At 54.4% G+C, this 125620-nt stretch overlaps 3 protein-coding genes and 3 long non-coding RNA genes across 7 annotated transcripts; 4 read left to right on the forward strand and 2 right to left on the reverse strand.

The window, feature by feature from the left end:
* Positions 1–8386: 8386 nt before the first annotated feature.
* On the reverse strand, positions 8387–18811 carry PDCD1 (programmed cell death 1). 2 transcript variants are annotated; one of them, XM_090285645.1, is made up of 5 exons: positions 18626–18811; positions 11267–11617; positions 10792–10953; positions 9661–9695; positions 8387–9325 (listed from the first exon to the last, which is right to left on the reverse strand). In XM_090285645.1, the coding sequence occupies exons 1-5, from the start codon at positions 18699–18701 to the stop codon at positions 9098–9100; spliced, it is 852 nt and encodes a 283-aa protein (XP_090141771.1). In that variant the 5' UTR covers positions 18702–18811; the 3' UTR covers positions 8387–9097. The 2 variants fall into 2 exon arrangements, with proteins under 2 accessions (XP_090141771.1, XP_090141761.1); XM_090285635.1 differs by having other exon boundaries at positions 8387–9328.
* Positions 18812–22952: 4141 nt separating this feature from the next.
* On the forward strand, positions 22953–25742 carry LOC150022896 (uncharacterized). The gene is made up of 3 exons (XR_016509738.1): positions 22953–23091; positions 23598–24282; positions 25448–25742. It is a non-coding gene; the product is annotated as an uncharacterized LOC150022896 (long non-coding RNA).
* A 91-nt stretch (positions 25743–25833) lies between these two features.
* LOC150022897 (uncharacterized) lies at positions 25834–28810 on the forward strand. The gene is made up of 2 exons (XR_016509739.1): positions 25834–27468; positions 27577–28810. It is a non-coding gene; the product is annotated as an uncharacterized LOC150022897 (long non-coding RNA).
* A 1540-nt stretch (positions 28811–30350) lies between these two features.
* Positions 30351–33176, forward strand: RTP5 (receptor transporter protein 5 (putative)). Its single transcript, XM_090288565.1, is given in 5 exon segments — positions 30351–30700; positions 32322–32593; positions 32595–32790; positions 32793–32992; positions 32994–33176. Coding segments are annotated over 5 exon segments (942 nt in total). The 5' UTR covers positions 30351–30609.
* A 9481-nt stretch (positions 33177–42657) lies between these two features.
* Positions 42658–70099, reverse strand: LOC150022899 (histone-lysine N-methyltransferase PRDM9-like). Its single transcript, XM_090288578.1, has 13 exons — positions 70031–70099; positions 69689–69812; positions 69365–69472; positions 68306–68352; positions 66814–66970; positions 66083–66184; positions 65621–65892; positions 64939–65006; positions 63608–63801; positions 60599–61813; positions 43115–43300; positions 42827–42984; positions 42658–42714 (listed from the first exon to the last, which is right to left on the reverse strand). The coding sequence occupies exons 1-13, from the start codon at positions 70097–70099 to the stop codon at positions 42658–42660; spliced, it is 2757 nt and encodes a 918-aa protein (XP_090144704.1).
* A 3413-nt stretch (positions 70100–73512) lies between these two features.
* LOC150022900 (uncharacterized) lies at positions 73513–75080 on the forward strand. The gene is made up of 3 exons (XR_016509740.1): positions 73513–73618; positions 74271–74351; positions 75056–75080. It is a non-coding gene; the product is annotated as an uncharacterized LOC150022900 (long non-coding RNA).
* The last annotated feature ends 50540 nt before the right edge of the window (positions 75081–125620 follow it).

Genomic DNA, 125620 nt, shown 5'->3' on the forward strand with positions numbered 1-125620 from the left:
TTCTTGCCTGCAAAGTTTCTTTTGAGAAATTAGCTGATAGTCCTATAGGCAATCCTTTGTAGTTTTCTCTTGCTGCTTTTAAGATTCTTTATCTTGAACCCTTGGCATTTTAATGATGATGTGTCTTGGTGTGGTCCTCCTTGGGTCTAGCTTGTTTGGGACTCTCTGTGCTTCCTGGACTTGTATGTCTATTTCCTTTGCCAAACTTGGGAAGTTTTCCTTCATTATTCTCTCACATAAGCTTTCAATTTCTTGCTCTTCCTCTTCTCCTTCTGGCACCCCTATGATTTGGATGTTGGCACGTTTAAAGTTGTCCCAGAGGTTCCTACGCCTCTCCTCATTTTTTTCAATTCTTGTTTCCTCATTCTGCACTGGTTGATTGTTTTTTTATTCCTTATGTTCCAAATCATTGATTTGAACCCTGGTTTCCTTCCCTTCACCATTGGTTTCATATGGATTTTCCTTCATTTCACTTAGCACAGCCTTCACTTCTTCCCTTATGCATTTGCCATATGTAAGCATATCTGTCAGGCCTGTGAGCATCTTTATCACCAGTGTTTTGAACTCTGCATCTGTTAGGTTGGCTATCTCCTCATCTGTTAGGTTGGCTGTTTCCTCGTCGCTTAGCTCTCCCGCTGGAACCTTGATCCGTTCCCCCTTTGGGGCCATACCTCTGTTTCCTTATCTTCACAGGCTCCTGTGTTTGTTTGCATCTGTGTCTTAGGTAGAGCTGTCATACCTGTTACGTTGTAAGGGTCGGAGCCTTAGGGATTCATCAGTACAGAGGGACCGGTTTCACCACGTTGTGGCGCTGTATGTGGGGAAGGGGTCTGAGAGGGAACAATGCCACTTGCTCAGCACTCACACCTTTCCAGGCACCTCTCCCATTCCGTATGAGACTGGCACCCCTCTAGCTGTTGCCCTGGCAGTCGTTCCCATAGTGGGTGGGTCTGCAAACATTCTAGGACCATGGGGGCCCTTTAAACAAGCGGACTCTGCTGAGAGACTGGTAGTTTCTGCCTCTGCCCCAACCCCCACTGGTTTGCACAGTCAGAAGCAATGAGGCTTGATTTTCCCCAGTGCTGGGACCATAAGGTGCGCAATCTGGTCTCGTGCTGGGAGCGCTCCCCAGGTGTCCCTCTCTAGCTTTTAAAATATTTGCCTGTACTTTCTGCCGACCTGCCACTGCCGCTGCTGCCTCCGCCATCACACTGTGTCCTCTCCACCCTGACTCTGCCCCTCCTTCCTGTCTGGATAAGTATTTCTTCTTTATATTTTTGTTTGTTGGACTTCCATGCAGCTCGAGTTTCTGGAACTTCTGGTTGTCTCTAGTTTTGAGGTAGTTGTATGAACTCCTACCTTTAAAAAATATATATTTTATTGATTTATTTCTAGAGAAAGTGGAAGGGAGGGAGAGAGAGAAAAACATCAATGTGTGCTTGCCTCTCATTTGCTCCCCCAACTGGGTACCTGGCCCACAACCCAGGCATGTACCCTAGCTGGGAATCAAACTGGCAACCCTTTGGCTCGCAGGCTGGTGCTCACTCTACTGAGCCACACCAGCCAGGGTAGGAGCTCCTATCTTTTGCAACAGCACGGATAGAACTGGAGAGAATCATGCTCAGTGAAATAAGCCAGGCAGGGAAAGACAAATACCATATGATCTCACCTTACACAGGAAGCTAATGAACCAAACAAACAAAAGAGCAAAGTAGAACCAGAGGCATGGAAACAAGGGACAGACTGACAGTGACCAGAGGGGAAGGGGGAGGGGGAGAAACGGGGAAAGAAGGAGAAGGGGCTAGTCAAGGAGCTGGTGTGAATGACCCCTGGACAAGGACAGTGGGGTGGGGACTGGGTGTGGGTGGGGCAGGGGAGAGCAATGGGGAAAAATGGGACAACTGTAATAACAATAAAAATTAATAAATAGATACAAAAAAAGAAAAAGAAAGAACAACAGCCTGTGAGCATGCGGGCGAACAGCAGGTGGCGATGTGTTCCTATCAGGCAAGGACCCTGTGGCCAAAGCAGGGCTGGTGATACGGGGATACACTTCAGAATCACAGACGTTTGACAATGGGACATTGTAACACTTTTAAATCTGTGTGTGTCTGGTAGCACACCTCAACACACAAACAGAGTGGACAGACCTCCTGGGGAGGACACACCCACTGTTACAGCAGCAAGTTTTAGACCTGGGCCTCTCAGGACGACGGAGCCAGCAGACACACACAAACCCGGGAGGGACAGGGCCGCTGTGGCCCACTGGCCTCACAAGTCAGCAGCATCAACACCTGCAGAGATGGCACAATGCACTTGCAGGAGGCACCGGCTTTCTAAACACACCTGGGTGCCAAGATTGACTTATGTGGATCTTAAAACCAAGTCTCCATAGATGTCAAAGGCTTGAAAACAAGAGTGAAATTGAGCCAGAAAAAAAAACAAAGGATAATTAGACATCTTCATATGTTCAAGAATTAAGAAACACTGTTCCAAATAATTCACAGTCCAAAGAAGCCATGGTGGAAAATAGAAAAAATTTTGAAATTAGTTGTGCAAACACTACATAAAAGGCCAAAGGTGATGCTGAAGCCGGGAGTAGCGGGAAGCGCACAGGTTAGGACAGAAGGAACGTGACGGTCGCCGCCCTCCCGAGAAAAGGACAGCAAAGTGGGCCCAGAGAAAGCAGAAGGCAGAGAGTAACAAAGAGCAGAATCGGCGGGACAGGAAGGTCCCACAGGAGAGGGAATAAAGGCAAAAGTTGAGTTTTAAGAAAACATTAAAATCGATAACCCCCTGATGAGGAGGCTGATCATGAAGAAAAGAAAGAAACACAAACTCCCAAGGCCAGCAGCGAGGAGGGACACAGAGCCACACAGGCACTCACAGACTTCATGGGGACTCGAGGGGCAACTTTATGCCACTAAATGTGAACACGTAGATAAGTGGAAAAAATTTTGGAAAAATACGACTTACTAGAACTAGCACAAGATGAAAGAGAAAATCTGGAGAATCCTGTGAAAGAAATGGAACCCATAATGTAAAACCTGCACCCTGGGAACACTCCAGATGTCTGTCTGTGGCTCTGTCTGTGGCTCTGCCAGTGACATCTGTCAACCACTCAGGCTGGACTAGCACACGCCATCCGGGTGTGTCCCTGCAGAGGCGTGGGGCTGATGGTGGGGGTTGCACGCCCCCCTTCTGGGAGGAGAAACCGTCAAAGAGCTGAGGGAATAGGCAGGTTTTCAGAATTAATTTCGGCCCTGGCGGGTGGCTAAGCTGGTTGGAACATTGTCCTGTGCACCGAAAGTTTTCAGATTTGATTCCTCGTCAGGGCACAGGCCTAGGTTGTGGATTTGATCCCCTGTCAGGGTGCGTCCAGGAGGCAACCAATCAATGTTTCTCGCATCGATCTCTCTCTCTCTCTCTCTCTAATCAGTGACTACTTCCTCATGTGAGGATTAAAAAAAAGAAATACAGTTCAAAAAGTACACTAATAAAACATCAAAAGCACAGTCGGCGAAAGGAAAGTTGGATGAGGAAAGCTGACACAACACCGTAGGAGAATTAAAAGACAAGCCACAGACTGGGAGAACATCATTGCAAAATTTGTTTATGAGAGTTTCACTTTGTAAGAAATTGCCAAACTGTCTTCTACATCAGCTGTTCCATCTGTGGACCTTCTTCGGTGAGGTGTCTGTTCAGATTGTTCAGATCTTTGCCTATTTTCTAACTGGGTCGCTTGCTTTCCATAGTGTTGAGTTTTTAAATAATTTGCATATTACGGCAAGTAAGTACATGAAAAGGTGCTCCACATCCTATGTCATCAGGGAAATGTGAAATAAAACAGCACCCAAACCCAGTCAGCTGACACCAAGCATGGGGAGGAGTCTCAGTGCCGATGGGGACACAGACGGCGCAGCCACCTGGGAGGCAGTGTGGTGGTTTCTTACAAAACTGAACTTACTTGCTCCTATCCTAGGATCTAGCATATGCTCCTCAGTTTCCCTGAAGGCATTGGAGACTTATGTTCACTCGGAAACCTGCCCACGATGTTTATAGAAGCTTCATTTATAATTGCCAAAACTCAGAAGGAACCAAGATGTCATGTCCTTCAGTCTGTGGCCCTGGTATCGACTACCAAGCTGGACCTCCAGGTCCTGGAGGGAGCCCTGGCGCCCTGCTTAGGCTGTGGGAGGCCCAACTGCCCCCACAAGCCTGCGGGTTTGGGGATGCGTGGCAGCCTGGGTTTCACTCTCTTCTGCCCACGCTCACCATGACCTGTAGATGCTGTGGGGGTTAATTTTGTGTGTCAACTTGGCTAGGCCACAGTACCCACATATTTGGTCAAAAGCTAGTGTAGGTGTTTTTATGAAGGGTGTTTTTTAAAAATGAGATTTACATTTAAACCAGCAAACTTTGAGTAAAGCAAATGACCCTCCATGACATGGTGGGCCACGTCCACGCAGGTGAGACTTCAGAGAAGAGACTGAGGACCCTGAGGGAGAGGAAGGAGCTGCAACCTCAGCTCTTCCCTGGGTCTCCAGCTGCTGATTTCCCACGATCGCGTGAGCCAATTCCTTAAATAAACCGCTGTGCACACATTCTGCACTCGGCTTCCCTGGAGAGCACTGAGTGACACAGGGACCTCTCCCAGGGTCTGTGTCCCGTTCTGCACATCAGTCCCTTTCTGAACTGCCAGCCCTCCTCAGGCCGTCCCACCGCGGCACCTCGTCCAGGGGCCAGCCTCCTGGGGGCAGACAGGTGCCCTGGCCGGTCCCTGCTGCTCAGGGCTGACCTCCTAGCCCAGATGTTGTCATCCTCCCAAAGTGACGCGCTGCCCATTCAACACTCACTCCCCATCCCCCGCCCCGCCCCGCCCCCGCCGTCCGCTCCGCCTCTGTGAACCTGGCTGCCCCAGGGACCCCGGGCCACGGAGCCACGCAGTGTGTGTCCTTCCGAGGCTGGCGGGGTGCACGGGGCGTCAGTCCTGCGGGCCCCGCCCTGCTGAGCAGGGGACAGGTGGCGCTCCCTTTCCGGGTGTGGACTGACCCGTTTGTCGGCCCTTTCATCCCTCCGCGGACACCGGGCTGCTGCCACCGCGGGGCCCACGGCCCCTGCAGACTCTGGGGTGGCAGGCATTGATGTACAAACTTAAAAAATTAACTATTTTAACAGCTGAATAGTATTTCGTATAATAACATTTTTTGGAATTTAGATTGAGATAAAAACATAAAAAACAACCATGAATCTGTGCCCAAGGCAGGGGTCCCCAACACTTGAGCCCCCCAGCAGCTCCTGCCATCTCGGCCACCCGCCCAGGCTGGGTCCATTCTGGCCGAGGACCAACAAGAGCTGAGTCCTGGGGGGATCCGTGGCCAGCCCAGGACCCCAGGCTTGGAGGAGCCGAAGGGGTGGGGGAGGCTGGGATGTGGCTCCTGGGGTGGGGGGGAATGGCCACTCCATGGTGGACATGTGGCCGCTTCTGCCCAGAGTCTCTTCCTGCCCGGTGGCCTCACAGCCCTACAGCCCTATCACTCATCCTCCACTGAGTGGCTCCAAGGCGCCCCGACATCTGGTGAGCTTAGGGCACCTCACGTCGTGGGAGCCGAGGGCAGAGGAGAGCCCCAGTACACACAGGGCCCCACATGCAGGTAAGGCAGCGTGACTGGGGTCAGAGGGTACAGGGCCCCTGAAGAAGGGCCCAATGGATCCCCAGTCAGGAGGCTCCAGTGTTCGGGTGAACACTGCACTGGCCACACTGCCCTGATCACCCTCAGGAGGACCCCCCATATCCTGACGTCTGCACAATTGGGAAGCTGCCCCCACATGCAAAGGAGATCCCTTCACACTGGACAACTGACCTGCCAGGGCTGAGACCCCAGGGCCCCCACACTGGCCAGGAGCCTGGCCTCCAAGACCCTGAGGGCGAGTTCCCTTCGAGATCCCAGTCTCCCCCCTTCCAGGAGACTTTGGCCAGAGCCCCACTGGGTCCTGCAGACATAACCTTGGATTTCCTGTCCTTCCTATCGGGTGGGACGTGGGACTCCTAAACCAAGGTGTCCAGCCGCGCTCCCCGCGCCCGCAGATGGGAGACAGGGAGGGCCCAGGGGCCAGTGGGCGTGTCCTCCTGGGCAGAGGGGCTGCGGGGTTGGCGTAGACCCGAGCCTGGCGGGACCCAGGCTGCTGGCGCTGACACTCCGCCTCCGGCTCTGGACCCCCTGCCCGCCAGGGACCTGGGGCCTCATTCCGGAAGCCCAGGCCCGGGAAGAGGCAGGGACAGACCCACCGGGGCGCGTGGGCGGCGGTGGGCGAGAAGCCCCAGCCGGCCGTGACACAGGCCGCCGGGGCAGAGCGGGGAGCGGAAAAAGTGAGTGGCGGCAGGCGCGTCCGGGAAGGCAAAGTGCTGACGGTGGCGGCACCCACTTCTTATCTGAGCCGCCGCGCCAGCCCCACGGCCGCTTCCTCCCTCCCCCCGCGCGCGCTTCTGTCTTTTTGCCTCCGGGCGATCTCGGCTCTTTCAAACGCACTCAAAGTGTGTTAATCAATTAGATCTTTAGTTTTCATTCTGGGCGTTTTGATTCTCAAATGGTTTCTCTGGCCTCACAGAACCCAGCTTGATTCCTTGCCTTTGGGGTACCGGCCCCAACGCCGGCACTGTCCTTGCTCCGAGGAGCGCGGGGCCGCTGGTTCCAGCCAGGCGGGCGCTTCCATAGCGATGACGCGGACGTGCAGGGGCCCCAGCGCCGGCCGCTGGCAGCCCACCGGTCACAGGTGCAGTGTAACCTGCACGTTTTTTCACTCTGAGTGAAATCGAACATGCTTTTGTTGTTTAAGGAACGTGCAATGACACACACATGCAATACAGGGGTGCATGTGTGCACCTGTGTGCACATGGCATGTGCATGCACGATATACTCCCGTGTATGTGCTCATGTGTGCCTGTGTGTGCTGTGTGCATGTGTGGTGGGTGCTTGTGTGTGTGTGCATGTGTGCGTGTGTGTGCGGACTGTCTGGACACCCCTCCTGCCCGCCTTCCCGTCACCCCTGGAAGCTGCTCTCCAAATTCGCTCTCCTGTCTGATAGGACATCACACTGACGTCCCCGCTGCGTTGGGGAGTTCTGCAAGGGCGCAGCGTGAGGGAGTCTACCTGGCTGCTTCTCCAGGCAGCAGTGAGGTCCCTGCATCACTCCGCCAGGAGTCTGCCTTCTGTCCCTGGTCAGGCCCACTCCCGTCTCTTAGGAGCTGATTCCCCTGCTTCAATCTGGGTGGGTGTAGGCCTGACAAAGCGCCTTTCACTTCCCCTCCACAGCCTTCTTGGCTGTTCCTCACTCACTTTTCCACGTGAACGTCACAGGTCAGGTATGTGGGTTTTTGTTGGGATCCTATAGGTTTATAAATTAGCCAGGATGACCTGATGTGCCAGGTCACCCTAACCAGGGTGCGAGTCAGCCGGGCATGGAGCTCTCCTGCGGGTCCGCACGTGTCTCCCGAAGTGCAAACCTCACACGCTGATCTTCTCTGTTCTGTTGTAGCCGGAGCCACTCGCTCCCACATCTTCTGCTAACCAGTTAGCGTTTGAATATACCACAGCCCCATATTTCAGGATGTTAATTTTACATCTGCTCCTTGCCTGGATTTCCTTGCTGCCGCAGTATTTTCCCACAGAACCTACTGGGTTTTCCAGGCTCATGAGTCACTGCGGACTTCCCGGAAGGGGCTCCCTATGACTCGAAACCTTGTCTGGCACCCTTGCCTCCTCCCGGATGGGTGGCTCCACCTCTTGTCCCACCCAGGACAGGACCCCAGGGTGCAGGCACAGGCCAGTGGGGCCTAGACAGGGCTCCCTGGGACGGGCAGGTTGAGGGCATCTGTCATTGCAGGCAGGGACCCAGTATGGTGGTGCACCTTCCCCTCCGGAGGACGGACCAGGCAGTCTCTCCACTGCTTCCCGAACCTGCCCACCTGAAGCCTGGTGCAGCCCACCTACCACCTGGCCTGGCCTCAGCCTGGGGCACTGGCCCTGCGCAGGAGGGACCACAAGGGGTGGGGATGTCTAAGGGCCGCAACGGGGTAGATACAGGCACAAGCACCCAGGGTGCCTGCTGCCAGGTGGAGGTGGTCTGGGGCCAGGGTGCTGTGGGACTGTGTGGCATGGGGTCTGGGAAAGGCTTCCGGGGGGTAGGGCCCAGAGGCCCCCTGAAGTTGGAGGCTGAGGGTGTGAGTTTGAGGGGATCAGAGATGAGGGGCCACAGGGGGCCTGTGTGTTTCTGGAACAGTGACCGTGAGGGTCAGAGCCCTCCACCTGCCTGGCACCAGCAGGAACCCCTGCCCCTGCCCCCCACCCTCCACTGTGAGCAGGAAAGCACCAGGGGCTTTCTCTGAGCTTCTGTCATTATTTAATTATAATATAACAGAAAGGGAGAGGGCCTCTCAAGTGCGCGCATCCGAGCCCCTGTGCCCGAATGCCCACCACTGCCCTGCCAGACAGCCAATGCTCTGTGTGAGGCGGGCAAAGGGCGGTGGGCCTGGCTAGAGGGCACCCACCCAGCACCCTGGGTGGGAGCCTCTGGGGTGCCTTTAAATAGCAGCGTGAGTGGACACCAAGGAGTAGGCCACTCCAGGGTGCTGCCCACCCACTGCGGCCAGGAGCTCTTTCCCCGGCCTGGGAAGCACCAGGCTCACGTGCGCCCGCGTGTGCCCCTCGAGGTGTGTGCTGGAGCTCTTCACCGTGGGGCACCTCACCAGCCCCCCCGAGGCAGAGTCTCCAACCAGGACCCCGCACTCCATGTCCAGGCACTGGCTCTCCTGGGAGGCAGCAGGACCACAGCAGCTCCTGAAGCCCCCCGACACCAGGGAGGGCGTGTAGGAGGCACAGGGCAGCAGTTCAGGAGAGACCTCAGTGGGGTCGATGCCTGCAGTCCTGGTGCATCCCCTCTCCTCTCCCAGTCTTGTGAGGACTCCGAGGAGAGCCAGGCAGGGGTGTGACCCTAACAGGGCTCAGCCCCAGATGGCTCCCACTGCTGTGTGCTCCTCTAGGGGGTCACCACACCCTGCTCACGCTTGGTCTGAGGGCCAGGGGCTGGCAAGGAGCCATCAGAGGGGCCAAGAGCAGTGTCCGTCCTCGATTCTCAGCAGCCAGGGCCCCTGCAGGTTATCGGCCGAGGCCCTGCGGCCGAGGGAGCCCGATCTGCCGGGGAAGACAATAGTGGCATACTCCGTCTCTTGTGGGACCGAGGGGACAGAGGGCTCGGGGGTCTTCTGCCACTGGAAGTCCAGCTCCTCATAGTCCACAGAAAACACAGGCCCTGCAGAAGGCCCCTCCTTCTTAGGAGAGAGGGAGAAAGGAGTCAGTGTTCTCCGAGCGGCTGGTGTGCTGTGCACACACACCTGCCCACATGCGCACTCACGCCTGCGCACTTGCACACAATGCACATGTGCACACATGCATACATGCATACATGCACAAGCCTGTGCACACGCACACACACACATACTTTGGCCAGGCCTAAGCCCCACCCCCAAGGTCAAATAAGCCCATCTGGTGGTGTACAGGTGTGGCTATTCCCGAGGCCACTCGCCCCTGGGGCAGAGTTGCCGGCCCCTCCCCCTTCCCCACGAGCCCCCAGCACCACGGCCAGAAGAAGCAGGAAACTCACCAGAGGTGGGTCCTCCCGCCAGCAGGCACAGGGCCCTGCAAAGAAACACAGGGGGAGTCAGGGAGCCACACAGGGGAAAGCCTCAGTGGGGGTCTCGTTGGGAGGGGTGGAGTGTTGGGAAGGCCTCTGGCTGCAGGAAGGGCCCTAAGCATCTGCCCTGCCTGCCCCCCTCTCCATGAAAGCCCCTGAGCCCTTGGTCACCCCCCAGGGTCCTGTCTGAATGTGAGTTGCCTGGGTTCATGGCCATGGAGGACGGTCGGCTTCTAGGCCCAGTGCTCTTGCTGCCTCTGGTTGCAAGCCTGGCTGGGCCTGGCGCTCCCCTGGGTCCCCAGCTGGCGCCACAGAGCACGCAGCAGACACACGATCAGTGATGCTGTGGCAGCATCCCCCGGACGGATGCTGCACGGGCATGCCATGTGCGTTCCCACCCGTGACCAGCGCCCGGGACACAGAGCACACTTCAGAACATCTGCAGGAGGACAATGTGACCCCTGGATCGCAGGTCAGTGTGGTTGCTGTCCCCAACCACTCAGGGACCAGTGTGCAGGCCTGTGGCTGCCCTTGTCTGGACCACTGTGGGGCCTCTTTCTGTTGGCTACGTCGTGACCCCTAGGTGTCCGTCGGAGAGAGCACAGCCAGAGCCTCTGGTGGGGTGGGACCTGCAGAAGGGCTGGCCCAACCCGGGGCTGGGCCCCTCTGGGCAGTGGCCCCTTCCAGCCCCAGAGACGTCCACTGATCATCAGAGTGACTCAGTGAGGACCACCCCATCAGGATGTGTGGGGGAGGTGGACAGCCACAGCCTTCCCCTGGTGGTCAGAGGTGTCTGTGGCTCTCACCACAGGTGCCTAGTGGCTGTTAGAGGCACGGTCACCCTGTCCTGTGGCCTGAGGTGCTGCTGGAGGTTTGGTAATGGCTCAGCCTGGGGGACTCTCCTTGCCTTCCTGAGTGACTGTGACAGCTGCTTTCCCCTCAAGTGCCTCCTGAGAGCGGGGAACATGGCTGGGGTCTCTAAGGGGACCCCAGACCCTGACCGGGCCGGTCCACTCCCTCCCTGGGTGTTCACAGTGGAGGGCAGGGTTGGCAGACAAGGCCGCAGGCAGTGCCTTGGGCTCCATCTGGGTGGGGCGTTACCTCGAGTGGCCCTGGGAAAGGTGGTGGTCAGGACCCAGGTCAGCAGCAGCAGCAGCAGGACGGCCACCAGGACGCTTGAGACCCCGATGACCAGGCCCTGTAGTTTGCCCGTGGGCCTCGTTGGGTGGCTGGGGCTCTCAGTGGGCAGTTCTAGGGCTCTCTCTGCAGACAAAGAGGAGAGAGACTCAGGGGTGGGTGCACAGGCAGGGGTTTAGGGCTCTGTCCTGCCCTGACCTCTTCAGGTCCTGAGGGGACGCGGTCCTGCACCTGCGCTGACCAATTGCCCCGAGGCCTGCACACCACAGCCTGAGAGGCCCCTGCCCCCCGCCCCCCCCCAGGACAAGTGGGTCTGGGGTGCTTCCAGGCACAGAGTCACTGTGGTCCTGGATGTGGGACGTGTCCTGGAGTGAAACGTGGAGGGTCCCTGCCACTGGGCCCAGCAGGCCACCCGCCCCGCCCTGCGCAGCCCCTGCACCTGTCACCGTGAGCTCGACGGGGAGGCTCTCATGGATCTGCGTCTTGGGGGGCAGATAGATGACACCACAGAGGTAGATGCCACTGTCATTGCGCTGGGCAGTGAGGACGCTCATTTCGAAGTCCCGCCTGTTGGGCAGCCAAGTCACGCGGAAGCGCGGGTCCCTGTGGGCCTGGCTGCTGTCCTCAGGAAAGGCGGCCAGCTTGTCCGTCTGGTTGCTGGGGCTCATGCGATACCAGTTGAGCACAAATTGGTCAGACATGTTGGAGAAGCTGCAGGTGAAGGTGGCGGTCTCCCCTTCGGCCACGGTGAGCTGGGGCGGCTGGAAGGTGAGGAACCTGTGCGGGGTTTCTGGGGCGCGGAGGGAGGACCAGCGGGTCCTGAGGAAGGGCAGGCGGCAGCCCACCAAGAACCCCTTCCCGCCTGCCCGTACACCCTGTGAGATAGGAAGGTTCTGGAAAGCCCAGCCCACGCTGGAACCCCCTGTGCAGAGCCTGTGCCAGAGTCCCGCAGCTTCTCCTCGCACACCTCCGGGGACGGGGCACGCGCCTCCCAGCAGGCGACTCCATGACAGGATCCAGGGATTCTCCAGAGACCGGGGACTGGGCTGCCTCTGGCTCTGACGCTAGGCCCCCCGAGAGGTGATTGTGGGGCCTTCACGCTCCCTCATTGACTCCAGATCCCCAGCTCTGCACCCCAGGTCCCCGACCTGTGTGCACTGTGCTGGTAGGTGGGGTGGGTAACCGGGCTCTGGGCTGAGCTGGGCTGGTGGGGGCTTCCATGGAGAGCCCATGGCCTCAGAAGCCAGCCTTTGCCCCCATCTCAGGACAAGCTCAGAGCTGGGACCCCCAAGTGGGTACTGCTGACCTGGCACATCTTCTGCCATGGCCATGGGGGTTGAAGGTCAGAGGCCAGCTGCACCATTGACCCTGAGGTGGACAGACACGGAGGCCCCGATGACCTGGGCTCCAGCCCACGCTCCCCAAAGCAAGGACGTGCAGGAGGTCTGGGGACGCCCCCATGGGAGGGGGCTCTGGGCTCTGACACAGGAATGCACGCACAGGCTTGGCTATGCTCCGCCCTCCCCCCACTCACACACACGTGCACACGCCTGCTCTCCCGGCCGTGTGTCCCTCCTAAGCCGGGACTGGTTCCCACGCTGGACACCTCTGGCCCCAAGGCCAGGCTGGCTGCCACGGGCCCGCCCTGCCTTGTGGGAGGCCCGCTCCGCGCGCCGGCGGTGGCTCCGAGGAGAACATGACGGTGCTGAGACCCAGCGCCCCTTCTGTCTGAGCCACATCAGTGCACGTGTGACCAGGATGCCCCCAACACCCCACCCCATCCGCACTGAGTGTCTGACGTGGGACAAAACCACAGAAATGCAGAGAGGGCAGGTGGGCCTGCGTGCAGTGAGACCCGAGGGGCCTGCGGTGTTCCCGATGCCCTTGCATTTGTGGAGCCCTGCTCAGGGGCACACAGGACCTTCTCTACCCCCCGCCCCCCCATCTGTACTGAGGACACTGGCTTGGAGAGGCCATGGCCCCTCCCCTGGCGCCTCTCCTGGCCGTTGACACATGGTCAAGGCTGGCACAGGGACAGTCCTGCAGCTGCTGGTGCTGTCCCTAAGGATCCCATCAAGTGCCAGCTGGACGTGAGCCTGAGCCAGGAGACCCCCACCCCCACCACCCGGCTCTGCAGAGGGCAGGTCCCATGGGCTGGGAGGGGCATGAGCGTCATGGAGGCCAGTGGGGCCTGGAGGGGGCTAGGTCTGGGCTGGGGGTGGCCGGGACAGATGGAGGCCTTGTGGGGGCTGGGGGAGGTGGCACAAACATCAGTGGGGACACAGCCAGACCTCTTCTCCTTTGTGCGCCCAAACCTCCAGAACACCAGCCCCGCCCCCTTGGCACTGCTGACGCCCATCCTCCTCATGCATTTTTTCGGAAAGCACCCAAGTCCTTTCAGAGAAAGTGTCACGTGAGTGATGGTCCGAGGTGGACACAGACTTGGCCATGCCATGCGGTAACTGTGCAGCAACGGAGCGCAGAGCGTGGGTTCCGTGGCCCCCGTGCCCGTGGGTCAACCACTAATGCCCAGTGCTGCGAGCCAGTGCCCCTCACCGATGCCCCGGGAAGGCCCATCTGGATGGCACCCCCGAGGGTGCTCTCCTACCTGCTCTCCAGGTCTGTGCCTCCACCCATAGGCAGCCTGCCGGGGCCTCCACACAGACCCCCACTCAGGAAGCTCCCCTGGGGGCCACGGAACGCATGAAGCCCCCTCTCCTTCCTTCACAGGCCCCCTCCACAGAGCCCAGCGTGGGCCCTGCTGACAGGCCCTGGGACCCTGTTCTCACCCTGTGCGGAAGAGGGGACCCTTCTTCTCTGCAGTTTAGAACTTCAGCTGCCCCCCAACCTTGATCTGGGACCAAGTGAGTCCCTCGTCTGTTGGCTCTTTTTGGCACCTCTCACAGAATCCGGACTCGACAAGGTGGGTCCCTCCCTGGGCACCTGCCCCCGTGAGTCTCTTACTCATGACAAAAGGGAAGGAAGCCCAGAGAGAACGACCCCATTGTGGAGTCCCCGATGAGTGCCCCAAGAAGGACCAACACCTCTGTGATCCTCCACAACCAAGCATCAGAAACACCCTGGTTGTGGGCACCTGCGCACCTGGCCTGGGGCCTTCCAGAAGGCAGGGCGGGCACCCAAAGCAGAAACAGCCCAGTGGGGCCACAAGGCTTTTGCACAGCAAGAAACCATCAACAAAATGGAAATGCAGCCTACAGAAAGGGAGGAAACGTCTGTAAGTCATACGTCTGATAAGGGGTTGAGGTACAGAATACATAAAGAACCCAAATAACTCAAAAGAAAAAAAAATCTAATTACAAATGGGCAAAGCAGCTGAACAGGCGTTTTTCCAAGGAGGACATAGAGAGGGCCCACAGGCACATGAAAGGATGCTCAACACCACTAATCTTCAGAGAAATGCAAATAAAAACCACAATGAGATGCCACCTCACACCTGTCAGAACGGCACCATCAACAAATCAACAAACAACATGTGCTGGCGAGGATGCGGAGAAAGGGAAACCCTAGTGCCCTGCTGGCGGGAATGCAGACTGGGGCAGCCGCTGTGGAAACAGTGCGAACACTCCTCAAAAAGTTAAAAATAGAACCACCATATGACCCAGCAATTCCATGTCTGGGTAACTATCTGAAAAAAACACACAACACTCCCAGAAAAGACAAGTGACGGCCACAGTCATGCAGCGTTTTCTGTGGCCAAGACAGGAAACAGCCTAAGTGCCCGTCAACAGACAACTGGAGGACAGTGTGGCACACACACAGTGGACTGTTACTCAGCGTAGAAGGAATGCGGCCTGGCCGTCGTTGACAGCCGGGACAGACCTGGGGGACACGCGCGGAGTGGGGTAAGTCAGGCAGAGCACGAGAAAGTGCATGTAACCTCCTGATGCGCGAGCTCTGAAGCAGAAACAGCAAAACAGAGCAAAGAGCGACTTCACGAACACAGAGAGCGGGCCTCTGGTTGCCAGGGGTCGGGGTGGGTGGCGAAGGGGGTCAGAAGGTGGGAACCGCCAGTTATAAGATGAGTAAGTCTCGGCGGTGCAGATAGACTCTCAAGAAGCTACGCCATCGTCTCTCGAGACGGACGGCTGCCGACGACGAAGTCCCGGGGGCATCGTGTGAGCGACTACACTCAGTAATTCTAAACCCCCAGCCCCTCGCATCCGTGGGTGCTGCATCCACGGACTCAACCCCTCTTGGGTCGAAATACTGGAAAGAACCCAAAACCCCAGGAAATTCCAAAATGCAAAACTTGGATTTGCCATTTGCTGGGCATTTGCTGAATCCACGCGAGGCAAGAGATTGCGGGCGCATCTGCTGATGTTCTGTTCAAACACCACATCCTTTTATAACATAAGGGCCCTGGGCAGCCTTGCATTTCGGCACACAGACCCCCGGAACGCCAAGGGGTGACTGTAGTTATTTATTTAAATGTCATCTGTTCTCATAAGCTTTTGGCCAGGACTCACAAAATGGCTATGGTGGGTACATTTGACCTTAAAATACATTTTTTCCCCTTTACCCTCACAGAGAACTTAAAAAAAAAAAAAAACAACTAGAATTTATTAACACATAAAACAGAAGATGTCACATAAACATTTGGATTTCTCTCCTAAAAGGTCAGAAAACCTGCAACACCAGGTGCAAGTCCCCGTACCTGGGGCTGTGCCCAGGCTGCCCCTCCCACGGGAGTGCGCGCTCGCTGGGACACCCCTTCTGCACCCCGCGGTCTGCCCACCTCTGATGCTTTTACTGCCTCTGGAAACCTTGAGACTGGTTGGGAAAATACGACCATGCATTAGATGTGAGTCAGTAAGAGCACTCCAGGCGGCGGCTGTGAGGAAAGGAAAGGACACAGGATTTCAGGGTTCAGCGACCGTCCGGTGCTGCTGGGCAGGAGTAGCAGTGGGACCCTGGGGGCAGTGACGCCGTCCCGGCAGGGCGGCTGCTGTGAGAGTCTGCCAGAAGCCCAGAGTTCAAGCTCCAATCCAATGCCAGCCTGATGCCACAGGGTTTTCTTCTTTCTCTGACAGTGAGAAACCCGCACCTCAGGTTTTGCAATATGGGATTATTTTTGTTCAGTCTTGGTACATGCAAGTAGGTTCAAAACTGCGCACCCCTATCTCAGTGGGAAATACCTTTACTGACCGACTCCAGTGCACCGTGCGAGGGGAGAGGCCGGTCCAGAATTCCAGGGCAGAGACTGGGGCCCAACTACTGAACGTTTGAAAGTAGGCAGGAGAGTGATCTTGACAATTTTCATTAGAAGAAAAAAACTGCGTGACTACGTTTGGCGATGGCTGTTACCCAGGCCATCACTTCACATCGCGGACAAATATCGGGTCATTACATTGTGCACTGAAAACTAACAGGACATGGTGTCAGCTGTTCTCCAGTCAAAACAGCACTGGTTCTGAGGCTTCACGTATGTGAAAGAAAATTGAGATTTGATATATATTTTTTTTAACAGAAAAGAATCCCGGGGCGGCGAAGACAAGGCGCGGGGCCTGCTCTGGTCAGAGGAAGCTGGGCTCAGTGGCCTCCAAACCCGCAGGCAGCGCTGGGCTTGGCTCTGGGGGCATGGGTGGCTGTAGGGGCATCTGAACTCAGGCTACGGGAGCTACTGTCCTGGGGCGAGGGGGTGTGTGCTGCACTCTCAGGGGCTCAGCCCAGATCTTGGTGACGTACAGAGACGGGATGTGGACCCAGACTCACGTGCTGAGTCCTGACCCAGCGCTTCAGGGAGGCCATTGTGGGGAACAGGCTGCGTGGGTCATTATTCCGGTGAGGTCCCGAGGGCGGCCCTAATACACATGACTGTGTCCTGATAAGAAGAAGGGCATCTGGACAGACACACACAGGAGAGGCCACGTGAAGACGGAGCAGAGATGGGGTGACGAGTCTACCAGCCCAGCCCCGAGAAGGACTGACCACACCACCAGGGGCCGGAGAGGCCTGGGCCCGACCCTCCCTCGGACCTTTGATGAGCCTGCCAGGCCGACACCTCGATCTCGGCTTCCAGCTGCCGAGCTGGGCAACCACAACCTTCTGGGGTGAAGCCAACCAGTCTGCGGTGTGTCTCACCGCTGCTGAGACACACAGCAAACGTGCCAATGTCGGCCAGTGGCGACTCTGGGTGAAGGGCATTCACTGTTGTTCTAGTAACTATTCCGTATGTTTCAAATATTTTTCAAAATTGTAAGTTGAAAAATGAATAAAGCAACCTGACTTAAACAGTGTGTCACAGGCTGCGCCGGCCAGCGTTACCAAGGGGTCTGCATGGCCCCAGGACCCTGCGGCTGGGCGCTGTCCGGGGCTCATGGGCTCACTTACCCGCCTCGGCAGCATGGCACACCCCCCTGGGTTTGGGATATTTCATAAAGTGCAAGAAAAACGTGCATATAAGGAGGGGGTTTCCATGAGAATGAATAACATCATAAATATAGTGAATGAATTAGCAAGGAAAGATGTCATTGAATAAAAAGCCCCCTAAGGCCTGAGCCCTGTGTCCGGGGTGAGAGCAGGAGGAGGACCCCGCATGCCACACGGCAGCGCTGTACTCGGTGCTGAGCGGGGCCACCCCTGAAGCCCAGGTCAGAGATGGGGAAACGAGGCACGCTGAGTTTGAAAATCTCAGGACACAGGCTAATGCTCTGAAACAGAGGGTCTGAGAGAGGAAGCACATCCTCATTTTTCCCTGCTTTGGGAGGGGTCCGGTTGGGGACCAGGCCACGGGGGGGCAGGTCACAGCTGCCTTGACACCTCGAGTCCTCCTCCCAGGTGACACACACCCACGCTGCCCCTATGTCTGGGCTCCCCACCAGGCCTTCCACTGGGCACCTTTCGGCTACAGGCCCCCGGACTACTGGCCTCAACTTTGAGTTTTTCCATGGCCCTGAGGTCTTCCTGGAGGCAAAGACCATGTCGAGGAGGGGAGGCCGCTGCCTGGTGCCCCATTGTCACCAAGCAGACGTGGAGGGGCAGAGTGACGGAGGGTCCTTGGGCACCAGGATCCACAGCCAGGGCTGCCCTATCTCACCTTGGTCCCCCCAGGGGCCCTCTCCTCCCACCCCATCCCCCAGAGGACCAGAGCAAAGGCCCTGGGCTGGGTATGAGGGATCCACTTTACCCAGTTCCCATCTGGGCAGGGCTGGCTGAGGAGGGGGCAGCGGGGGGCCCTGCTCCCTGACTGTCAGACTGAGACATGGGCCTGCCAGGCCTGCTGGGGGGCAGGGGGCTTGCACAGGGGCTCAGGGCCGGGCCCCTCTCCAGAACCCACTATGGACGCTGTGAGCTGTGCCTAGGCTCTTACCTGGGACTCTCATCCAGAGACCCCAGGTCCCCAAGGGGGTTGGGGGGACAGTCTTTATTCACAGTTACTTTTGATGTAACTAGAGTAAGACTCTGGACCAAACTGCCTATCACCTCAGGAGCCAGTCAGCTCCCTGGGAAGCTGGTCCATCCCAGGAAAACACAGTGGGGGCCGCTGGGCCCAGGTTTGGGGTTCTGGCCAGTGCAGGCCTGTCATCCTACAGAGAAGGGTACAGGCTTGCCAGCCCACTGGACACTGCAGAGGGGCTGGGACAGTTCGGCCTCACCACCAGGGGAGCTGGGAGAGCCGTCCCCCGGCTCAGAGCGCGCAGCCCCCTGCCAGGGCCACTGCAGGCCTCAGGGGCCTGGGCCACCACAGCGTCACCCACCAGCCCCCGCTCCCCCACCAGGCAGAGGGCCTGAGGCTGTTCCCAGCCTGACCCTCACCACCCAGTCCTGACCCACCTACCTAGAAGCCATCCTGGCCGCCAGCCTAGCTGTAGCACGGCCCAGAGGAGCGGCCAGGGCGCCCACGGGGTCCCCATGCCCCGAGCGAGCCCGCGCCGGCCGCTGACGATCTCCTCCTCTCGGCTCTAGCAGAGGCGCCGGCAGAAAGGAAACTGTCCCAGTCAAGCTAAAGGAACCCGCCCCGAGCTTCCTCCTCCTCCATTGAGGCGGGGAATGGGGTGGGTGGAGAGAGCAGTGGGTGCAGAGACAGGGCAGGGGAAGACAGCGGGGAGGGGGGGAGGGAGAGAAAAGAGAGAGAGAGAGAAATGGGGAGACAGGCAGGTGGAGGAGGGGGTGTCCTGGTGCTCCTCCCCCACCACCGGGGCTCCCCATCCCAGGAAAACTTGTTCTCTCTATTTTGGTCGCCTCTTTCCCTTTCCACAGGATGGAGGGGTGACTCTCTCCTCCCCTCCCCAGCCACCCTCCTGTCCGGGGGAAGGTGGGTCACCCTCTTTGGGCCCGGGTGCCCCAGGCAGCAGTGAAGGGGGGGCTCGATCCCATGCCCACGGCCTAACTGTGCCCCTGGTTGGGGAGTGTTCAGGCAAGTCCCTGGCCAGCCCGCTGCGGCCCCTGCCCAGCTGAGCGACTAAAGCAGATAGAAAGCTGGCGTTCCAGGAACTAGAGGTATGACCCCCCCTGACTCCAGGAGACCTGCAAGCAGTTCGACCTTTGTGCCCCAGGAGGAAGCGAGACTTCTGACCCAGATGGTATCGGAGCCCCGGTGCCCAGGGGAGGGACTTCGCGCCCAGGACACAGGTTCAGCAGATGGTCAGGCTGCAGCCCTTATCTGATGAACCTTTTCCCTGTATTTCAAGCCCCCTGTGCACCTTTTTCTTCTCCTTATAAAATGGGTCGGTTCGAGATGACATGTCAGGACGGTCTCTCAGGGTGCATAACCCTCCGTCCCCTCAGATCACCTGCATCCACACAAATCCTTGTCTCTACTTAATCAGCTCTGGTGGTGACAGGCAGCGTGAAGGCCGCCTTTCTCGGTTTGCCAGCCACCCCTCCGGGCAGTGGGCAGTAGGGACTGCTCTTGCCAAGGGCTTGCCTGGCCCTCCCGCTGCTGGAGAGAAGCTTTCCTTCCCGGGGGCCACCAGGCCCTTCTAGTGGGTCAGCTGAGGGTCTGCCTGACCCGTGGCCTGGTTGGGGTCTTTTCCCCAGGCTCACCTGAGACTCTAACCCTTACTCTCTCCCTTGTTCTCCCGCTTCCGCCACCTCTGGGGGCCCTGTGGTTGGCCCCTGCTGGAGGGCAGCAGGTGCCAAGCAGTCTTCTCTCAGCTCCAGGCTTTCAGGAGACCCCAGGCCAGGCTGGGGCGGCCCATTTTCAGATCTTTCCACTGTCAGCAGCCTCCTGACGGCCGGCAGGGCCTGTCTTCCAGGCCTGACCTTGTCGCAACCCCCTCAGGCCCCCAGCACTTTCTCAGGTTGGGGGTGGGGATGGGCCAGGCCATTTCTGAGATAGTTCAGTTCGTTCATTGCATTTTTCTCTAAGCATTTTATGATAATGAATGGAAAACAGGGGGAAAAATCTGCTGCTATTAGTGATGCTGTAACAGTGGAAAATTTTAATGGTGGGAAATTGCAACCCGCCCCACCGTTCTTTTGACATTGTTTGTGTAAGTGTGGACTCTGACTAATATGTGGCTCGTGGATGAACAGCATGTTTGTAGAAGAATCTTAGGAACTAACTTCAAAAAATACAGACCCTGACCGTGTGGCATCCCAGCTCTGGGACATTTGCTGACCTTCATCCTTGGAGCCAGGATGACATGAAGCCGGGATGACGTGGAGCTGGGATGACATGGAGCCAGGACGATGCACCCAGACCATCCCTGGCCTTATCGGAAAGGACTGTGCCCCTCTGCTCGTAGAGAACTCTGCAGCCCCTGCCCTGACCTCTCTGTTCTGATCCCCTCTCCCTCCTTAGAAAGCCTCGGCCTCCACTGAGAGGTGCAGATGGGCTTAGAGACGTGAGTCCCCATCTTCCAGGTGGCCAGCATCTGCAACTAAGCCGCTTTATTAGCATCAGCACCTGCCCCTCAAGTACTGGCTTTTGTACCTGCTTCCGGTTACAGGTTTTGGCTACTCCAGAGGGGGCCATGGAGACCCCGGTGAGTCCCGGGGCCTGAGCTACGGGGTGTGGTCCCGGCTGCTTGTGGGGGGCTGACCCCGCGGCAGGGACTGCAGGGCGATCCCAGCAGCCGCCCAGAGCTCTCCGTCTCAGGGGTTCTCCCCATGCTCCCTCTTGAGGCATCAGGTGCCTTTCACGCTTCGCTGCTGAAAGGAAGCAGGCGGTTGGTGGGTTGGGTGCCCAGGCCGGGTAAGTCCCTCGTGCGCGGGACCAGGAGCCCCTGCCACGCCCCTGGGGTTCTTTGAACTGTCCGGGACTCTGTAGGAGTCAGTAGGTGCCCTTCAGCAGCAGGCACGGCTCGGTGTCCAGAAAAGCCCCAATTCCCCAGTGTGGGATTTGGTGGGAGTCCTTTTCTGGTTTTGGTTTTGGTTTAGATACTGTTTGCTTTTCTTCCTTAATTGCCTGTTGGTTCTGTTTCTCTGCTCCTGCCTGAGAAGAAGTCTGTTTCTGTTTAAGAGCTCTCATCTGTGTCTCCTCTGACATGCAGTTTTGGTTACAGTTTTTTGCTTGTTTTCTTGTCTTTTGGAGACTTGGTTTGATTGTTGAGGGTTTAGTTTGAGAGTCTTCATCTGTTTAAACTTCATCTTTGCTTCAGATATTGTTCTTGTTTCTGTTTTGAAAAGAACGGCTTGGTCTCAACCTTGAATTGTTTTGCCAAAAGTCTGGTGACTGGGATAAGATCTCTAATGTGCAAGCTCTCATACTGTTACCTTGTAAGGATTCTAGTCAGGGTTCAGATCGATGGTTTGAAGAGGGAGAAGATCTCACCCCCCTCTTAGACAGTAAAGCTCAGAGAAGGAAAAGGGGCAAAAACAGGCACTCCAAACTTAAGCCGCTCACGGTGCCAGGTCTGATATCTGCCACCCCATTCTCCAGCCTCATCGAAGGTGTCAAGGATGATATATAATGAAATGGCTCATTTCTCACGCACTAAAGGAATGCAGGAATCACCACGAAAAAAATTATAAGTGTATTTGCAAATGCAAAAAAAAAAAAAAACACTTTCTGAAAGTTATAAAATGGATTCAGAAATTCACCAACCTAAAGGATGCTAATTACTTATTTTTAGTTGTCAGTAAATGGAAAATTCTAGTTAAGCTGGGAAAGAATACATGGTTTTTATAATAGAAGGTGTAAATTATGGCAACATATTCTGAGGAAAGTGTAATTGAAAGTGGGTTATTCTAGATTTGGTTATTTCTCGATGAGTTAAAATGGCAAACTGAGAGGGACTAGGGAAGTCACAGAGGGTCATTAGAGCTGAAGAAAGGTTGCCTAGAGGAAAGGAGCCGAAAGAAGGCAGGAGGGCGTGAGAAGCGTGAGAAACACTAAAGGAAAGGGGGCACAGGAAGGAAAGGCCGTGGGGGATGGGACTCGAGAAGGGACGTGGAAATGGGGGAAAGGGAATAAGAAGGAAGAGGACAGGCACACAGGTAGGTGACAAGCAAAGTGATGGTTTTAACGACAAGCGGAAAAGCCAAAAGCCCCCTTTGACTCCCCAGAACCAATTGTCATTTCCTCACAAAGACCCCAGGCACCACCGGACAGGAACAAATTACTCGGCCTCTTGGCCTGACAGACATTTATTTGTATTCTGAATGTTATCTTAAAATGCTGCTGTACACAAAAAAAGCGAATTCTTTCGTCAACTGCATGGTAATCTGATCTATAATCATGTCATTTTAAATATGTTTTTGTCACCTAGAGACAGGCACTGTTTTACTCTGATGCATTTGCAAAAATATTACATCTTCAAAGATTCACAGAAAGAATTTCGACTTTTTCTAAACTATAAGTTTCTCAATAAATTTTCAGATCATACTTTTGAAATAGATGGAGATTTTTTAGGGCCCTGGAAAAATGACTGGGTCATAGAGATGCTGGTGGATAATCAGGGTAAACAGTAACCAATTGTGGACTGAGGGAACTGAGGGTAACGATTGTCCTTATAACTTTGTCCAGAATATTACTGATTAAAAAAAACTTGTTTGTTTTCTTAGAGAGATTTGGTAAATTGTAGCAATTTTGAATCGTTAATATTTTTCTCCCTACCTGATCCCTCCAGAGTTTGGAAATCTTAATGAGTACCATTATTTTCATGGGCAATATGTTTCTTTGCATGAATTCAATAAGAATATTACTTTTTCCAGTTTCCAGTTGTGGATTTATTAACCAAGACTTATACTGGAATATCATGTCTGAGAGACGTGCCTGGAGTGTGCATGTCAGCAAACAGCTTTAAGGAATAAAGATGGACTTTGGAGCAGATAAAAGACCCTTGAAGAAATGGCCTGGTATGTTGCTTACTCATGTGGTTCACAGAAGTCTTTCCAGGTAAGGAGTGAAGGTTGCTTCCCTGGGAGGTGGCAAGGAAGAACCTCAGGACATTTTGGGGACCTCGAGAACTTGAGGAATTTACCTAAATCTGCAGGTGTTGCAGGCAAAGCCTGATGGCTACCCTGTGGTGTGGCGTCTCTGCCCTGAGAGGCTGATTAAAACTCCATCTAGAAATTCCTTGTAACATTCCAGCAAAGTAGATTTAAGAGAGTGGGTCTGATCAATTGCTATTCATGTTGTGTTCATGCAAATAATCAGGCCAACTTGAAACTGGACTTAATGCAGTAAAGGAATTGGTTTTGATTTGGCTCTTTGATGAAAATAAGGGTGATTTTTTAGGATGAAAATTATGTTTCAGTAGACTCTCTTATACACATTTATGAATATTAAACTCTAATTCAGTGAACGTCTGTAAAATTTCCCTTTTCCCCTATGAACTAAACTGGGTCCTGACTTCTTCTAGTTTCCTGAAATGCTTTGGCTACAACCATCTAACTTCAATAGAAATGGACGGAAAATTGCCGGTGGTGATTTGTAACAGTGGGAATTGTAACCCACCCACCATTCTCTTGACATTGTTTCTGTAAGTGTGGATTCTGACTAATATTTAGCTTGTGCATGAACAGCATGTTTACATAAGAATCCTAGGAACTAACTTCAAAAGATACAGACCCTGACCTTCAAGCCCCCAGGTCCAGGAGCTTTGCTGACCCTCGGCTGTGGAGCCAGGATGACACAACCGCCATCGCTGGCCTCGCCAGAAAACTGTGCCCCTCTGCGTGCAGAGAACTCCGCAGCCCCTGCCCTGCCCTCTTTGATCTGTTCCCCTCTCCCTCCTTACAAAGCCTCTGCCTCCACTGAGAGGTGGAGATGGGCTTTGAGATGTGAGTCTCCATCTTCCAGGTGGCCAGCAACTGCAACTAAACGGCTTTTCTTTATTTACGCCAGCACCTGCTCCAAGCATCGGCTTCTGTAGCGGCGGCGGCCGGACCTGCCTTCAGTTGCAGTGCAGTGCGTAGGCCTCACCAGCTTAAAATAACCGAGACAGAAACCCAAAGGCCGCCTGCAGCCCCGCTCCGAGCTGCGAAGGGAAAGCACTAAAGAACAGAAGCGGTGGAAACAGCATCAAAGACGCGTCTGCAAGCAGAGTGAGCGAGGGAGGCTTCAGTTCAGAACAAAGGGCCGCTCCCCCTGTGGGAGGCTGGAGGGCTGAAGGGCCCCGCCGGCCAGGGTAGCTCCCCCGTGGCCCCGCTGTGGCCAGGTGCGCCGCCGCAGGAAACTGGGTGCTTTAGCTCAGTCTGCGCTCCGTGCGAGGACTCAGCAGTTCCTCCTGGTCCGGACTGCTATCCTCTGAGGCCCCGCGCCGAGGGGGCCGTAGGGGAGGGGGGGTCTGTGCTCAGCCCTGCCCTGTGTCCTGTGACTATGTTCACAGAGGGGCCAGAAGTCCGGGACCATTACGCCCCTCCCGTCCACCTCCCTCTTCTTTGTTCTCTCTTTCCCATCCCCCCTTCTTGTCCCCTTCCCCCTTACTCTCCTCCCTCCTACCCCGCTCTTCCCCTCCCCCAACTTCCTCCTGATTTACCCCTTCCCCTTCCCTGTGACCCTCCTCCCGGTGGGGTGCTGGGCTGGGCAGGTTGGTGTCCCCAGACAGGAAGGTTAAAGGGCTACTTGGGTTCTGGGAAGTTCTGAGCTGGCAGGGGGGTAAATAGAGGCAAATGGAGGGGGTCTTAGATACTGTGGCAGGAAGTAGGGACACATGGCCTTGAAGAGCTTCACACCCACCAGGGGCCAGCAGGACCTGCAAGATTACTGGTCAGAGCCCAGGGAGGGGCCGGCGCAGGCGAGATGGGGGCAAGGGTCCCAGTGCTTTTCGGGGTGCTGCATGCACAAGGCGAGCTACTCACTGCTTATCAGCTCACTGTCCCCCCAAAACACATGGTCCCCATCACATTCACTGTCCCCACACACACACTGTCCCTGCCACACACACTGTCCCTGCCACACACACTGTCCCCATCACACACACTGTCCCCGTCATACACAGTCCCCATCACACACACTGTCCCCATCACACACACTGTCCCCGTCACATATGGTCCCCATCACACACACTGTCCTCATCACACACACTGTCCCTGGCATGCACAGTGTCCCCATCACACTGTCCTCTTCCCTCACCATCCCTCATTAGAGACGGGACAGGATCCCCTGTTGTAGAAAGATGGGAAGGTCAGGGCTCCTTCTGCCTCTGTCCTGTGTCCACGGCAGGCTGGGCCTCTCCTCCTTGCCCTCTGTCCTGGTTTCACCCCGCAGGTTTGGAAGGTGACATCAGAGAAAACCAAAGGTCCCGTTCTGTGGAGTCTCCATGGAGAAGGGTGCATGCTGCTGTCAGGCCGCCGCGGGGCACGTGAGTGTGAGCACTTGGCTGGGTTTTCTCAGAGGCCCGTGTGCACAATCAGTGTCCACATCACTGCCAGGACGCTGGCACAGGCGTGACCCGTGATGGCGCTCAGTGCCCCTGTGTGTGTTTGCTACACAGTGTCGGCCATGTGCAGGCCTCCGCCCCCCCGGGTCCCGTGAGTCTGCTGTCCCGGAGCTTCCCCCCTCTTGCCCAGTGTCCCCGCGGCCTCCGTCCGCCCTCCATCTCTGTGGTTTGTGTTTCTGTGATGCATAACAATGAACGGCACACAGGTGGCCTGCTGGGATGGGCCCCGTGGCTCGAGGGCCTCATTCGCGAGCTCGTGTTCCTGTGGGGTCCTTTCAGGAGAGCAGAGCTCCGGGCATCTGTCGGGTTTTGGTGATTTGGGGGACCGTGCTGAGGGGCACATGGGTATGTGACCGTCGGCCTTTGTCCCGGGAGTGGTCCGCCGTGGCACTGGGTCCGTGGCGTGCGTGTTCCTGCACTCGTGGCGCCCCCGCTCTATCCGGTAACTGTGGCTGCCATCTGCTTCCTGGGGGACCCACTGATGAAGTAAAGGAAGCGAAGGACGCACAGGGCCGAGGCTCTTCGCAGGGTGCCCCCCACGCCCCGTGCAGCGGGGTCCCCTGTGGGTCTCCCATCCTTCTGGTTTGGGGACAGACACTCTAGAGCTTCCAAGGCGCTAACCTCACGTGACTCACTTATACGCAGCGGGCGGAGGGGAACATGAACCAGCACAAATGGAAAGTGGGGGAGAGGGGACCCCGGCGCTCTCCAGAGGGAGTTTCCATTCACAGAGAAACACAGGAAGCAGGAGGATCATCCTGAAACTGCTTCTGAGGAAGCTAAGCTGGCGGGTGATGTCAGTGACCCTGCCCCCGACCCGTCCCTATCTGTCCCCATCAGGTGGGGTGGCTGGCCAGCAGATTCACAGCTACTTCTGAGGTTGGAACAGGAAATGGTTAATAGTGTTTGCAAATAAAAACTTTCTGTTCTATCCTGTTTTTGAAGCACTTCTCGGAAGTTAAAAAAGAGTGCCTAACTTATCTGCCCAATTCAAGAACCAAATTTTTAAAAACTTAACCTAATATTTCCACCAGTTACTACGCACAAGAATGAAGACAGCTGGTGGCCTATTTAGTGGGTGGTGGGGGTCTCAGTAGATTCTCACTCTTCTTTTCTTTTTTTACAGTAGAAAACACAGCGCCCTCTTTATTTTTTTGGATGAAGAAATTCAGGCTCAGGACCATTAATGTTGCTTTTCTAAGGGGGTAAAACTGGAATGAGCACCTTCCTCCATTCTCTGCTGCTTTCCTTGTTGGCTGGGCCCTGTACCTCTTGAACGGCCAGAGCTGGTTTTTTTAAAGCTTTTATTCATTTATTTTTAGAGAGAGGGGAAGGGAGGGAGAGAGAAAGGGAGACAAACATCACTGTGGAAGAGATACACTCATTGGTTGCCTCTCACGTGCCCCCACCTGGGGACCCGGCCCACAACCCAGGCCTGTGCCCTGACCGGGAATCGAACCGGCGACCCTTTGGTTCACGGGCTGGCACTCAGTCCACTGAGCCACACCAGCCAGAGCTGAATGGCCATAATTTTGAGATTTTTATACTCTTTGTGGCATATCTTCCAAGGGGGACAGTTTTCTCTACAGAGTAAAAGGGAAACTATCCTTACACCTCAGAGGGACCACAGTCGCTTAGATGATAATCTTCACAGGACTTGACATCCAGAAAGACAGTGGCATGGCTCTTCTCTGGCTCAGGTAACCACGCAACGGTGCCGCTGGGACAGCCAGTGCGGTGCTGCTGTTCTTTCTTCTCAGACTGCCCGCACGGTGCGTGTGCCGTGGCACGGGGGTCACGTCGCTCCAGAAAGGCAGAGTCATGGAAAGGGAACGAAATCTGAACGAAGGCAAGCACTAGACCTTTTGAAGATAAGCTCACTTGGATTCGCTGAGTGGGGTCAGGAGCTAACACATCGGAAGATGGAGGTCAGAGGACACCAGTGCCTTGGTTGCAGGGGCCCCGTGCTGGTGATGGGACCGTGGCGTGTCCGTGCCATCTGGACGATGTGGGTGTGCCAGAGGCATTTCTCATGCATTTGGAGACACAGCTTTAAGATGGCCTGGTGGAGAAAGCACCAGGGTGAGTGAGTTTAGCTTCTTGGGGTCCCAGACCTACAGGCTCTCCTCTTCCTAACAAACACTCTCATCTGGGTCTTCACTCCCGTGGGAGACCTTGGCGGGACCACGTTAATTCTGTCGGATGCGTGTCCGCACTCCCACGTGTTCTTGCCTCAGTGTCCGCACCCCGGTGGGCGCGCTTGCCCCTTGGCTGCCAGGCCCACGCTGATGGCTGAGGCCCTCACAGGAGCCAAGTCAGACGTCCTTCGTTGCGGCTTTTGCCAGAGCAGACGCTCCCCTCTGGTTGTCAGGGTGTACGAGGGCCACGCAGTGGTGTGGGACCCTTACGCTACTCCGGTACTGTGGCCGTGGGGCTGTGCCCCGGAACCGCCGGCGGCTGCCACGTCTGGGGCTTCGCTGAATGGCCGCCACACTGGGTTTACTGTCTGCCTCCCTTCGTGCCCCTCGCATGTGCTCCAACATCTTTCTCACTCACTTAGTTTACAAAATTCTAGAATGACATTAGTCTTTTAAATGTGAGTTTACAGTTTAAATTTCCAAATATGTGTGTTTGTGTGTATATGTGTTCATGCATAAGCGTGTAGGTGTTGCATGTGTGTATTCATGTGTAAGCATGTGTATGTGGTACAGAAACCCAGGACTTGAGGCACAGCCCCAGGGTATCAGTGTTGCTACGATTGGCTGGGTGATAACCCCAAACCCCAGAAAACAGTGCCCTAAAAATGAGTGGAGCTGGAAGTTCCTTTTCCTCTTGAACAAGATAACCAGAGGGAGGCGATGTGGAGGGGGTACAGTGACTGCGATTGTCCTCAAGGATCCAGGGTCTTACCTTTCTGCTTCCTCGGCCCCTGGCCTGCATCTGCAAGGGGGGCTCGAGGTCCATGCTGGCTGCGGGGGTCGCCATCTTCTCTGTGTGGCTGTGCATAAGGCAGCGAAGTGGCATGGAGTGGACTAGGCCCAGCCAGCTCATCTCCATGGAAACTTCTGGAAGCCCAGCCCAACACTTTTCTCTTCTGTCTTCCTGTCACACTTGGCTGCAAGGCAAAGATGTCACAGGGTTGGAAGAGTCAAAAGAAAGTTCCAGGAATAAAAAATATGGTGAAAACATCAGCGCACTTGTCTGAACTAGCTGCAGACGGGTAAGAATGGGGGGGCGGGGGCAGGTGGAGAAACGAGAATCTGCTGTTGGGAGTGCAGCCGAGGGAGATGGGATCGCGGAGACATCTGTCTGGGCTGCACGTGGAGGCTGTCCTTCTGAGGTCTCGGTTCACTTCAAGTGATGGGTGTGTGGGTCTGTGTGTTGGAATTCGAGAGCCACCCACAAAATAATAGACACGAGAGTGAGGCCCCGGGACTCGTGGGAGGATGAGGCAGGAGGGGCATCGCAGGGGCAGGACAGGCTTGGGCTGGTGGTTCCAGGAACTGGGTGAGGGGCCACTGTCTCAGGGCCAGGCAGGCTGTAGGGGGTCACCGGGGGGCCCTGCGCGCATCTGTCCCCTGTCAGAGGGGTGGAGGCTGTGATCCTGGAGACTGGGGATGACGGCCACGCAGGCGCCCTGACTCTTGGCTGGGGTCACAGCGCACACCCTACCCCTGCGGGTGCTGAGGATGCCTGGCTGTGGGGGGAGTGTCCACCTGCCACCCACAGGAGAGGGTGGAGTCGGTGTGGCCCCGACGACGCACAGGTGTGGCAGGGCCCCTGTGTGGGCATCGCTCCCTTGTGCGCCCAGCTCTGTGCTGGGACAGGGTGCCCTTCCCCACACCCCCGGCCACTGTGGACATGGGGACCCAGACGGGGCCTGCAGGCCGCTGAGCTTGCAGTGGGTTCTCAGGGGCCCTCGGGCAGACATGGTTATCTCGCCGGCACAGAGCGGGTGTGTTATGGCTTCCTGCCCACTTGACTTCCTGTCAACTGCCCAGCAGAGAGGCTGCACTGGCACCACCTCTGGCAATGTGGGGGCTTTAATGTGAGTGTGACAGCCCCGCCTCCAGGTGGCCCTTGTCCTGAGGACACTTCTTCAGCTATGGGTCCCCACAAGGTGGCCTTCCTTTGCTTCTCATTTGCGACCTCCGGCCCCTTCCGTTCGACAAAGCACTGCTACCTGAGGCCATGCTCCAGAAGCTCAGACAAAACCCCGACAGGCAGGAGAGGCCGGGTGCACGGCGCAGGAAGCCCAGAGCAGCACACTCGCCTCTCAGACGCCGCGGGCGCGGGCTCAAGGTGGTCCCCGCCGCAGGCGCAGGGATCGGGGTGCTGGCTCCTCCCAGGTGCCTACCCGAGGCTTTATGAAAGTTCATGAAGCTGTGCGTTTATGCTTCAGGCATTTTTATGTGAATGCTGTACATTCTACACAATAAGAAGTGAAAAAAATGTGCACTCTATCTGTCCAATAAAGCTCTTCTCAGCTTTGTAATGACAGCAAGAGGGGGGCAGATCAAGTTACAACAGAGACCGGAGGCAGCAAGTGTTTATCCGAGGAGAGAGCAGGACACTATCCAGGACACGGGCTGAGTGAAGCCCCAGGCACGGGGTGACCCGGACAGTGTGGTTCCCATTGGGGAAGATTACAGACAGAAATCTACATGTGCATATGCAGGGGCCCCCACGTGGGTCAGCACAGGGGAGCTTGGGGGGCAGGGATGATGGGGCGTTTCGTTGCATTGGGTTGTTTTTCCTTTTTATTTATTTGTTTGTTTCTAATTTTCCCTAAAAATGAACATGGGTGGCTTGCATAATGAAAAATATTCAAAAGGGTGAGACAAATAGGCCTGCATCTGGGCCAAAACGGTTGCCGTAGAGACTGGACGGTTGCCTGGGCAGCAGGTGGCTGGGCAGGAGGGGCTGTGGGTGTTTCCCGGGAGCCGGAGCTGGTGCAGCCCGCAGCCCGCACTGCCGGACCCGCGTCAGCATGGACGGGGTGGGCGTGTGGGCCAGCCCCCTAGCCTCGCTGACGGCCAAGAGGAAACGGGGGACACTGGGAGCTGGTCCCGGAGGGGGTTTTTGAGGTGCGGTGGAGGGTAGGGGCCTCCTGGGAAGGAAGGGGGCCGAAGGCTGCCTGGTCCCTGGCCCTGAGTCCCGAGGCCAGGCTGGGTGTGTCCGGACCCCTGAGGGGTGAGCACAGGGGCACGTGGGTGCTTGTGTTCCCCCCTTTTCAGCCGCAAGCTCGTGCCCTGCCTGACAGTGCAGGACCCGGTGCCCGGCCAGGGCCGGTGGGACGCTGCGTGTCTGCCCAGACAGGGGGGGCTCTGTCTGCTCGCCGCAGCTTCTCCTGGTCTCCGTGGCAGCGCTGACAGATCAGGGGGTGGGCAGGGCCATGGCCACCGCCCAGCCCTGCAGTGAGCCAGGCATGAGGGACTAGAAAGGGGTACAACCCAGTGGGAGGCCGGGGGGGACCTGCACCTTCATCATCATGACAGCAGCAGGGTCCCACCCAGCTGGGCACCCGAGGCCGGGGGGCAGGCTGGGAGGGGGCTCCATGGGGACCCGTGGGCCGAGTGGACGCTGGATCGCTGGTTCTCTCAGGTCTGAGATGCACCTTTCCACACGTGCTATTCCCACAGCCCAAGTGAAGGGCTGCTGCGGGCGGGGGAGGGCTGGGACACGGGGAGCTGGTGTCCCCTTTTCCTGTAGGGTCAGCAGGTGGAGGAAGAGTCACACACACGGACCGCAGCCACCGCCCATGTGCGGCCTGGGAAGTGATCTCTCCTGAAATTTGAATAAAGGTGGACGTCTGGCTCCTCAGGGCACTTTCCACGTGCAGCTGTCCCTGACCATGTATGACACACATGCAGAACCATGCCACCATCATGGAAACTTCCACCCATGCCCGAGGCCTTCCGGGGCAACACACAGGGAGATCTGATGCGCCTCGCAGGGTTGCTCTTCTGGGACCTAAGCACCCCCAGCACCTTCAGCATCCAGGGAGCCTTGCGGCGGCCCTCCTCTTCCCTGCGGGGGGTGGGGCAGGGCCCCTGCTCCATGCTCCAAGGCAGCGGCACGGGGCTCGGGGTGTACCCCATCGACCCAAACCCCCTTCCCCACTCTCCCCACTTCTCTGTCTCCTGCGCTGTCCCTATCACCCAGCCCCCACCCCAATTTCATTTCCTCCTCACCTGCTCCTCCCTCCCAGCATCCACTGCTGAGACGCCGCAGACACCTGCCCTCACAGGGACCCACAGGGCTGTCTTCGGCTTTTGGTGACATTTTCCTCAGGAAAGCAGCAGGGTTACCCCTCATGTGTCAGGCCAGGCTTGGCCACCCAGCGCAGTTTTGGTGCCAATCTGATGAAAAGGTGTTTGCTTTTCAGATCGTGGGTTTCAGGGAAGGGCCCTGCACCTGAGTCTGGTCCCCGTACGGACAGGCTCAGGGTCACGGAGCTTGTGCTGGGTCCCCTCTGCACCCACCAGGCCAAGGAGCGTGGGATGAGGGGGCAGGTTGCTCATCACCTCCACTCACTGCCACCTCCTCCCCGGGGTCCAGTGAAGCTGCTGCCAGTGGGCTGGTCCTTCGCCACAGGCACATCCCTTTGCACACGTGGAGGGCGAGGACAGCTGTCCGGGGCTGGTGAGGACGCACACGTGGGCCTGGGGTGAAAGCTAGGCCTGCCAGACACCGGGTGAGTCTGCCAGGTGAGCTTGCTGGAGACGCCCCTCTTCCTCAGCAAGGTGGCTCTGTCCATCCTGCAGAAGGGCTACCAGGCAGGCGTCAGTTTCAATCAACATCCCGAGGTCTGCTTCTGACACCTCTGGGACCTCGTGTCGCCTTCTCCCAGGAGCCCCCAGACCCTGCCAGGGGCCCCAGCATCATCCAGGACAGCAGCCCCTGGTCAATCGTGCCCAGGGCTCCACCCCCTCTCTGAGAGCAGCCGCTCCTTCATCAAGGCCATGGACATAGGACACCGTCACCGTCCCCTTCACCCTGGTGCGTGCGGGCAGGGACCAGGGCTGTGTCAGCGAGGCCAGCGCCAGCGCTGCTGATCCAGACAGGGGCTGTGGTCTCAGGGTCTCGCCCACCAGCATGGGCACCCTGGTCAACAGCAAGGCCCTCACCCTCCATGGCAAAGGCCACCTGCTCAGCAGCATAAGGTCCTTCCCGTCAAAGGCTTCACCTTCAAGTGCTGCGGCTCCCTTTCCGACCAAGGCAATGCCGCCCCGCTGGGGAGGGACCCCAGCAGCAGCTGAAGACCCACTGGAGATGCCGCCCTGCCCGCGTCTTGCATCTGCGGCCTCACGGAAAGGAGGGAGGGCTCCATCACCTTCCCCTCATCCATGGCCAACATCACCCAGGGCCGCGCTGGACTCCCTCCCTGACCTCAGCTGCTCGGTGACCTTCCCTTTCACCACTGACAGGCTCGCGGGTGGGGCAGAGGGCGGTACCGACAGGCCCCGGTCCCCCTCGGTGAGCCGGGCTCCCTCACTATCCCCTTCTCTGTCTCCAGCATCACAGGGCATGGGCCCCGCATGGCAGCAGCTATGACCGGACCGTCGGTGGGCAAGGGTTATGGTTAGGGTGCCCAGTTGGGGGAGATGAAGGCACTGAGTGGGGGCAGATCTTAGGGGAGCTGCCGAACAACTCTGCCTTGTTCCTTCCCTTTCCAGAGAGAGAAACCCCAGAAAAATGAGATGACAATGAGCATGAGGAAGAGGTGCCTGGATGGGTAATTTATGTTTCTGTTTTCCCCATTTTAGGGTCCACTTTACTAATGTGTATTTTCAATAGGAAATGCTCTGCTGTCATCTTGTTGGCAGAGTGGGAATAACATCTGGCTGGAGGGAACCAGAAAGGGCCCTTTTTGTGCTCTCATCAACTGTGCCACCAGTGAATACCACCTGAGTGTGTCGTCATGAAAAGCAATTCTCTGAAGCCATCTGGTGTGCACCCTGTAAAGAACACCTGAGCGGAGCTCAGGGGGAAAAGCTCTTATCTTCTGCCATCTAGTGTTGAACTAGGGAATAACGGCTGCACGTCGGCCATGAATAGCACTTCTCTGCTGTCACCTGGCGTGCAAACCAGCAATCACTAGTGAAGGTCATCAAAGCCTCACTGCTCTGTTGCCATCTAGTGTGCAAGCGATGAATAACACCCGAGTGTACTTGATCATAAAGTTTCTCTCAGCTGCCATCTAGTGTGAATTTCATTAATATCAAATGACTTTGCCACCAAGAAAACCGGTCTTCTTTGCTGCTTAATATTGTTCGCCTTGGGAATGAATCCTGAGTGCAGGTCATAAAGAAAAGCACTTTTCTGGTGCCACCTAGTGTGGATATTAGAAATAAAATAGTGAAGGTAACCAGGAAAAACACTACTTTGCTGACATTCGGTGTGCATCATGGCATCCAGACCCCTCAAGATAACAAAAAGTTACTCAGCCCTGATAGCTGACTGGCCCGTGCAGGTCTTGGGCACGTTCACTGTGCTCATCGTGGCCTGTGCCTTGACTGGAGTATTAGTGACAGTGCTCCCTGGCATCTCTGATCTACGGCTGGGTTTTGAAGCAAGAGGGTCTACAATAGGCCAAAGACTGGTCCTGTGGAATGGCTCAGTGAAAAACACTGACTACAAAGGAACATTAACCAACTGTCTCTTTAAATATGCAGAAAAGCAAACCAAAAACCATGGGGATGATACAGTCAGATGACCATTATGAAAGAAAAAAAGAGAAATTGACTAAAACTTCCACAAATGCAGCTTTTCCTGTGACTTTCCAAGCCACTAACTCACACTTAAAGAGAAGAGAATTAACTCAGTTGGGACATCTTAGGTTTTCGTTCTTTAGGTTAAGAACCAGATGTCCTTGTGGACATAAACTTTAATGAAAGTATATGAGCAGGTGATACAATACAGAGGCTGGTTGAACAGAAGTGACATCTGAAACCACGGCCTTAGAAGATGGACCAAGAAACTGAAAGAAGGGTTGTTGCATTTTTAATTTTTTTATTGATTTTTTGTGAGAAACATAAATGTTTATGCATTTATTGGTTGTTTCTTGTATGTGCCCTGACCAGAGATCAAATCTGCAACCTTGGCATATGGGGACGATGCTCTAACCAACTGAGTAACACAGTCAGGACAAGAGAGATTATTTTTATTTTTATTTATTTTTTAAAATATTTTTTATTTATTTTTAGAGAGAGGGGAAGACAGGGAGAAAGAGAGGGAAAGAAACATTGCTGTACAAGAAAAACATCAATCTGGCTGCCTCTCACCTGTACCATGACAGGGGATTGAACCTGCAACCCAGGCATGTGCCCTGACTGGGACTCAAACCAGTGACCTTTTGTTTTGCTGGGTGACACTGAATCAACTGAGTCACACCGGTCAGGGCAAGAGAGGGGTGTGTGTGTGTGTGTGTGTGTGTTTAACGATAGAAAGTTAAATCAAGACCAATCCTGCCTACTGTGTGTGCACTGGTGTCGGGCAGGGAGGTGCCTGTAACAGAAGAGCAGCCTAATTCTGGGGACTAATGAGGAAAGTTTAGTTGGTGTGGCATCCAGGAAGCAGAGAACTTCAAGGAGAGGAGATGATCAGCTATAACAGTGGTTCTCAGTCTGTGGGTCACGACCCCTCTGGGGGTCAAACGACCCTTTCACAGGGGTCGCCTAAGACCATTGGAAAACACATATATAATTACATATTGTTTTTGTGATTAATCACTATGTTTTATTATGGCTGGGGGTCACAACATGAGGAAGTGTGTTAAAGGGTCGCGGTGTTAGGAAGGTGCAGAACCGCTGAGCTATAATGACCACTACAGGGAGATGAGGACAAGCGGCCTGTGGAGATGCTGCCACGGTGCGGTTTTCGTTGAGTGACAAGTACAGACAACGGCTTACACCGAGTTAATTAGAGGATGTGTTGTGAAGAAGTGAAGACATTTAAGAATAGGGTCATTTCCAAAGTGGGAAATCTGGTGGTGGAATACAAATGGACAATAAACTGAGAAGATGGTCAAAAGAAAGACGCTACTTCAGTGAGGGAGAGGTGAACATGCTGTGAACACGAGAAGAAGAGCTGGTACTGAGCACACACGCGGAGAGGAGGCGACGCGCTGGCCGAAGTGCCTGCGGAGGGAAAGGCGATGAGAGCCAAACCGGGAAGAGTCTGTTACTCCCGAAGACAAGATAGTGGGATAGAGTACGAGCTCAGTTTACCTTCTAACAAAGGACAGCGAACCATACGACTGCCATCTCCCCGGCCAGCACGCAGCCCCACAGTGAAGTCTCGGGCGGAGAGAGGAAGGGAATGGATTTTAAAAGTTTAATCTTTATTGTATTTTTTCTCCATTACCGTTAGTGCCCTTATACCCCCTCCCCCAGCAACCACCGCGCTGTGTCCCTGTGCGTGGGAACGGATTCCGAAAGGCGGCGTGGAGGCCGCACACAGCCCTGTGGGCAGCTCCCCGCGGTGGGGGCGGGGGGGACACTCAAGGCACTGGCCGTGCCCAGGCCACACCCAAGAGCTGGAAACCTGGACAGAGAAGGAGGCCCTCAGGCCGCCTTTGCTCCATGGAGCCTGGTGCTCCCCTGGGCCCCTCCGAACCGTCCCCCAGCCTGGGCCCGGGACAGTCCGGAGGCCTGGGGGGCGGCCCTCCCACGTGCGCCGCTGTGCCGCCTCCTTCCCGCGCCCGGCTCCGCTCACCGCGCGGCCCTGCTGCCCTGCCGAGCGCAGGCGGCCTCTGCCCGAGCAGGGGGCCTGCGGGTGACGCGCGCGGCTGCGTGGAGCCGGGCGGGGCGCAGGTGCCAGGCCGCTGGGGCACCGAAGCTCCGCGCGCAGCTGCCCGAGGCGTCTGAGTCAGTCCACGGGAAAGACCCGGCGCACGCGAAGTTCTCGGTGAATGCAGTCGCCCCTCGGACCTCGGTCCCTGGAGGGGGGCGGGGCTCGGAGGTCCCAGTTGGCTGGGCTCCGTGTGATTGAGCCACGCGAGGGTCCCCGCCGCCACGCTCCGGAGCTCAGACGCCCTGCGCGTCGCCATGCGTGTCCCTGGAAAGGTGGTTTTATGTCCCTTGGCTGTGCACTGCAAACAGATCCCTCTTGTTTTTCTGGATAAAACACGGTTTAGCCGTGTATCCCGGCTCAGTGTTCTCTCCTCTCTGCTCGTTAAAACTAACCCTTCCCAATGACTTGCCTTCCGCGGGAGCAAACAGAGCATCTCTGGAGGGACTCTGACGGAGTTCCTACCTGAGTTTAAAAACAGTGTCGCAGGACGGCCGCGGAGCTGGTACCGACGGGTTTGCTGCTGTCGCCGGGCCTCTCAGCTGCCCCCCCACCTTGTATTTTGTCCAACCGCATCCCGCCGCGGAGCCAAGTGAGAAGCGCGCTCAGGAGTCACCTGCGAGCCAGGCACGGGCCGTCTCTCCGCGCAGGTGGGCGGGACACGGGGGCGCCCACGGCAGCCTGGGGCCCGAGGGTCTCTGGGCTTGCAGGACGCGCAGGGCACGAGGCGCAGGACCCCGGCGACGCGGCGGAGGGCGGAGGGCGCCGGGAGGTCAGGGGAGGGGAGCAGAACAGGGGGATCCCGTGTCCCCCCTTTCCTGCGCCCCGTCTGGACGGTGGGGTGACAGATGCCACACGACGAAACCCCGCGGGGAGCAGGCGCAGCAGTCCCTAGGTTCCCCGTCTCGCGGCGAGCGTCTCCTGCCTTCCACCCCCAGGCTCACTACCGACCCCGCGCGGAGGGGGCGGGGGGCGGAACACGGAGGCGCCGGAGGCGCGCAGGCGCAGCGTCGTGTCGGCGCACGTGCGTCCACCCGGCCCCCGGCCCCGCCCCTTCCGGCGCGGGCACAGGAAGCCGAGCGCGGCCCACGATGCCCTGCGGCAAGCGCCGCTGCGCTGACACGACGCGGAAGGGAGCCCGTGGGCAGCACAGTCACCGGAGGCCGGCGCCGCGGACCCCGCCCTGCTCCCCTCGCTGCTCCGAGGGCCCGGCGCCCGGGTCACGCATCGAGGTCACGGAGCGGACCGCAGGCACAGGAGGCCGCGGGGTCCGCCCGCGCCGCCGGCGCGCATGCGCCGAGCACCTGTCGCCCTGCAGGGCCGTTGACACCCGCCAGCGCGGCCTGGGACTCACAGACCCGCACGAGCCTCACACGGCAGGTAAGGGGGGTCCACACTCGGCGGGCGGTTTCCAGCGTGGAGCCCACAAAACTGAGTCCGTTCGGACCCGTGGGCGGGAGAAGACTTAGAGATGGGCGGCCGGTAACGTGGGTGCGGGAGTCCGCCGGAGCCCCAGACGGGGCGTGGCAGGTCCCCGGGGTGCTGTCTCCACGGCCCGCCGCTGCGCTGCAGAGGAGCCCGATTCCAGGGCCGCGGACGAGCCGCCCCCTTCGGAAGGGGTCGCTGAGACGCACCCGTGTGAGGGGTCTTCTGCCCCCAGAGGGCGTCCCGTGTTCCTCAGCCCCCGCGCCGCGGGGCACGCCCGCTGGTGCGACAGCCCCTGGGACCGAGCCGGCCTGGGCCCGCCGGCTCCCTGGTCTCGGGGGCGGAGCAGGCGCTCCAGGCTGACCCTGCTCGGCCTTTCCTGCGGGGCTGCTGGGAGCCGGCCCCTGAGCCCCTCGGGGCCTCACCCCTTCGTCTGCGGGATGGGGGTGTCAGTAATCGCGCATCTCCTACGAATGTGGTGCGAACACAGGCGTGGAGTGCGCTTGCCGCGCTTAGCGCGTCCCGGCGCGTGGTGTTCGCTGACCCGGAGCTGCTGGGGCGAGGCAGGTGCTCAGTCTGTGACCCAAAGCAGAGGGACAGGGTGCGTGGGACGGAGCTCCAGGGAGATGCTCCAGCTGCGTTACGGAGCTGGCCACGGAGGGAAGCAGAGTGAGTTCCTCCTCGGAGGGGTGTCCCGGCCCACGGGAGGCAGCACGAGTGACAGGGAGACCACCGGTCAGCTGAGGACGGGCTGCCAGGACCTCTAAGCGCCTCCCTGCCAGAGGCCTAGGAGACACCGGGCCGTGGTCTCCCAGGAGCTTTGAAACAGATACATTGGACTCAGTCCTCCCCCCACCCCCACCCCACGGGGAAACCCACTGTTAGGGCTTGAGTTGTTTCTGTCCCCCCACATTCAGGTGAAACCCTGACCCCTAGGACCTCAGGATGTGCCCACCTTTAGAAACGGCCGTTGCAGGTGTGGTCAGTTAGGATGCGGTCACACCGGGGAAGGGCCCCTAATTCACTGAGACAGGTGTCCTTACAAAAGAAGCAGATGAGGACACAGACATGTGCACAGGGAGGGCTCCGTGTCCACATGAAGGCAGGGATCGGGGTGCTGTGTCTATAAGCCAAGGAACTCCAAGGGAGCCGGGAGCCGCCAGGAGCCGGGAGGGGCTGGAGCGGAGCGTCCCTCGACCTCAGAGGGCGCAGCCCTGCGGGTGCCTGAGCCTCAAAGCGCCAGCCTCCAGGGCTGAGACCGCCTCTGCGTGTGAGTCCCCAGCGTGAGGTGCTTTGTCCCAGCAGCCTGAGCAGAACAAAGTGTCACCTCAGAGCTGCTTTCCTTGCCAGCAGCAGGACAACCACGTTATCTTCTCTGTGGGCAATGGCAGACTCTGCCACCTTGTGCCTGATGTGCGCAGGTGCCCGGCAGCCCGGGGCTGCTGCTGCGGGCAGCGCCGTTCTCAGAGTGTTCGGACGCGGGGCAGCTGCCTCTCCAGGCCCCAGTGCTCTGGGCGCAGGGAGCTCCGGCTCCGGGGCAGCTTCAGTCACTGCCGCGCAGGAGGAGCGCGGCCTGTCCCGGCCAGCGGCCTCTGCCCCTCTGCTCAGACAGACGCACCCGCGGGCCACAGGACACGTGGAGGAAGTGGAGACCAGGCTCCCCGGCTGGCCAGGAGGCCCGGAAAGGCCCCGGCTCCGCCAGCCTCCCGATGAGCAGCTTTGAGAACGGCGCTGCCCTGCAGCCAATGGTTGAATTCAGGCCCCTGGGGCTCGTTCCGGTGCCCCCAGTGTGGAGGCCGAACGCACCCTTGAAAAGCAGAGCCTGTGTCTAGCGTCCTGCTTCTGAGCTGCAGGGAGCACTCTGAGGACGAGGGGCCGGAAACTAGGGCTCCCATGTCAGTTTGCTAACCACCCTTCAGGCCAGCGCCATCTTCCCAGCACTGACGGCGCATCAGGTGCCGGGACAGGCACTTCGTGGCGCTGAGCCTTCCGCGCTGTCTGCTCTAGGAGGAGGTCCCTTTCATCGTCCCATCTCATGCATGAGGGAGCTGAGCACAGAGGGGTTAAGGAACTCGCCCAGGGCCAAAGGGCTGGAAACCTCATGCTGAAGCTTCCACCTTGGGGTGCGCCCCTGGGGAAGGCCTCGGGCAGACAGCCGGCAGAGCAGGACTGGTGGAGGCCCCTGCGGAGCGAGGGACAAGGTCGAGGGTCTGCTCCAGGCCTTGTGTCCCTGACTCTGCTGCCCAGCAGATCGCAAAGTCGTACCGGGGGGAGCTGAATGGGGCCTTGACATTCGTATGGTCCCCATTTCTGTCACAAAGAGGCCGAGGGCCAGGGAGGTGAAGGGACTGTCCCCAAATCCCAGCGCAAATCAGTGGCAGAACCAGGTCAGGAGCAGATGTCCTGGTTTACAGCCCAGTGGCCTTTGTTGTTACCACGTTCTGGCTCAGCAAGAGGAGTCATTTTCTTCCACAGCCTGAGAGCGTCTTTCACGGTGAGAAGCCCTTTCCTGTCCCCCAGGTCGTGGCGCGCGGGCTGTCCTGTCCCCCAGGTCGTGGCGCGCGGGCTGTCCTGTCCCCCAGGTCGTGGCGCGCGGGCTGTCCTGTCCCCCAGGTCGTGGCGCACGGGCTGTCCTGTCCCCCAGGTCGTGGCGCGCGGGCTGTCCTGTCCCCCAGGTCGTGGCGCGCGGGCTGTCCTGTCCCCCAGGTCGTGGTGCGTGGGCTGCCTGTGCCTCCGCAGACCTCCCACGGGAGTTTGAAAAGTGGGGAAGTGGGCTAGGTACGGTGACTCCCGGCGGGGACAGGCGCCCCTCCCCGCCCCCGCTGCCGCCCTGGTGTAGGAGGAAGTCCTGCACGTGAACTGTGGGCGAGAATTAGCCCACACAGCCCGCTCAGATGGTTAGCTTTGGGGAAGGAGCAGATTGCAGTGAGATCCTGCTCTTCAGCCAAGACTCAGATTAATTCCAGACGCTCAGAGAATTCGATGGAAGGCACAGGGCCGTCAACAAGGACACTTCCAAGGGGCTGCGGCTGGGGGGTGGCCCGGCAGGTGCAGGTGCCCAGCCAGCGAGGGAGGTCGCGAAGGAAAGGCGGGCTGGGGGCGCGTACACAACGCTGCTCCACATGCAAAGACACCCCGAGTGCAGAGGACAAGTCACAGAATGTTTGCAGCACACACAGTAGGGCTACCAGTGCCCACGGCTGAAGAGCTCTCACAAAGCAGTGCAAAGTGAAAAAGAGCAAAAACGTCAAGGAATGTGAAGACGTTTTCACAGAAAAACAGAAATGGATAATGTACACAGGGGAGCAGCAAAGGTAGCTAGAAACCGAATAGCATTTAAACCAACAAAATATCATTTCAGCTGTCATGCCTAGCAAATATTCTGAAAATTAGTTTCTTTCAGGGATGCGATTTTGATCACACACGCACAGTGCCATAAACCAGTGCAACTTTGCTGGCAAAGGAAATGACAACGTGTATAAAAAATGTTAAATACACGCCTGCTCTGTGAAAGGGTCAGGCTTAGGGTTAGGGGGCAGGGGTCGGGGTTGGAGTTAGGGGGTCGGGGTTAGGGTTTTAGGGTGACAATGAGGGTTTTAGGGTCAGAGCAAGGGTTTTACGTGTACCCTTCAGATAAAAAATTGAGTCACACAGGAAACATAGGAAACGACTAAAAAGGCAAAAGAAAAATAGTTTTATTTGTAAAAATGAACCTGTTCTCGGAAATAGAATCGAGGGCGCGGTGGGTCTGCAGGCTGGTGCCCGGAGCTCCGGCCCCTCCCACGGAGCCCTGTGCCCGTTCCAGTCCCGGGACTTTCTCCCTCCAGACTTGGGATGATGCTACCGATGGATGTGCCGCCCCGACTCCCTTACTCAACGGGGTTCCATGGTCTGTCTTCCCACTGCCGGGCGGCAGAGGTCGGGAGACTGCCGGTTAAGTCCATGATGACACCGGCGCAGGTCTGTCTCGGTGTCTGTGGGGGTTACCTCGGCGCCAGCGTGGCGGAGAGCCCACGGTGGCCCCCGCGGTGAGCTCCGTGCGGGCCCAGCTCCCCCTCCGGGCGTCTTCTCCTGGACTCCCCACCAGTTCTCTGGTCCTTCGGATGGTGCTCTGGTTTCCCTCAGGACCTCAGTGAGACTCCTCTCCCTCCGTGCGCCGCGTGGAAGCTTCACGTAACTGGGTGGTTTTCAGGGCAAACTGGCGGGAGGAAAAAGAGAAAGAATAAGCAGGATTTCCACAGCTGGTGGAACACAGGGGTTAATTTTCCAGCTTTGCCTGGGCATTTCAGGAGCTGACCCTGGCTCTGGGTGTAGCTTCAGGGCGGGAGCAGGGCCAGGAGAGGAGCCGAGGGAAGGGTCCCTGGCAGCCCCGACGCTGGCTCCGACCGGCACCTGTCCAGTCCTCTCTGCTTCCATCCCGTCCTGCCCGTGGAGCTGTGCCGAGGCTCACCGCCTTCAGCACAGAGCTGACATCCAGGCAGGAGACCCGTTGGGTCACCGCCGTGCCGGTCAGTCATCCAGTCATGAATTCTGTCCGCAGTTGGCTGGCTACTGCTTCCTTCCAAAATCCACAGGCACTGGCTTCTCTGTTCTGTCTCAAGATCGTGGTCGTCATCAGTGCGGGGACGGCTGGCCGCTGGACGTTGGCTCCAGAATGACGCGTTCCCTGTCGTCAAGAAGAAATAAAGGGGCGGGGGTGGGGGGGTGGAGAAAGTGAGTCTGGACAGCGAGCCGACCGTCTCTGGAAACGCGTGGACAGTGTCGTCTTTACTCACGGGCCTCGGAGGGGCTGCGTTGGTTGGCGTGACGTCCCGTTCTTTCAGTCCTCTCCCCGGTCACTCCTCTTGGAGACGGTGGGCAGAGTCGGCTGCACATGCTGGGGACAGGGAGGCGGGCGGCCGTCCCGGGTGCGCAATGCACGGGGGTCGCGCTGTCCTGCGTCTCCCAGCCCTCCCGCCCTGCGGTCCAGGTCCAGCCAGAGGCGGGACCGGAGGGAGCGGCCCTCCCGGGCCCTCCTCCCACTGCCGGTCCGTGGGTCCTGCGTGCCGCTGGTCCGTGGGCCTCGCCAGCTGAGCGTGGAGGGGCAGCCGGCCTCCGGGGCCCTCGGTGCAGCCGCAGAGCCGAGAAGCCCCGGGTCCCCGAGTCACTGTGTGGAGAGAGAGAGGATGAGCCGCGGGGGCTCCCTGGCCCGCATCGTGGGACACGAGGAGCAGGGAGGTTTCACTGGGTTCGGACACTGAAAGCCCGCCGTCACGGCCTGGCGTTGTCACCCTCACCCATGAAGCCTCGGATGGGAAGCGAGACTCCCTCTGGCTTGACGGCTGAGTAAGTGTTGGACTTTGGACGAGTCACGTTCTGTCTCTCAGGTTCGTCTCGCCCCCGCCTGACGCGGCTTGTTGGTTTCACTCTCTGGCCTTCGTCATCCTTCTCGCCGCCCAGTGGAGAGAGGAACCGGAGCGTCTCTGGAAGGAGGGCGCGTATGGAGATGAGGCGTTATGACCACAGTTTTGAGCACCGTTCCGCCCAGTACACAGAGAGAAGTCATGAACCGTCTCTCACCTTAGACCGAGCGTAAGTACCGTCCGTGTGGCTGTGACGTGCAGGTGGTGCCGCTCCCGTCGGAGGACCGCGAGCCCCGGAGCAGCGCCGCTCACGGGCTCGGTGCCCGGAGCCGCCGGGACCCGGCCTTGGCGCCGACAAGGCCTTCTGCGTCCTTGGTGAGGTTTCTTCCTGGGTTTGCTGTTGTCTTTTGACGCAGTTGTCAGTGGGGTCGTTCTCTCGGTTTCCCTTTCTGGTAGTTCGTCGTTGGTGCCTAGAGATGCGACCGATTTCCGTCCGGCCCTTTGGTTCGTGTCCGGCTCCTGTACTGGATGCGTCCGTCAGCCCCGGCAGTGTTGGGAGACGTGTCGCGGCTCTCTGTGCACAGAATCTGCGAATAGCGACCGCGTCACCTCCTCCCGCCCAATGCGGGTGCCTTTGGTCTCTTCTCCTCGCCCGGTCGCTGCGGCCAGGACGGCCGGTGCCGTGTCGGATGGGAGCGGTGAGAGCGGACACCCCCGTCCTGTTCCCGCTCTGCAGGGAGACGCTTCGGGTTGTCGCCACCGAGTGTGTTACTGGTTGTGAGCTGGTCACGTGTGGCCTTCATGCTGAGGTGTGTTCCCTTTCGTAGCCCTTTGCTGAGACGTGTTCTCCTCACCGGGCGCTGCGTTTTATTAGACGCTTTTCAAAGCCTTCACCTGTTGATGGGATCATGTGATTTCACACTTGATGCTGTTTCTGTGGCGCATCGCGTTTGTTGGTTTGCAGCTCCTGTACCGACCTTGCATCCCTGGGATAGTGAGATAATAACGCCCCGCTGTCTCATTATGGTGCATGACCTTTTTTTTTTTTTGTTGTTGTTGTTGTTGTTGTTGTTGTTGTTGTTGTTGATAATCTCTTCAAGGTATTGCTGGGTCTGGTTTGCTAAAATTTTGCTGAGGATTGTAGCATCTACGTTCCTCAGGGCTATTGCCTCTAATCGTCTTCCTTTCTAGTGTCTTTATGTGGTTTGGGAAGGAGGATGATTCCAGACTTGTGAGAGGAGCTTGGGAGACTTCTTGTCTCTTGATTTTTTGGACGAGTTCGAGAAAGATGAGTGTTAGTTCTTCTTTGAATGTTTGGTAAAATTCACCTGTGAGCCATCCGGTTCGGGACTTTTGTTTCTTGGGAGTTTTTGATGACCGCTTCAATTTCATTCGTCGTGATCGGTCTCTTCAGGTTTTCTGCTTCTTCCTGGTGGAGTCTGGAAGGCGGCGCGTGTCTAGGAACGTGTCCGTGGCGTCCAGACCGTCCAGCGTGTCGGCGTGTGGTCGTTGGCGATGTGTTCTTACCGTCCCTAGCGCTTCCGTGGGGTTCGTTGTTACTGCTCCTCTCGTTTCTGATTTTAATGATGGGGGGGATCCTGTCTCTTTATTTATTATTTCATTGCCTTTTAGATAGAGAATGGGGGGGGGGAGGGGGAAACATCAATTTACTGTTGCACTCTCTTACACATTCACAGGCCGCCTCTCGTCCGTGCCCTGACCCGAGGTAGAACCCGCGACCTTGGAGGACTGGGACGCCGCTCTCACCGATGGGCTCTCTGGCCAGGGCTCCCTTCTTCTCCGGATGAGCCTGGAGAAAGGTTGGTCGCTTTTGTCTGTTTTTTCAAAGGGCCACCTTTGGGTTGCAGGTGCTTTGTATTGTACTTTTCTTTCTTTTTTTTTTTTTTAAGACCATCTATCTGTTTCTGGCCTGATCCTGATGATTTCCTTTCCTCTACTCCTCTGGGCTTGTTTGTTGTTCTTTTTTTGAGATCCTTTCCGTAGAGAGTTAGAGTGTTTCTTGGAGATTTCTCTTGTTCTCTGAGGTCGGCCTGCTGTGCGCATGTCTCTCCAAGACCCTCCCTGAGCTCTCTGAGCAAACCCCCGTCGGTGGGGCCGCCAGAGCCCGTGGCGGTTCTTGTTTCTGTCTGTTCCATGGTTTGTTTTCCTGAGGAATCGCGCACTCTTTGTCTCAGCCGCTGCGGCAGCAGTCCTACGAGGGTCCCAGACCTGGCTTTCTTGTCAAGGTGAAACTAAGAACTCAAAACAGACCGCATCCCGGGACCTGAGGTGTCGTGTGTCCGCAGGCTGAGACGAGCCGCGTGAGCTGAAGGGCTCCGCAGAGGGCCCGTGGGTCCTCAGAAGCCGGGGAGCTGCTTGCTTCCTGCCGTGGGCGATTCACGGGTCCCCGGGAGGTGGCGATGGAGTTCTGAGAGCGTGGTGGGGGTCACGCGGCTGCCAATGCACCCCTGCGTGGTGAAAGATCAGTCCCCCCGGCTCGTGGCCGATCCTAGCCTTGGCCTCCCTCCGTTGCCTTCTGCGAGCGCTGCAGTTCTGTTCAGACGCGCGACCGGGTGCCCGTTGACCGGCCGCTTGGGCAGCACCGCCCTGGCCCTCTGCCCCCAGGGCTGGGTGAGCCAGGCTGGCGGGGGCGCCGGGGAGGGTGGGCGTTGGGGGCGCATGAAGCTTTCTCGGGTGGGTTGAAAATGCTACCGCAACCATGAAGGCTTTAAAAAAAAAAAAAATGCACGTGTGTGTCTTCTCCCACGCGAGAACTAAGCCGCCAAAGCGAATGCTTAGCCCACTGTCAAGGAAGCCGGGGTCTGTCCTGCAGCACTGCCAGGTGCCACCAGAGCAGTGACGGAGGCCCCTGGAGGAGGAGACAGGTCGCTCCCCTCCCGGCAGTGTGACTCCTCCCGGGCCGGGCGTGTGCCCAGCGGACCGCTGCCGGGCCCGGGAAGGCCTTTGGACGCGAGAATGACATGATGTGATTTGTGTGTTTTAAAGATCAGCCCGAGTTACCTCTTTTATTTATGGATTTTAAATGTTATTTATCTCACTTAGGTTTCTGATATTAATAATGTTTTCAAATTTTGCGTTAGAGTTGACCTTCAATATTAGTCTCAGGCGTACGGCCTAGTGGTTAGACATTGGTGTCACTGACAAAGCGGCCCCCCCGAAAAGTCTGGGACGGGGTCTCCTTTAAAAGGGTATTCATCCCGTTCAAGAGGGCCCCCCACCCCTTATCTAATTGTCTTTGAATTTATTGGCACCCTACCGGTTGACCCGGTTCTCTAGGTGGCAGGGGCACAGCCCCGTCCCGCGTCGTCTGTGTGCTGTGAGTTCGCCACCCGACCCTCTTCCGTCCCCATTCATCGCCCCTCCCCCCACCCCCGACCCCCCTGAGACCCCTCTGTGATTTGACCTTGGAAATGACACGTGAGGTGTGTCCCGAGAGCGCGTAGGACTCAGACCTGCGATTTTCACCCGGGGGCCGCGCCTCGCCGGTGGGCTGCGAGGACTCGGAGAACACGCGGCCTGTGACCGTTCAGTCAGGGGCGCTGGTCTGTCTTCAAGGCCGTCCTCGCTTTCTTTTCCCGATTCCTCCTTTTTCTCTCCCTGTTTTCTGTTTTCTCAGATGTTTCCCGTGAATTGACCGTCCCGTCGGCTGTGCCGACACGGCCGACAGACCGAGGAGAGCCCTCTGTCTGGGCTCCTGCTTGAAACGAGGTGGTCGGTTTTTAAATGGGACCACCTAAGGGAAGGGGTCGGTCCCCTGACTGAACGGGCAGGTGTTGCGTGTTCTAAACATCCGCGTGGCGCCCCGGGTGAAAATGGCCCCTCGCGTCCCATGAAGAGGGCGAGGTGTGCTTCAGGCCCAGAGGGCGGCCGCGCAGCCGAGGAGGCGGGAGACACGAAGGCCGCAGACCGGGGCCACCCGCCCCTCCGAGGCCCGTGAGTGAGTGGACAGGGTGGGGGACCCGAAGGCCCTCTGGGAAGAAGGACGGTGCGGGGGCCAGGGGCACGTCCACAGAGGAGGCGGGGCAGAAGGCCCAGATGGAGCGGAGCGGAGAGGACGGGGGACCCTGCGAAGGGCAGGGCAGGGCGAGCCGTGGGGACAGGGAGGACGGGGGACCCAGGAGAGAAGCAGGGAAGGGGAATAAGGGGACGGTCCATAGAGGGGGCGCAGTACCCCCGTCACCTGTCCCTCATGGAAGGTCCCCTGCCCCCCGCCCTGCCTCCTCCATGGAGAGTTCCCCTCCCCCTCTGCCCTGCCCCCCCTCAGTGGAGGGGGTCCCACCCTCCTCTCGGGTGCTCCCTCAGTACGGGGTGCCCACTGCGCCTGCCCTCCCCCTTCCACGGAAAGTCCGAATCGCCCTCTCCCCGGGCCCCCTCCACTGAGGGTCCCCTCCCCCACCTGCCTCGTTCCGCCCACGGGGGGTCCCCTAACCTCTCTGTCTTCTCCCTCCACGGCGGGTCCCCTACGCCCTCTGTCCTAACACCCATAGGAAGGGTCCCTTACCCCCTCTCTTCTGACCCCGCTATGGAGGGTCCCCAATGCCCTCTGCCCTGCCCCCTCTCTAAAGGGCCCCTTCTAATCTCTGCCCTGTTCCCTCTATGGAGGGTCCCCTCCCCGCTCTGCCCTGTTCCCTCTATGGAGGGTCCCCTCCCCGCTCTGCCCTGTTCCCTCTATGGAGGGTCCCCTCCCCGCTCTGCCCTGTTCCCTCCATGGAGGGTCCCCTCCCCCTTCTGCCCTGACCCTCCATGGAGGGTCCCCTCCCCGCTCTGCCCTGTTCCCTCCATGGAGGGTCTCCTCCCCGCTCTGCCCTGTTCCCTCTATGGAGGGTCCCCTCCCCGCTCTGCCCTGACCTTCCATGGAGGGTCCCCTCCCCGCTCTGCCCTGACCTTACATGGAGGGTCCCCTCCCCGCTCTGCCCTGACCTTCCATGGAGGGTCCCCTCCCCGCTCGGCCTTGACCCTCTATGGAGGGTCCCCTCCCTGCTCTGTCCTGACCCTCCATGGAGGGTCCCCTCCCAGCTCTGCCCTGACCTTCCATGGAGGGTCCCCTCCACGCTCGGCCTTGACCCTCTATGGAGGGTCCCCTCCCCTCTCTGCCCTGACCCTCTATGGAGGGTCCCCTCCCCCTTCTGCCCTGACCCTCTGTGGAGGGTCCCCTCCCCCTTCTGCCCTGACCCTCTATGGAGGGTCCCCGCCCCCTTCTGCCCTGACCCTCCATGGAGGGTCCCCTCCCCCTTCTGCCCTTCCCGCTCCATGGAGGGTCCCCTCCCCCCTCTGCCCTGACCCTCCATGGAGGGTCCCCTCCCCCTTCTGCCCTGACCCTCCATGGAGGGTCCCCTCCCCGCTCTGCCCTGACCCCCCATGGAGGGTCCCCTCCCCGCTCTGCCCTATTCCCTTCATGGAGGGGCCCTAGGTTTCCCCTTTCCTGCTTCCCAGTGTCTCCTGTCCCCCCTCTTCCCATGACTCCGCCTGCTTGTCCCCTGTCCCCTCTGCTCTGAACTGCTCCATCTGGGTCTTCTGTGCCCCATGCCAAGGTTCCTCTGCGGAGGGTCCCCCTCCCCGCTGTCCCGTCTGTTTTTCCGCAGAGGGTCTCCTGCCCCCCTTGCCCCGTCCCGTCACTCACTGGCCTCTTCGGGGCGTGCGTCCCGGCCCCGCCTTCACGTCTCCCGCCTCCGGGCCGCGTGCCCGCGTCTCTGTACCTGAATCACATGTCTCTCCCTCTTCATAGGTCTGAATCCTACCTGTGCTCTCGGGCCCCGTGTCAGATGTGATTTCCAATGTCAAATCACAGCGGGATCTTTAAAAACTATCCATCACATCATGCCATTCTCGTGCCCACCCGAGGGCCCTGTGTCTGCCCACTGGCCCTGCCCTGCCCCCCAGCCAGCCCGGCGGTCTGTGCCCTGGGGGAACTTGCTGTCCTTTGGAGGTGGCTTCCCCCCCGTCCTCCGTGGGGCCAGTTGTGTCCCAACAGCCAAGTCTGTGTTTCATTAGGACAAGATCTTGGGGAGCCCTTCCCTGCCCCTGCTGGGGAGTGCCTGCGGAGGTCCCAACCCGGCGCTGTGAGCACGGGTCACAGATCTAAGACTCTTAAGACGGGTCATAGAGGTATCATGGCAACCATTGCAGGTGAGCCGGGGGTGGGCGTGGGGCGGGGGGGGGGCAAAGGTCAGCCGTTGAGGCTGAATGGAGGGACCGGGAGCTGAGGTTTTGGGTGGCCCCTGGAAGCCAGGAGTGGCTTTGGCAGGGACCTGGGAGGGAACTCTCCCGTCAGTGTGCCTCCGGGGCGGAGCGCACCCGATGAGCCCGCCTCGGCTCTCTGACCCGTCACGGCACCTGCGATCCGGCGCACGCTCTGTGGTGTGGCTGCTGTGTCTGAGGCCCTGTGTTGGGGCCGCAGTAGAAAACCAGTGTGGTCCCCCTCACTGCCTAGTCACGTCGCCTGAGCCTGTTGTTTTCATGGCTCTCGGCATCTCCCGAAACACAATGGTGCTGTCGTTTGCCCCTCTGTCCGCCAGCCGCTCTCAGCCCCTGAAAGGTGGGCTGTGCGGACCCCGCCCCCGAGACCCCCCAGGCCCAGCCAGGGCCACAGAGGAGCGGAGGAGAGCACACGCTTCTGATATCATGACATTTCATTTGGTTGTTAAAACTGATTCATCCGCACAGGCTTCCCCAAACCGCTTTACAGTATCTCCAATCAATGAACGCCCCAAGGAAAACCACCCTTTGACTCTTTCGTCCCACCCACGTGTCAGTATCCGGTGGAGTCGCGCAGGGGCCGCTCTGTGAGCGGCCTCATGGAGGGGGAGGGTCCTGACCGCAGATCGGTTCCCACCGGGACGGGCTTCCTGTGCCCCGTGCCCTTGTGCCAGCCCTGTGGCCTCTGGTGGCCAGTTGACCCTGCTTGCTTGATGTCGCTTCTGGCGGGGCCCGGGGACCTCCACCTCCAGGCCGTGATGGCCCTGGTGGTCTCAGCTCCTCGCGTTTGAGTTTTTGCTCATTTCTTTCTTGGGGACCAGGAATTGTGGTCTTTGGAAGTGGAGGCAGCTCAGATGCTATGTGCTGCCAGCGGGCAGGGCTCAGGTAGTGTGGGGTGCTCCTCCTGAATACCCCACTTCCTGTCCCTCTGCCAGCCACCCCCTCGATAGCAGCTGCCCTCTGGTTCTGTTCGGGGTCCCCAGAAACAGTTCCAGGGACACAGGGTCATCAGTTCACCGTGGGACAGCCTGTGCCCTCCAGCCACAGGGGTTGCTGAGTTGAGGTTGCCTTCCTCAGCTGTAGTCCCGGTGGAGAAGCCTGAGCTGGGGTGTGAGGGCCTCCGAGCTGGCTGAACTCAGGGCGCTGTGGCTGGGCTGAGGTGCAGAGTCTGTGGGCACGCGGGGCAGCTCCGCCTGGGGGGCCATGGGCCCTCACCCAGGGCAGGCCAGGGGCTGGAGGGGCCGATCCCAGGCTGGACAAGTAGGGCTGCCAGAGACAGCAAGTGAAACACAAAACATTGCCTGAGACATGTGAAAAACCGAGAGAGTACTTGTTGTTTTTCTGAAATTCAAATGTAGTCGTGCACCCTATTGGCAGGGCCTCTGAGTCCAGGGTCCCAGGAACCCAGCCTCAGAGTCTGTAGCCTGGGGGGCCCTCGGAAAGGTAGGTGCCCCTGCCGGCCTCGGCACAGGACAGGCAGCTCCTGTATAAGTCAGGCCCCAGGTGCCCGTAAACCAGCTTCAGGACACCTTCGGGGATCCAGACCTCCAAGCCCAGGAGGGTCCTCCTGGCCACAGCCACCAGGGGGCAGCAGCGTCCAGGACTTGAGGTTCCTCTGTCGGGTGGGGGCCCTGACCCAGTTATTGGGTCACGTGGTCAATCAACAAACACCGACGGAGGCCATGGGGACAGGAGCACTGTGGGGACAAGAGTGTGGCCTGACTCAGGGAGATCCAGTGCCTGCCGCGTCAGGGTACCCAGGGCTTCGAGGAAGGGGCTCCGGTAGCCTTGTTCCCACACCAGGCTGCTCCCCCAAATCCTCCCTGAGCCTCCGCAGGGAAGCCCACCCCAAGCCCAGGGCGCAGCTGGTGGGGCTCCGGAGCCTGTCTCTCTGCTGCCCCCTGCTGTCGGGTGTGGGGAATGCCCACCCTGTCACCTGCTGAGGTGCCCTCAGAGCCCTGCAGCCCCAGGCTCTGCTCACAGCTGCTCCGCCCTGGCTGCACAGCAGGTGAGCGTTGCAGGAAGCAGAGGGCGCTGCCCTCTCCCACCCCCAGCCCCTGAGCTGGCCCTGCAGCCAGGGTCCAGGTTTCTGTTTCCACCCACCAGTCCCACCTCTGCATGGGTCCCTCTGAGCTCTTCGCACGCTGGGGCCACCCGGTAGGGGTGCCTGGTCCCAGTCCGGCTCTGGCCCCACCTCTGGAGGAGCCAGGGGCCACCCCCAGTGCTTGCTCTGAGCCAGAGAGCCGGGCAGACCCTGGCCCATGGGGGGCGGCTCGCATCCCCCACCTCTGCCAGCTGACATGCTAAGTCAAGGTCAGTGACCCAGACTCTCTGAGTCCTGTCTCACTGGTGGGATGGAGAGGGCCCTATCCAGAGTCATGCAGGCGAGCTGGGACTTGTGTGCCAGGTCCCATGTGGGTGCGTATCCAGGCAGTGGGGGCGGGTGGGCCGCACACCGGCTCATTCATTTTTCACTCGCTCCTTGCTGAGCAGCTCATTCTAAGCCAAGCCCGGCACTGGCTCTGGGGGTGAAGGTCAATGTGAGCAGAGCAGCAGCAGTGACGGAGCTTGGGGAGTGCGGGGAGTATGCAGGGAGGAGTGGGGGCCGCTCCCAGAGCAGGGGGTCTTAAGAATGGACTGGCGTGTGAGAGGGGGGTGGGAGGAGGTAGAAGAGGGTGACGGGGGGTACATGGTAGTGGAAGGAGACTTGACTTGGGGTGCTGCACACACAGTACAATATACAGGTGATGTGCTATAGAATTATGCACCTGAGACCTACACATACCATTTTATTAACCAGTGTCAGCCTATTAAATTCAATAATAAAATACGTCAGCTTTCTCGCATCAAGCTCTAGTCTGCAAAGGACAGAAACTTGTGGGCAAGTCGAAATGGGGAAACATCCCTTCAGAGTCCACAGACTTGACCCTCCAAGCTGCTGTCAAGTACACGGACGGGCCCTGTTGTCTGGCCTCTGCGTCCGTCTGTATGCTTCAGGTAAAAGGACTCCGACAGGGTTTCTCTGCGGTGCTCGGGGTCCCAGGAGGGCTGCCACTACGAGGCGCTCTCAGCCACCTCCAGGTGTGTGGGAAGGACCAGTAACTGTGGTCACCCGGTTTCTACCCTGGGTCTCCAGTGCTTCCTCGTCCCGCACAACTGAGGCTTCGCCCTGACCGACGTCCCCCCTCCCTTGCTCCAGCCCCCGGTCACTGCCGTTTTGCTCTGCTTCTCTGTCAACTGTTGCTGAGTCCTGTTGCGTGAATATTTGTGGAAAGAGACGCAGAGATAATTCCAGCAAGCAGGATGAGTGGCCAGCTATGCACGGAGGGCTGTGGCTCGCTCAGGCCATCAGCGATTATTCACAGCCCTCCGTTTCTTTTATTGGGTGCAGAAAAAAAAATTATTTTAAGTAAAACTAAATAGAAACTAAAAAGACTTACATGGTAACAAACATTCTTCCCACTAAAAGGAATAAACATTAACCTATAGAGGTACAGAACTAAAAGGCTTACGCTGTCCCACTAAGAGGGATAAACATTGACCTGTGGAGCTACAGAGCAAAGTGGTAAATCACAAAGGTCCAAGGGTCTGTTCCACATCCCGTGTTATCACTATGGGAAGGAGGCTTAGGTCTTCAGCCCGCTTTGTTCCCTGGATTCCGTGACTTAGCCATCAGGAGCCGCGTGCGGCCGCTGGCTTCAGCAAGACTCGCAAGTTCTTGCAGGCTGAGGTCACAGGACACCTGGGGGGGGGGGCGCTTGCAGGCCCCCCAGCAGAGGGCTTGTGACTTTCGCCTACAGAGTCCACAGAAAGGCGGGATCACACAGTATTTCCGAGTCTGGCTTCTGTTATCTATGATAACGTCCTCGGGTTTATCCACGTCCAAGGTGGAAGGATCTGGTCATCCACTGAGCGGCACTCAGCCTGTCCCCGCGTCTCGGCTCCTGTGAGTAACGCTGACACGAACCGAGTGTGCGGATGTGCTGGCGGCACTGATCCCACTTCTTCTGCAGAAACACTCGGAAGGGCACTCGCTGGGTCGCACGGCAGATCTAGTTTTGACTTTGGAGGAGCCTCCAGACTGTCCGCCCCGGGCCGCACTCATGCTCGTTCCTGCCAACAGCGGGTGGGAGGCCCTTTTCTCTGAAGTGAGCCTGTCGTTCTCAATGTGGGGAGACTGGCGACGCCTCCACAAGCCTCCCTGTCGGCTCCTCCTGGGTGTGAGCACCTGGCCTCCCAGCATCGCTGCGCCCGAGAGCCTTGTGGGCAGCAGGGCTTCAGCCTTCGGAGGGAGCAGAGGCTGAGCGGGTCTGACACAGCCTAGGGGCCGGGGCCGGGAGGGGCCCGCACCTCCACGGCAGCTCCACCCGGCCCTGGAAGATGCAGGCAGCCTGGCTCTGTCTCCAGAACCGCATCGGAGGGGTCTGGCTTGAGGGGTTGGCTGCAGGCTGGCGGTCTTGGTCTCTGAGGTCTCAGGGGCCTCGCTGCAGGCCTGTGAGAGACCAGCCGTTTCCTTCCCGTCCTGCACCTGGTTCCCTGACGCTGCTCTGCTCAGACGCACCCCTCGGCGAAGACACCTGCCTCACGTGCTTTCCGAGCGGGAAACACCTGCATCGGGTATTTCTGGTTAAATCCGTTTAAATTGCTCTCATCGTCACCCACCTTGTCATTTCGGCCGAGCGTCCCCTACGTATGGAGGGCCGAGTTCTCTAAGAAGAATTTGCGGTGGTTTGAGCTTTTTTCTCTTTTTTTCCCCACTCCCTTCCCCTGGTCATGATCTAGAGATAAATTGGAAACTCACTTGTATCTCCTGCTGCATCCAGTGAGATGGTTAAACCCACCACGAGCATGTAAATCAGTTTTTATGCCTGGAACGGTAGTTCCAGTTGTCACGTGCTGACAGTGGAGATGCGGCCGGTAGGAAGCAGCTTTCCATCAAGCAGCTGCATTGCGCACCAGTCGGTCTGCACGACGAAGAATGTGACGGGTTGTGTATGTTCTTTACAAAGGCAACCCTTTGCACTGCATTTAAAAATAAATTCGTGAACTTTCATAATCAACGCGTGCCTTGCGGGCAGGCTGGCATTTTAGGCGATTACCCTGTGAAGGGCAGTGAGACACCCCCGGCCCCTCCCAGCCCCGCAGAGCAGCAGCTGCAGGGGTGCGGCTGTTCTCCACGAGCACCTGCCGTGCGTGAGCCTCTGAGTGTGGCCGCGGCCCCGAGGGGCTGCCCAGAGTGAGACGCTCACGTCTCCTGGTGGAGGACCTGCAGCCCTCGGCACGATCTCTTGTCTGCTGCACAACCCTCTGTGTTCACTGCTCTCAGAAGCCCGTCCAGGTCTGGGGGAGACACCATGTCCACAGCAGCCTGGCCCCGTTGGATGTCACGGGATTCTGGGCCAGTCCCGCCTTGTCCCACAACCCTCCAGTCACTCGTCTTGCCTGTCCTCATCACACCGAGTCACATCTGTTCTACAATTTTCACATTCTTAATTTGGCATATGCTATTATGAAAGCATATTCCCATCCCAGTAAGTGGTGTGCAAAGGTCCCAGAGTGTCCAGTACTCACTTAATTGGAGTAAAAGGAGAGAAAGAACTCAGAGGACAAGGAGAGGACAGAGAAAATGCAGGAAACAAGAAGTGCTAACAGCCCTGGCTGGTGTGGCTCAGTGGATTGAGTGCCGGCCTGCAAACTAAAGTGTCACTGGTTCTTTTCCCAGCCAGGGCACGTGCCTGGGTTCCGGGCCAGGCCCCCATTTGGGGGGGTGTGAGAGGCAACCACACATTTACGTTTCTCTCCCTCTCTCCATCTCTTCCCCTCTCTCTAAAAATAAATAAAATCTTCTAAAAAAATTTATATTTTCACTAGGACAGCACTAATTTTCTCTAGTTTCTCAGTTTGAGGTGGTAGGTTTTTCTTATTTACTCTTAATTTATTTTTATTTAATTTTTAATATTTTTATTTTTAAGTATATTTTATTATGTTGTTACAGTTGTCCCAAATTTTTCCCCCTTTGCTCCCCTCTGCCCAGTACCCCCTTTCCTCCAGCAACCCCACCCCTCTTAGTTCATGTCCATGGGTTGTGCATATAAGTTCTTTGGCTTCACCCTGTCTTATATTATTATTAACATCCCCCTGTCTATTTTGTACCAACCAATTATGCTTCTGCATCACTGCATCATTTCCCTATTTTTCCTCCTTTCTCCTCCAAGCTGATAACCCTTCAAATGATCCCCATACCTATGATTCTGTTCCTATTCTTGTTTGCTTAGTTTGTTTTCTAGATTCTGTTGTTGATAGATGCAAGTTTCTTGTCATTTTAATGTTCATAGTTTTGATCTTCTTTTTCTTAAGTCTCTTTGACATTTCATATAATAATGGCTTGGTGATGATGAGCTCCTTTAGCTTTACCTTGTCTGGGAAGCACTTTATCTGCCTTTCCATTCAAAATGATAGCTTTGCTGGATAGAGTAATTTTGGTTGTAGGTCCTTGCTTTTCATCACATTGAATACTTCTTGCCAGTCCCTTCTTGCCTGAAAAGTTTCTTTTGAGAAATCAGCTGAGAGTCTCATAGGCACCCCTTTGTAGGTAACTCTCTGCTTTATTCTTTCTGCTTTTAAGATTCTCTCTTTATCTTGAACCTTTGGCATTTTAATAATGATGTGTCTTGGTGTGGTCCTCTTTGGGTCTAGCTTGTTTGGGACTCTGTGCTTCCTGAACTTGTATGTCTATTTTCTTTGCCAAACTGGGGAAGTTTTCCTTCATTATTTTTTCACATAAGCTTTTGATTTCTTGCTCTTCCTCTTCTCCTTCTGGCACCCCTATGATTCGGATGTTGGCATGTTTAAACTTGTCTCAGAGGTTCCTAAGCCTCTCCTCATTTTTCTCAATTCTTGTTTCTTCATTCTGTACTTCTTGACTGTTTTTTTTTCTTCCTTATGTTCCAAATCATTGATCTGAACCCCGGTTTCCTTCCCTTAACAATTAGTTTTGTGTGGATTTTCCTTCATTTCATTTAGCATAGCCTTCACTTCTTCCTTTCTGCATTTGCTGTACTAAAACATATCTGTCAATTCTGTGAGCATCTTTATCACTAGTGTTTAGAACTCTGCATCTGTGAGGTTGGCTATCTCATTTGTTAGGTTGACTGTCTCCTTGTTGCTTAGTTCTCCCATTGGAACTTTGATCCATTCCCTCTTTTGTGCCATACTTCTCTTGTCTCCTTATCTTGACAGGGTCCTGTGTTTGTTTGCCTCTGTCTGTTAGGTAGAGGTGTCACACCTGTTACGTTTTAAGGGGTGTAGTCTTAGGTATTTATCACTACCTGGTGATCTGTTTCACCACGTTGTGGTGCTGTATGTGGAGGAGGGGTTTGAGAGGAGACAGTGCCACTTGCTCCATGCTTGCCCTTTTTCCAGGCACTTCTCCCACTTCCCATATGGGACTGGCACCTCTCTAGCTGTTGCCCTGGGTGTCGTCCCCAGAGTGGGTGGGTCTGTGGACATTCTAGGGCCATTGTGGCCTCTAAATGGACTCTGCTGAGACTGGCAATTTCTTCCTCTGTCCCACCCCCCTGGTTTTCACAGTCAGAAGCAATGAGGCTTTATTTTCCCCAGCACTGGAACCATGAGCTGCCAGCCTGCCACTGCTGCTGCTGCTGCCACTGTGGCCACACTGCTTCCTCTCTGCCCTGGCTCCATCCTTACCTGTCTGGGTGAATATTTCTTCTTTATTTATTCGCTTCTTGGACTTCCATGCAGCTCGGTTTTCTGGAACTTCTGGTTGTGTCTAGTTTTGACATAGTTTATTCCTTCTTAGTTGTGGAGGAAGAAGAGCATGTCTACTCTTAATTTCATTCTATTTTTTAACAGAGTTGTTATAATTATTACACAATTATTGATACATTATTATTAACTAAAGTCTATATTTCATTCAGTTCCCCACATTCAAGGCTCAGTCTCAGTGCTGGCACCTCCTTCTGTTAAAGCCCTCACTGATCTTCCAACCAGAGAGGCTCATGCTGATGTCTGGGGTTCCTGGTGACTGAATTGGGTGGTGTGGTATGACATAAAACCAGGGAAAGAAGGTGGGGTCTGATAAGAGTCTCAACACTGTCCTGATGATGGAGACTTTAATTTCTAGGCTAGGGCAGAGAAGCTGTTGGCAGTTCTTATGCGTGGGAAGTGACAGGATTAGATCCCTGATTTAGAAAGGTCATGGTGGTCAGTGAGGCAGTTGGGCTGGATGACAAGGAGAGAGGAAGCAGGGAGACCAGTGAGAAGACTGGTGAGAGGCGGTGCTGGCCTGAGCTGAGGTGGGGACCAGGAGTCTGCAGAGGAGCAGGGGTACGAGGACCAGAGAGAGGCTGCGTTTAATACTAATATGAGGGTAAAGCCAGATAGTTGCGAAAGTTCGTGCCCATGGGGAGCTTGGCTCCCTGGACACCAACAGGAGAGTCATTCTGCTAAAAGGAGACTATTTGCCAAACTCTTGATTTATCCAGCCCGTAGAAGATAAAGAAAGGACCAGGAAGGGAAGATGGAGAGTAAGTGGCTATCACAAGTTGGGCAGGAGCTAGATGCCCCACCTCACTGAATCCTCACGGCCACCCCGAGAGGGAGTGTCATCATATCTGACAGAGGAGGAGACTGAGTTTTCCTTTCTTCGCCTGAAGTCACACAGCTTGTGAGTGGTGGAGGCAGGACTCAGCTCTGCACCTGTCTGGGACTCAGGCACTTTCCCATAAGGAAGCTGCCACCCTAGACTCCATTCTGAGCAGCCAGGAAGCTGTTGTCAGGTGAAGCCTCCGGGGAAGGGAACATGGACAGAGTATATCAGTGCTTTGGATCCAAAAACAGATTTTCAATGACTGGAAGACAGGCAGAGTGTAGAAGTGGGAAAGCCATTGTTATAGGCATTTGGTGGTGGTTCTGCTCCTGTGAAAGGCCAGGACACTTCCTCTATCTCCACCTGTTCCCATCTCTAGCTGCCTGGACAAGTCCTGCCCCAAACACCAGCTGGGGTGAGTGAGTGGCAAGCTGCACCATTAGGTTATGTGCAGACTTTCTTCAAATAGAAAGACCAAGATTTAACGCAAAGCTGCAAGGACTGTCGGAGTACTGTATTTGTCCAGGTTATCGTGTCTGCGTGCTTTTCTGGCTCATCTTGGCCCATTTAGGCCTGATTTCTGGACTTTGAACCATGTTAGAATGAGTCTTCGGTATAAATAGGTGTGAAATGCTGTTAACAAATGTTCCTGCCTCATCTAGCAAATGGGAGCAACGTAAGATGAGGCATCTGATGGGCTTAAAATAGGAATTATATGAAAGTGAGCTTATTATCAAGTCTGGATTCTCTCTCTTTTAAATTCTTATTTTAATGCATAGGCAGAGCCCTTAAGGTAGGACAATGTGGTCTTTGCTGCCACCTCATGGGAATTTTATGAAAAACACTCCAGTCAATGTGGGGAAAAATTCTCTGCTGCCATCTCGTGTGCAATTTGTGAATAACACCTTAATGGAAGTAATCAGGAAATGCTCTTTGCTGCCAGCGTGCACCTTGGGAATGAAAGTGGAGGAAAAGCTCTGCTATTTCCTGTGACTCTTTTGAACAACACCTGAGAGGAAATTGGCAGGAAAGGTTTTTCTCTGCTGCCACCTTGTGTGTATCTTGGGAATAACACCTGAGTGTTCACACGGAAAAGCCCTTCTTGCTGCCATATCCCGTGCAACTAGTGAATCAAATATCGTCGGCAGCCGTCCGTCTCGAGAGACGATGGTGTAGCTTCTTAAGAGTCTATCTGCACCACCGAGAATGGCTGTGCAGTCCGACTCGGGAGTGACACGGTATCTGTCTCCTCCCGTGTTGAATCGACATCTTACGATGACGCTGGAGTGTCCTCTCCAGTGAAGCTGAAGCTACAGAGCCTGGGCAGGGTGATATGGAGGGTCTGCTGTTGCCCATGCAGCAGACCCCCCCTCTCTTCGCAGCTGAAGGGTCCAAGGGAAAGACGGAGTCAATACAGCTTGGCTTCAGGTGCGCCGCAGGAGTTGCCGGTGTTGACTACAACGTCAAACCGCCTTAGGGACTCCGGCTCCGGATTTTCTGTCAGGGTTTACTCCCTTAGCCTTTCCCCTGAAGAGGTATGCCGCAAGGCAGCGGAGGTTTTTTGGAGTCAGAGTTTTCCTTCTCTGATGTGCCCTGACTGGAAGATCGAACCAGCGACACTTAGCTCGCAGGCCGACACTCAATCCACTGAGCCAAACCAGCCAGGGTGTTAGGGATGACACCTAATAATTAAGCCCTTATTGTTAATGCATAAATTTTTTTGTGTTGAAATTATTCTTTAACTTCCCATTGTGATTTATTTTGAGGGTTATTTAGAAATGTATTTTATAACTTTTATTTTTTTTAAGATTTTTAGTTTATTTTATTTTTAGAGAGAGGGGAAGGGAGGGAGAAAGAAAAGGAGAGAAACATCCATGTGTGGTTGCCTCTCGCTCATCCCCAATTGGGGACCTGGCCCACAACCCAGGCATGTTTCCTGAGTGGGAATTGAATCGGCAACCCTTTGGTTCACAGGCTGGCTACTCAATCCACTGAGCCACACCAGCCAGGGCCCAAAACTGTTTTGAGCAGTGGAAAAAACATCTGGATAGGTGTATGGCAGCAAATGGAGAGCACTTTGAAGGTGACTGAAGGTTAAATATGTAAGAATAAATACACAACTTTTTATAAATACATCTTGGGGTTTTTTTTGCCACCCCACCCCCCATATTCTTCTCCCTGGGTGGTAGCCTAACCAGATTGACTCCGGACTCAGGCCTTGCAGCAGCTGAGTCTCTGTGGCTTGGAGCACTAGCTCTGTGAGGTCCTCCTGGAAGGCTCTGCTTTCAGTGATGGGGGGAGTAAGGCAAGTGGGATTCAAAGTTGTATGGAGACAACATGTTTCAAAACAAGAGGCCAAAAAACAGGGAGGAGGTTGGTGTTGACATCTCCATAGCATTTAAGGAGCTGTTTGTCTATCTCATCTCTTGTTATGAAAGTAGAGGATTTGTTTAACCAGTTACTTCTTTACAAATGACACTCTTGGGGAAAGTCAAGGGCCAGTATACTTATCTGAAGTGCCCTCAGGGCTGGGGTGTAAAGTGCGTGGAGGCTGCATTTGCACTATGGCTATCAAGGTGCTAATGACTTACCCTCCCTGCAAACATAGGGCTTCTCCCCTGAGTCTGTCCTCTGGTGTGAGATGAGATGTGACTTACGTGCAAAGCCTCGCTCACACTCCCTGCAAACATAGGGCTTCTCCCCTGAGTGTGTCCTCTGGTGTGAGATGAGATGGGACTTACGTGCAAAGCCTCGCTCACACTCCCTGCAAACATAGGGCTTCTCCCCTGAGTGTGTCCTCTGGTGTGAGATGAGAACTGACTTCTGTGCAAAGCCTCGCTCACACTCCCTGCAAACATAGGGCTTCTCCCCTGAGTGTGTCCTCTGGTGTGAGATGAGATGGGACTTACGTGCAAAGCCTCGCTCACACTCCCTGCAAACATAGGGCTTCTCCCCTGAGTGTGTCCTCTGGTGTGAGATGAGAACTGACTTCTGTGCAAAGCCTCGCTCACACTCCCTGCAAACATAGGGCTTCTCCCCTGAGTGTGTCCTCTGGTGTGAGATGAGAACTGACTTCTGTGCAAAGCCTCGCTCACACTCCCTGCAAACATAGGGCTTCTCCCCTGAGTGTGTCCTCTGGTGTGAGATGAGAACTGACTTCTGTGCAAAGCCTCGCTCACACTCCCTGCAAACATAGGGCTTCTCCCCTGAGTGTGTCCTCTGGTGTCTGATGAGAGCTGACTTATGTGCAAAGCCTCGCTCACACTCCCTGCAAACATAGGGCTTCTCCCCTGAGTGTATCTTCTGGTGTCTGCTGAGCTGTAACCTGTCATTGAAGCCTTGCCCACACCCTCCATATTTGATTGTTACAATTCTTGACGCTCCTACTTCCATGAATAATTTCTCTGTGTCCTCTGGATTCACCTTCTGGCCTGTGCTGAGCTCTTCCTCCATCATCCCCTCATGCTCACTCAAGCTTCCCATTTGTTTATCGGGAGGTTTCAACAAGGCCCCTGAAACCCTACTCTGCCTGATCCTTTTAAGCAAAGGTTTGGACCTTTCTTTGGCCTCTCGACCTTCCCCTGTGTCCTTCCAGCTGTGTGTAACGGCATGGTGCTGCTGCTGCTGCTGCTGCTGCTGACTCTGCTCCGCTGGGCAGCAGTCCTCTGACGGAAGGTGTTTTCTTGCTGATGTTCCCGGGAGAATCTGAGAGGGGTGACTGCGTTTCACATGTTGGCTGAGGAATTTCTCACTGGAGAAGGCGAGAGAGCAGGAGGGACATGGGTGGACCTCTGGCTTTGGTTCTGCTGAAAGAGAAGGTTTTGGTCAGCAGTGACATGGACAAGGCTGCCTCAGCTGCACACTTGGTCTCCTGAGAAGACCTGTCTCGCCAAGCATTCTTATAGTGTTGACAACGCAAGCTCTGTCCCCCACACCGTTCCTATTTTTCTTTTTATTTGTATGCACTGCAATGTTTTCAGAAAGCAGAAAGCCCGTATCATGGGTCGTGCCTGCACATAGGCCAGACTAGGGACTTTCAAGTAGCGTCAGAGGCTGTTCCACTCCCTGTGTGGATGGAACTGCAGTGACCTTTTCCATATACGTGTATCTTCTAAGTAAGTCATAGTAAAGAGAGAAACCACGGGCCCCACCTAGCAATTGCTTCTCTCAGTTCTCTGAAATTATAAAATAAAAACATGTCCTTCCTCAGCCTCACACCAAGTATTCACACTTTATTTCATTCAGTGTTAGCCCATTTCAAATACACTAGGAAGTCCTGTTTTAAAATAGTTATCCAACCACAGTTCCAACACACCCGACTCCCATACTCCTGCAGCCCATCCGCATCTTCTCTCACTTGTAAATGAAGTCATCACTGTGGGATTCCACTGAAGTTGATTTTCCAAAATTTAACAAAGCCTAATTTTAGAACAGAGTCACGCCCTGGCCTCTGCAGGGCTTTCCGGCCATCACTCTCTCATGCTCACGCTGCAGCTGAAAACAGCAGAGTTGTCCCATCTTGCCAAGGAACGTCCAAGTAGCTCAGCTTGGATCATGGACCCTGTGTTTCCAGCTGCTGGACCTGTATCTGATTTGCATTGTTACCCTCCATGTTGAGGTCGAGACCGAGTGTCCCTCAGACAGCTCAAACCCCCCCTCTCCTTCTCTGCACTAGCTGCCCCTCTACCTGGGACCCTTTGCCCACAGGTATTGTTCTAAGTGTTCTCCATGGAAAGGACCCTCCCTGAGCACCAGCCACACTGCACCCTCCGTTCGCAGTGATCCCCAGGTACTTGGTTGTGGATTCCTTTTCCCTACAGCACTAATTGTTGTGTGATATTGTGCACATGCAAGCATCCATCCCTGAGTTTCCCTCCTTCGCCCGTCAGCTGCTCAAGAGCAGCGATTCTCATCTTTATGCTAATCAGTATCTCCAGTTCCCAGAACTCTGTGTGGCACAGAGTAAGAACTCACAGGACAACTACCTGAAATAATGAATAAGTGCATATTAACATGCACATTTCATCTAGAAATACAGAGGAAAGTAAGAAGAAACCGCTATAAAAAGGTTAGAAAAATCTGCCTTGGTGAGAGAGTTGGTTAGTGTTTAAAAACTTTTTTTTGCTCTGTCCATGGTGGTTCAGTTGGTCGGGTGTTGTCCCACAAATTTAAAGGTCACGGGTTTGATCGCTGGTCAGGGCTCATGGATGGGTTGAGTGTTTAGTCCCCAGTCAGGTCAGGGTGCGTACAAGAGTCAATGAGAGACGTTTTTCTCACACATCGATGTTTTTCTCTCTCTCTCTCCCCCCTTCCCTTCTCTCTAAAAATAATTAAAATCTTCTTTAAAACTTGGGTTTTTTGGCCTCTAAGCCTTTCAGCACTATATGCTGTTGTGTATTTAGTGCATGAAGCATTTTAAAAATAGGAACAGAAAGAAAATAAAAATTGTTCCTAGGAGTCAAATGCATATGAAATGACTCCTTGATTTCTGAAGCATCTGACTTGAAATTGTACTGACTTTAGAGTGGAGTTGGACTGTGAACATTTCTATGAGAGTTCTCTCTTTTACTTCTGTCTTGAAGGAGAACAGCGGTGCCCACCTCTCCTGGCCGCGAGCTCTGTCTTCCACTTGCTGCCCCACTTGATGCCCAGCTCCTGGCCGTACTCATCCCCGTACCAGACCAGCAGTTCACAGCCTGGCCTGATGACCTGGCAGGTTCGGTAGAAAATCTGCCTGTGATACTGAAAGGCCACCAGGTTCTGTTCTTCATCATCCCGGGCACAGTTCACATACCTGTGATTGAGGGAGAGGAAGGGAAAGAAAAACACACCAGTGAGTTCCCGCTACCTGTCACATCCACGTCCAGCTCCTCACTGATGCTTAAGACCCTTGGGCTTTGATGTCACCCACTCCCCCCAGTGCTCCCGGGGAGCCTTCTGTTCAACATCTGAGCCTCTGTCAGATGTCATATGAATATCTGTCTCCAAGTCCTGCTCACGGGGCTCATCTTGCCTAAGACCATTTCCCAAAGCCCAGTTCCAGACTTAAGATCCACCCCTATTGGCCATGAAACGCTGCTCCCTCTAGCTTCTCTAAACGCTAAGTCGAGTTCTGTTTCACACCAGAGAACCTGGTGCTTGATCTAGACTCTGCTTCTAGATTATCTCACATCATTCAATACTCATCCCAAGTCTATCTTCTCTTGAGAGGTCTTTCTCCAATCATTGCATACTTTTCTTAGGGTAAAATTAACTTGTCTCCCCCAAGGTTCCCATAGAAACCTGGAGGCCTCTCTGTCTCAGCAAGATAACAGAGCAATGATAGTTGATTCACATTCTCTTTTCCCTGATTAAAAAAAAAAAAAAAAAGAGCCGCTCGTGCAAGGGGCTCATGACCACTCATCTGCAGGCCTGAGAATGCAGCTCTAGTTAGAGGTGATGCTGGGCTGCTTTGCTGGGCTGTCCTTGGTTTAGCCTATCCTGGCACTGTGCACTTCTGTAAAGTTAGGAAAAGTGTACTCATATACTTCTAAAAGCAATGACTTAATGTCTGTCTGCAGTAAGTCCTTCATAAGGACACGGGTTGTGTGATCTCTTTAAGTAATAAATAACTTGGTCTAAACTGGAACCATAGTAAGTGCTTAATTAATGTTAGATGAAGTAAAGCATAATCCAGTATTCCAGTACATCTAGGCTCTTCAAGGTTTCTTTTCCCCATTGTCCAAAGTTTGTCTAGCATACATCTTTATATTTTGAGGATGTACACTGTATTTTTATCTCCTTTTTTCCTAAATGTCTCCTGATACGAAAGAATCCCATGTGGAGAACAAAAGAAACAGGATTGAGGGAGGCCACCAAGGGGGCAGGATAACAGGGAAAGCCTGTGGCAGACGAGAGTCCTCTCGGGCACCCAGAAATTGATCGACCGTACCTCATCCAGTTGGCCCAGGATTCATCCTTCCCATCCACATACTCATAGCAGTTTCTGCCTTTGGTGATCTGCGTTTCAGGAGAAGAAGTTAAAGGCTTTTTTTGGTGGGGAGGTAACAGAAGAATTATTTCACTATACTGTCATCGAAGCTCTTTCAGCTCACACGGGGATTCAACCGCCAATTGCGACCACAGGATACTTTTCTTACTCATCAGGATATTTTTCTTACTCATCACGTACACATATGAGTCTGTCCCATCAGAGCAGGAGCCTATAAGGGAGGAGCCAGTGCCTTGTGTGTGTACCACTTTGCTCCCAGTTACCCTCTGGTCCTTTTGTTTTTAAAGAATTTATTTATTTTTAGAGAGAGGGGAAGGGAGGGAGAAAGAGAAGGAGAGAAACATCCACGTGTGGTTACCCCTCACGTGCTGACTGGGAATCGAACCGGCAACACTTCGGTTCACAGGCCGGCACTCAGTCCACTGAGTCACAACAGCCAGGGGTACCTTCTGATCCTTAAACAGGAGGAGCTTCCCGTTCATGCAAAGCCCTTTCAGTACACAGAGCTAACCATATTATTTATCCCCATCCATGTCTAGCATGTAGAAGGTGAGGTCCCACCAGGCCTCAGGAAGGATGTTGGAAGCCAAAGGGCAGGGTAGGAGGCAAACACTTCTCTCACCAGCCAGGAGTACCCGCCGTTGGCTGCCTCTTCATCGTCTGTGATGCGACCCTCATAAGGGCCAAAGTGCAGACCCACAGGCAGATCAGAAGCCTCGTTCCACACTCCAAGCCCAGCCTCAGGGATGCCTGATGTTGCAATTCTCAGCCCAGGGGGCAGAGTGAGGGCTGAGCGGTCGGGATGCCCCTTGTCCACTGCATGATCTTTTATAAACGTAGGGGACCCGTGCACATCACAGCTGCCAGTGAAGAACTTCTGACACTTCTCACAATCTGGAGGCGAGAGGAACAGGGGTTAGAAGTTTCTGAATACAGAGAGCTTCAAAGAGCGTGCAGGCCCTCACCTCACTGAGGTTCCATCCTGCTCTCCTGGACAGTGGAGGAAGGGAATGATTTGGGGACCAAGTGGCTAGATGAAATTATGTAGCCAGACATAATGTGCCCCTTTGGGAGGGTCACTCACAGAGGAAGTCATCATCCTGGGGCTCGCTGACCTCTCGGTACACATGGCCCTTTCTTTCTCGTAGGCTGTACATCTTCACGTGAACCTCCTTTCTCTTGGGGTCTGAGTTTGAGGAAGAAGAGCAGGCGAGCTGGGTTGGTGGGGTCTGGAGTGTCAGTCTCTGTTTTGTCAGAAGGCACACAATCTCCTCCCCAGAAAGCATCACCCGTCCTTTCTACGTACTCTGGTATTTTCCTCCATTCACTACTGGTTCAGAGAGACTATGAGTCCACACTGACTAGAGATGGAGGATTCAATGTCAGTTTCTAGATCGTCCCATGATCAGGTGTAACTTCCTAACCTTCACTCGGTTATACAATATTGATTGAGGGCACATTACGTGTCAGCATTAAGCAAAGGCCTGAGCATACTACACCAGGGATGTACGGTCGGGTCGCTATTATCACAGGTGGGTTTATTGGACAACTCACACATGTCAATAGTTTTAAATTTAATGTAATGCTTTCAAACAACATATGAATGATGTGTCCTTATCTTGACTTTACACATCAGCATTCAGGAGCTAAGAGAATTTATAAGATCAGCCCAAAGCTCCAGTGCTAACTTCAGTCTCAGCTTCGTCCAGCTTAAACCCAGGACTATCCCAAGTGCGCCCCACACACCTAGGCCATGCTTATCATCCATTCCAGAGGACTTAGAGGAGCTGTAGTGTCCAAGTGATTCTATCTTACCCAATTTTCGTCTAGAGCGCTCTCCAGAGGTCCTTGCTTGTCCAGGAGGGGCCACGGGTTTCTGGGCGTGCTCTGAGCCACTTGCAGTCAGCAAACTAGTCATTGTGGACAAGTCCTTCAAACTAGATTCATTGCTTACTGGTGGTCTGGAGATTGCCTTCAATGTGAGAGTCACATATTAAAAGATAAGATGCATTTATTTAATTTTAAGGGCTTTGATATATTTCCACATGCATGAATTTAACTAACACTTCAACAGCCCCTGGAAATTTTGGAGGAGTGTGGATATCAGAGGGAGAAGAAAAGGCCTGTATGGATACTGAATTCAAGACCAAACCGATGCGTTAGGATCTTTTATTTCAGGTTTTTCTATGATAGTGAGAGTAAGGGGCATTGGGAAGAGAGTAAAAAAATAGTTGGCAGAAACATGTCTAGACACTAGTGAAAATGATGCTCAAATTTTCAAATTGCTATATTTTGGGAAGTACATCTGTAATTAATTAGATTAGCTGGTTCCCGTTCCCACCAATTTTGTTTGAATAAGGTTGTACCACTAGCTAGTTCTCTTCATCTTCTGGATCTATAACACACTCATTGTTAACGTCATGGCAAAGATGAAATACAACAACGTTCACCAAAGTGTTGTGTGAGCTGTGTAACACAGTCTGAATGTGAAATCATGGTCCTCCTATCAACTTACCCCTCAGCTATCTCCATATTGAAATCTAACAGAAATTATCTTCAGCGTTTGCGGATCCGTGGTAGTTTAATTTGTAATTGTGAAATCATTCATTCAGCAAAAGTTCAGGGGCTCTCAGGGTCCCTGGGACTCCTGAGAAGAATCAGGTATGGACCGGCCTCCTCTCAGTGCAGAGGTAGGCAGGCTGAGCCCATGAGTCCGAACAGGATGAGAGTGGCCAGGTTAGTGCTCAGAGGAAGAAGCTGTTACTTCTTCCTACACAGATGGGCATTTGAAGTCAGTTCAAGGGGACAAGTGTCTGTCAAATAATGAGTAACCTGTGTGACGTCCTTAAGCCATTGTATTACTTGTTGTTTTACAATTATCCAACCTGAAGCTCCTCATGGTTGGGGGACAGGGGGTGCTCTGGTTCCAGGGAGCCTATATCCTCCTTCACCTGGGACCATCTGCTGTGCAAACCGCCTATGCATCAGTACGCTTCCCTCCGTCAGAGGGTCTCAGCGCACCTTTCACTTCAGTGCAGAAGAAAAGGAGTGCGGTGGAAACCATTAGTTGGACGTATGATGTAACAGTATATGGCTAAGAGAGTGTAAACTTGGTACCACTGGGAAAGTTTCAGTGTAAGAGGTGTGGAGTAGGAGCTGTGGGTCAGATTGCACCACTGCCGATACTGTGATCTCAGGCATCTAATGAAGCATTTCTACATCTCTGAAACTCTGCATTTTCCTACTCTTACCTGCATTGTATCCATGTGGAAGAGTTTCTTGTTAACAGGATATGGGAAATACTCACCTTTGGGTGTTTACTGTGTTCCCCTCTGAAGGCCACCAAAGGTTTGACTAAAAGATGAGGAGAAATCAGTGCTTTGGTTGGCAAATGTTTCCAAAATCTGGAGATGCTCATTAGGTGCAGGGAATTTGGAACCAGAGAGCAGTCCAAGGGCGATCCAAGGACTGCTGGGAATGTTTTCTGAGCTATCGTTAAGGCCCGTGTTGCTACGGGGGGGCACCAACTAATATTCTTAAGAAGTTGTAAAAAACTAGACAAAGTGTCATCTGTGCTTAACGCTACCATTCGAAATTAGCTATTACATTTATTAATAAATAAACTGGCCTTTCACGGCAGAAATAAAAGAAAGGCCATGTAACTGTGCAGGAACTCCATTTAGGCAACACGACCCGTTGCCCTTTCTGTTGTCTTCACCCCGACAGCCTAAGGGCCCCACGGCCGCCTCGCCTCCTTCCTATCTAATGCTCCACGTGTCACACTCTGGCCGTCCACCCGCTCCCTCAATCATCAGATTCTGGTCAGCAGCGACCAGTCCGGGGATGGAGCCTCAGGTCTGTTGACCTCAGAAACGGACTTTCCATCAAGGCAAAGGTAACATGTTGCCTTCAGCTGTTTCAAGCTCAGACCCCTGAAAGCAGACCGTCCCTGCCCACGATGGGCTCAAGGAAACTAGACCGGGCGAGTCGGTGGCCGACACCAGAGGCCGATGCAAAGCTGAGCTGCTCCCTACCCCGGCCCAGGACCCAGCTCCCTTCATCGCGGGGATCAGGAATCTTCCCGCGTGCCCCGCGCGGGCCGTCGGCACTGGGGTCTCGCGGCCCTGCCCACCCGGCCGACCTGCCTCCTCTCTTGTGATGGCCACTCTTCTGAATCGGTCGTTTCTTATCCGCTTTTACATCTTTATGCAGTCCCCGCTTACTCACGCATGTACACATACATGTAATCAACCCCACATTCGGAGAGTTCCCACGAACGCGCCGGCCGCACAAAGCGCCGTTCTGCGCCCCGCTGGCCGCTGACGCTCGTCAGCTCCTGAGACGCAGCCGCGGCCCCGGCGCTCACCTGGCCGCCGGGGGGTCCACTCCTCGTCGGAACCCTCGCTGTCCTGCGCCCGGGGCCCGGCGGTCCGCCTGCGGTGGCACATGAAGGCTGGTCGCGGCGCTCGGAGACCTGGGGAGGAGCAAGATGTCCGGGTGAAAGCAGCAGCCCGAGGGGGACCAAGCACCGCAGAGCCAGTGCGACCCACTCCCGCGGGGCGGGGGAAGGGGGGTCCGGAACGAGGCGCCGCGGTCCCCGGCCCGGGGTGCGTGGTGTGTGCGCGCGCGTGTGCGTGTGTGCGCGCGCGTGTGCGCAGTCCGCCCCCGTCGGCGTCTGCCTGGACGTTACCGAGGCCGACGAGCACTTCGTAGTTGCTCTTCACGTTCCGGTAGCGGCTCTTCTCCCAGTCCCCCATCGCCGCCCAGTCTTCCCGGGAGAAGTAGACGGAAATGTCCTTGAAGGCGTCTCCGGCCTGTGGAAACGGGATCGCTCAGGGCTCGTCGCGGCGACCGAGAACGGCAGCCGGCCTCCCCCGCCACCCCCGCCCTGGGTGCAGGGGGCGCGCCGGGTCCCTCCCGGCCGTGCCCGGGGCGCCGACACAGCGGGGTCCGCACGGGCGCAGGCGGGGCCTCCCCAGGCCAGCGGCCGCGGAGCTCTGGGGCCCCGCCCCCCGCCGACGCCGGAGCTCACCTTTGGCTTGCGCCCGGTTCTCCCCGCTTCTCCCTCAGGGCACCCCCGCGGCCCGGAGTCGGGGTTCATGGTCTCCCAGCCCCGAGGCCCAGGCGCCTGTGGAAGGAGAAGGTGCCGAGCGGGCTGAACGCCTTTTCCGCCGTCGGCGGGGCGTCCGGAGAGGGAAGACGTGGGGACCCAAGGGGACGAGGGGATGGGTGGGGCGCAGGCCGGGCGGTTACGGAGATGCGCCCGCGGGGGGTGCACTGTGCCCGCGAACCCCCGGCCCGCGCGGCCGTCTCAGCAGAAGCGCCGGCTCCCGAGCGCCCGCGCGCGGCGGCCCCGACGGCGACAGGTTCTGGGGAAACCCGCGCGTGACGCAGGCGCGGCCTGCAGCGGACGGGAGTGTCTGAGGCGCCGGGCCTCGCGGTCCCTCAGGATAAGCTCGGGGGCGTCTCAGGCCGAGGGCATTTGCAGCGCCCGGGGGGAGAGGCTCCGAGACCGCTGAGGCTGAGGAGAGTTTGGGTCAGCCATTGCGGTTCCCCAACATTGCGTTCCCCGGCCGACGGCACTTCGGGTGTCAGGGTTTGGGGCCATTCGGTCTTTCCGGGCCAGCTGTATCAGGCTGCCCCGAGCCGAGGGGAGTTGGGGTTCTCAGGGCATTTTGGGGTGTAAGCCTTGAGGGATTGTTTGGGCGAGACTTGGGGCCCTCCGCGTTGCCCGCCGTGGGCCCCTGGAGGCTGAAGGGATTTGGAGCCTGTCAGGTGAGAGCACCGGGGCTCTTACGCTGGACTTGGAAGGTCTCGGGCTAAGGGTTTCGCACGGCAACGTCCCCCGTTTTCCTGCCAGTCTCCCGGACCCCCTGCCGCGCCGCCCACCCTGGCTGTGGTTTCCAAGTTGCAGCGCGCTTCCCGCCCTCAGCAGGTCTGAGGCCCCGACAGCGAGGTTCCAGGTAATATAGTGGCGTGGGCGCGAGCGGCCAATCAGTGCCGAGATCGCAGCGCCCTGCCCGCCAACGGGTGGTGAGAAGAAGCTGAAAGGGCGGGGCAGGGGGTGGAGCGTGACCGTCGGCGGAAGACCCGCCCCACTCCCCGGGGATTGGCTGCTCCGTGTCTGTCACGCAGCCTTCAGCGAGGAGCGCAGCGCGGCGGTGTCCGGTTTTCGTGGTGGCGGGTGTACCAGCGGTTGCCGAGGGACACGCCCCGCAGGAGCTGGGGGCCTCGAGCCCTGCAGGTGTTTAGCGTGGACGTGGCCTTCCTGCCGCCTGGTGACAAAGCGTCCTCGTTCCACCAGGCTGTAGTGGGGAACCCCAACTTCCGTCTAGGCCCTTCTGTGCTCTTGCTTGTCAAACCCGCCTTCGGCAGGACCCGCGTAGCCCAGTGAGGATGCGGGCAAGGCTGCATCGCCGTCCGGGGAAACGGCAAGTCCGTGGATTCGGACCACCCGGTTCATAGGCACAAAATAAGTTGCAGAGGGGTCATAGATTCGCACACAACACACGCAGCGATAAGCATCCTGGAAAAACCATGGGGAAGCAACGCAGGTCTCCGAAGGCTTCAGAAACGGGAAGACAAGATAGAAACAAACTGAGGCGAAAACAAAGCAACCGAAAACCCGAGACAACCTACAAGTATTTTACATAAAAAACAAGGCATCCACTTTAAGGATCTAAGGCCGGGGTCCACAGAGCAGGGTCAGTTTAGCTGCCACCGGCTTTCAAGGGATAACATGGGCAGAGGGTCTCTGGCCCTTGCCTGGTTCTGAGCACAGAAATATAAGTTGATTCACGTGGATTGGAAGTAAGCCAACTAACTAATTACTACTGTGAAATTGCATAAAGGGAAACGTCAGTATAGTGGAGTCTGCGGGTCTGGTCACGGGGGTCTTCCCAGGTAGCACCACCCGAGGTCAACGACAGGAAAAAGTGTCAATCACGGGACCCAACACGACGGGATGTACAGGTGCCTCCCTCGAGAAACCGACTCCCCAGGCACTCATCCAGTGAGAAACCACCATCACCCAGAATTATTCTTTTCTCCAATGGACTTTTCTTCAAAACGACCCCTCCCGACCGGCTGGTCCCACACCCCGCGTTTGCATCAAGGTGGGCTGGGAGGAGAGCAGATCTGTTTTAGCAGCATCCCGACTCTGCAGTCACTGCGATTTGCACACCGTGTGATGTCTGTGCCTCCTGTTGGGAAGTAGGGGACACACCCAGGTCTTTGTCCTTCTGAGGCCACCCAACCCTGGGACAGATGTTTCACCCCCCCACCCCCCGGGCACACAGTCGAGGTGCCTGGGGAAGGAAGGCGGCTGTCCTCCACTGGGCAGTGACTTTGGGCCTTGGGTCTGAATGGCTGGAACCTCACCCACCTGGCCCTTGCTGCAGAGCTTCACCTCCCTTCTGTTTAGTGTCTCTTCCTGCTTCAACCCAGGAAGTTCCTGGGGTGCTGGTAGCGTGAAGCTCTTCATTTTTGCTCATTTCGGTTTAGTTGTAAAAGAAGTCCAGTCGAGCCACGACCCCACCGTAGACTAAGCCAAACAAGTTGCTTTAGTTTTCTTTATTTGGCTGTATTTGAGACCACTGTTCAATAAACACATGGGTGTTACTCTGTGTCAGACAGTGCATGTGGCCACCACTCCCGACCACAGGAGGCTCTTGTTCCTAACCCCTTTCCTGTCTGTCAGCAGCGCTTGGCCTTATCATGGCACCTGTGACCTAGGAATCTGTGTTTCCTTAGTGACTCTTGACAGCAGCCTCCTTTCATGGGCTTATGGGCCACTGGAATGCCTTTGTTTCTGAAACGTCTTCAGTCTTGGGAGATGTTGCTTGTGCATTTCGAAATTGTATTTGCCGTTCGTCTTCTAAAACCATCATATTTTTTGCAACTCTGTCCTTATTTTCCTCTGTGCACAAGAATAATACCCTGTTAATGGATTTCCTGCAATGCGCCTCTGACCCCATTGCTCCTGAATCGTGGGCCCTGCCAATTTGCATGTGACACATGTGCTTTACTGGGCACAAAGCGTATTCCAGAGAGCAAGGGGCACCGGAGATCCAGGACAGCGGCCAATTTGGTGCGGGTCTCGACATCCAGACCGGTTCGGCTGCATGGTGGTGTGTGCCACAGAAGCAGCTTGGGCCCCTGCTCCTTTTTTTCTGGGTGGACAGAGGGTGCCACCCCTCCATCGCTCTCCAGGGCATGACTGTTCAGTTTCTGCAGTCATATTATTTAAATTCTGTCCCACTCTTTCCACCATGGGGAATTTAACTGGCTTTCCCCTGTGGGGTTCATGTGAGTGAATTAGTTGGTACGGGTATCAGTTTCTGTGGCTTCTGTAAGAAATCAGCCTAAATCAGGTTACTCAAGCAACAGAAACCGATCACCCGTGGCTCTGGCCTAGGAGGGGGGGGCCGGGTCTCCCGAGTCAACGCCACTTTCTCCACAGGGTGCTTCCCTCCGAGGCTCCGGAGAGCATCCATTTCTTGCTTTTTCCAGACTCGTGGCCTGTGGACCTCATTTCCACTTCACATCTTCCCTGACCCTGACCCTCCTACCTCTCCTTTCCTAGGAGAGACCGTATTGAGACCGATTGGCAGGTAACACTGTAAGTTTAAGATGTGCGATGTGACAATCTGATAGTCGAACGTGCAGCAAAGATCCCGCGTCCTTCACCTCCCAGTTACCGGTTTTCTGTGGTGACAGCATTTAATATCTACTGTTACAGTGACCTTCCAGTATGTACATGGTGTTGTCACCATGCAGCAGTCACTCATCAGTAAGTGGCAGTTTGTACCTGGGACAGACCTCTGCCCTCCCCTCCCCTGGCCCCACAGCCACTATTCCTTTCTCTGTCCCTATGAGGCTGTGTTCTCAGCTTCCACATGTAAGTGTGATCAAGCCTACGTGTCTTCCTCCAGCTTATCTCAGCACAACTCCCTCACGGTCCCTCCACACTGCTGCAAGCGGCATGATTCTGTCCTTATTTGCGGCTGCACAGTGTCCATCACACACGCAGAGACAGCTCACGTTCTAATGTGTCCATTGCTCACACACAGCCCATGCCCTCGGCATCTAGCTAGTGTGGATCGTGTCGCAGCAAAGGTGGGGGTGCAGATGCATCTCAGAGGGCGAGACCTGCCTCCCTATCCTAAGGAGCCCCATCATGACACCAGGATAATTGAGGGTAACCTTTCATCTTAAAGAGAATGCGGAACAGTTTGTTTTTTGTTTTAAAGCACCATACTTTGAATTTCTAGCAACGGAGTCTATGAAGAGCACCGTGGCAGGAGGAACTGCACACTGGTGGTGCTGCAGGCAACACAAGTCCAAAGCAGGAGGTGAGGCAGAGCTGGCTGGCCTCAGATGGCACTGTTGGTGAATACCTTCCGCCACGCTTCCGGGACGCGTCCGCCCTCCTGGTCCCACCCCAAAGGACTTCCGGGTGACTTCTGCTTCCGGCATACCCGCCATCTTGTTCCCGCCCTAGAAGGTCTTCCGGGTGTTCGGCCTCGCCCCGCTTCCGGGAGTCCTCTGCCACCCTGTCCCCGCCCCCGAAGAACTGCCGCGTCCTCTTCCATGTCCCCGTGGGACTTCGGGGTCCTCTGTCCTGCTCCCGAAGGTCTTACACATCCTCCGATAGGGTTCCGGCACCTCGTCCCCGCCCCTGGAGGACTTAGAAGCCGCTTCCGTGAAGTCTGACCTTCCGCCACACTTCCGCCCTCCTGGTCCCACCCAAAGGACTTCCGGGTGACTTCCGCTTCCGGCATACCCGCCATCTTGTTCCCGCCCTAGAAGGTCCCACGCAGCCGAGGCCCGACCCCCGAAGGTCTACACACCCATCCCGCTTCCGGTAGGCCCGCCATCTTGGTCCCACCCCCGAAGGTCTTCCGGGTGTTCCGCCGCGCCCGCTTCCGGGAGTGTTCCGCCACCCTGTCCCCGCCCCCGAAGAACCGCCGAGTCTTCTTCCCTCTCCCCGTGGGACTTCGGGGTCCTCTGTCCTGCTCCCGAAGGTCTTATACATCCTCTGCCCCGCTTCTGATAGGCTTCTGGCACCTCGTCCCCGCCCCCAGAGGACTTAGAAGCCGCGTCTGGGAAGTCTGACCTTCCGCCACACTTCCGGTACACTTCCGCCCTCCTGGTCCCACCCCAAAGGACTTCCCGGTGTTCGGCCTCGCCCCGCTTCCGGTAGTCTTCCGCCACCTTGTCTCCGCCCCCGAAGGGCTTCCTTGTCCTTGGCCCCACCCCCGGAGGGCTTCCGTATCTTCGGCCCGTTCTCCCCTCGCCCCCCACCCCGCGAGATCGTTTTGCGCACACGCGTGGGCCACATGGGCAGCGGACACTCGGCGGGGTGATAGTGGATTTTTCCTGTGGCGTGAAGCCCTCCGTGTAGCCCTCAATTCCAGTTTTTCTGCTCCGGTTAGTACCTGCCTTCGGGCGCCGCGGGGGTGCCGGCTGCGCCGGCGTGGAGCATGCAGGTCACCGCCTCCCAAAGTGCCAGGCAGGCCCCGAGGCCCGGCCCACCTTTAAGAAATCTCGTGGGGGCGCGCCGGTCCTGCGGCCTTAGTCTGGTGTTCCGCTATTTGGGACATGTGCTCTGGGGGCCGAGGTCGCCCCACGCCCCCACCCCCAACCGCCCGCCTCCTTCCGCGTGCAGGACCCCAGCCCTCCGGGGAGAAGCCTCTGCCCCTCTTCACGTGTCCGTCCTCCTGGACTCCGTGGTCGGGATACTGGCTTAGCTTTCGAGCGGCTGCGATTCTTCTTTTTTAGCTTCGGCCGTTTGTCTCTTGCCCGTGAGGCGTCTGACTGTTTTCTGGTGAAGCTTCCTGCTCCGCCTGGACGCCCCGTTCTTTCTCCTTCCCCAGTTCTTCCTCTTGCACCTGCAGGGTCTCATCCCTCTTTCTGCCTCTACCGTGTCCCATTTGGGCTCCTTTTCTGTGTTGGTTTTTTTCAAAAAAGGGCTTTTTCGATTTTCCCCTCCAGCCCTGGTGCCTCGGTCTCCACCTGTGTCAAGTCGCGTGTGCGTCCCTCACCTGACCACCAGGCGGCGGTGTCGCAGCGGCTACAGAGCCTGCTGCGCTCAGTAGCTGCGCCGCAGAGTCAGCCAAAGAAGGGGGTTGACGGAACGGTTTTAAGTCGTGGAAATGCTTTTTCAGTTGTAACTTTCATTTTAGTAAGGATCTTACTTTCTTTTGACAGGAGCTGTAAAGTTCAGAAGACACGGTAAGTCACGCACACGTCCGTAAGCTGTCGCCTGACAGAGGGTCTGGTACTCAGCTTACAGACCCGCGTGAGAAAACCGGAGTGGGAAGAAATGATCGGTTCCCTGCCACACACTGGACTCTGGATGCCAGGATGTGTTTTATGCAGGAGTTACCTTCAGTGGACGGGAGTCATGGGTATATTTTTCCTTTGCGGTCTCGAAGATATGACTCCAGGACCACTCTATTTTCTCCAGGAGGTAAAGTAGGAATTGTATAATCTGTCTCAAAAGTATTTTTAAGTGCTTGACGTTTTTGGGGGGTGGGGGGTGGGGGGGCGGAAATCAAGACACTTTTTTTATAGTCCATGCTCTCTTGTGTTTTGATGTAATTATGGTCACCAGGTTGATCGCGCACAGCACGAGAGAATGAGAGAGGGACGCGAGGGTAGAGCCTGTCAGGGTTGCTGCTGACTCTCTTGGCCCAGTGGTGCAAGCACCCGGAAAGGAGTCTCGGTTTCTCACCGCTTGTGTTTTGCAGGTCGCTTGTACCAGGTTGAATACGCCATGGAGGCCATCGGACCTGCGGGCACCTGTCCAGGAACGTTAGCGAACGGTGGTGTCTGGCTTGCAGCAGAGCGACGCAACACCCACAAGCTGCTTGATGACGTTTTTCTTCTCTGAAAAAATGTATAAGGTCAGTGAGTGAGTGAGCTCACAGGGGAGAGGGTTTCAATACCTCACGTGCTCACATACGTAGGATCTCACGTATTTCGGGAGGGCTGGCCCGTGTGCCGTAGTAAACTTGAAGTGAACGCTTGTTATTGTGCCTTTACTGGTGGACATTTTTGATTTGTACTTGAAACTTCCTTGAGGCTTAGGACGATGCGTTATTCTTTTGATGTGCAGGGCCAAGCCGTAGGTGGAGAAACTATTTTATACCGTTCGGAGTACAGGCGTGGTAGGTGTGCAGATCTGGGTTAAGTCTGTGTGGCCTCGCACCCGTTGCTTTCCTTCTCTGGGCTTCGGTGCCGCCTCGAGTGCTGGTGGCCGTTTAACAAACTGGAGTAAAACGAGTGAAATACACTGGCGCAGGGTCTGACATGTAGCAGGCTCCCCAAGTGTTCAGAATGGCTACTCGGGAATTCTGTGGAAGTGTCCTGAATCTTACCCCGGGAGGTCTGGGAACAGTTTAGATGAGCCCTGTCAGTTTCACGTCGTTGGGTGTGCAGGACTCCTAGCTGGCGGGGCACTGGGTTTGCCTGTCAGAGACTTCCCCCCTGAGTGGGGGACGAGGCAGGTGCCGGTTATAGGGCCTTTGGATGCGTGTCCAAGGAAGCGTCATCCCTCCAGAGTCACTGCCGGGCCACGGGCCGCTTGGCAGCTGGCAGGCTTGCAGAGGTGTAGTGACAGCAGGTGACAGAGGGTGTCAGCTCTAGGGGAGCCAGCGCAGCCCTCGGGGAATGGCAGCAAAGAAAGGAAAGGCGCCTTTCCTGGGAGCCTAGCCCCTGAGCCCCCTCCCTCGGCCCCGGCCAGCCAGGCCTTTGGAGGTGAGAATACCGATGACCCAGGAGTGGGGGTAGTTTTTCTTCCTCTCTGGCAAAACCTCTGTCTTGCTTCTGGACCTTCTCGGGACTTGCTTTAGCTTCCTAGTGCTCCTTCTCTCGCCCTGCTCGGCGTAGTGGTGCTAAATACGCCTATCGAAGAACTGGAGGGGGCGCTGTGTATCTTTCATGTTAAACGTCAGGTTTGTCCTGCAAAGATAAACCTTCTGTAGTTTCTGTCTGTTCAGAAGAAAACCAGAGCATTGAAGCGAGCATGGTAAACTTATCATGGAACTTGGGGCTTTGCAAATACTTCTTAAAGGCCCTCTCAGACACCTGCTCTGCTTACAGACACATGAATACATTTTTTTTCTCCAGGGACATGGCTTGCAGTGTGGCCGGCATAACTTCTGACGCTAACGTTCTGACCAATGAACTGAGGCTCATGGCCCAAAGGTGTGGTCAGAAAGAGTGTGACTGATGATCTCTAAGTTAGTTTGTTTGGTATCTCTAAGGAGAACTCGTTTTTGCAAAGATGAGAGTCATTACAGATCTGTTAATTGAAAATTGTTTTTTTTTAACCTGAACTTCTAAAGTGTTGTGGTAATAAGATTGTTAGGATGTTGACATTCCCCTGCTCCCCTCTCAAATGACAGGTGACTGTTAATGTCCCCATGGCGCAGGTTTATGTCCAGAATATGTTTTGCTTAGATTTTTGTGTTTTAGGACAAAATGATGACTATGCCAGTGTTTTCATCCTAGGTCTTTATTTATTACAGTATCGGGAGCCAATTCCTCGTGAGCAGTTGGTGACAGCACTCTGCGATATCAAACAAGCGTACGCGCAGTTTGGAGGTAGGAAATCTGGGGCGTATTTATTCCAGAAAGGGAACACATTTTCTAGGTAATAATTTTTGTACGAGGTGATAAAAAGAAATTGAAAAGTAAGTAAAAAACTTTTTGTACATTTCCGCTTCGTGGTTTCCGCGATATGTATTGATCATATGTTTTATTAATAGACCATCGAGAGGCAGAAATAGCCTTTTTACATCTGGAAACGGGTTGCTTTTTTTTACCTAATAATTAAACTCAGCACGGAGTAGCGGTCCTCTGGGCCTTAACTCCGTCCTCCTGGCTGTGCCCATCTCCCGGAAGCAAGTGGACGTTTCGGTGGGCCTTAGTCTGTGGTGGCCAGAACAGAGCCACTTAGGAATGCTCAGCTTCACAGAAAGGTGCTGCGGCTACGTTCGGGGAGCTCGAGTGAGTGTAGTGATACTGCCTTTGGGTGGCTGATATGCTTGACGGTCCTCTTTCTTGGTTAAAGGGAAAAACGTCCCTGTGGTGTCTCGCTGCTGTCCATTGGCTGGGATAAGCGTTACGGCTTTCAGCTCTTATCGGAGCAACCCAAGCGGAAATTACGGGGGATGGAAGGCCGCATGCATTGGAAATAACGGCGCCGTGAGTATTTCTGTGTTGCCGTAAGACCTAGCAATAGGTACCTAACGTGATTTTGCAACGGCGATGAATGTAAACGGTATTTTAAGGTAGCTGCAACAACTTTAGCATCTGTGATTGCTATAACGCAGCCGTGCGTGTGTTTGCCCCCAGTGGAAATTGCCACGCCGACCAGAGAGAATGGAAAGACGGTCATCGGAGTCCTCGGACAGAAGGAAGTGGAACAGCTGATCAGAAGACACGAGGAAGAAGAAGCTAAGGCTGAGCGTGAGAAGAAAGAAAAAGAACAAAAAGAAAAGGATACGTGGAAGACAGAACTGGGGGTCTTATAAATCTTTTGAGCCCCATTTCAGCCGCCCTCTTCCACAGTGAGCACGTGTTGGCTTTTGAACCCGGACGGTGGGAAAGAGGGATGGTAGCCTCTGATCGGGGCCTCGCCTTTCTGTAAGTTGAGCGGTGACTGCTCTTCATGGGCCTTTCTACCCCCCTCCCCCCTTTTCTGGGAATAAAACTCGGTAAGAATGGAAACGGTGAAGGAGAATTGTCTGTAGCAGTCACTGTTGTTCACCGGGGTTAGTGGGTCTGTGATCCTTCATGCTTCAGTGTCCTGGGGCAGCCCTGGAGGTGCCGGGACACAAGAGGCTAAAGTTGGTGGGTGCGAGTGTCATAAGCAGGGAAAGATGGGACTTGTGCCCTGAAGGCCTCCCTTGCTGTGTCCCTACCGTCTTGGAGAACCCGTGGCCCTCGGCCTCTGTGGGAATCACATTCTTGTACCTGTTGCCAGCCATCGACATCGATGGCTCTTCCTAGGACCGGAAGTGTGTGCGTGCACATGTATACACACACGCGTTCACGCAAACCGCTCCGAAAACACGTGAAAGGCCCGTTTACAGTGCAAGCCCTGCACCCGCTACAGTAATCGGTCATCAGTGCTTCTGAGCACCTCTGGATCCCTCAGATCCCATTTCCCTCTCCCCCTCTACTCCCGAGAGAGAACTCGAGTTTACCTTTCCCCTTACCTACAATGCGTTTGTCTGTTCCTCTGACCCAGGTGGCACATCCCTCGGGGTAGCCGGGTGTGCCCTCTCTCCGTCTCCAGCGGTTGGTTTAAGAACGACCGTGGGCTGAGCCGACCCAGACCAGACGGGCGGGGGGATGACAGCTGCGGACGCCGCAGCAGGCCCATGGCGGGCGCGTGGCAGGTCCTGTGCAGGAGAGATTATGGCCACAGAGGAAAAGGGGCCGCAGACGAGAGCAGTCGGTCTTGGCTGAGGCGGGGCGGTGGGTGGGGGGTGGGGGGCCCTGGTCTCAGCCCAGGAAGGCTCCAGGGCCACCGCCGCAGTGCCGGCCTCCCACACTTGTCCCCTCCAGCTCTCCTCAGAGCACATTGAACCCTTCCGTCAGTTCCCCATGCGAGACTTTCAAAGATCTGCTGCGAAGTGAGCGAAGCTTAAGCTTCAGGACCCCTCGCTTCCGAGGCCTGGGAAGGGACCCTCACAATGTGTTCCGTGCTCGTGCTTTTTGTAAAGTCTGCAAAAGTAAGGTCTTCTACCTGCGGTTAATAAGCGCTACCGTCTGTTTCTGCAGCGGAACATACTTGTCCGCAGATACTTCCATGCGTAGTGAGGTTATTGTTACTCACCTCAGGGTCGAAATGGCTCTCGGGACGTGTTCCTCACCCACCCGATGAGCCTGCATACCCAGTATAGTGACAGGAAGGCACAGGAACAGAAGTTGTCACCGTCGTTGGAAGTTCCTGGACAGTGGGAGAGGAACAGGGCTTGACATGGGCCAAGTCAGAAGCAAAGTTCATCCTTAAGGTGTGTGCAGTTACCATCTGGGGATTCAGGTCCCGTGATGCCGGAAACACCGGGGGGGGCGGAGGGGTGCCTTACGGGTATGTCGGCTCATCGAACCACTGCGGTAATTTGGTGAGGTTTCTCATTCTGATTTTCAGTTTGATACCCAATTTTGTATTTGTACTGCCGTATTCTTTTGCTTTAAGAGGACACCCCCCCCACTCCGCTACACACACACACACACACACACACACACAGATAGTATCTTCTATATAAACCCGAATCAGCCCCTGCTTTCCCTCGTCCTGAGAATAAAGTCCACTTTCTTCATTCTGACCTGCAACTCGCCACTGCCTTATTCCTGATGCTCTGTCCTGGACCCCCGCCCCCCTCTGGACCGCCCTCTGTCTGTCCCTCACCCTCTCTGGAATGCTCTTCTCTCTGCACTCTGTGTCTCCCGCCCCCGAAGAACTACCCCGTCCTCTTCCCTGTCCCCGTGGGACTTCGGGGCCCTCTATCCTGCTCCTGAAGGTCTTATACACCCTCCGCCACGCTTCCGGTAGGCTGCCGGCACCTCGGCCCCGCCCCTGGAGGACTTAGGAGCCGCCTCCGGGAAGTATGACCTTCTGCCGCACTTCCGGGACACTTCCATTCTCCCGGTCCCACCCCAGAGGACTTCCGGGCGTCTTGTTCCCGCCCTAGGAGGTCTCACGCAGCTGAGGCCCAACCCCCGAAAGTCTATGCAGCCTGCGCCGCCATCTTGGTCTCACCCAGAAGGTCTTCCGGGTGTTCGGCCTCGCCCCGCTTCCGGGAGTCTTCCGCCACCCTGTCCCCGCCCCCGAAGAACTAGAACTACCGCGTCCCCTTCCCTGCCCCGCACTGGCACTTCGGGGTCCTCTATCCTGCTCCCGAAGGCCTTACACATCCTCCGATAGCGTTCCGGCACCTCGCCCCCGCCCCTGGAGGACTTAGGAGCCGCTTCCGGGAAATCTGACCTTCCGCCGCACTTCCGGGACACTTCCGCCCTCCCGGTCCCACCCCAGAGGACTTCCGGGCGACTTCCGCTTGCGGCGGACCCGCCATCTTGTTCCCGCCCTAGAAGGTCTGACGCAGCCGAGGCCCAACCCCCGAAGGTCCACGCAGCCTGCACCGCCATCTTGGTCCCACCCCGAAGGTCTTCCGGGTGTTCGGCCTCGCCCCGCTTCCGGGAGTCTTCCGCCACCCTGTCCCCGCCCCCGGAGAACTGCCGCGTCCCATTCCCTGCCCCACCCCCGCCCCGGGACTTCGGTGTCCTCTATCCTGCTCCCAAAGGTCTTACACATCCTCCGATAGAGTTCCGGCACCTCGCCCCCGCCCCTGGAGGACTTAGGAGCCGCTTCCTGGAAGTCTGACCTTCCGCCGCACTTCCGGGACACTTCCGCCCTCCCGGTGCCACCCCAGAGGACTTCCGGGCGACTTCCGCTTGCGGCGGACCCGCCATCTTGTTCCCGCCCTAGAAGGTCTGACGCAGCCGAGGCCCAACCCCCGAAGGTCCACGTAGCCTGCTCCGCCATCTTGGTCCCACCCCGAAGGTCTTCCGGGTGTTCGGCCTCGCCTCGCTTCCGGGAGTCTTCCGCCACCCTGTCCCCGCCCCCGGAGAACTGCCGAGTCCCCTTCCCGGCCCCCCCCCCCCCGGGACTTCGGGGTCCTCTGTCCCGCTCCCGAAGGTCTTACACGTCCTCCGCAATTCTATGGAGAGGTTTACGGTATCAAATTACAATAGTAAACTCAACATTTACTTAATCTGATGGTGCTCAGACTTTTTTAGAAAGTGCAAATCATCACCTCTCGATTCAGACGCCAGGCTCTGGGATTGCCAAGAAGCCACTGAAGTCCACTGAACTCAACGCGCTTCACCTGCTCCTGTGCGCTCCAGAGGAACTCTTCCATCAACCTGTCAGTGTGCTTGCCGGCTGTGGCTCCCCGTCTGTCTCAGTGCTGCCCTCCTGTGGGGAACTCTGGGAATTACAGCTAAGGGAAGCTCACCGAGTCCATTGTACGGATAGGGCTAGATGGCTAGGCTCAGGGTTGATAGGTTTAGCGTTAATGAGCCTAGGGTTAACAGGCTTCTATCTTTAATAGACTCAGCCTTCCTGGATGGAGCTTCAGAAGAGCTAACAGATTTCGTATGTACCCCATCATCAGGCCCAGTGCTCTTTCGGGGTGGCTGTAGGAACCCCGAAAGCGAGGAGTAAGGCCAGCGGGAGACTGTGCAGAGTGCACGTCTGTCCCAGCACACTAAGTGTGAGTAGTCGTAGCGGGGGTAAAAAGAAAAAGAATGGCAAACTACCTAGATACTACCTGACTTAGTGAGATAATATAGCTTATTTAATTATTTCTGCACAACAGTGAGGCAGCAAAGCAGAAGTTATTCTTTCTTATTAATTTTCTAGAATTAAAAAATTCAAACATACATAAAATATTCAAATATAATGACTTGAAGAGTTCTTGCCATACACTTTTAACAATTATTGACATTGTGCCAGTAGATATCCATATTGATGTAGGTTAGGATCTTGTGGCATGTGCAGGTTCACAGCTAAACGAGTGGTGGTGCCAAGTATTCAAAATAAGGTTTTCAGCTTTGCAGTCCTTCGTCCTTCCTTAATCACCAAATTTTTTTAGGTAAATCATTCTTCTAACTCCCCAAATTTGAGACAGTATTAGAGAAATGATATTCAAAGTTAAAATTGAATTTGTACAGCCAAAACTTAAGTCTCTCAGAGTGTTAATGTCATGTTTCTTATTTATACCTTTTTTGTATCCAGTTTACTTTGTCTCCTGTTATTGGCAATTTTTTGGTCTTGTTTTAAATTGTTGTTCTTTTACAGTTGTCCCAGTTTTTCTCCCGTGTTGTTTGTATTTTTAACTATCGGCCCAATACCTTCTTATTTTTGTTCTTATACTGTTTTTAGTGTGCGTCACTGCTTGAACCCCTTCACTTTTTTTTTTTTTTGAAATATGTCATCTGTGTGCTATTAGTAGGTTGCTCTTCTAATTATCATTATTAGCTTTAAAGGGTGTAGACTCTGGGAAAGCTTCTTATTGAACTGTCATTGTACTGTGCAGAGAGTGCCCAGTTCCACAGACAAGCTCTTCCCTCGTATTTTGCAAGGTTCCGTTCCTCGGGTGATCTGTAGGGAAACGACCTTTAGTGGCCCTCTGGGAGGTTTCAGGCAGAATCAGTAGCTCTGCAGGCAGTGACTGCTTTTGTTGCAGTATTTCTGTGTATTTGTGTCTTTGGAGGTCTATCGGTTACCATTACTCTAGTAGTCATTTGTGGAATAATCAGAATGACCCCGTGCTGGCACTTCCATGCACAGTTTTATTTCATCCTCACCGTGGTCAGTTTTACAGAAGGCAAAACTGATATGCAGAGAAGGAGGTAACTTGCTTTCAGGTCAGACGGCAGGTGTTAGAGGCTGGAAGGAACCCAAGCCGTCCACCTGAAAATCCTGTGTTCTTAACCAGTGTGCTGTTATCCCCTCTCTTCATACTCAAATCTGAGTAAGACTAGGTCTCCAATTTTAAGAAGCGCAGGCTAATGCCTCATCGTCCTTAATAGCAAATTTCTGCAACTAGGTGAAAGTTGTTTCGCGACCGACGATGAAACTCCGAATATTGGAAAGAAAAGGGAATTGTCAGATGGCATGGACTCATGTATTCATTCGTGTATGCATTCAACAAAGTGAGCACCTACTATGTACTTCGTATATCTTTGTATATTAAAATCATGTATGTCTGGCTGGTGTGGCTCCGTGGGTTGAGTGAACTAAAGGGTTGCTGGTTCGATTCCCAGTCAGGGCACAGGCCTGGGTTGCAGGCCAGGTCCCCAGTTAGTGTGGGTGCATGAGAAGTGACCACACACTGATGTTTCTCCCCCTCTGTTTCTCCCCACTTCCCCTCTAAAAATACATCAATAAAATCTTTTCTAAAAACATGGAAATTAAAGCACGTTTATTTTACATCTACCGTTGATACGTTTATTTTACTTCCATACATGTTTTCTAGGTTTGAAATGTTGTGTCAAGCAACCCCCTAACTGGTCATTTAAAGGCTTCTGTTACTCGGAAGTTAAATAAGTCTGTACTAAGTACCGAGTGCTTCTTAGGGAACTCTGCCTATTTCCATGAGAGTCCTCTGATTTAACTTAAAAACATACCTGAACTGGAGTGTTCCTTATTGATCACAAAGAATTGTATTAATATTTCATCTTTAAAGTACTATTAATAATAGCCTAACTAATAGTTTGGTTCACTAATGATGACGAACTTTTAAAAGTTATTTGTAGGAGAGAAGCCAGTACGTTAACTTTTAAAAATTTGTTAGACAGGATTAGCTGAACCGTTCTTTATTGCAAAACATGAAGATAGCTTGTTTAAGGATTTTTTTCGAGGCGACGAAAGATGGGTTCGTCCTGTGGAACACCCACAAATGACAAGATAAAAATCCAGTTTGGCCTCGCCATATCTCAGTTAGTGGGTGTGGTAGGTGTGCATGTCATTCTGTATTCTGTACCCCGTCCTCTTCCCTGTCCCCGTGGGACTTCGGGGCCCTCTATCCTGCTCCCGAAAGTCTTACACACCCTCCGCCCCGCTTCCGGGAGTCTTCCGCCACCCTGTCCCCGCCCCTGAAGAACTGCCGCGTCCTCCTCCCTGCCCCCGTGGGACTTCGGGGTCCTCTGTCCGGCTCCCGAAGGTCTTACACATCCTCCGAAAGGGTTCCGGCACCTCGTCCCCGCCCCCGGAGGACTTAGAAGCCGCTTCCGGGAAGTCTGACCTTCCGCTGCACTTCCGGGGCCCTTCTGCCATCTTGTTCCTGCACACTGACTGCCGCTTCCAGCAGGCCAGCCATCTTGTTCAACCCCTCTTTCCCCCCACAGTTCTCTTCCCTTTGCTCTCCACCACACTGCAAAGTAGGCAGGGAACCAGCAGTGTCCCCATCAGAAATGAGAAACCGGGACCCACTCAGCCCTGATTCCAAAATCAGCGTTTCTATGGAATCCCCAGTGATTTGCAACCATGTCTGAGACCCGCTGACAAGGAGCAAGAAGGGTGGGGGTGCTCAGATCCTGAGACTCATCTGAGCAGGATGAGCCTCTCAGTGACCGTGGAGGCAATGTGACAGAACCCCTGGGCTGCTCCAATTGAAAACAAACCTACGGGCTCTTTAGTCAGGGGCCCGATTGCCCGCCACCAAAATGATAACTCTGAATACCAGAATTTAGTGAAAAGAAAAAGAATTGTTTATTTAACAGTTATCTAGATTTAGATTATATGCGGATTTCTGCTGTTCAGTATTATGTTCTTTAAAACACCCATAAACACATATCCTTGCCTCCCCCCTACCAAACCAGGCTAGTTTTAGAAAAGTTAGAGAAACCGTTTCCCCACTTTCCAAACACAGTTCAGTTTTGGCAGCAGCTGCCAATCACTCAATTCTGATTGGGGAGGTCCTTTCTGTGCTGTGGTACCCTCCAGGTCTTAATGCAGAACCGCCTGGATTCTCAGCCTCCTTGGAAACTGCCTTCTTCCTGCAAAGCGCATGGATCTCCTCTCCTCAAAACCACATGGCGAGAGCCTCTTAAAGCAGCCTGGAGACCCCTTCTCTAAGCCACACCGAGAACTTAGCTTCTTTATTCCGCATGGAGAAGGCCCCTTCACCAAGCCGCGTGCCTTTTATAGGCACCCGTCCCACTTGCACACTGGATTGGTGCTCCTCTAGCTGCTTTCCTGGCCGTTGTTCCCAGAGTGGGTGGGTGGGTGGGTGGGTGGGTCTGTGGACATTCAAGGACCTTGGGGTCCTTTTAAACAAGCAGACTGTGGTGAGACTATCAGTTTCTGCCTCTGCTTCAACCTCCACTGGTTTGTATAGTCAGAAGCAATGAGGCTTGATTTTCCCAGGTGCTGGGACTGGGTGCTGAGAGGGCTGGTTTGGTGCTGGGACTGGGTGCTGAGAGGCCTGGTGTGGTGCTGGGAGCACTGCCCAGGTGTCTCTGCTGAGTTTTCAAAAACGTGTGGGTGTGCTTTCTCCTGGCGTGCTGCTGTTGCCAGTGCCACCACACCGTGCCGTATCTGGCCATGCCGTGCTGCTCCTACTTGGTGAGTGTTTCTTCTCTCCACGTTAGTTTGCTGGACTTCCGTGCAGCTCGATGTTGTGGAGCTTTTGGTTGTGTCTACTTTTGAGGTCGTTGTATTCTTTCTCGGTTGTGGAGGGAGATGCAGCGTGTCCGTCTAGGCCTCCATCTTTGCTGGAAGTCCCTGTGGTGTTTTTTCATGGGTCTATGGAGCGGTTCAGGAATTTGCTTGTCATTGGTTTGTAGGGGCCATGCTCACGTTCTCATCAGTGTCTGAAGTATGAAGTTGGTCTGCTTGTTTTAGGTCCCTGTGTTTTAGAAATGATTGCCTTTTCCTTTTTAGAGCAGCATGTGATCAAAAAAACAGGTGTCTGTAGGCCATATCCCAGGGAAGGGTGAAGATATGCAAGTCATGTAGGAAGCAGGGAGGGATCCTCAGGGAGGCTTGGCCAAGTCTTCGAGTGTCATAGCAGGTGAGCTACTGAGAAGGATGTGTGTCCCCGAGTGGGGCCTTTCATGCGTGCCATCTGTCTCATGGGTAGGAGGGCAGATAGGGATGGGAGGTAGTCCTGTCTCTTGTCAGTATTCCCTGATGGAGTGGGTTGTTGAGTTGGCCACTTTGGGTATGTGGTGGAGCAGGGTAGAGGATAAGTCATCGTTGTCTACTGAGGGGTTGGGTGCTTGGTGTGCTGGGGTTCATTAGATTTTCCTGTGAATATAGGGGAGGCAGCCTCCCTTGCCTACTTTTGGGAGATGGGTGCGGAAATTAGAATGGGTGTCCATTGGAATGTCACCGCCAGTTACCCAAGTGGATCTATTCTTTGGCAGAGAAGAGATGTGTCTTTTCAGAATCTCTGGCTATTGTCCTGGCCTCCAAGTAGAGTTGATGGCATCGGAGTAGGGTGCCATCATCCCTATTCTGACAGTCAGGGTATGTCCCGTTGTCCCCTACGTTGTGTGGAGGTCCATCTGTATTGTACTGCAGAAGAAAATGAGCCTCTTTGTTGTGATACTTTTGAGTGTCCAAGTTGTCCTAGTTGAGAGTAGTGAATTCCAGCTGTGATAGAGCGGGGTTGGGGTGGGAATGGAGGGCATCTCTGTTTCTTGGCTGGTGTCCTATTGAGAAAAGAAAAGAAGAGAAAAGGCAAGGCAGGGGGAGGGGAGGAGGAGGGGGAGGGAAGAGAAGGTGAGAGAAGGAATGGTCCAGGAGAAAGAGAAACATAAAGATAAGAGAGTTCTGGGCTCTGAGAGGATCCCTGTGTCCTTATTCCAGGAGTCAGCTAGTGGGATGTAGGGTGTCCCTTGGGTTTTTCAGCATAAAGCTATTGGATATCTGTGGTGAGAGGAGATAGAATGAAGGCGAGTTGCTTGTTGTATTTGGAAGTGTCCCCCTGGATCACCTGAGGGGGTGGACAGCGGTTCACGGGGTGTCCCGTCGCTCCCCACCGAAAAGCAGTGTATGTGTCTGGTGACATGATGCTGTGGTCAGGCTGCAGAGATTTGTTGTATCCATGTTGTTTTCCAGAGAGCAGGGATAGTTTTAGATGAAGGTGGATCATTTCTATCCATGTCAGTGTTTTTCTCTGTGTGGCTACTTTCCTGGAAGGAGCAGGAGAAGGAGGGAGAGGGGGAATGGTAGAAGTTTGATTGGAGATGTTATGCAAGGAATGTCGGTTGGTAGGATGCTCTTGCACTGAACCGGAGAGGTTTGTAGTGTTTTAAAACATCTGCCCCCTAGATGTCTTTGGCTTACTCCACTTTAGCTTTGGTGGGTATATTTTAGGAAAATGGAGGATGCTCTTAAAGAGGAGTCATCAAGGCATCTGTGTAAAAGCATTCCTGGTGAGAGGTGGGCTGGGATAGTAGGCTAACCTGTTTTAGAAGGATCTCCTCTACGATGGTACTTGTTGTCTGAGGGCATGGCCTGGAGAGAAACAGTGAGAGGAGAGGAAGGTTCTGGCAGGAGTTGAGAAATGGGCCGAGTTTTACCGTGACCCTGTTTTCTATGCTGTGTCGTAGAGGCAGGTATTTGTCATTTTAAGTGTAGAATTGACAGCCTTTTGTAAGAAAAAAGGAAAAGCGGTGAGTTCCAAAGCAGTGAAAAATAATTAGGAGTCAAGGGCAAATGTCATTAGAGGGTCTGTAAGTCAGAATGGACTGTATTAGCCTGTTGACCAATGAGGAAAGGGCCTTTCCACAGCTTAACTCTGATATCTTCTGAGGACCCAGGATATCGGAGATGAAAGGAGGGGAGGTCGTTGTCACCAAGGTCCTGGAGATGGGAAAATGTAATTGGACAGCCCAGCCAACCAGAAGGAGAAAAGTGAAAGAAGAATCGGTGGCAGACCTATCACCGGAGCACTGTGAGTTAATTTTCACTTTGAGGGAAGTTAGGTCATCCTGTGTGATTGCCACTGTGGAGTATCCAGCATGAAACACGGAGAAGGAGGGGGAGAGGAGAGGTGGGGCGGCTTTAGATGCTATTAGGGACAGAAGCAGCTAGCTGCATCTCTTCATTATGTACGTGGGTTTGGCTTTTTGGCTGTGGGAAGGGCTGCAAATCTGTGAATACACAACTGCCTCACTGACCGGTGAAGTCATTCCTGAAGGTGGAAGAGAACTTTCAGTAGGCTGTTATAGACTCTTGTAGAATTTCCTTCCTTGAGAAGTATGTGCAGGGGATTTAAAGTCATCATGAATCCTGAGCGGCTGAGAATGTATTTTCTGTGGTAAGAAAAAGGTGAATCGCAGAGATATCGGAAGGGCTCTTTGCAAAGTATGGGAGCCCATTGGAAGACGTTAGAGATTTAGAACCTTGTGAGCCTTGTCAGCCAAGGAACAGATGTTGTGAAATCATGTCAGACTATGGAAGGTGACCATGGAAGGTCTGTGACACCCGCACAGCCTACCCAAGCCTGGTTTTAGACTGTTGGGAAGGAGTAGAGTTTGAAGCTTAGCGCAGTAGTTCAGGAAGCAGAGGACATGTCATCGTTCTGCCAGGCATGACTGTAGCCATTTGGCAGTGGCAGTGTCACAGAATGGGGGGAGTTCAAAAAATTCCTAGAGCCTTTGGGTTGTGAGATGGGGAAAGGAGACAGCTAGGAAGGTGTCTTCCCACGTGTTTGGGTATGGGCTAGTGTCCTTGTTGTGCAAATCACTTTGGTTTTTTCACGGGCAAGGCAATGGGAGGGGGTCGGGAACCAGGAACGGTGTAGAAGAGCACTCACAGTGTGTTGAAGGTTCTGTGAATGGTGAGAACAGGTTATCATGTCGACTGCGTTCAAGGTGCAGTCAGGGATTTAGTAAGTGGCAGACGTTTTAGGGACAGAACATCATGTGGCTTGGAGGTGAGAACACCATGCGGATTTAAAGGAAAAGGAGAATTCTGTGCAGTTGACAAGAAGGCTGGGAACTGCACGTGTTTCTGGACGAAAAGCTGGAGGGCAGCACAACATAGGGAATGAGTCCCCAATCAGGGTCGAAGGATTTGGAGATGCCGGTCAAGTTAAAATGTGTCTAGAAAGTAGAGTAAACTGTATGTGTGACTTTTTAAAGAGGAGTCTGATTTCGTAGGGGAGACCAGACTGTGTTTGAGGGTGTTTTAACAGAAAATAAGACATAAATGCAGAAATTTTGCAAATCATGGAACTGTCTATAACTATGAAAGAAGGAAATTTTTTAATTGTCACTAAAGTGTGGTATGGAGAGTTATGCTTCTGGTGGTGGGCCATCGGGCACATAAGAACTGAACAGCTTGTGGGATATGTTTCCATCGTAGCATCCCGTGGGTTTTGTTACAACAGAAAAAACCATGGCCTTCTTCATGTTTCTGTTAGTCTATGCATTTCCTCTTTGTTGCTGGTTATTCCACTCTTAAAAAAAAGTGTCTGGTGTATGAAGGGAGGCATGGGATAGTTCTCTGTGCCCTTGTCTGGTGAGTGTGGGTATAGGGGGTCTGGGTTCCATTCATAGCTGAGAAGAAAGCCTAGGGTCAGTGAGGTTGTGGATGGTGTTCCCTAGTGTCAGAGGATCCTTTGGGCCGTTTGGGGGAACATGAAGCTGTTAGGGTAGCCCTGCTGTGAGAAATCACCTAGAGACTGCTGTGGGAACAGATCACGGGTTTATTGAGGGAGCCAAGGAAGGGGTAAGGGTGTTCAGGGTAAAGGAAATTCTCCGTACTGAATGAACGTCTCTTAGGAGCCAGGGAGATGGGTGGCGGAGGTGGTGGGGGTAGCTTCCGGTCCTCCCAGTGGGCCAGTAAGAATCGCCATGGTCGGTCCTGTCTTCAGATAGCTATTTTTTAGCCCTTTCGGTAAGGGGGAGTTTGCTTATTGATATGTTTAGTGTTAGTCGAATATTGACATCTCATGGGTTTCCCCCTCCCACAGCAGCTTAGTTAACATTTTGGGCTAAGTCTATGAGCATTTCCTTTTGGAAAGTTTCAGTCTCTTCACTTATGTTTTGGGAAATGCTAGATGCAGGGTCTGTTTGATCACCAAAGTTCAGGTGTCCATGACCTGACAGAACATCATTTCCAGTTGCCTCCTCTCAAGGACCCAGAAACAGAATGAAGTGATTTGTGTATATCGATCGAGTTGTCAGGTTCAACTGTCCTAGGAAGAGTAAATTTTGTTTAGGACCAGGGAAGAAACGTTCCCAGGGAAGCCTGCCACAGAGCACCCACCCTGGACCCGGTGGCCATCCAGTGGTGGGGTCCTCTGGTGAATCTTGCAGGCCGGTATTGTGTACCTCGCCAATTTTGTCACACCAGGTATTTTGTTTCCGAAAAAATGAAGGGTGTTCTGGGCTTTAGGCATGTTTCCCAATTTAGAGAATAAAGTTAGGTATGAAGTATCAGGAAGTCTGTTAGTATGCATGGAATGTTTGATTCGTGAATGGGAGCAGCAAGGGTAGGGTGGGCAAAGCTCAGGGTGGGAAGCTTGCAGTAGGTCAGCCGGGTTGCCCATGGCGTTCCAGAACCCCGGATTCACGAGTGCCAGTCCTTTGTTTTGAGGAGGGACGTATTTGTGTGTGTGTGTGGGGGGGTAGGGGTGGGGGAGTTGAATTTGTACGGAGAGGGAAAGGTGTCTGCCTCGTAAGACCTTGGTCATGGATCCTTAGAAGTGTGAGTGGGTTTTCTCCAAGGCCCTATCTGAGGTTTTCCATGTATTTTGCCCTGGAATGTGAATATGTTCTGAAATGGTCTCCTCAGGTATTATGGAAGGATGCTTAAGAGTTTCAAGAATTTTTGTTTCTGCAGTCATTTTTATTGTTGAAGTTGGAAGAGCAGGTAGTAGGACGGGAGAGGGCCCGGGAGGGTGGAACTAGGGTCGTAGGCACGAGTTTTCTATTCCATTCGTTCCCTATGAGGTGAGTGGTGGTCTCCAAAAGTCCTTGGAGTCTGCCGGTTGGGGGATGGGGAAAAGGGAACAGCTTTGAGGAACTGTTTTAAGGTACCCTTGAATGACAATGGCTATGCTAGTTTCTGAGTTCTGCCAATCGCTTAGGTCCTCCTAAGGTCTCCAGGCGATGAGCGGGGCTAAGAGCCTAGAGCCTGCGCAAAGTTCTGTGAGTGGTCAGAACTCGTTACCACGCCCATCGCGTTACAGGACTGCAGTCAGGGATTCAAGAAAAGGGGGCAACATTTTAGAGGGGGTGGATGAGATCCACGGAGTGTATCAGGAGTGCAGAGAACTTGATGGTGCTCTGATAGGGCCAAGCACACGTTTTCCTGGATTGTTATAAGGAGAGAGAGGACATCGTCCAGGAGATCCCAAAGGAGAGAGGTGACCGATCTGGGATGGGGAACTTCTGGGCCTGTTTTTGGCTTGGGGAGCAAGGGATGTGCTGGCTCCTGTGGGAGAAGAGGGCTAGTGAGCTGAAGTGCCTAATGCCTCCCCCAGGTTGGGATACTGAAAGTAAAGACCCATTTTCCTCAACACTAGTTGGGTTTTACACCTTGGGCCCACGTGAAAGAATCTGGTTTTACTCTGTCACCATTGTGACGATGACGTATGTGGCTCGTGGAGCCTGTAGTCAGGTTTGCTCTGTGTCAGTTTCAGTGCAGCGGATGTCCATGCGACGTGTGCCGTTCCTACTTTCTTTAGGACAGCCGTATTGGTTAGTACTGTTGTTAGAAACAAGGTCATAGTGACTCTCAAACCAGTAGCAAAGTCATTGGTAACAAAAGGCAAATGTAATTAAAGGATCTCTGAGAAGGGAGTGGATAACATTAGCATATTCACAAATCACAATAGGGGCATTTAGATGAACGCGTTAGATTGTACCTCCGGAGTATCCAGTCATGGAGAAACGGGGAAGGAGGAGAGGGGAGGGGAAACTAGTTGCGTTAGGGTGGGGAAGCTAAGACTATAAAACCAGGTTCCTTTGTCTACTTGGGGCGCACATTCTCCTGGCTATGAGGGTGTGCCCGGCTCTGCAGACTCCTGAATAAAGGCCTCGCTTTACTGCTCAAGTCCTGTGTCCCAGTTTTTATTGTGAGCGTTTCTCACAATTTGGGGGCTCGTCCGGGATCCTCTGCCTGTATGCGGGAAGGGCTCTGAGCCAAGGCGGGGAGACGCGTCCTACCCGCTTTTGGGTGGCCCGCTTGACCCAGGGCCCACCCGCCTCAGTGTCCGGAAACGACCCGAGACTTCTTGTTGGAACAGCAGTGGATCGACGCAGGGGGAAACAAAAGCAAACACAGCGGCAACCAGGCAACCTCGTGCACGGGCCAAGGTAGGAAAATTGGACTTAAGTACTGCCTTGGTGGTTGGGCATCCTCGGGAAGCTGATTGTGCATGTGGCTGGTACGAGTTGTGCGTGTGGCTGGTACGAGTGTGGAGTGCCTCTCCGCTGGGTCCGCTGTCCCGTGAGGGAGACGGCCGGAGTGCATCTCCGCTGGGTCCGTCCTCCCGTGAGGGAAACGGCCGGAGTGCATCTCCGCTGGGTCCGTTGTCCCGTGAGGGAAACGGCTGGAGTGCATCTCCGCTGGGTCCGTCCTCCCGTGAGGGAAACGGCTGGAGTGCTCCTCCGCTGGGTCCGTTCTCCCGTGAGGGAATGGCCGGAGTGCACCTCCGCTGGGTCCGTTGTCCCGTGAAGGAAACGGCCGGAGTGCACCTCCGCTGGGTCCGTTGTCCTGTGAGGAAATGGCCGGAGTGCCCCTCCGCTGGGTCCATTGTCCTGTGAGGGAAGCGGCCGGAGACGAACGAAGCATCTCGGTCTGTGTGCACGTAAGCGAGTGTGGAGTGGCCCCTCCGCTGGGTCCGTTAGGTTGAGAACACAGCAGGATTCAGCCACGGGAATCAGCTGAGGATGGGAAATGGAAATTTTAGGCTTAGGGGTGGGGACCAAAAGTAAGGAAGAACAGACAATGGTAAATTATTGTTGTTTCCTTTGGCCAAAGGAACCCATTTAGGGGAAATCTGTCTCCTAGCCCCGATTTGGGTCTGATGAATGTTGGGTTTGTCAAGCCCTGGTCTTATATGTGTGTTCAGCTTTTTTGGATTGTTTGTTTGTTTGTTTGTTTTTGGAGAAAGAAGAGAGGGGCATCGCTGTGTGGTTGCCTCTCGCTCGTGCCCCCAGTTGGGGACCTGGCGTGTGGCCTGGTCGTGTGCCCTGACTGGGAGTTGAACCGGCAACACTTGGTTTGCGGGCTGGTGCTTGGTCCACTGGGTCACAACAGCCAGGGCCAGGCATCAGCCTTTAAGGAAGAGAGGGAATATACTCTCTGCTGATCACCACCTACCAGCAGATCCGCAGGTCTCTTCCCTGTAAAAAAGAAAAAGATAAGGCCTGGGACCCTCTGTCCTGTCTCCCATTGCCTTATAGCCCTGGCCAGCCGGCAGCCAACTGGGCGGAGGCACCGTGGACGGACAGTACAGACGGAAGAGGCCAGGAACACCTAGCAGATACCCCACCAGTATCCGCCCCCATGACACCTACGGAGCTGGCGGCAACTTATCTAAATTATGAAAGGAATTGAAACAATGTAAGCAAGACCTAAAGAACTTCCCCGTTCCCTCAGAGCAGCCGGTTTCCCCTTAGGGAAGTCTCCAGGGGTCCAGGACATATTAGATATGTCAAATGCTCCTTCAACAAGCACTGAAGTTAGAAACTTCAAGCGCAATATGAAGCGCTTGGTAAAGGACCCCCTTGGACTGGTAGAATAATTAGATCAGTTCCCCGGACCCAGCATATACATGTGGACGGAATTAATGCCTATACTAGACATTTTCAGTGGGGAAGAGAAGGGAATGATCAGACGGGCTGCTATGAGGATATGGGAAAGGGAACATCCCCCCAGTCAGGAAATTGTTCCGGCCTAACAGAAGTTTCCCAGTATAGACCCTGATTGGGATAACAGGCCGGAGGCTAGGGCTCAAATGAAAGACCTTAGGAGCCTCGTCATCAGGGAAATCAAGGAGTCCGTTCCCCATGCACAGAATGTCTCCAAGGCATTCGAAATACAGCTCCATCAGATCCCTGCAGAAGCTCAGGGACAAAATGAGGAAGTATTCTGGTCTAAATCCAGAGAATGCTGTGGGACAGGGACTCTTAAAAGTCACCATTGTAACAGAAACTGGCCAAATATTTGTAAGAAATTGCAAAAAGTAAGTGAATGGGCCAATTAAAGCAACTGAAAAACTCTTCAGGGAAGCTCAGAAAGTGTATGTTAGAAGAGAGGAGGAGAATGAGGAAGTAGCCCTCTTTAACTCTCTAAATCCGGGAGACAAAGGAACTGTTTTGGCGCCAAACTGCGCCCAGGTAAAGGCGCCTCCCATGGCACCACCCCTTCCGCAGGTAGGGGCGGCTCCCGCGGCACAGCCCTCTCCCCAGGTGGGGGCGGTTCCCGGGGCAGCATCGGAGGCTCCTGGGGCGCAGCCCCCTCTGCAGGTGAGCGTGGCTTCTGCAGTGCCCACCCGTCTGCAGATTCAAGGGACTTCCCTCTCGGCACGCCTTTTGATTACGGCCTCTGAAGTGACTGCAAAGCCAACGACTCCACCTCTGCAGGAGGAGAAATGGGTCTCTCCCTCCAGAGCCTGCATGAAGGTTGTGATTTGGACACTAAGCCTCATAGGTATACTGCCATTTAGGGTAAGCCACGTGAGTGCTCCACCATGGTGGATAAGTCACGTGGGTTTGCCACCATCTTGTGGGTGGCACTTATGGGTGCCACCATCTTCAAAGATGCTGCGTGTAATGCTGCCGCCATATTTGAAGTGGGCAAAATGGTGGGTCAGATATGCTCTTAAGGTGATGTGCTTTGTTTGCAAAGTGGTATATGTCTAAACATTCAAGTCATTGCTGCATGACAGGTGTTTGCAAGGTCTAAGCTTCAGAAAACTGCAGAATATCTACAAATCTAGGAACTTTTAGCTGCCAGATACTGAGTTTGAGTACTGGCCTTCACCGTGTGGAAAAGAACAAGGATCGGAAGCATGTTATGGTTAAATCTAAAGCAGTAAAGGGTATTTAGAAAGTTTGTGAATGTTGCAGAAGGTCTGAGGAAAGTTGTAATTATAAAAAAAATTAAAAAAAAAAAGAGTTATGGAAGCTTTAAACCTGGGAAAAGAAAACCTCAGCTGCTTGTGTTCTGTTTATGCTCTGAAAGGAAGAATTGAGGTTTCCCAGGGAAATTTTAAAACTTCACATGAAAGAAGGGGAACCAGGAAAGGTGTAAGGCATGTAAATAAAAAGGTTGGTTAGAAATTTATAAAGGTTTTGAGAAGAAATTGTATGGTTTTTAGTAATAGAAGGTATAATGCATGGAAATGCAGTTTTGAAGGACAAGGATTTTCCTTCACGCCTTTATATTTTTCTCCCTACGGGAACCCTCCAGTATTTGGCATTGTAAAGAAGTAAGAAGTGACATAAGGTTCCTTTGCATAAAACTAATAAGACCAGTTGCTAATGGTGGTAATGTCAGCCGAGGCTTTGACTGGAATGTCATGCCTGAAGGAGGCATGCCTAGGCTAATGCAAGCCCATGAGGGAAAGGCCTAACACCTTGGGTGGTTGTGCGGTCCATGGCAATCTTTCTAGGGAAGAAACAAAGGTTGCTTCCCTGATAAATGGCTAGGAGGAAACTTTAGGCACAATGGAAAGCTTGAAGAACTTGTAAAAAGCATGGGTTTTACAGGCAAGCCCAGATGGCAGGTGTGTGACTCAGTTTCTGTGCCCTGATGGGCAGACTAAAAGTCAACATGAAGGTTCCTTGTATAAGTTCCAGCAAAGCAGACTTAAAAAATCTTATGTGGTCAATCACTGCTCTTGTTGTGTGTGTTTATGCAAATGAACAGGCTAAATTAAAACTGGACTTAATGCAGTCCCTTTAATAACAAGGAGGGTAATCTTAAGGAGAAAAATCATGATTTGAGGAAAATCACAATGCTCAGTGGTAGACTATAAACTAGTGCAGCTAACTGTGTCTATAAAGTTCATTTTAATTCAAAGTTTGTTTTCATTCAAAAGTTAAAACAGGTCTGTGATATCAACAATGCTTAATTTACAGGCAAGAAGAATATCAAATGCCTTGCAACTGGATGTCTTCCCAATAAGACAGTCTTGCAAATTTAAAGACTGGTTTGTGAATTCTGTTGTGTGAATTAACATGTGTGTGTCTTTCTGTTTTCATAGGGCATAAGCCTATGATCTCATTTCCTGAGTGGTTGTCTGTACATACAAGCCTCACTTAAGAAGCCCATCTGCATTGCTGCCTCCTGAGACTCAACAGTTTGGCTGAACTAAGTGGTTGGGTTGGCGAAGTATGGGTTGGTCAGTGGGCTTCACTTTAAACTGGTCTCTCTTTTGCTTAAAATAACTTTCACCGAGGAGCTCCTTCCCCAAACTGCCAGCCTCTCCATTGCAACTCTCTTCTTCTGACACTGAACCAGCCACAGACCTTAAGTCAGGAACCCCATGTGGCTGCCAGAGTTTATGGCCTAAAAGCTAATGTATCTGACATAAATCCAGTAGGGTGGCGAGGTCTTCACTTAGTGACAACTACTCCTTCCCTAGAAAATCTAACTTCTCTCAGCTACACCTCAGAAAAGAATCCAGAATAATCCAGCCAAGGTAAAAGTTTTTAAGGTATTAGATCTCAGACAAACCTTAGAGATAGAGACTGGATACAGGGATGCAAATGCTTGGGTAGAATGGGTCAAATTTGCTGTTAATTCCCTGAATAAAAGCAACTGTTATGCTTGTACCACAGGGAGACCCCAGGCACAGGTCGTACCATTTCCACTAGGCTGGGACTCTGACCCCTCGGGAATGGCCTGTATGCTCGATCTCTACCAGGATGAGAATGCATGGGGAAATGAGACTTGCAGAAGCTTGTCTCTCCTCTTCCCTCTATAAGGAGTAATGGGACTCAATCCCTCCCTTCATACTCAGTGGGGCCCATGAATTACTCTTCTTGCCTCTCTAGGTGGGAAGCGAATTCGGGTACCCCTGCAGAAGAACTCCGAACATGCACTCATACCAGAAATGCGAGCCACCTTCACAGTGGGGCCGGCGACTATATTCCCCTCCAAGTCCCCAGAGCAGATGTCTGGTGGTATTGTGGGCAAAGGAGTCTCTGGAAAATCCTACCTGACAGGTGGAGTGGAACCTGTGCCCTGGTTCAATTGGCTATCCCATTTACCCTAGCATTTCCAAAACCGGTCCAGACTGCCCCTGTTAGGGAAAAGAGGTCAGTGGGGCCTGGTGGATCCTTTGATCCTCATATCTATATTGACGCAATTGGGGTCCCCAGAGGAGTTCCAAATGAGTTTAAAGCTAGAAATCAAATAGCAGCAGGGTTTGAGTCAGTGCTCTTCTGTTGATTTATTTATTAAATGCCACCAGTTGAGTGATTTGGGAGAACAGGATGGCACTGGATATGATGCTGGCAGAAAAGGTAGGTGTATGTGTAATGCTTGGGGGGCAGTGTTGCACCTTTATCCCTAATAATACAGCCCCTGATGAATCTATCACTAAGGCTCTGCAGGGACTCACTACCTTAGCAAACAAGCTAGCAGAAAACTCAGGTATTGACAACCCCATAACAGAATGGTTAGAAAATTGTTTTGGCAACTGGAAAGGAATAACCTCATCAGCTCTGGTATCCCTCATAGTGGTAGCAGGCGTCCTCACAGCTTTAGGCTGCTGTATTCCAGATGCAGCAACTTTTCATAATCTCCTCCTCCGAGAGACCAAAGGGAATCCCAACCATGAGGAAGAAAGTCAAGAAATCCTCCTTAAATTTGGGTGTATGTGTGTCTCTGCGTGTCTGTGTGTCCCCACTCCTGCCTGGCTGTAGGTGTGTCCTATCCTATGGCTGAGGGAGTGCCACCCCCTTCCTGTGGGCACAGCAGTACCCTTCTGGAAGCCGTCATGGCCCTCAGCACCTTTCCACCATCCCTGGGGCAGAGCCCCCCATGGCAGGAGCGGTACTGCCACTACCCCCAGGGTGTCCTGTCCCCCTCGGCGCTCGTCAAGGCGGAGTCCCTGCAATCCCGATGGCAGAAACCACCCCACTCCGTGTTCCCTAGGTCTTCTGACATTCCAGTCGCCTTCCCCGCTGATAGCCGCCCCTTTTGTGTTATTTCCGCGGCCCAGCGAGAGCAGGGCTGTGACTCGCCCCGCCCCCGCCCCCAACTCCTCTGTGTGTGTGTGGGCGGTGGGGGTGTGGCCGGTGTAGGGCTCCTCGGGTGTCAGGCAGACAGTTGGTGGCGCAAAGGTTTGAAGAGACGGCGGGTGGAGGGGTTCCGGTGGTCGTCACAGAACTTTCAGAACGTGGCGGCGGGCGGATGTTATCTGTCCAGTGGGGGTCAGGAGGCACCGAGAGGGGGCGAAGGAGCGCGGCAGCGGTGAGCGACATTGCCCTCGTCGGAAAGCACTTGTGGCTTCCCGAGGCGAGTGTGTAGAGAGGGCGCAGCCTTTCCTCCCGTGACTAAGGTCAGAACCCGGGGAAGCGGGTCTGCCATCGGGTGCCTAGGCAGCAGCGGGGAGAGGGACACGAGCTGAGGTGGGTGGTGATTGTGCCTGGGTACCCGGGAGGCCCCCTGCCGTCCCGAGAAAGTGTCCGCCACAAGCCTCCCGGGATGCTCCCCTCTGAGCCTCGTCTGTCCTTTCCCGTTCGGATACTGGGCTCCCGCTCGGCCCGCACCCCCTCGGCTGCGCCCTACTGAGCACCTGCGGGGCCCCGGTGTGGGGCTGAGAGCTGTTTCCTCTGCCGCTGGGTTTCTGCTGATGGGTTTCCTCTTTCGCAACCCAGAAAATGATGTCTGTGTAAAAATGTTGCGATCAGCGACGCTGTGATTCGAACCCCTGCCCTTCTGTATGCAAGGCAGGCGCTCAACCCATTTGCCCATTCTCACCTGAGCTGCTTCGCTTGCTTCCACAGGTACTTGACCGTGCTGCATGGAGCGTGCTTTCACCTGGACTGAATCGCTGGGCTGTCTCGGTGCTGCCGTCTTGTGGACACGTCCATGAACTGCAGGCCTTTGCAGGTGAATAGGCAGAACTGCTTGCTGTGCCCTGTTTTCCTTTCGGTGACTCTGTGATGAGACGCGGTGTCTGTTGCTTTTGTTCCCGGCAACTGCGTTGGAGAGGTCCTGGGGAAGAGGACCGCCTGCTCTGCCCTTCCCCGCACCGTCTCCGGTGCTTGTGGTGAACGTGCTGGGTCTGATTTCCTTGTTCTCTTTCATTGCTGGCATCGTTCACGGAGGGTTGGTGGTGTGTGCAGCTTTCTTATCTGGGCAATCGAGGGCTCGGTACTCCCGGTTTCAGGGTCCCTGTGTTCTGCTTTCTGTCTGCTGTCGCTGAGCATGACTGCCCCGTGTGTGTTCCATCTGCCCTTGGCACTGCTGTACTTCCTGACCGTTTGTGTCTGTCCTTGTTGCGGGAACAAACACCGTGGCACCCTTCCACGTGTGTTCCTCTGTCCTATGATGATGAAAGGAGGCCTATTCGGTGATGCGTGCACATGTGCTCTCCAGGCTAACGCGTTCCTGCTGTGGACTTTGTCTTCCCTTCCTTGACAGCGCTCTGTTAGTGCAAGAACAGACTGTGCCTTGTGTTGTTTTCCTGTGCATGTCATGAATCTTCTGGGGGAAGATTCTAGAGCCGCCACTGTTGTTAGATCCACCGTGTGACTGCAAGGATGTCGGCCCATGAAGTTGGAATACGACGGTGGTCTAGAATGTTGGCCCACCACAGGGACTTTACCGCTGACCCTCTGGCCTGTGTCATGGCAGTTACTCCACTGAGCTGCAGTGGGATGTGTTTCTCCTGGAGCTTCCTGTTGGGGATTGCTTGCCTTCTTCTGCTGGCGCTGGGAATGAGGGCCAGCCCCTGTCTGTTTCTGCAGCTTAAGCTTCAGTGTGGTTGGTGTGTGGTTCTCCAAAGAGATACCCCTTACAGCAGCTTCCATGTCTGGATCTGCCTTCAGAGCACTGTGGTCTCTGCTACTTCAGTTCATGGAGGTGATGTGGTAGGTGTCCCCTGTGGTTGCAGCCAGGAGCACTTTCGGCTCTCCCACTGTCCTTGGCTATGGGCGCTCGATATAGTTCTGGTTCAAGGGCACTCTATTGCCTGCGCCTTGCCTCTCTATGGGAAGGAGACACTGTTCCTTCTTGTCATTGTGTCCCGGCATTCTGGCAACCTGTGGCTCTCTCTCGCATTATTACCACCCGATTGGCTCCACTTTGAATGGGACTGCTGTGTGTATCTGTCAGCTCTGGGTCCCGATGGCTTCTCTTCCTTGACTCATGGAGATGTGGGGAGCCTGGGAAAAGTGATAGGTGACGGCCATCCAATGGCTGTCTCTCCTGTGCTCCAAAAAAGGCCACCCCGGCCAAGTGCAGATGTCCCTGCTCTCGCCAAGACCCAAACTCAGGTCATCAGCGTTCCTAGGGAAGCACTTACTACACTCATCCACCGCAGCATCAACTGAGCGCACAGCTGAAATACATGCTCTTGAGTATCTGTAGCACGACCCTGTTCAGGGCGAGCACCTCTGACAGCGCCTCTGTGCTGCCGTCTTGTGGACATTTCTGGGAATTGCATCACAGCGCAGGTTGCAAGGAACGCCGCTCTGCTGCCGTCCTGTGCCTTTCCTTCCCTGGGGAGAGCCCCGTGATGCCGGCTGACGCCCGTGTCCCCTCCCCTTCGCTAGCGTTTGTCTTCCGTTTCTGCGCACAGGACTTCCGCTCCGTTCTTGTCCTGTGCCTGTCCTTTCCTCACCTGTGACTACTCTGGACAGAAAGGATTCTATGTTGCTGGATGTTGTTTTCCACTTGGTTCAGCTGAGCTAGAGTTGTCCGCGTTCCATGTCGACGTGCTTGGCAACGTTGCACTTCTGTGTCAGGCGATTGAATTTGCCTTTGTTCAATGCCTGTGAGGGCAGGGTCCTGCCCCATCGGTTTCCTGCTCTAAGACCGTTGCCCACCTTTCCTTTCTGAACCCCTGAGGATGGGATCCTCTTCGTAGGTTGGCTGTTACCTCACGTGGTTGCCGTCTGTTCTGCCATACACTGTGCTTGGGAGCAGTCCGCTTTGAATGTCCACTTCCTGGGAATTCCACCGGGAACCCTTGACGTTTCCGAATGCTGACAAAACCATACACCTGTAGGTGCGTGGCCCCATGCCATCTGCTCTTCTCTGAATGTCGCCTCATTACAATGCAAGTTGCCTTGGTAAAGGAGCTCGGGCCAGCAGGGTCCACGGCACTGTTGGTAGTGTGAAGAAATGCTGAGGGACTGTAAGAACGTTTTGGAGAGTAGTGCAGGAGGCTGGTCAGTTTCCAGAGGGGACAGTGCTCTCTGATCTAGCCTGAACACGGTTTTCACGGTTCCGTACATGTATTGCCGCCAAGACAGTTATGATTCACTGTGCCGAACCTTGCATTCTATGATTTCTACTTGCATGTCACGGGACAGACTGTCACATGTGCACGACTGAAGAGGGAAACTCCCGTTGCCACCTTCCGTTCCCCGTGAGCGCATCAGAATGGACCGCAAGACAGTGTTTTACGGTTGTGCGATCCATGCCTGCTGTTCTCACTCCAGGGTGAGGCGGTCCTTAGGAAGAACGCGAGCTGTTGTGCAACTGTGGAAACACAGGCCCGGTTTTGCGCGGGAAACCGGTCTGTTCCCGGTGGTTCCTGTAGGCTGGGATGAGCTGCAAGTACCTCTGCTACATGCCCAAGCTCAGCCTATGATAAGGTTCGGGCTGCATTTCTGACGGACCGCTTTCCTGCTGTGGGCATCCTGTAGAATGACAGCTTCGCTAAGGCTGTCTGCAGACTGGCATCATTTAGGCTCCTCGTATAACTGGAGTGTTACAGGTTGGGGTTCCGTCGCTCCCGGTTGCTGCCTCCGGGTGCTTCTGCACTTCAAGTGCGATGCCGATCGCTTCCTCTCACGGTCCCGCTTGCCTGCTTATCAGTACACGGTCATCCTGTCGCGGGTACTGTTGTTCTGAGGTGGTCATTCCCAGTTTCCATGACTTTGGTCACTCTACAGGTACCCAGTGCGCTGTCTCCTTGCCAGGTTGTCTCAGATCACAGTTTACCAGAACATGGAACCTAGGTATGTGTAACACATCAGCAGGTTGCCATTTCTTTGTCATTACGTCTGCAGGTATTGGGTCAAAGACTGCTTGTTTTCAGTTATAATCTCATGTGTTACTTGTTACCTGCTGATCTGCTGCTGTTCCTGACATACCGCTCATGGATACCAGCTTATCCCTTGTTACATACCAGGTCCTAGTGTTTCGGCTCACAGGTTACCATGAGGTGGTCAGCGTGCCGGTATATTAGGAGGCCCTGCACCCCTTGCAGCGGTTGCAACTGACGCTGTAATTACTTACCGGGTATTCTGTTCCCAGTGATGATGTCTGCAGGTTAGGGTTGTCAGCTTAGTGAATGTGCATCGTGAGGCCGCTGCGTCACATCAACCTGACTGTCCGCTAATGGGTGCCGGTGTCCGTTTCGGGTTCGTGCCGCCGTTCACCCCGTTCCCTCCGGACCGCTTCAGGGATACCTCCTGCTGGTTTCTCGTTCACCTGACAGTGCCAGGGTCTCCCGTTGTCCCGTTTCTGCTTCCTAGGTTACGGTTCTCAGCTTGTCACGTGTCTGTTACCATTTACTGTGGCACCGTAAGACTGCCGATGGTGATCAATTTTCCCCGTCACATCGATGTGGTGTCGCACTCGTTGGGATTGGGGGTCTGAAGTGTCTATTCCCTGGCTCGTGCCACGATGTCACAGAGTGCTTTTGTCCGCTTCTCTGCCTACAAGTTGCCTTGCCTGCAGTTTTCCCCTCGGTGCTGTGTATGTTGCCTGCCACTGTCAGTATGCAGTGAACCGCTGTGCCTGGTTTTGGATGACTTCTGTGGGGATAAAAGGTGGGGACACATGCCAGCCGCAGCAATCCTTTCATTCTTTTCCTTCTGTTTGACCTGAGGCAAAAGGGGCATTTAAGGCAGGCCTGGTACTCGAACCCCGGGCTCCCGTGTTAGCAGGCGGCTACTTATTCCAACGAGCCACTCCTGCACGGCTGCCTGCTGTACGGTTCAGGGGAGCTCTTCAGTGTTCATGAGGGCTGCTGCCAAGTACTGCGCACTGCGTTACTCTGTGTTGCCATCATGTGGACAACTTTGTTCATTGCTGGTAAGTCCATGTCTACGTGGATCCTGGCAGTGGTCGCCTGCAAACTTGGTATTGATGCTCAGGTAACCGCTCTGAAACCCTCTTTCTGGTTACTGGTACGCAGGTCCTCTTTCCCTGGTCAGCAGCTATTGGTGAGGAGGTTTGCAAGTTACTAGTTACTGGCTCATTTACTGCTGTATTCCCCTGCTACCGGTTCAGCACTGTGGTGTTAGGTCGTTGTTTTCCGATTTGGGTTTACCGAGGTAAGTTTACCAGGTCACTGGACACCAGTTTAATGGAGACCAATAACCGATCACCGTTAACTTGGTCAATGGTCACCGATCACAGATCACGGGTAACCGATCACCGACTACCGGTAAGCGGTCAACGACGACCGGCCATCGATTAGCGGCAATCGGCAACCGATAACCGTTCACGAGTCCCTGATGAACGGTGACCGGTTATTGGCGATCGGTTACTAGTTAAACTGGTTACCAGACAACAGATTACCGATTACCAGTTGATGCGCTGGTCCGCTGGTTGCCACTTACTAGTTAGCCCCCGTGGCCGGTTACCAGTTAACCTGTTGCCGAATGCTAGTTAGCTGGTTAATGATTAACTGGTTGCCGTTGCCTAGTTGCCAGGTGTGGGTTTCCTGTTTACCTCGTTAGGGTTGCCTCTTACAGTTGCTGTGACGGGTTGTAGCTTCATGTTGTGTGGTTACCTGGCTTGTATCGCTTGATTAGTATTGCCTGCGTGTGTCTCTTCTTTGCTGCCGTCTTGCGGACATTTCTTTGTACTGTATCTGTCCTGCACTTGACAGGACAGCTGGGTACCTACTGTTCCTTCTTCACTATAACATTGTGATCGCTTGTGGACCGGCAACCTGTTTGTCGCCTTGCTTCCGTAAAGGTTTTCTTCAAGGCCGCAATGGGACGGGAGTTCGCAGTCACCCCTGTGATCGGATTCTCGTCCCAAATGTTACGGTGCCGGCTGGTGTGACTCCTTTGGATCGCGGGCCGCCAACGAGGGAAGAGCATGCTTCGTGCAGGCTTGGCATAGCTATCACTTCCTTTTCTGTGCCGCTTCGGTGTCTGGCATCTTTGACATTCATTTCAGTGCGTTCCATCTCGCTCCGCATGCTGCGCTGGATCATGCTCGTATATGCCACTCTCCTTCTCTCTGGTCCCTGTTTGCTCGCTGGCTATGGTGAGGGCTGGGAGGGGAAGGGGTAGGGACACGATCATCCTTCTGTGCCCGCTTCTTAGGAATTGCTCCCCGGTGTGCACGTGGCCGTGGCTCACTGTCTGGCATCCTCAGGAACTGAGTCTGCGGTCCTACGGTCTGCAGGTGTGCGCTTGATCCTCGGAACTCACTGTATTTGTGGATGGCCTGGTAGCTCTCTGTGGGGGTACTGTTCGCCCTCTTCCTCCGGGAACAGCACAGGATGGCTTCTGAGTGTGACTGTCTCCAGTCCTGTGTTTGCATTCTCCGTTGACTACTTCTGAGGGTAGGTAGCCGGGAACACTGCTCACCTATGGTGTCTATTGTTAGGAGACTGCTTCTGAAAATGCCCTTGACTTCTCTGGATGTGATGTGAGAGCGTTCTGCTTTCCTTTCCTATATTCGTGCTTCTGTCTCACCCCCTCTTCTGTTCTCTTATTCCTCTGCGCCGGCTAAAGCGTGCTTCCCGGTGAAATGGCTGCACTTACCCCGACGTCTCCCAGCTTCACAGCATGTGTTGCTGCATGTTTTCGTGCTCCTGTGTTATGCACACGTTCCTTTGGTGCCTTCCATGAGAGCCCTGTGAGCAGCGAACCTCTCCTCGGGCTGTGTTTCCTTGGCTGATTTTCATGGTGGCAGAGCAGGAATGTCCCTCCCAGGGGGATAGCTAATGACATGCAGTTTCTTCTCCTCTGAGGGTCAGAGTGGGGCACGGCACTGTTCTCCGCCTCTGCCATAGACAGGAGACCTTGGTGTCCCGTGGTCTTTTCCCCTTCCCGGGTGACACACTGGTCAGTCCCTCCATAATGCAATACTTACTCAAGCTTTTCCCAGTGTCTGTTCACGGCTGCGGAGGAGGGAGCCCTTTTCTTTGCCTGTCTCCTGGGCCTTAGGAACCTTGCTGCCAACACATCGTGAAAGGCAGCATTTCCGCTTTCCCTGCTACGATGTGCGTGGACCCTTTCTGAACAGTGGGTGTAGAGAATGCTCGTTTCGGTTGGGTACTTAGCGATGGATGTTGTGATTCTAAAAGTTTCTTGTTGTTATCGACCGATTTCTGTTTCCTAAGTGCTTTGACCGCCGGTTCAGTCCGCCTAGCTCTCCAGAGAGGGCATGGTTTCACTTTTGTAGACAGGAGATGCAACAGGTGCCCGGTATGTTCCCACTCTGTGTGTACAGTTGCCTGTCCTGCAACCCAGGAACCGCATTTATGCTGCACAAGCCGTGTGCTCTCCCTCCGAAGGGATGTGAGCTGAAGTGTCTCAGACTACATACCGTAATGCTATCCCATGAGCTGCATTGTATTTATTTTGTCAAGGGAGGTTCAGGGCTTGGTCTTGATAGACTTTCAGCTACGTTTCCTGCTAAGCATGATCTCCCAGGGTGCGTCCTTGCTGCCGCCCCGCGTACATTTCTGGGTACTGCACGTCACTGGCTATGCGTGAGGCAGGAAGCCGGTTGTCTGGGCTGCTTCTTCCCTCCTTCCATTTCCAGTGGTGTGTCCTGCCACCTCCTGCAGGTTCTTACCCGGACTTTCCTGTCTGTTTCCCAAGGGCCCACGAGGAACCTCGCAGGACCGTCTTTTCAACCTCCTTTTCCTCGATGTGTGCCGTGAAGGTCCCCATCCTATCGTTGTTGCTCTTCACAGGACCTGTGTGTTCCGGCTCTGATGATACGGGTTGAATCACCATCGCCCGTTGTCGCCGTCACTCCTTTGACTCTGCTTCTGCCTCCTCCCTGTGTGTCTGGAAGGTTTCACTCCTTCTGTACATTGCTGTGGGTGCCCCCCGTGACTGCTGCTCTCCTTTCTGACTTGACAGCATCAGGTAGCCTCTAGTTATGCAGAGATGTGTGTCCGGACACCTCCAGGGAGATGCGCGTTTTCCCGTGGCTGCTTCTCAGGATCCCCTGCACGGCATCTCTTCCGTTGTCCTCGTCTGTTCCCTCGACGGGAATCCAGGCAGCTACCCTTTTGTTCCACTGCTGCCCGCTGGCTCTGTTGAGACATAATGTCCAGGGTGGTCCGTGCATCCTTCTCTCGGCACCTCAGTCAATTCCTTTCTCAGGCACTTCCCTCTGCGGCTTCTCACTGTGAGTTTCCTTGTTGCTGCAGTGGTTTGCTTCATTCCTTGGTTTTCCAAGCGGCCAATGAGAAAACCTGCATTTCTGTCCCATGTTCCCTTGATAACATTTTGCCACTGCTCTCCATGCCTTTCCCGGAGCTCTGGGACGAGCTGTGTTGCTCTGCCGCATTACACAGGACTTCCAGGCCTCTCATGGACCGTTTCCCGTCAGGGACGGTGACAGCTGAACTGACAAAGGGAAGAGTGCCATGCTTGGCCGGGATCATGGATCTGCTAGGTCTTGCCGGATTGTGTGCCGTTGCTGCTGGATCTGGTCCTCTGAAGGTCTGGCCTCAGTGACTATGTGTGCAGCATGTAGCTTATGGGTCAGAGAGGATGGAGTCCCGGGGGCTAGCGACTAAGTGGGAGCAAGGAACACCCTGACTGCTACATTTCTGTAAAAGTTACTCGTAGAGTATATGAGCGCGCTCCGCACAGAGCTTTCTCAGCATTTCCTCATCCCTTTTGTTTCTTATTAGTTTCGCTTCCTATTTTTATCTCATGACTGTTGAGGTTCGTCACTCCTATGATGGAGCCTTACAAATTCAGCTCCTGTACTCTGTCCTATGTCCCCGTCTCGTCTACTGACTGCTTTGGACTACCTAACTGTCACTTTTCTTGAAAGTTGTTTCTCCGTTGACCCGTCCCGCAGGTCGAGCAACGAGGACCCTAGAGGGGGAGTGAGGATAAAGAAGTGACAAGAGACACAAGGAGAGGAGACAAGACAGTGCTCTGATCAAGTCTCCTTTATTCTTAGTCAAAACAGTATTCTTATAGTTCAGGAGAAGAGGAATTTCTCATTCAGTGGGAACGCAGCTGCAGCTTGGGCGTTATCTGGTAGATATGAGTTAAACTACAGGACAACAATCCCAGGAACAGAGAGAGGGTTGTTGCCCTAGTAAGGAGTAAACAACTATTATGGGATAATGAGGCCATGCCAAGCAGAACTTTAGGATGCCAGTTAGTAAGACTTCAGCTGAGGAACTTTTTAGTTCCCCACAGGTCCCCCTTTTTTATTTTATGTAAGGTGAGAGCCTCGCGGGGACTGCGCCTGTCTTAGGTCGGGAGATCGCCACACGGAGCCAGCCTTACCTTACCCGTCATTGGTTACCTAAGGCAGCTTCTTTTAGGCCAGATACCTGTCTTAGGCGGCGGCTGGCAAGGCGTGTGGTCTCCAGTTCCCCGTCAATGACTGTCCAGTCCAGCTCACCGAGGCATTAGTTACGTGTATGAGCATCATGGTAAGTTGCAGTCTCAGCTTGTTCTAATTTATGATAATGGACCTGTATTGGCTGCATTTTTATGGCATCTATTTGTTGCTTGATAAAGGCCATCACCTTATTGAAAATGAAAGGTCCTAAGGATAGCAGCAGGAGTAGCCCTGAGAGGTCCTAAAAGTGGGAGGAGATAGGGAAGGGCCCCATTAAGTCCGCTCCACAGGGGATTTTCGAAGAGTTCTCTTCTTCTTTTCACTAGGTCTTCCTGCAGCTTCTTTATTTTGTCTCGGACGATGCCCGATTTGTTGGCATAGAAGCAGCAACGTTCCTGCAAAGCCAAGCATATTCCTCCCTGTTCTGCTGTAAGTAGGTCTAGTCCTCGCCTATTTTGGAGAACTACTTCAGCTAGGGAGTCTAATTGATCTTGGATGTCATTAATGGTGCTGGACAAAGCTTGAACATCGTCAATTAGCTGATTAGAGAGCTTTGTGTAGGAGTGAACTGCAATTTCTAACCCCGTTGTCCCTGTGGCCAATGCCCCTGAAACGCCTAACCCTACTAGTAGGGGGATGAAAGATATGGCTCTTTTGTGGCGACCTGCAATGTAGTCAAAACTGGGAATGGGAACAAGGTCATCTTCAGAAATTATATCTATGTCTGACAATAAGGTAGCTAGGACGCATATTCCTGTCCTGACCCGTCCCGCAGGTCGAGCAACAAGGACCCTGGAGGGGGAGTGAGGATGAGAAAGGGGCAAGAGGCACAAAGAATGGAGACAAGACAGTGCTCTGATCAAGTCTCGTTTATTCTTAGTCACAACAGCATTTTTGTAGCTCAGGAGAAGAGGAAGTTTTCATTAGGGAGGACCACAGCCGCAGCTGGGGCGTTATGTAACAGATAAGAGTTAAAATGAAGGACAGCTACTCCCAGGAAGAGAAAGAGGGAAGTTGCCCTTAATTAGGAGCAGACAACTATTATGGGATAATGAGGCCATGCCAAGCAGAACTTTAGGATGCCGGTCAGCAAGACTTTAGCCGAGGAACTTTCTAGTTCCCCACAGGTCCCCCTTTTTTATTTTATTTAAGCTGAGAGCCTTGCGGGGACTGCGCCTGTCTTAGGTCGGGAGATCGCCACACGGAGCTAACCTTGCCCTACCCGTCATTGGTTATCTAGGGCAGCTTCCTTTTTTGGCCAGATATCTGTCTTAGGCGGCGGCTGGCAAGGCGTGTGGTCTCCAGTTGCCCGTCAATGACTGTCCAGTCCAGCTCACCGAGGCATTAGTTACGTGTATGAGCATCATAGTAAGTTGCAGTCTCAGCCTGTTCCAATTTATGATAATGGACCTGTATTGGCTGCATTTTTATGGCATCTATTTGTTGCTTGATAAAGGCCATCACCTTATTGAAAAGGAAAGGTCCTAAGGATAGAAGCAGGAGTAGCGCTATGAGAGGTCCTAACAATGGAAGGAGATAAGGAAGGACTCCATTAAGTCCGCTCCAGAGGGGATTTTCGAAGAGTTCTTTTCTTCTTCTCAATAGGTCTTCCTGTAGCTTCTTTATTTTGTCTCGGACTATGCCTGATTTGTTGGCGTAGAAGCAGCAACGTTCCTGCAAAGCCAAGCATATTCCTCCCTGTTCTGATGTAAGTAGGTCTAGTCCTCGCCTATTTTGGAGAACTACTTCAGCTAGGGAGTCTAATTGACCTTGGATGTCATTAATGGTGCTGGACAAAGCTTGAACATCGTCAATTAGCTGATTAGAGAGCTTTGTGTAGGAGTGAACTGCAATTCCTAACCCCGTTGTCCCTGTGGCCAATGCCCCTGAAACGCCTAACCCTACTAATAGGGGGATGAAAGATACGGCTCTTTTGTGGCGTCCTGCAATGTAGTCAAAACTGGGAATGGGAACAGGGTCATCTCCGGAAACTATATCTATGTCTGGCAATAAGGTAGCTAGGACGCATATTCCTGTCCAATTTTTGGGCAAGGATGAAAATGCCAAGTTTCCCCCACAAACAAACACCTGCCCTTTGCCCGGGCAGAGGGAGCTGCTATGGTTCACTATGCTACTACAGTTAGCAAATTCAACCAATCCAACATGAATGTCAAAGCTATTATTCTGAGACTTACCTTGGAGGCAGAGGGAAGCAGGAAAATACATGGGTTGTACTCTAAGGGCAAGCTGGGGCTACAATTTTGATGAGACTCATTAAAGGAGGCGATATTAGCAGGAATGGCTAAGGGCATAGGCGTGCCTAAAGTCATGCATAGCCAGCAGTCTGCAGCTAGTTGGGGGTTGGAGATGTTAAGGGGTTGGTGGGTGGCCGTCAAGATGTCAGTGGTCTGGTTATCTAGATCTATACCCTGCGGTTTAGGTAACGCCAGAGGGTGGTAATTGATTTTTGGATACAGGTTTGTTATGAGGTGTTCTATTTGTTTTTGCACTTTAATTTCTCTTATTCTATCTTGAGGACCACCACCATCAGAAACATGTACAGGGGCCTTCTTATGCCAGCATACTGGCTTTCCAACAGTGCCTTCGCAAGAGGCCTGCAGATACTTAGTAGACCCAATTGGTGAAGGGTTGTACCCCCAATCTCCTCGGTCAATAGCATTTTGCACTTTCTGTAGTATGGCAGTAAAATAAATGACATTAGAGGAGGTACATTCCTGTACTGACTCATAACAGGTAGAATGCATCCGATTATAGATGGTGGTGCATTCCTTGGGACATGCTCCTGGTTTGCCATTGGTAGCGGGTATGACAGGAGGCTTATTTACACAATACCACCTCTGTTCAGAGACCCCTGCAAAGGTCATGTTATATATGAGAAAGGCCTTTTTTGTGCCACAATCTACAATTTTGGTATAGTGACTGGGTGTGGCGTAATTGGTGGCAATACCTCCCCAACAGCTGCAGGGGGGCCCGAATAATGCAAGGTAGGGTTCTCCATGTTGCAGCCCCCCAAGGCCACCTTCTATGTCCGGGCAAAAATGCAGTAGCACCCCGAGCAGCAGGATTACGTTCTTCTTGAACATGTCCTGAAATAGAAAATAGGGAAATTTTCCTCAGGGCAAATCCTTGTCCCTGGGTTTAGTTATGCAGTTATTTATTGTGTCAGGCTTGTTATTTATTTGTTTAAGCAGACGTTCCGGTAACCATCTGGCAGACTTCATGTCTTTAGAGTAGATGCACACTGATTCTCGGCCCCAGATAAGTACTGTGTCCGGGCCATGCCAGGAATTAGTTAGTGGATCTTTCCACAAGACCGAAGCGAATTGCTTTTCAGTTTCGGTTTGCCAAAAGCGAGTGGCTGCAGACCGGCCACTAGCATCTAAATTTAAAAAATTGAGTATAAAGAGGGCACGGGAGAGGATGTTTCTTGGTGACCCCCTTGTGGGATACCATTCCCCCTTTTTTATTTTATTTAAAGTAATTTTAATTTTAAGAGTTTGATTTGTCCTTTCTACTATTCCTTGCCCTTGTGGATTATAAGGGATACCTGTAATGTGTTGGATGTTGAGACGTTTGCAAAACTGAGAGAAATTAGAGCTAATGTATCCTGGCCCATTATCTGTTTTTAGTTGTTGGGGACATCCTAATACTGCAAAGGTGGCCAGCATATGGCTAATGACATGTTTGGTGGCTTCTCCCGTTTGAAGGGAAGCAAAAATGAATCCACTATAGGTATCTATAGTGACATGTATGTATTTAAGGTTGCCAAAGTCAGAAAAATGGGTAACATCCATTTGCCATAGAGCGTTAGGAATTAGCCCTGTAGGATTTGCTCTTAGATGAGGGGTTGGTAAATGGATAGCACATGATGGGCAATTCTTTACTATTTGCCTAGCTTGTTCTTTTGTGATGTGATGCATAAGACATAATGTTTTTGCATTAAGGTGATGTAGTTGATGGCTATTTTGTGCAGCAGCGAGTTTGTCCTGAATGTTGTTATTGGCCACAAATAATTGAGAGACCTGGGGAGTTCGGGTGGCAAGATCAGCTTTTTGGTTTCCTTCAGCTAGGGGACCCGTTAATCCGGAATGAGCACGTAAGTGTCCTATGTAAAATGAATGTAACCTTTGAATGATTAATCTTTGTAATTGTCTAAACAGTTCTCCAGCATTGGAGGTGCTCTTTATTTGGCCAGCCGTCTCTAGTAAGGGTACAGAATGTGCAATGTAAGCACTATCAGTATATATGTTAAGCGGACGGTCGGGGAAAGCAGAAAAAACCGCCAGCACTGCTTGCAGCTGTGTTATTTGAGCAGAGGTGCTTTTGGTCATAAATGATACCTTTTTATCTAGATATGTATAAGCTGCTTTGCCAGTGGACGATCCATCAGTGAATACTAACAAGGCATTTGCTATCGGCTGTGATGCCGTGCGTAGGGGAAAAACAAACTCATGCCTGTTAGTGAACTCAATGAGTTTGTCTGGAGGATAGTGATTATCTTACGTCCCCTTAAAGGAAGCTAGGGAAATGGGCCAAAAATCGGTAGCTTGTATGAGCCAATTAATTTGATCAAGGGTATAGGGTTGGATGATTATGTCTGGCTCCTTGCCAAAATAGCATTTACCCTTATCACAGCCTTTTATAATGAGCTCAGCTACAGATCGATAATATGGTTCAATGACCTTTTTTGGCGTGGCCGGTAGATGGATCCACATAGGAGGTGCTGTTTGCCAAAATACGGCAGTAGGGGAGAGTGTTGTTCTACATATGATAAATTTTAGAGGTTTGTCATAATTTATAAAAGTAGTAGTCTGGGAATGAATGGCATGCTCAACCTTGTGTATGATGTAGGATTAGCGTCCCCGTGAAGGATATCATATAGTGGCTTAAGTTCCCCTCTGCTAATTTTCAAATAGGGCATTAACCAATTAATGTCTCCTAGAAGTTTTTGGAAGTCATTCAGTGTCTTAAGTTTATCTAATCTTAATTCTAGTTTTTGTGAAGATACTTGGGACCCTCTCAGTTGAAAGCCTAGATAATTATACGGGTCCGTAAGTTGTACCTTGTCAGGAGCTATTTCTAAGCCATTGTTCTGTAAAGCAACGCGCATTTCATCACAGTATTTTAAAACTTGTATTCCTGCCTTGCCTGCAATTAATATATCATCCATTTAATGTATTATATACATGTCCGGGCAGCGATCTCTTATAGATTGTAGAGCTGTGGCTACAAAAGATTGACACAAAGTAGGACTATTTGCCATCCCTTGGGGCAGGACACGCCACTGAAATCTTTTCACGGGCACCCTAAAATTTGTTTCTGGGATGCTGAACGCAAAGCGCTTTTGATCTTCCGGATGTAAGGGAATGGTGAAAAAACAGTCTTTTAAATCTATGACTATTTTGAAATAGCCTAATGGTATGGCGACGGGTGAAGGGAGCCCTGGCTGTAGGGCTCCCATGAGTACCATAGTCCGATTCACTGCTTTCAGATCTTGTAGTAACCGCCATTTGCCTGACTTCTTTTTGATAACAAAAATAGGGGTGTTCCATGGTGAGTTACTGGGGACAATACGGCCAGCCTCGAGTTGCTCCTGTACCAACTGTTGTGCGGCTAGCAATTTTTCACTAGTAAGAGGCCATTGATCGACCCATACCGGTTCATCAGAGAGCTAAGTAATTTTCTCAGCATGGACCACAGGAGTGTCAATGGCCCCTAAGAAAAATGGCCTAAACGTGCTCTGTCATCTTTTGGAGGAGTGTTTATAGGTGCCGTTATACCTGTGTTATTCTTTCCTAGTCCCCGACCTGGTATGTATCCTGCTTTTAACATTTGGGCAGTGATAGTGTTGTTGGGACTCCCCATTATTAGCTCCATTTGAGATAGGAGGTCCCTTCCCCAAAGATTTATAGGTAGACCGGCTATAACATATGGTTGAATGGTACCTTGGTTTCCCTCCTGATCTTTACAAGTTAACAATTTAGAGCTTCTCTCATGGTTCTGACTTTGTCCTATTCCCCTTAAATGCGTTATGGTGGTATCTAAGGGCCAGGCTTCAGGCCAATCTTCTCTTTCTATAATTGTAACATCTGTACCAGTGTCTATTAGGCCAGAGAACTCATTGGCGTCTAGCCATAGTAGCATAGAGGGTTTTTGTGCTGAAATAATTTTAGCCCAGAAAACGTCAGAGGATCCAAATCCTCGATCGCCTCTGTACTGCGAGACGGCAGTATTAGCAGTAGAGAGTAAAGGCAGGAGCAGTAATCGTGCAAATCTTTGGCCTTAAGCAACGGTGTTAATATGTTTAGGGGAGGAAACCATGACCTTGATTTCTCCGGCAAAATCATTATCTATGACTCCTGGGAGGACCTGCAGACCATTCATGGTGGAACTACTGCGGCCTATTATTAAACCAAAGATATTTTCGGGAAGAGGGACGAATATTCCCGTGGGAAGAGCCTGAACTCCCATTTCTGGGGTTAATACCGTATGGGTGGAGGAACTGAGGTCCAATCCTGCGCTTCCTGCTGTGGCTCTGAGGAGGCCCGAAACGGATTGCTGGTTGGTGGAACAAAGCTTAGTGCCCCATAGATTTGTTTGGGTTTGCGGGCCTGGGCCTGGCCCCTCTTCCCGTTTCCCTGCATAGGTGGCAGGCTGTTGCCTTGGGCATCCGTTTTAGATTTACATCCCTTTGCCCAATGATTTCCCCTTTTGCATCTAGGATATAACCCCGGAGCTGGAGCTTTACTATTTGATTCTTTTTTCCCTTTGGAATTTCTTGCAAAATGACCAGTTTCTCCACAATTAATACATTTGTTCTTCCCTTGTTGAGCTAGAAATTGTTTTACAGTAAAACCCTGCATCGCTGCAGCCACGGCGAGGCCTTGTTGGTAGGTCACTCCGATGTCAGAGCACAAGCGTATATATCCGCTTAAATCAGTTTTCTTTTTGTATGGCCTAATAGCTGCCCGGCAGGCAGCATTCGCATTTTCGAAAGCTAATTGTTTAACAAAGTCTGTGCCAGCGTCGGTGCTACCAAAAATCCTACCAGCTGCAGTAATGAGTCTATGGACAAAATCTGCAAAAGGCTCATCTGGTCCTTGTTTAATGTTGGTGAGAGAGGAGCTCATATCACCCTTAGCGGGGAGCTTCCTCCATGCTCTTGTACCTGCTGCTTGAATTTGAGCAAAAAGTCCTGGATCATATTGCATTTGATTGTCACTAATTGCATAGTTGCCTTCTCCAATTAACATATCAAAATTCCACCCATTATTTGCCTGTATATTGTGCCTAGCAGTATCCTTACAGATTTCTACATATTCTGATTTCCAGAGGAGATAGTCTCCTCCAGCTAGGGTCGCTCGAGCCAAAGTTTGCCAATCACTTGGAGTGAGCCGCTGATCTGTGACCGAATCTAAGATGGCCATAGTGTAAGGAGCCGTGGCTCCGTATTGAGGTACTGCTGTTTTCAATTCTTTTATGACTTTGAAATCAAATCCAGTGTGGTGTCGCCAGGCCTGTCCCTGGGCGTCTACTGTTTCTGATACCGGAAATGCTTCCATTTCTTCTAAGCCTAGTATTGGGGTATTTTGGGGTATTTTGGGGGCTGCTCCTCTGACTGGGGGCCTCTGGCTCGGAGGGCCCTCCAGAGAAGGCTCAATTTCTTTTTTCTGCTTTCCTATTTTTAGCCCCTCTAATTGTCTTATTAATTCCTGATGTTCCTTCTCTAATTTTATTTGTTCTTTTAAATGTTCAATTTTGTTCCTCAGTTCTTTTTGAGGATCAAGGACAGGGTACGCAGAGGGGGGAGCGGAGGGTGAGGTATAGGGCAGTGGCCTTGTTTTCAGAGGCGGCCGTTCAGGGTTATGGTATTTGGCTGCCTCTTCTGCCAAGCGATCCCAATTAACCTGTCCCTCGTCAGAATGATTTGCAGTATATTCTGATAGGTCTGGATATGACTTCTTTTTTGATTTCACTGACACTTGTTTATGTGCTGCAGCTCCTCCTTCTGTAATCTGAAACTCTGATGGCTTACAATTGGGACCGTCCTGTTTTTCTTTCGGTTTAACTACTTCGTCCTCACCCTCATTTTCAAGAGATATTAAATTATCCTCCTCTCTGCTGTCATTTCCCTTATTTTTTCTACTCTCCTCCTTATGATCTGCCTTTAAGATATTTTGACCTTTTTCTACTACATCAGTTACTAAAGGATCACTATGCCTTTGAGATAGGAGTTCATCTATTAGATTCCAATAACAGAAGGCAGTTACAGGAACCTTCTCTGGACGAAACGTATCATAAAAGTCTTTTAAGGCATCTCCTACTCTTTTCCACCATCGTGGATCAATGTTCCCCTCGGCGGAGAACCAGGGACATAAGTCTTTGATGTAATCAAAATATTTCAACAATTGTTTTACTTTAACCTTAACTCCTCGTGCCTTGAGAGCCTGTCCTAGCTGTTCAACAAAGAGCTCATGTCGGCTCATTTCTTGACTCATGATCGCCGTTCACTTACCGAGGTGAGGTCAACGCGGCAGGTTCCCACGTAGCCTTTTCCTCTTTTCTACTTGGCCGGCTCCTCGAACGGCGTCCTTCACTGAGTCCCCCGTTCTCGGGCCCCACGTTGGGCGCCACTTGACCCGTCCCACAGGTCGAGCAACGAGGACCCTAGAGGGGGAGTGAGGATAAAGAAGGGACAAGAGAGACAAGGAGAGGAGAGAAGACAGTGCTCTGATCAAGTCTCCTTTATTCTCAGTCAAAACAGTATTCTTATGGTTCAGGAGAAGAGGAATTTTTCATTCGGTGGGAACGCAGCTGCAGCTTGGGCGTTATCTGGTAGATATGAGTTAAACTGCAGGACAACAATCCCAGGAACAGAAAGAGGGTCGTTGCCCTAGTAAGGAGTAAACAACTATTATGGGATGGTGAGGCCATGCCAAGCAGAACTTTAGGATGCCAGTTAGTAAGACTTCAGCTGAGGAACTTCTTAGTTCCCCACACTCCGTTACCCTGCTAATCTCCATGTCACCCCACTCTCAGACCCCGTAGGTTTCCACATAGACTTGCATGGGTTGCAGAATTTTTTCCTTCCTAAGCTGTTATGATGTCTGTAAAGGATCTGCTTCTTCTGTGTCTGCCAGTCCTTGGAATGACAATCAGCGCCTCTTAGAGTAGATGTACGATTTGGACACCGGTTGCTGTGTGGTTCCGGTTCCCTGAGTGCAGTGTGCTGAGATTCTCCTGGGGTTCCCTGTCTTGCAAGTGTTTCTCCTGTGCCTCGGTCAGTTGGAAATGAGGGCTACGCAGTGTCTGTTTCGGCTGCAGATTCTCTCGCAGGTGCCTTTGGTACATGGCTGTCTACTGAAATTCCCCTTAGAGCCGCTTGTCTGTGTGTGTTGGTCTTTTGAATACTGTGGTATCCACACTTGCACTTCTTTACGTGGATGTGCTACGTCTCGCCCTCACTTGCGGCCAAGAGGGCTTTCCCACTGCAGACTCCCTGTTTCTGGACCGTCCTTTGCCATGAAACCTTGTTCGAAGACACTGTGCTGCCTAGGCCTTGCTGCTGCATGGGAAGGACCCCCTGTCCCTTGTGTTTCTCGTGTCATGGCGTTTTGGGAGTGTGTGACTCTGCCTTCCGTTACCATTCACTGGTTGGCTCTGGTTTCAGTAGGACTAATCTGCACGTCGCTTCACTCTCGGTCGTGATGTCTTCTCTTCCTGGACTTATGGAGAGGTGGGAAGGCTGGGAAAAGTGATAGGTGACAGGCACAAAATGGCCGTCTCTGCTGTGTTCCAAAAAGGCAAAAAACGGGCTACCGTGGGTGTTTGTGCTCTCACCAAGACCCGAACCCAGGTCTTCAGGGTTCCTGCAAAAGCAGTTCTTCCACTCGGCTACCGCTGCCTCAGCTGAGAACACAGCTGAGACACATACTCTTCAGTGCTTCCCGAGCATCCCCATTAAGCGCTAACACCTCTGACAGCGTCTCGGTGGTGCCTTTCTGTGGACATTCTTGGGAATCGCATCACAACAAAAGTTGCGAGTTACACTCGTTTGTTGCGGTCCTGTCTCTTCCATTCCCCAGGGAGAGGTCTGTGAGGATGGCTGATGCCTCTTTCTCATCCCCGTTAAAAGGACATTTTGAAGAAGAAGTAGCGGCGGGAGCAGAAGAAAACTATGAAGGTTAAAATGACCACAAACTCCCAGCTACCGAGAACTGAATCTCAAGGATAGAAAGAAAGTCCAAGTGGGCAAACCAGAACGGGGATAGAATCATAGGTGTGGGGAATCACTGAAAGGGTTGCCGACTGGGGGGAGGAAGGGGGAAGAAGGCGAAAAGGGAGCAGGCAGGAAGAGGCTGAACTGGTTGGTACAAAACAGACAGGGGGAAGTGAAGGGTCACCTAGGAAAGGGGGAAGCCAAAGAACTGACAGGCAAGACCCGTGGACATGAGCGGAGTGGGGCGGGGGTGGGATCGTTGAAGCGAAGAGGGGTACCGGGCGGAGGGAAGGGAAGGGAAAAACAATTTTGACTGCTGTAACGACATAACCAGCCACGTTTAAAAGAAAAAAAAAAGAAAGAAAACAGAGGAAAACTAGAAAAGAAGAAGAGGAGGAAAAGGATAAGTGAGATCCGTCTGTCGTCGTCCCGCGAATGGTTGTCCTGTTTGACGGTAGGTCCCCGGGCTGGCCGCCCCGATTGTTCTAGGCCCTCCGGGGAGCCCGCGGCGGCCGCCACTGCCCGGCCGCCGCCGCCGCCTGCCGAGAGGCCGAGATTTCCCTTCCGAGTCTCCCTTCTGATGCCGCGGTGGCATCGTGCCGGCCGGGAGCTCCGAGGAGGACGTGGGGTGCCGGGGTGAGATCGGTCCTGCGGGCGGGCGGCGGGGCACCGTGGCCGGCCCGCCATCGGGATCCGTCCCGCTGCCGTGGCGGGAGGTTGTCGGACTCCAGCTGGCGGCCGCTTTGATAACGTTTCTTCCCTCCGGAGCCACGGTGGAGGAAAATGCGGCCGCGGTATCCGCGGTTCACTTCGGGAGGGCCGGCGCCTCCGGCGAAATCATGCCGTTGGCGGCTGGGCGTTGCCGCGCGGCCCACGGGCTGGAGATTGGACCTGCAGGACTATTGAGGGCGTAGCAGGCGGCGCCGTGTGAGGCCGCCGGCACGGGTCGACCAGCACTCGCCGGCGCTGCCCGGCTCCTCGCCCCCCCCTCCCCGCCCTCCGGGGGTGGAGGAGGGGCGCCGAGCGACCGGACCGTTGCCGGCCGGCCGCCGCGGGGGAACGGGAGAGGTTGGTGGCGCGCCGACCGCTCCGGAGGTGGCAACCGACTCGGGTGGCGTGGCGTGGGGCGGCCTGCCGGGGCCCCGTGGGCCCGGCCGCATTCGCTCCTGGGGCCGGCCCGCGGGCCGGCGGCGGCTCAGAGGCGTTTTTCTTCTAAGTCCCGATCCGATCCGGAAACGTGAGGGGGGCCGTGGCCGTGGTCTTCCGTGCCCCCGGGCGCATTCCCGCGTGGGTCCCGGTCAGCGGGCGCGACTTCCCCGCCGAGGTTTCCGAGTTCCCGCTCGGGAGGGCGGTGACCGGCAAGGGCCGTGGGCCGAGGCCCGCGGAGGCCGTGGTTGGCCGGGACGCGTGCACGCGTGGGTCTCGGGCATCGGACTCGGTTTCTGCCCACCCGGAAGTTTTCTCCCGAGTTCCCGCTACCGAGTCGGGGAGCGCGGCGAGCCGTGTCCTGCGTGTGGGCGTGGGTCGGCGGTCCCGGTCCCAGCAGGCATCCCGGTGGTATGATTTTCCAAGTCCCGATTTGGAAGCGCGTTTGTAGCGGCGCGGGCGGCCCTCTCCTCACGCTCACGCGTGTCCGCGGTCCCGTCACACGGGACTCGGTCCCTGCGGGTAGGCGGGGGAGGGGTTGACCAGATGGCCCTGGCATCGTTTTCTGACCCCCCCCGCCCCCTTCTCTGGGGGTGATGGGGCGATACCCGGTGGCCTGTGGCCGCGCTTCCGTTCCGGGGCGTCCCGCTACCCGTGGCTGGGTCCCCGCTACCGGGAGCCGTTATTGTTCTGCCCCGAGGCGGCAGATTGTGCCACGAGATTAGTGTCGACACGCTGGCCGTCAGCGGGTCTACTGGGGCTCCTCGGCTGCGATTCTGAGCCCGGCTCTCGTTCCCGGCGCGGGGGAAGAGTCCAACGACTGACGCCCGAGCGGCCGTGCTCTCCGCCCGCTGCCCTCCCGGGCGCGGCGGTCCTTTCTCTTTCTTGCCTTGCCAGATCGATGTGGTGACGTCGCGCTCTCCCGGGCCGGCCCTAAGCCGCGCCGGACGAGGGACGGACATTCGTGGCGAATGGGATCGCTCTTCTCGCTCCGCGTGTGGGCTCCTCTCCTCTCCTCCCCGTCCCGTGGCGGTGTGTGGAAGGGAAGGGGTGCGGAACCCGGCCCGACCTTCGGGGATCCTGCCTTCTCGCCTCGTGGCGCTGGCGGGCCTCGTGGTCGCCTTGACGCGGTGGACCCTCTCCACCTTGCCCCCGTGGCTGTGTCTCGCGAGCGTTCCCTCCCCGCGGTGGGGGGGGAGCCGCTGCGCTGAAACGCGCACGCGCCTTGCCCGGCCCTGTGTGGTGCCCCTGGAGCGCTCCGGGTTGTCCCTCAGGTGCCCGAGGCCGAGCCGGTGCTGTCGTTTTCCTGGTCCCGTCTGGAATCCCCCCGCCGGGATGCCCCCGCTGTAGCGGTGCGCCCGGGGAGTCGAGTCTGTGGTGGTCCATGGAAGGGGAGAATGCGGGCCCTCCCCCTTCCCACACTGCTTTTTTACCCTGCTTACCGCGACCCGCGCCTCCCCCCGCCGAGTTGGGGGAGGGTCCCGCCGGGCCGGGCTGGTGTTCTGGCGCGGGGTCGCCCATGTGTGGTTTCTGCGCGTGCGGCTCTCCCGTGGCACGGGTGGGGCAGGGGGGCAGGGGGGCGGGCGGGCGGCCGCCCGCCCCCGGGCGTGCCCGGTTTCCCCGCCTCTGCTGCGATCCGCTCCTGAGTCGTGGCCGGCGTCGCGCCGCGCGGGGCACGGTTGGGAGCCGGTGTGTGTGCCTGAAGGTTGGGGCGTCCCCCTTGGGCTGCCGAGCCCCCCCGGGTCCGGTCCGGGTGGGGGTTTGACCGTTGTGTGTCCGGAGGAGACGTGGATGAACCACCCTCCCCACCGCGGCGCGTGTCGCGTGTGGTTCCCCGGGGGCAGGGGCCCGGCTTACGCGTTTGGGAGGAGGAGAGCTGCCGTGGCGTGTCTGTGTGCGCGGTCCGTAGGGCCGGCCGGCGTCGCGGGCGCCGTGGGGCCGCCCTGGCGGGCTGGTGTGGCGGTGGGATACCCGTGTCGTTTTCCTGGCGGCCCGTCCATGACTGAGGCCCCTACCGCCCCCACCTTGGAGGCCACCTCCTCCCCCGCGCCCTTCTTCCCCGCCGGGTGCTGGTTGTCGCTGTCGCTCACTCACCTCCGCCTCCACCTGGTTGATTCTGCCAGTAGCATATGCTTGTCTCAGAGATTAAGCCATGCGTGTGTCAGTACGCACGGCCGTTACAGTGAAACTGCGAATGGCTCATTAAATCAGTGATGGTTCCTGTGGTCGCTCGCTCGTCTCCTACGTGGAGAACTTTGGCCATTCTCGAGCGAATACATGCCGACGGGCGCTGGCCCCTCCAATGGGCGGGGAGAGGCGTCCTCCGTCCGCCTGGCTTCCCGCCTCGGCGATGTCGCTCTCGCTCGCTCACCTCCGCCTCTACCTGGTTGATCCTGCCAGTAGCACATGCTTGTCTCAGAGATTAAGCCATGCATGTGTCGGTACGCACGGCCGGTACAGTGAAACTGCGAATGGCTCATTAAATCAGTCATGGCTCCTCTGGTCGCACGCTCGTCTCCTACGTGGAGAACTTTGGCCATTCTCGAGTGAATACATGCCGACGGGCGCTGGCCCCTGCAATGGGCGGGGAGAGGCGTCCTCCGTCTGCCTGGCTTCCCGCCTCGGCGATGTCGCTCTCGCTCGCTCACCTCCGCCTCTACCTGGTTGATCCTGCCAGTAGCACATGCTTGTCTCAGAGATTAAGCCATGCGTGTGTCGGTACGCACGGCCGTTACAGTGAAACTGCGAATGGCTCATTAAATCAGTGATGGTTCTTGTGGTCGCTCGCTCGTCTCCTACGTGGAGAACTTTGGCCATTCTCGAGCGAATACATGCCGACGGGCTCTTGCCCCTCCAGTGGGCGGGGAGAGGCGTCCTCCGTCCGCCTGGCTTCCCGCCTCGGCGATGTCGCTCTCGCTCGCTCACCTCCGCTTCTACCTGGTTGATCCTGCCAGTAGCACATGCTTGTCTCAGAGATTAAGCCATGCGTGTGTCGGTACGCACGGCCGGTACAGTGAAACTGCGAATGGCTCATTAAATCAGTCATGGCTCCTCTGGTCGCACGCTCGTCTCCTACGTGGAGAACTTTGGCCATTCTCGAGCGAATACATGCCGACGGGCGCTGGCCCCTGCAATGGGCGGGGAGAGGCGTCCTCCGTCTGCCTGGCTTCCCGCCTCGGCGATGTCGCTCTCGCTCGCTCACCTCCGCCTCTACCTGGTTGATCCTGCCAGTAGCACATGCTTGTCTCAGAGATTAAGCCATGCGTGTGTCGGTACGCACGGCCGTTACAGTGAAACTGCGAATGGCTCATTAAATCAGTCATGGCTCCTCTGGTCGCACGCTCGTCTCCTACGTGGAGAACTTTGGCCATTCTCGAGCGAATACATGCCGACGGGCGCTGGCCCCTGCAATGGGCGGGGAGAGGCGTCCTCCGTCTGCCTGGCTTCCCGCCTCGGCGATGTCGCTCTCGCTCGCTCACCTCCGCCGCTACCTGGTTGATCCTGCCAGTAGCACATGCTTGTCTCAGAGATTAAGCCATGCGTGTGTCGGTACGCACGGCCGTTACAGTGAAACTGCGAATGGCTCATTAAATCAGTGATGGTTCTTGTGGTCGCTCGCTCGTCTCCTACGTGGAGAACTTTGGCCATTCTCGAGCGAATACATGCCGACGGGCTCTTGCCCCTCCAGTGGGCGGGGAGAGGCGTCCTCCGTCCGCCTGGCTTCCCGCCTCGGCGCTGTTGTTCTCGCTCGCTCACCTCCGCCAAGATCTGGTTGATCCTGCCAGTAGCATATGCTTGTCCCACAGATTAAGCCATGCGTGTGTCCGTACGCACGGCCGGTACAGTGAAACTGCGAATGGCTCATTAAATCAGTCATGGCTCCTCTGGTCGCTCGCTCATCTCCTGCGTGGAGAACTTTGGCCATTCTCGAGTGAATACATGCCGACAGGCGCTGGCCCCTCCAATGGGCGGGGAGAGGCGTCCTCTGTCTGCCTGGCTTCCCGCCTCAGTGGTGTCGCTCTCGCTCGCTCACCTCCGCCACTATCTGGTTGATCCTGCCAGTAGCATATGCTTGTCTCAGAGATTAAGCCATGCGTGTGTCAGTACGCACGGCCGTTACAGTGAAACTGTGAATGGCTCATTAAATCAGTGATGGTTCCTGTGGTTGCTCGCTCGTCTCCTACGTGGAGAACTTTGGCCATTCTCGAGCGAATACATGCCGACGGGCGCTGGCCCCTGCAATGGGCGGGGAGAGGCGTCCTCCGTCTGCCTGGCTTCCCGCCTCGGCGATGTCGCTCTCGCTCGCTCACCTCCGCCTCTACCTGGTTGATCCTGCCAGTAGCACATGCTTGTCTCAGAGATTAAGCCATGCGTGTGTCGGTACGCACGGCCGGTACAGTGAAACTGCGAATGGCTCATTAAATCAGTCATGGCTCCTCTGGTCGCACGCTCGTCTCCTACGTGGAGAACTTTGGCCATTCTCGAGCGAATACATGCCGACGGGCGCTGGCCCCTGCAATGGGCGGGGAGAGGCGTCCTCCGTCTGCCTGGCTTCCCGCCTCGGCGATGTCGCTCTCGCTCGCTCACCTCCGCCTCTACCTGGTTGATCCTGCCAGTAGCACATGCTTGTCTCAGAGATTAAGCCATGCGTGTGTCGGTACGCACGGCCGTTAAAGTGAAACTGCGAATGGCTCATTAAATCAGTGATGGTTCTTGTGGTCGCTCGCTCGTCTCCTACGTGGAGAACTGTGGCCATTCTCGAGCGAATACATGCCGACGGGCTCTTGCCCCTCCAGTGGGCGGGGAGAGGCGTCCTCCGTCCGCCTGGCTTCCCGCCTCGGCGCTGTTGCTCTCACTCGCTCACCTCCGCCACTATCTGGTTGATCCTGCCAGTAGCATATGCTTGTCGCACAGATTAAGGCATGCGTGTGTCAGTACGCATGGCCGGTACAGTGAAACTGCGAATGGCTCATTAAATC

Source organism: Furipterus horrens, unplaced genomic scaffold (genome assembly GCF_987537825.1).
Source record: "Furipterus horrens unplaced genomic scaffold, mFurHor1.1.pri manual_scaffold_1, whole genome shotgun sequence".
NCBI lineage: Eukaryota > Metazoa > Chordata > Mammalia > Chiroptera > Furipteridae > Furipterus > Furipterus horrens.

Bases quoted from the DNA above. Each gene is read 5' to 3' on its own strand.
- PDCD1 (XM_090285635.1), bottom strand. From the start codon at position 18,701: ATGGGGACCCCGTGGGCGCCCTGGCCGCTCCTCTGGGCCGTGCTACAG. The intron at 10,954-11,266 runs GTGCAGGGGCTG...CTTTGTCTGCAG, and splicing joins CGTCGAGCTCACGGTGACAG to AGAGAGCCCTAGAACTGCCC. The intron at 9,696-10,791 runs GTAACGCCCCAC...GTTTCTTTGCAG, and splicing joins CTTTCCCAGGGCCACTCGAG to GGCCCTGTGCCTGCTGGCGG.
- LOC150022899 (XM_090288578.1), bottom strand. From the start codon at position 70,099: ATGAACCCCGACTCCGGGCCGCGGGGGTGCCCTGAGGGAGAAGCGGGG. The intron at 65,893-66,082 runs GTGAGTGACCCT...TCTCGCCTCCAG, and splicing joins CCAGGATGATGACTTCCTCT to ATTGTGAGAAGTGTCAGAAG. The intron at 42,715-42,826 runs GTCCCGCCTCTG...CCCTGTCCCCAG, and splicing joins CGGGAGGGCCGCTCCCTCCG to CATGTGCAGCCGACTCTGCC.